Source organism: Antechinus flavipes, chromosome 1 (assembly GCF_016432865.1).
Source record: "Antechinus flavipes isolate AdamAnt ecotype Samford, QLD, Australia chromosome 1, AdamAnt_v2, whole genome shotgun sequence".
Lineage (NCBI taxonomy): Eukaryota > Metazoa > Chordata > Mammalia > Dasyuromorphia > Dasyuridae > Antechinus > Antechinus flavipes.
The window spans coordinates 324,516,890-324,650,837 of record NC_067398.1 but is presented as its reverse complement, the minus strand read 5'-3'; the positions used below and the strand labels follow the sequence as shown (position 1 = coordinate 324,650,837).

Here is a 133,948-nt window from a genome sequence, read left to right as displayed (position 1 = left end):
CTCTTTCCCCTCCCTCAGTTGTTTTCACTGTTTACCCAATGAAACCTAATATATGTAAATAGCAGATATAAATTTACACAGATTAATTCTGCACAAAGAGCACTATCTTAAAGAATAATAGCAATGATTGTTCTCTCTTGGGCAATGATGGGAAAGATGTATACATAGAATAAATAAAATGTGGGATTTGGAGTTAGGAAGATCATTCAAATTCTGATGCAATATTTACTAATTGTATGCCTGTGGGCAAGTTATTTAGAGATAACTACTAAGTGAAATAGATGGTGTGCCAGATCTAGAGTTATATATAAATGCTTGCTTTTATTACTATTACTACTAGTAATAACTTCTTTGACACCATTTCTTCACTTTTAAAAGGAGGACAAAATACTTATAATAACTATATTATAGGACTAATATAAGACTCAAATAAGATAATTAACATAAAGCATTTTGCAAATTTTAAAGTGCTATATGAATTTTGATTGTTGCTATGTAGAATATCCAGTAACCATACTTCCAGATTATCTATGATCTCATTGCTATCTTCTTCCATCATCTCTACAGATTTGTTGTTATTTAGTATGATATAATGTGTTATTTAATGATAGCAGGTCTTTTTCAACTGAGATTAAGGTGAGATTAAGCTTTCTTACATAGGAACTAACACTTAATCAATCTGTGGCAAATATCTTTTTCATTTATCAAACTTTTTGTCACGTGCAGGATACTGTATTAGGTGCTAGAACTGCAAAGATGAAATAGATATAGTTTCTGCTCCCAAAGATCGTATAATTTAATAGATGATGTAGCATATATATTAATATATTATATTATATTATTATTAAAAATAGTGACATTAGTTAAACACTCCCATCTTAGAAAAAGAAATAGAACAAGCCATTAATCAACTCCCTAAGAAAATATCCCCAGGATCAGATGGATTTACATGTTAGTTCTACCAAACATTTAAAGAACAATTAACTCCAATGCTATATAAACTATTTGAAAAAATAGGGATTGAAGGAGTCCTACCAAATTCCTTTTATGACACAGACATGGTACTGATTCCTAAACCAAGTAGGTTGAAAACAGAGAAAGAAAACAGAGAAAGACCAATCTCCCTAAGGAATATTGATGCTAAAATCTTAAATAAAATATTAGCAAAAAAATTACAGAAAATCATCCCCAAGATAATACACTGTGACCAAGTAGGATTTATACCAGGAATGCAGGGATGGTTCAATATTAGGAAAATTATTAGCATAATTAACTATATCAATAACCAAATTAACAAAAACCATATGATCATCTCAATAGATGCAGAAAAAGCATTTGATAAAATCCAACATCATTCCAAATGAAAACACTTGAGAGCAGAGGAATAAATGGACTTTTCCTTAAAATAGTCAGGAACATATATTTAAAATCATCAGTAAGCATCATATGTAATTAGGATAAACTGGAACCTTTCCCAGTAAGATCAGGAGTGAAACAAGGTTGTCCACTATCACCATTATTATTCAGTATTGTATTAGAAACGCTAGCCTCACCAATAAGAGTTGAGAAAGAGATTAAAGGAATTAGAGTAGGTAATGAAAAAACCAAATTATCACTCTTTGCATATGATATGATGGTATACTTAGAGAACCCCAGAGATTCTACTAAAAAGCTTTTAGAAATAATTCACAACTTTAGCAAAGTTGCAGGATACAAAATAAATCCACATAAATCCTCAGTATTTTTATACATCACCAACAAAATCCAATAGCAAGAGACACAAAGAGAAATTACATTCAAAATAATTGTCAATAGCATAAAATATTTGGGAATCTATCTACCAAAGGAAAGTCAGGAATTACATGAGCAAAATGACAAAAAACTTTCCACACAAATAAAGTCAGACTTAAATAATTGGAAAAATATTAAGTGCTCTTGGATAGGCCTAGCAAATATAATAACGATGACAATACTCCCTAAATTAATCTATTTATTTAGTGCTATACCAATCAGAATTCCAAGAAAATATTTTAATGACCTAGAAAAAATAACAACAAAATTCATATAGAAGAACAAAAGGTTGAGAATTTCAAGGGAAATAATGGGGGAAAAAATCAAATGAAGGTGGCCTAGCTGTACCTGATCTAAAACTATATTATAAAGCAGCAGTCACCAAAACCATTTGGTATTGACTAAGAAATAGATAAGTTGATCAGTGGAATAGGTTAGGTTCACAGGACAAAATAGTCAATAACTATAGCAATCTAGTATTTGACAAACCCAAAGATCCCAATTTTTAGGATAAGAATTCATTATTTGACAAAAACTGCTGGGAAAACTGGAAATTAGTATGATAGAAATTTGGCATGGACCCACACTTAATACCATATACCAAGATAAGATCAAAATGGGTCCATGATTTAAACATAAAGAATGAGATCATAAATAAATTAGAGGAACATGTGAAGGATGAAGGAATTTGTGACCAAAAAAGAACTAGAGATCATTATTGATCACAAAATAGAAAATTTTGATTACATCAAATTAAAAAGCCTTTGTACAAACAAAACTAATGCAAATAAGATTAGAAGGGAAGCAACAAAGTGGGAAAACATTTTTATAGTTAAAGGTTCTGATAAAGACCTCATTTCCAAAATATATAGAGAATTGACTCTAATTATAAGAAATCAAGCCATTCTCCAATTGATAAATGTTTAAAGGATATGAACAGACAATTTTCAGATGATGAAATTGAAACTATCTCCACTCATATGAAAGAGTGTTCCAAATCACTATCGATCATAGAAATGCAAATTAAGACAACTCTGAGATACCATGACACACCTGTCAGATTGGCTAAGATGACAGGAAAAAATAATGATGAATGTTGGAGGGGTTGGGGAAGACCTAGGACACTGATGCATTGTGGTAGAGTTGTGAATGAATCCATCCCTTCTGGAGAGCAATTTGGAATTATGCCCCAAAAGTTATTAAACTGTGCATACCCTTTGATCCAGCAGTGTCACTACTGGACTTATATCCCAAAGAGATACTAAAGAAGGGAAAGGGACCTGTATGTGCAAGAATGTTTATGGCAATTCTTTTTGTATGGCCAGAAACTGGAAAACAAGTGGATGCCTATCAATTGGAGAATGGTTGGGTAAATTGTGGTATATGAATGTTATGGAATATTATAGTTCTGTAAGAAATGACCAGCAGTATGAATACAGAGAAAGGGCTGTGTAAGTCTTGGAAAGACTTACACAAACTGATGCTGAGTGAAATGAGCAGTACCAGTATATCATTATATACTTTAACAACAATACTGTATGAGGATGTATTCTGATGGAAGTGGATATGTTCGACAAAAAGAAGATCTAACTCAGTTCCAATTGATCAATGATGGACAGACTCAGCTACACCCAGAGAAGGAACACTGGGAAATGAGTGTAAACTATTTGCATTTTTGTTTTTCTTCCCGGGTTGTTTTTACCTTCTGAATCCAATTCTTCCTGTGCAATAAGAGAATTGTTTGGTTTTGCACACATATATTGTATCTAGGATATACATAATTTATTTAACATGTATAAGACTGCCTGCCATGTAGGGGAGGGGATGGAGGGAGGGAAGGGAAAAATCAGAACAGAAGTGAGTACAAGGGATAATGTTGTAAAAAAAAAAAAAAATTACCCATGCATATGTACTGTCAATAAAAAGTTATTTTTTTAAAAAGGGTGACATTAAAGATCACAGAGGAACCCAATTTTTCTATATATATTCCAACAAAGATTTTAAAAATCAGGGTGAGAGTTGGGGTGTCATGGCTCCTGATCAAATAAAGATCAAGAAATCTGAAGAGAAAAATACTAAGTTCCTATATACAAACAGATTTGTACAAAAAGACAATTAGAAACCTGTGGACACTAACAAAGAGATCTTTCCAGAGAAACCATTTTAAATACAGGTAGAGAAGCAGGAAGTTAGCTAGTAGTTTGACTTTATATGCCTGACTCTAGCCTCACTAGATTTTTTGAAGAATGAAGCCTGAGTGTTAGGATATTGAAATTACAGGGGGATTGAAAAACATAGCACTCTAGCCATGAATGAGGCTCCAGAAGCCATCAGTCTGAGCAAGATGCCCCAGAAAGGGCTGGAAGTCTAACCTTTTCTGACTTTAGAAGGCCTGAAAAATTCCAATACCCAGATTATCAAGAGCTGAAACTTGAAAGTATTACGAGAACACATGCCAGAAAAGGTGAAAATCAGTAACATGAGGCCAACAAATTAAAGTCATGACCAAAAAGTCATGACCGATCACTGACAAAGAAAAAAATAATAGTACTATCATTTTGAGGATTATCTGCCAGAAACAATTTTATTCAATTTAGTATTAATCTAATAACCAAGTCATTTCCAGTTTAGAGATAAAGATTCTAATAAAATAGTGAAACAGTGAAATAGGTTAGGTTCATAGAACATAATAATCAATGACTATAGTAATCTGTTTGATCAAAGACTCGAGCCTCTGAGATAAGAACTCACTATTAGATAAAAATTGCTGGGAAAACTGGGAAATAGTATAGCAAAAACTAGACACTGATCATCATCTAACAGTCTATACCAAGGTCAAAATGGTTTCATGATTTAGACATAAAGGATGATATTCTAAGCAAATTAGGAGAATAAAGGATAATTCACATTTTAGACCTATGGAGAAAGGAGGAATTTATGGTCAAAGAACAACTAGAGAACATTATGAAATGCAAAATGGATTTTTCTACTACATTAAATTAAAAAGGATTTGCACAAACAAAATCAGTTCAATCAAGTTAGAAGGAAACAGAAATCTGAGAAACAATTTTTACAGCCTGGTTGCTGATAAAGGCCTCATTTCTAAAATATATAGAGAATTGACTCCAATCAAAATACAAGCCATTCCCCAATTGAAAAATGGCCAAAGGATATGATTTTCAGATGAAGAAATTAAAGCAATTTACAGTCATATAAAAAAATGTTCTAAATCAATACTGACTAGATAATTACAAGTTAAGAAAATTCTCAGATACCACTCGACACCCCTCAGGTTAGCTAAGGTGATAGGAAAAAATAATGATAAATGTTGAAGGGGATGAGAGAAAACTGGGGCACTAATGTTTTGTTGGTGAAGCTGTGAAATAATCTAACCATTCTGGAAAGCAATTTGGAACTATACCTAAAAAACTATCAAACTGGCATACCCTTTGATCCAATAGTGTCTCTACTGAGTGTAGATCTGAAAGAGATCATTAAAAAAAAGGAAGAGGATCCATATGTGCAAAAATGTTTGTTGCAACCCTTTTTGTAGTGGCAAGAAACTGGAAAATGAGTAGATGCTCATCAGTTGGGGAATGGCTGAATAAGTTATGGTACATGCATGTAATGGAATATTATTGTGTCCAGAAACTGGGAAACAAGTGGATGCTCATCAATCGGAGAATGGTTGGGTAAATTGTGGTATATGAATATTATGGAATATTATTGTTCTGTAAGAAATGACCAGCAGTATGAATACAGAGAGGCTTGGAAAGACTTACACAAACTGATGCTGAGTGAAATGAGCAGTACCAGGATATCATTATATACTTTGACAACAATGCTGTATGAGGATGTATTCTGATGGAAGTGGATATGTTCGACAAAAAGAAGATCCACATCCAGAAAGAGAATTGTAGAGAATGAATGTAGATCAAAGCATAATATTTTCACCATTTTGTTGTTTGCTTGTTTTTTCTTTCATATGTTTTTCCCCCTTTTGATCTGACTTTTTCTTGCACAGCATAATGAATATGGGAATATGTTTAGAACAAGAACTTATATCAGATTGCTTGCTATCTTGGGGAAGGGAGAGGGAGAGAAAGAGAGAGAGACACACACACAGAGTAAGAGAGAGAGAGAAGAGAGAGAGAGAGAGAGAGAGAGAGAGAGAGAGAGAGAGAGAGAGAGAGAGAAAGAGTTGGAATACAAGATTTTGCAAAGGTGAATGATGAAAACCTATGTTTTGGAAAAATAAGTTACTATTTAAAAAAAAAAAGACAGAGAGATAAAGATTCTAAACAGGCATAGTTTCCCCATTTTCTCCAATGAGTCTCTACTGAAAGATAATTTGAGGTAATGTAAGAATCCTGAACATAGAAAAGATAGATTAAAATACAGTTTGGAGGTTAAGAGTTGAGTTACACACACACACACACACACACACACACACACACACACACACACAGACGTTGAGTTAAAAAAAATCACTATTTTATCCTGGACTGTCCTCAAGGATTAAAAAGGATTTTCTCTCTATGATAAATATCTTAAGCTTGAATGCAAAAGCAGATACTATTAGATACCATTAGATTGGTCTTGGGGCCAACTTTCTTAAAGGAAAAAAATCTGGAAATAGATTTCAGGCTGGAGAAAATACTTTAAAAATATTTCTAGAGAAACTAAAAAGCAAGGTTTTTTTTTGGTTTTTTTTTTTTTTTGTTGTTGTTGTTGTTGTTGTTGTTGTTTTTAATTTGCCTCCACACATCTTTCTGAAGAATGTGGGAGGATTCTTCTGGCCTTGGATCATTGTCCCAAATCAGGAACCAAGGCTAGAGATGAGAGGAAACAAAAGAAGACTATGGTGAAATATTATGATAAAGAGACACCCAAAGGACAAATACATAAAAAAGAGTAACCCTACAATTATTAATAAAGGTCTAGAGAAAAAATTGTCATGGGTAGAGAGATTGAAGAAAGATAAACCATGAAGTTTCAACTGAACAGAACTAGCCTCTAACCTGTGGGTGACCAGAGCCAGCCAAACATAAGCAACCAGAAGGGTAAGGAATCAAACAAAAGTTTAATTTTAAATTGAGGGAAACCTCTTGCAAGCAAGTTACATATGCAGGGGTGGGGTCCAAGGAAGTTTGGGGAAGATCTCAATACTGATACTTATGGCTACACAGTGAACTGTAACCTTGACAATGAGGGGTAATAGCAACAATGTAACAAGTTTGATTCCTTAGCAAGGTTTCACAATTAGAAACAATTTTAAGATTTTGCTGTGGCAGAGATCATCTAGAAAGTGAATGCAAAAGCATTGTTATGGCAAGTTCAGAGTATAGCCAGTTTGCCAGATCTGAGCTCTGGAAAACAGGGCATCTCCTAATATCTTGACATTTCCCTCTTTTAGCCAATGGTCAATAAAGGAGAGGCAGACATATGTCAAAGTGCCACCATAAGCCATTTAAGCCAGAATATGACATTTAAGATCAAGGAGTTAGTTCATTGAGAGGACCTATTGGTGTGTCCCAGGTATTATTACTAAGAATCATTTGCTTGCAAGTAGAAAAAGAAAAAAAAAAATTTAAACTAAAAAAAAAAAAAACCCTAGGTACCTTATAGCAATCTCTCAATAACCCCTTTCTTGACATTTCTGACCATAAAAGAAAAAATGTTGTTTAAACCAGAAATCCCCTATGACTCCCCAGGTCAATAGATACTCTATAAACCTGTTAACCACTTTCATCCTAAATCAGATTTCCAAAACACAGATGTTGAAAAAAAAAAAAAAACTAGAAAAATGCAGTGAAACTTAAATTACATTCTGTCCCTCTAGATGTGCAGGGCCTAATTGGTGGGGAAAAGGGCAATGGGCAACTTTCAGAAAAATCTTGAAGTCATGCAAAGGAAAATGTACTATGTACAGAATAATAGTAATGTTGTGAGATGAGCAGCCATGGAATGACTTTGCTATTTCTAGCAATACAATGATCCAAGAATACTCTGAAGGACTTAGGATGAAAAATGCTATCTATACCTAGAGAAAGATTGAAGCATACTTTTTTTAAAACTTTATTTTTGTTGAGGGTTTTTTGGAAGATGTATGTGGGGGGAAATCTATATTTTCTCTCACAATATGACTTTTATGTAAATGTTTTGTGTAACTTCACATGTGTTCTCAGTGTGGGGGAGGGGAAGTAAGAGAATCTGGAACCCAAAGTTTTAAAAATGAGTGTAAAAATAGTTTTACATGTAACTGGGAAAAATAAAAATATTAAATAAAAAGCAAATAAACAGAAATAATAAAATATTTACTATTCATTTATTTAGAAAACTTTCCCATTATATTTTTGTCTTATTATATTTTTTAATCATTTCCCCCTTAAGTAGACATCATGCTTATGTTATAATTTGGCCACAAACATAAATTAAAATTGTAAGATGTTTATAAATATATCCTATTATAGTAATTTAGAGATGTTCCAGTATTAATCTATTATTAAATAGATTTAGCATTTTATTACAAAACTTCTTGATTATAGAAATTTGCTGTAAAAGAAAAAATTGGGACATAATTATAGCAATGTCATTTATCATAACAAAATGAAAAACTCTCTTAGTTTGATTCCAGGCATATCTGACAGTTAATCATATAGTCAGAGGGCAAGATTCGGGATTAATCAGGTAGGGAGATTTATTTTTCAGGAAAAAAAATAGCACAATGGTAAAATTGAGTCATGAGGACCTTGTCTACACTGTGCCCAAGTCATCTCCAAAACTTTTCCCAGATACAGCTATCCACCTTTAGCAATTTTCAGATTTCAGTATATGCCATTTTCTACTACAGGCCTCAATGATTCAGACTTCTATTCCTCAAAGCTCAAAACAATAATAATGACAGCCCCAAGAATTTTTACTTTAAGTAAAAAAATTTCACTAACCATAATTTAAGGCTTGAATGTCTTTCCCAGTGTTTCCCTAACAGTTTATATTTCATTAATCCTTTACTCATAAGTTAAAACTACCCATATTCTGAAACTTCAGACTTAAAGCAAATTCCTGATAATTTACTCATCATTAACATGTTGATGCTGCATTTTTAAACCATTCTTTACATTTTCATAATAGCCCAAAATCTTAATTAAAATTTATTATATAGTATCATCTGCTTTATAACAAAATATACCTGATCACATTTTTACATTTTCAAATATCTGTTTTTTATTACATCCTTTTAAAAATCCAATTAAAGAATAACAGCAACCAGATCATAAAATTGTTTTGTTTAATAGCATTTCTGTTACAATAGTCTCTCAAATTTCACAATATAAGAGAATTTAGAAATACAATAATACAACAAACAAAAGTACTTAACATATGCCAGTCAATGTGTTAAGCACTTTCCAATCATATTGTTTCTACTTCACAAAAAACCTGGGATGTGGATATTTGATATTTGATGTTTTATTTTTTATTTATTTAAATTTATATTTTATATTTTCTAATTTTTTTCTTTATAGATCATAGATCATGAAACTGGACAAATGGAGATAAGATAACTTGCCTAAGATGACACAGTTAATAAATTCTACAACTGGGACCAGAGATGGATGGGCTCACCAATGGTAGATGCTGACTGGTCCCCCTCCTCATACTGCCACATTATGTGACACCAGGGAAACCTGGACCTTCACAAAAAGCAGCTGAGCAGGGTCTGCTGATGTCTGGACCTGCACGGAGACACTGACTGGGCTTTGGGGGTGTGTAGCAAAGGGTCCTGGCTACAAAATGGGAATACCAAGAATCGGGATGGCTGGTCCCAGGACTTTCACACTGGTGGTAGTTCCTGGTGTCAGGACAAAGCAAATGATGACCATGATCCCTGATGGCTGCATCTTTGGGGCTATGCACTGTTGGGGCTGGAGCCACATGAAGCTGTTGAGGCAGTATAGACAAAATATCCTTACACCTAGGTGTTGTGGCCAAGCTTGCCTAGAGGGTTGGGATGCAGAATTCCTAGTGACATAGGGTAGTTGGACCATTGCCAGTGGGGGAATACAGCTACTGTCCACTGTCCCTCCTCCCCAACAGGTAGGCTCTGCACATCTATAGAGACAGAATGTAATTCAAGTTTCTCTGCATTTTTCCAGCATTTTTTTCTGTTGGAGTCCAGCTTCTTTAGTAAGATGAAGAGTGTGATAATCAGGAGGCCAAGTGAAAGAATTCAGTTAGAACGCTTCCATTTTTATTGATCAGGACCACGGATACATATACCTTAAATGCTTATAGGTTTGATACAAAGTACACTCTATTAAAATTCTTATCACCTAACAAAATCTACTATGATATAAATGATTAAACCCCTTAAACCCCAAATCTTAATTACTTAGAAGTATAAATAATTGAGATACACAGCAATGTAAAATTTATTATACCATTATCTCAGGTACCCTTCTCCCAAGTGCTTTTAGTCTCCTTGTGGACATTCTTTCCTGTCCTAAGTTCAAAGTTTATCTTTAGCCTGTTGAGTAGTATTTGCATTTTATTTCACTCACTAGAACCCCAATTTATAATATTATCAAGAATGTCTCTACTATTAAGAAAAGAAATGTTGGTGAGCCAGTTATGATAAGATTTAAGACCTGGAATGGATTCTTACCTCCTGGCCCTCTACATTTTTCATCACCCTTATTTTGGGATCTGGGATAATAAGTGGTTAGCAGGGAGATCTATTGATCTGGAAGAGTCACAGGGGATTTCTGGTTTAAACAATATTTTTTTCTTTTTATGGTAAAAAATGTCAAAGAATGGTTAACAAGAGTTAGCTATAAGGTGCAAACCATTTGCCTAGGTTTTCTTTCTTTTTTTTCTTCACTCTGCACTTATGTCTAAACTAATTGCCTTCCTTCATTACTCTAGAACAATGAAATTATTAATCTTGGCATTTACTTTTAGAATTTAATTATTTTTCTTTAAAACAAATTCTACAGAAAGATTCTATTTTTAGTAGCTTTTGTATTACTAATATAGCTTGGAGCCAAAATCATGGTTTACAAAATTTCTTTCCCCTGAACCCTAATTGCCAATTAGTTACTCATACTATTTGTCCTACCCCCTTTCTCTTTGGAAAAATAAAACTTTGACTTAAAGAGAATCCTGTGTGAGTGTTATCACTCTGACTCTGAAGCAAATACTCTCCCATGGCAAATCCATCTATCACATTCTAAAATAAATCTCAAAATGAAAGCTCTCAGAAATATTACAAAAAAATAAATAAATACAGAGCTTCTAGGTCAAGAAAAAAATATTGTTAGTTGCCCAAAGGAAAAAAAATCAAATGCCAAGAATCAGTCAAGATTACACAAGACTTGGCTGCAACAATTATAAAGAAGATAATATCTTGGAATATGATATTCCAAAAAATACAAGCTAAAAATTTATGATTAAGAATAATTTGTCAATCAAGTTTGAGTAGAACCACAATTGTGGCAATATGATATTGTGTTAGAATGAAGAGGTACCTGGATGGTCTGTAAACACCCAAAACAAACTTCTAAAAATGTATTAGAAAGAGAAAAGAAAAAGATACATGAAAAAATTAATTATAAACTTCTCCATCTAGACAAGAACTGCACAAATTGCCAGAATACTGTGTAAAAGTGGAATAGAGACAAATGAAAACACAACATAACCAGTCATACAGCAAGAAACTGGATCATACCATTACCCAGCATGGGGTGACTCAGAATCCCCATATATGGCAGAAGACAAGCCAGACCAGTACACAGATTTACCAAAGGAAAAAAGAAAAACAATCATACAACAACAACACAATTCAGCTGCTCCTTTTGCTACTGAGTGTAGCTGGGCAGGCAAAGTCAGAATATACTGATATAAGTTTATAGACCAAAGTAAGGTCAACTTTTGTCAGTAAGTGCCAACCTTTTGCAAATCAATCCGTCATGCATCCACATCCCTCTAGTTTCACATAAATCTTATCTCTTCTCTCTTCAAACCAAAAGCACCAGTTCCTTTCTGCCCCCAAAATCAACATTCTGTCTTAGAAAGCAATAAATAGAATTATAACTCAGAAAAAAAGAGAGAGATGAGGTGGTTTTATTGTATGTTCAAAAATTAAAGTACCCAGGGGTTTTAAACCATTTTTGAGGGTCATGGATGCCTTTGGGAAATCTAAATTCTCTTCTCTGACTACATTTTTTTTTAAAATTTAAATCCATAAAATAAAACACATAGGTTTCAGAAGGTATAGTTAATCCCTCCCCCAAAAAAATTTACCCAAAACAGGATATAGTTTTCCTTAAAAGGCAACAAAGATGTCCTGTGACCTGATTGACTCTTGGAAAAGCCCCTTGATTAATTAAAGGAACTAAAACCACAACCTACATGGAGTCAGGGCCCATTCAGCTTGGTGGATATCTGAAGACCATGCAAATAAATATAGTCTGCTTTCTACATGGAGAGCAATGGGGACTGAGAGTAGAGGAAGAAGGGAGAATATATCTCTAGAAGGTAAATGCCTTCCCATAAAGAACCTTTTTATGTATTCTTGTTATGTTAAAATTAAGTAATCCTCTTTGTTACCTTTTCATTTACTTGTACTGGTGCCTCATTTCATCCCCAAATCAAACTTGAACAGCATACTGGTGTCAAATCTACTCCTAACAAAACAAAAACAAAAAACTAATTATATTGAAATGCAGTTATCAGACAAGGTCATGGATGCCAAGTTAAGCATCCTTAATTTTATTTTTTTAGTGATATAATTGTCAGCAAAATGTAAAAAGTGATCACTGTTTAAGTTAGTTTTTATAATTACTGTAGCATTATGATTCTTGCCTTTCCCAAAGTATAACAGCAGGTATGGAGTGAATTCTGGGACAAATCTGCTTCTATCCAATAAATTGGTTCAGGATTGGGATTGAAAGGAAACAGCACAGTTGTAGAAGATCTAACATTTATTTATTTTTATTTTTTTTAATAATAGCTTTTTATTTTCAAAATACATGCAAAGTTAGTTTTCAATATTCAACCTTACAAAACCTTAAGTTCCAAATTTTTCTCCCTCCCTTCAATTCTCCCCTCCCCTAGACAGCAAGGAATTCAATATAGGTTAATCCAAAATGGGTTTTTGTATTTAAGTCTCAGTCTCAATTCTTACTCCTTTGGACCAAGTAAAGTGAGGATGATTTCATTATCTTTAGAGAAAAACTAATCTATACTGCATGAGGTTAGGCAGAATATTGCCACCTAAATCTCACCTGTGGTTCCAAGAAGCTGTAGCATGCACAGTAGCCATACCCCATCAAGCCATTTTAGCACATGACTAAACCAGGTTGAGGGTAACCAAGAGGTTTCAAGCCTTATGATGACTTAGAGGGAATATCTACCCAAGCTTGTGAAGATTTTCCTTCATGGAATGGGCCATGAGAACAATATGTTCCATCAGGCATGAAGGCAGGTGGAGCAAGTGATGTGGAGCACTGTTTAGAGCTTGAAGACACAAGATTGTCCACTGTATCTGGAGTCATCATTAATTATCTTGACTAGATCCTGTCCCTGACTCTGGGAGATTGGGAACAAAGACTTCGTGAAGCTCTGCCTCACTTAAATTCAATTTATGCAAGGATTAAAAAACATTATTTATCTATCAGTTTCAACACAGTACATGCAAATATTCCCTACTCATGGGTTCCCTACTTCTGGGAAGGAATTGGATTAGAAAAAAATAGCTTTTTATATTTTTTCTTTGGGCTTGAGCTTGTTCTTTGTAACTTTGTAACCTTTGTTTTTGATGATTTTCATTTACATGACTGCAATCATTGTATATATTGTATCTTGACATTACTTCTAAAGAACTTTTCAGTTATTGGAGCTCTCCAACAATGAAATGCCCTGTCTTATGAGATAGTAAATTCTTTGTCACTGGCAGTATCCAAGCACAGGCTAGCCACTAGATCATCACTTTTAGGGATATTATGAAGATAATTCCCACATTTGAGAGCAGGATGGGGATGAGGGTGGGGAGTCTATGATATTTACTTAGGACAGACTATACACATGTAAAAAGATGTCACAACAAAAGGTGGTTTAATAAGTATCAAATGAATTATTCTTAGAAAAAAGGGAGCACCATGGATAGTCAAGTAAAACCTTTCAATGAAGGTAGGATTGAGGTGGGCCATAAATGCTAAGTAAGGAAAAGGAGGAGGGCATTTTAGATAGAGGAATGAAGGTAGAACTAGATAAGAACTTTCCTGGGGAAGAGTCAATAGATTTGTCTGATTAGACAATAATAGTAGCTTGAATTTACATAGCATTTCCTTAGTGCCAGGCATTATGCTAAGCACATATTTGTTCCGTGCAACATGTTACAGAAGAAAAAACTGAGACAAAAAGAAGTTAAATAATTTGTCTCAAGTGTCACAGTTAGTTAAGTACTGGAGTCTGGACTTGAATTCAGAACTCAGATGTTTCTGACTCTAGTCAAATGTTTTTTCTACTGTACCACCTAACTGTCCCTAAAGAACATGAAGTTTTATAAAGAATAGTAGGAGGAAATATTTATTGAGTCTTTGGTACCATGTGGAATGTAAAGGATAGGTAGGATATAGTCTGTGCACTCATAAGAGTTTCAGCCTAGTATTATTTTAGAATACTCTTTGGGCCAAGAATAGTGAGACCCAAGGTGGTCATGGGTGAAAGGTGTCATCCTTTGGAGCCTATCTTACTTACATCAGCTTACTCCAATCATTCTGCATTGGGAAGTTTCTAGATTGCCTGCTAAAGACAGAAAAGTTTCCTTGCTTTGTTATGAAGTTAGGGTGGTGCTAAAAATGACAACAGTGACAACACCAATTACAATAACAATGACATTTACTAGTTTAAGTTTTGTGTACGATACCTATATTGTTTATGTTTATGTCCACATGATTTTTCAAAATGTAACTCACAGGGAGCTATGTGGATAGATATATCTGGAATTTCATCCATCCCACTCCAAGGTAGAGTTCTGTTAAGAGGGGAGCACAGAAAGAAATTATGATGCTGTCTATTCTGTTATCCTCAGAGAAGATATATTGGGTCAGAATTATATCAAACATCACCTTTTTTCCCCCTTAAATATTGCTAATTGAGAGGAAATGAGTTTTGGCTGTTTTTGTTTTTTTTTTTTTTTCTGGCTGTGATCCCTTAATGGGGACAGGATGTTCCAATATGTACATGAAGGTTTGACTACCTTCCAAAAAAGTGCCATTTAGACAAAGACTATCACAAAAGTGAATACTCCCACTTGTCTAATGTGAGAGTAAACAGAAATCAGAGAAATTATAGAGATTAGATTATGCCAGACAATACACAGGGTAAATGAACTGACACAATGAAATGAATATAATTCCAGTTCAACAGAGAATTCACAATCTCACCCAAAGGAAAATTCTTTAAAGTCTTCTATGTGGTAAACTAGAAATAAGGGCATAAAGCAGGTGTTGGATTCTTAAATGTCTGTTTCTTCCCAAATCTTTCTCTCTCTCCAGGAACCTTCCTCTAAAGAGAACCTGGAACTCTTCTTTTGAAGCCAGAAACCAAAAGAACCCCTTTTTCTAAGCTTTCCCCAACTCTGTCCTGCCTGCAAGGATCGGGGAGGAATCCTATGTGAATGCCTACACTTAAATAAGCCTTAACTTAAGGCTTGTCAATGGATTCTGATGACTCTGGAGGAGAGAGGGAGGCTGATGACTTTGCCTTTGCCTCCTTTAAATCCAATTCACTTGCAAATCAAGACTCTTCTGATGTCATTGGTCTCTTGAAGAACAAAGGACAAACAGTAACACTTTATATCTACTTGAAAGTTTGCAGAATGTCTTTCATGTTATCTTATTTAAATCCTACAGCAACTCTATAAGATAAGTACTGTTATTGTTCTCATTTTGGAGATGATAAAATTGAGGTATCTAAGATAGGACCTGAAGTGTAATCTTCCTGATTTCAAATCCAACATATTGTTCCTCATAGCTGCCTCACAAATCTAAGCAATAGAGTGTAAATATTTGAATAAAATATGTTTTGAGAAAGGTGTGTTTTTTTTTCTATTTATTTTTTCTACTAGTAAATGTATTTATTTTTAATACACATTGCTTTATGAATCATGTTGGGAGAGAAAAATTAGAGCAAAAGAGAAAAACCATGTGAGAGATTAAAAAAAAAAAAACAGAAAAAAGAAGTGAAAATAACGTGTTGATTTACATTCAGTTTTCTTAGTTTTTTTCTGGGTGCAGATGTGATAACCATGTATTTTAAAATCAGCTGGAGTCAGGAATTCAGGTTAAGGGAAAATCTGCAATCTTTATTCTTTGTGGAGGTGAAGGGGGTTGGCAATAGGAATGTGAGCAGTCACAACATGAATGAGGCCAGCAGTCTCTCTGCCTCTCTCCCCGCCTCTTTCTCTCCACCCACCAAAATCATCCCTATATCATTTCCTATATAACACATCAGAACTTGCACAAAGAGTGGGTGGGGGCCATTCTTTCTCCAAGCATATATATTAATAGAATATGGTCCAATTACTATTTAGCCTCACGTGCTTGGGACCTCAGTGCATCAACTTGAGCTTCAGCCTATTACATGCTGATGGCATTTTCTGTTCAAAGGCTATTGGGATTACTTTGGATCACTGAACCAGTGAGAAGAACCAAGTTTTTTGTAGCTGATCATCTCACATTCTTGCTGTTACTGTATACAGCGTACTCCTGATTTTGCCTGTTTCTCTTAGCATCAGTTTGTATAAATCTCTAAAATCAGCTTGTTCATAATTTTTTTTAGAACAATAATATTCCATTACCTTCATGCACTATACTTATGCATCCATTTCCCAAATGATGAGCATCTACTCATTTTCCAATTCTTTGTTACCACAAAAAGAGGTACTACAAACATTTTTGCAAATGTAGGTCCTTTTCCCTCCTTTATGATTTCCTTGAGATACATATCCAGTAGTGGCACTCCTGAGTCAAAAGATATGCAAAATTTTATAGCTCTTTGGGCATAGTTCCAGATTGTTTTCCAGAGTGGTTGGATCATTTCACAACTCCACCAACAATGCATCAGTGTCCCAGTTTTCCCACATCCCTTACAACATTCTTCATTATCTTTTCCTGTCATCTTAGTCAATTTGAGAGGTATGTTAGTGGGATGAGCAAGAAAGTTGATGTGAGCATTTTTAGCATTATAGCAGGTTAAGATTTTGGATGTAGTCATTGCCATGGGTAGCAGAGATTTTAACTAGCAATGCAAGGCCAACCCCTGCCTCACAAGCTGAAAAGACTAAAGGGATTAAGGGCATGGTAACTTAGAGTTCTTTTAATTTACATTTCTCTAATCAATAGTGGTTAAGAGCATTTTTTTTATATAACTATAAATGGCTTTAATTTCATCATCTGAAAATATTCATATCCTTTGACCACTTATCAATTAGGGAATGATTTGTATTCTTATAAATTTAACACAGTTCCTTATATATTTCAGAAATGAGACCTTTATCAGAAACACTGGCTATAAAGATTTTTTCCCAGCTTTGTACTTTCCTTTTAATCTTGCTTCTCTTGGTTTTGTTTATGCAAACCTTTTTAATTTAATGTGACTGAAGTTGTCTATTTTGCCTTATATAATGTTCTATGGTTCTTTTTTGGTCATAAATTCCTCCCTTTTCCAGACCAAACATATGAGAGGTAAATTATCCTTTACTCTCCTAATTTGTTTATAGAATCATCACTTGTGCCCAAATCATGTAACTATTTTGAGCTTTGAGGTGTGAGATATGGGCCTATGTTTAATTTCTGAAATATTATTTTCCAGTGTTCCCAGCAAAACTCAATAGTGAGTTCTTCTCACTTCTAGAACCTGAAGGTTGTGGGTTTATCAAATACTAGATTACAAGTCTTGATTATTGTGTCATGTATATCTAATCTATTTCACTTGTGTGAATAATGAAGACTCACATGGAAATATGGCTTTTTTTTTCCTGAGGCAATTGGGGTTAAGTGATTTGCCCAATGTCACACAACTAGAAGTGTTAAGTATCTGAGGCCAGATTTGAACCCTCCTGACTTCAGGCCTGATGCTCTATCCATTGCACCATCCAGCTGCCCCTGGGAATATAGCCTTAAACTATACTTTAATTGTGACTTGAGACTTTATAATAACAAATAGAGTATAGTTAAAAGTTCCAGGTGTTTGTCCCCTCCAATTTCCCATCACCTTTTAATTAGTATGTAAGTACTTTTTTTTTTAAGGTGATGAATTCTTTTTGAATATTCTTATCTGAGGATAATTGAGGATTTCTCCAGGGAAATTTAAATTAAGAGTATTATTATTGACTTGTATTCTTTGGTTTGGGGATAGATTTCTGGGTTTTTGGTTATAAGCTTGAATGCCCTCAAACAATGGGAGAAAAGATCAAGGTGGGGCTTCTGTTCTATTTAATCAGGGATTTCATGGTTTATGCTTTGCACTCTCCTTTCACTCTCCTGACAAACACTTGTCAGATGGGAGATGCCCTTTCTTGCAATATCTTAATAAACCCTTTTTGCTTTTCTTACTCTGAATCTATTTTTGTGATTTATACTGTCCCACAAAGTTTGGGGGCTCCTTACAGGATATTTTCTGTTCATGAGAGGGTCTTTCCTTCACAGAATCCTTGAGCATGAGCACTCAATGCTCTCCAGTGTTCCTTGTTCTCCAGTGGTCCTTGGATTTGGCTCAGGAACTCCCACTCTAATCAGGTAAACTCCGGAAGAGAGACACTGGGAAAAAGTGGAAGTAGACTAGCAAAGATAAAGAATTAATTTGACCTAGGAGATAAGCTAGTTTTAAAAAGTTTGAAATCAGTCAGGAAAGTTGTGTTGCACAACCCAGAAGGCAAGAATTGGTGAGGATGGGGAGAAACTCTTATTAGTAAGCCATCTGGATAAAGGGAAAATCCTAGGCAGTTCTAGTCCATAAGGATTCTCCTAGTTCCCTTTGGTAAAATCGGGTGAGTCCTCCATTAAAAGAAGACAAGATACTGTGAACCTTAGGAAAGGAGATCTAAACCTATCTAGGATCCTGGGAAGATAGCTCTTTAAGAAGAACTGGGATGAAGTACCAAAATGTATAGGTATTAAACAATCCATCTCCCTCTCCTACCCCCTACCCCCAGGGTTAAGGGAAGGGAAGGGACGGGAAGGGAAGGAAATGGAAGGGAAGAGAAAGAAGGGAAGGGAAAGAAGTTGAGAACACCAGGCTTAAAGGACCTGTGAAGGAACTTCAAGAATGGACTTTGTTAAGGACAATTTATAACCTCTAAAATTGACTTTGCAATTAGAAATTGTGTGGGACAATATTGACCACAATCAGAGACTCTCAAAGTAAGAAAAAGCAAAAAGGGGGTTCATTACAATCTTGGGAGAAAGGGCATCACCCATCTGATAAGGTGTTTGTAGAATAAAAGTTCCTCCACCTTGACCTTTTCTCCCATTGTTTGGGGGAGTCCAGGTTTATACCCTAAACCCAGAAATCTATTCCAGAAAAAAAAAGAATACCTGTCAATAATAATAAATTCTTGATTTTAATTTCCCTAGACAACTGCTATACAAGCACATATCTTTGGATAAGAGAAATCAAAGCCATCATCACTTTTAAAAGAAGTATTTAAATGATAGTTAAGAGGTGCAGGCTACAGCCAAGATGGCAGAGAGGACACACACATCTCTCTTCTACCCTCAAGCTATTTTTATGAAACTCAAACTCTGAATTAGTGCTTGACTGTCAGAACCATGAATATTGGGAGTACAACACATTACCAACAGAAGATAATCTTGAAATTCACCAGAAAAGGTCTGTTTTTGCTCACGTGCCAGCACAGAACAGGGCTAGGCCAGGTGCAGACTCAGGCAGATAGGTAGTGAGAGCATAGAGAACAGTGAGCAAACCGGAGGGGGGGGGGGGGGGGGAGTGTGGTCTTCGTCAACAGGAAAATCTATGGGGAGAACTTTATCACAATGTCAGCTACTCTGCCCTGGCAGCAAGCCAGTAGATCAGCAGAGAACCTATAAACAGAGAGTAAAGACTGTAACCCCAGGGATTTAAGACTATAACCCCAAAATGCTAGAGTCTCTTGGGACCTGGCCATACCCATCCAGCACTGGGAGGAACTCAGCACAATCTCAATGGGGAACCACTAATCCCAGAGCAGCCACTACTGCTTTGCTACCACTTCCTGTTGTCTGTTGAGGAAGCATAGTAACCCCTCATTGCCTCAAAAGCAAACTGCAGCTTTTTGTTGTTGTTGTTATTGTTACGAGTAAAAAGGCAAAGCGGACTCTAACTATAAATATATCTATCTATATATCTATATCTATATCTATATCTATATCTATATCTATCTATCTATCTATCTATATCTATCTATATATCTATATCTATATCTATATATATAAAACTATAGATAACTATAGATAGTTTCCTGAAAGAGAGCAGATTTCAAACCCTGAGGAGACTAAAAACAGTTTGTCTCTAGATGAAAACCCAAAGGTGGATATGATCTGATCCCCACCACATAAGGCTCTTATAGAAGAAATTTAAAAGGCTCTTAAAAGAGAGCTAGAAGAAAAACAGGGAAAGGAAAGAGAAGCTTTGCAAGAGGATCTGGATAAGCTATATAACTTATTAAAAGATAGAGTGGAAAAAGAAAACAACTCCCTGAAAAATAGAATTTCAGAATTGGAAAAAAAAACTGCTTAAAAAATAAAATTGGTGAAATGGGAAAAAAAATTCCATAGAACAAAACAATTCATTTAAAAACTCAATTGGACAATTACAAAAAGAAATAAAAAAGTTAATGAAGAAAATAATTCATTAAAAATCAGAATTGAACAAATGGAAATTAATGATTCAAGGAGACACCAAGAATCAGTCAATCAAAACCAAAAAAATGAAAAAAAATTAGAAAAAAAATGTTAAATATCTACTTGGGAAAACAACAGACCTGGGAAATAGATCTAGGAGAGACAATATAAGGATTATTGAATTCCCTGAAAATCATGATTAAAAAAAAGAGCCTAGAGACTATTTTTCAGGAAATCATTAAAGAGAACTCCCCAGATGTCATAGAATCAGAAGGTAAAATAGACATTGAAAGAATTCATAGATCACCTATTGAAAGAGATCCCAAAATTAAAACTCCAAGAAATATTGTGACTAAATTCCAGAACTATCAGACCAAGGGAAAAATACTAAAGCAGTTAGGAAAAAAATTCAATTACCGAGGAGCCACAATAAGGATTACTCAGGATCTAGAAGTGTCCACATTAAAGGATCGAAGGGCCTGGAATCTGATATTCCAAAAGGCAAAGGAACTTGGTATGCAGCCAAGAATAACTTACCCAGCCAAACTGAGATTTTCTTCCAGGGAAGAAGATGGACATTCAATAAAATAGTTGAATTCCATTTATTTCTGATGAAAAAAACCAGAACTAAACAAACAGTTTGACCTCCAAGTATAGGACTCAAGAGAAGCATAAAAAGGTAAAAAGAACTGTATTTCTGTTATAGGTATACATAAAGAGTACCTGTATAATTTAGTTTTACTGTTATAATATAAAAAAAGGATCTAGAAGTGGAAAGGAAATTGTACCAGAAAAAGGGGAAAGTGGAGGTACTACATCTTATGAAGAGGCAAAGGAAACCTATTATATCTGAGAGAAAGAATGGAAGGGAATGAACATAGTATGAATCTTACTCTCCAGAATTGCCTCAAAGAGAAAATATTAGACATATTCAGTTTACAGAAAAACTTCTCCCGCCTCATTGAAAAGTGGGAGGGGAAAAGATAAAAGGAAAGGGGTAGGCTAAATAGAAGGGAATACAGAAATTGTAAGGGAAAGATTTAAGAAAAGGGGAGGGACTCTAAGGGAGAGGGAGGGATCCTAGAGAGGGTGGGCTGCGTGACGCAAGCAGTACTCATAAGTTTATTACTGAGAGGGGGGTAAGGGGGAAAGGAAGGAGAAGAGAATAATCTGGGGTTAACAAGATGGCAGGAAATACAGAATTAGTCATTCTAACCATAAATGTGATTGAGGTAAAATCCCCCATAAAATGGAGGAAGATAGCAGACTAGATTAAAGCCAGAATCCTATAATATGTTGTTTACAGGAACCACACTTGAAACAGGGTGATACACACAGAGTAAAGATAAAAGGCTGGAGCAGAATGTACTATGCTTCAGGTGAAGTTAAAAAAAGCAGGGGTAGCCATCCTGATCTCAGATCAAGAAAAAGCAAAAATTCATCTAATTAAAAGAGATAAGGAGGGGCACTATATTTTGCTAAAGTGCAGCATAGATAATGAAGCAATATCAATACTAAACATATATGCACCAACTGGTATAGCATCTAAATTCTTAAAGAAGTTAAGAGAGCTGCAAGAAGAAATAGACAGCAAAACCATAATAATGGGAGCTCTCAACCTTGCACTCTCAGAAGTAGATAAATCAAACCACAAAAAAATAAGAAAGAAGTTAAAGAGGTAAGTATAACTCTAGAAAAGTTAGGTATGATAAATCTTTGGAGAAAACTTAATGGAGACAGAAAGAAGTACACTTTCTTTTTGGCAGTTCATGGAACCTGTACAAAAATTGACCACATATTAGGACATAAAGATCTCAAATTCAAATGCAAAAAGGCAGAAGTAGTGAATGCATCCTTTTTAGATGATGATGCAATAAAAATTACATTCAATAAAAAGCCAGGGGAACATAGATCAAAAAGTAATTGGAAACTAAATAATCGCATCCTAAAAAATGAATGGGTGAAACAGCAAATCATAGACACAATTAATTTCACCCAAGAGAATGACAATAATGAGACAACATACCAAAATGCATGGGATGCAGCCAAAGCAGTAATAAGAGAAAATTTTATATCTCTAGAGGCCTATTTGCATAAAATAGAAAGACAATCAATGAATTAGGCTTGGAACTAAAAAAAACTAGAAAAAGAGCAAATTTAAAATCCTATCAAAAAACCAATCAAACACTAAACTTGAAATTCTAAAAATAAAAGGAGAGATTAATAAAACTGAAAGTGAAAAAAAAAACTATTGAATTAATAAATAAAACTAAGAGTTGGTTCTATGAAAAAATAGATAAACTCTTGGTAAATTTGATTAGAAAAAGGAAAGAGGAAAATCAAATTGTTAGTCTTAAAAATGAAAAGGAAGAACTTTCCACTAATGAAGAAGAAATTAGAGCAATAATTAGGAGATGCTTTGTCCAACTTTATGCCAATAAATCTGATAATTTAAATGAAATGGATGAATACCTTCAGAAATATAAGTTGCCCAGATTAACAGAGGAAAAAATAAATTGGTTAAATAATCCGATTTTAGAAAAAAAATAGAACAAGCTATTAATCAATTCCCTAAGAAAAAATCCCCAAGACTAGATGGATTTACATGTGAATTCTACCAAATATTTAAAGAACAATTAACTCCAATGCTATATAAATGATTTGAAAAAATAGGGAATGAAGGCGTCCCACCAAATTCTTTTTATGACACAGACATGGTACCCGGTCTAAACTGGGTAGGACAAAAACAGAGAAAGAAAATTATAGACCAATCTCCCTAATGAACATTGATGCAAAAATCTTAAATAAAATATTAGCAAAAAGATTACAGAAAATCATCCCCAGGATAATACACTGTGACCAAGTAGGATTTATACCAGGAATGCAGGGCTGGTTCAATATTAGGAAAACTATTAACATAGTTGACTATATCAATAGCCAAATCAACAAAAACCATATGATCATCTCAATAGATGCAGAAAAAGCATTTGATAAAATCCAACACCCATTTCTATTAAAAACACTAGAGAGCATAGGAATAGATGGAATTTTCCTTAAAATTGTCAGTAGCATCTATTTAAAACATTAGTACACATCATATGTAATGGTGATAAACTGGAACCATTCCCAATAAAATCAGGAATGAAACGAGGTTGCCCACTATTACCATTACTATTCAATATTGTATTAGAAATGCTAGCTTCAGCAATAAGAGATAAAAAAGAGATTAAAGGAATTAGAGTAGGTAATGAGGAAACCAAATTATCACTCTTTGCAGATGATATGATGGCATACTTTGAGAACCACAAAGATTCTACTAAAGAGCTATTAGAAATAATCCATATCATGTATACTTATTGTGTATCTAATTTATACTTTAATATATTTAACATCTACTGATCATCCTGCCATCTAGGGGAAGGGGTGAGGGGAAGGAGGGGAAAAAATTGGAACAAAAGGTTTGGCAATTGTCGATGCTGTAAAATTACCCATACATATAACTTGTAAATAAAAAAAAAATAAAAAAAAAAAACTATTAAAAATAAATAAATAAATAAGTGTTGGAAAGAAAAAAAGAAAAAAGAAATAATCTAAAACTTTAGCAAAGTTGCAGGATACAAAATAAATCCATATAAATCATCAACATTTTTATACATCATAAACAAAATCCAACAGCAAGAGATATAAAGACAAATTCCATTTAAAATAATTGTCAATAGTATAAAATACTTGGGAATCTGCCAAGGGAAAGTCAGGAACTATATGAACAAAACTATAAAACACTTTCCACACAAATAAAGTCAGATCTAAATAATTGGAAAAATATTAAGTGCTCTTGGACAGGTCAAGCAAATATAATAAAGATGAGAATACTACCTATACTAATCTATTTATTTAGTGCAATTCCAATCAGACTCCCAAGAAACTATTTTAATTACCTAAAAAAAAATTTTAAAAATCATATGGAAGAACAAAAGGTCAAGAATTTCAAGGGAACTAATGGGAAAAAAAATCAAATAAAAGTGGCCTATCTCTACCTGATCTAAAACTATATTATAAAGCAGTGGTCACCAAAAACCATTTGGTATTGGCTAAGAAACAGATTAGTTGATCCGTGGAATACATTAGGTTCACAGGATAACATAGTTAATAACTATAGCAATCTAGTCTTTGACAAACCAAAAGACTCCAACTTTGGGGATAAGAATTCACTATTTGACAAAAACTGCTAGGAAAATTGGAAATTAATATGGTAGAAACTAGGCATTGACCCACACCTAACACTGTACACCAAGATAAGATCAAAATGGGTTTATGATCTAGGCATAAAGAATGAGATTATTAATAAATTAAAAGAACATAGGATAGTTTACCTCTCAGACCTGTGGAGGAAGAAGGAATTTGTGACCAAAGAAGAACTAGAGATCATTATTGATCAAAAAATAGAAAATTTTGATTATATTAAGTTAAAAAGCTTTTGTACAAAGAAAACTAATGCGGATAGGATTAGAAGAGAAGCAATAGACTGAAAAAACTTTTATGGCTAACGGTTCTGATATAGGCCTCATTTCCAAAATATATAGAGAATTGACTCTAATTTATAAGAAATCAAGCCATTCTCCAATTGGTAAAAGGTCAAAGGATATGAACAGACAACTTTCAGATGAAGAAATAGAAATCAGAGAAATGTCAAATTAAGATAGCTCCAAGACACCACTATACTCCTCTCAGATTGGCTAAGATGACAGGAAAAGATAATGCTGAATGTTGGAGAGGATGTAGGAAAACTGGGACACTGATGCTTTGTTGGTGGACTGGTGAATGAATCCAACCATTCTGGAGAGCAATTTGGACCTATACTCAAAAAGTTATCAAACTCTGCATATCCTTTGATCCAGCAATGTTACTACTGGGCTTATATCCCAAAGAGATCTTAAATGAGGGAAAGGGATCTGTATTTTCAAAAATGTTTGTGGTAGCCCTTTTTGTAGTGGCTAGAAACTGGAAACTGAATGGATGCCCATCAGTTAGAGAATGGCTGAGTAAATTGTAGTATATGAATGTTATGGAATATTATTGTTCTGTAAGAAATGACCAGCAGGATGAATACAAAGAGGCTTGGAGAGACTTACATGAACTGATGCTGAGTGAAATGAGGAGAACCAGGAGATCATTATTCAGTTTAATAACAATACTATATGAGGATCAATTCTGATGAACAACTCTCTTCAACAATGAGAGGATCCAAATCAGTTTCAGCTACACCCAGTGAAAGAACACTGAGAAATGAGTAGGTGTTAAATGTTAGAGACAAGATTTGAACTCAGGTCCTCCTGACTTCAGGGCTGGGGCTCTATCCACTGTGCCACCTAGCTGCCCCCAATGCAGGTGCAACTTTTTAGTTGTAGCTCTATTTGTTATTATAAAGTCTCAAGTCACTATTAAAGTATAGTTTAAGGCTATATTCCCATGAGCATGTTTTCCCTCAGTTAATTCCATACGAGAATGTTTTGGTGGAAGGTGGGAATGTTTATGCTTAGAGGAATTTAACACTATTGATGTTGTACCTGTTATTTATAGTTTATAGAGATTCCTCCTTTGGAAGAATTTGAAGTAACATTTTTTAGGATCAAGAAATTATTGTTAATTCTGATAGAATCCTCTAATGTGAAATTAGGTCTGTATATTCTATATCCTATGTGAGTTTTAATTGGTTTTATTGAGTCATTTTTCAATGTTCCCATTGTTTAGGGAGATTCTGAGAACAGGGTCTTTATCCTTTTTGTAATATTCTCTCTAAAATGTAATATTCTCTGTTGAAGTTTTCTTGGGGTCTCTGGGAGCAGCCTCCATTTCAGTTCAGTAATCACCACAAGTGGAGCCAGGAATGAAAGTCCAAATCCTTTATTGTCTCCTTCAAAATTGTGTCTCCTTCACTTGGGACTCAGTTAGTTTTTCTGGAGGCCTATGTCTCTCCTTGGTTCAGAGAGCTTGAGCTCTCACCTGCTTCCTTTGGCTTCTGAATCTCCCTGACTCCAAAGATTTGTACTTCAGCCTCCAGCCACCACAAAGATGGATGATGGAATGAATCTGTCTCAGCCTTCAAGAAGTTCTAGTGTGCTTGTCTTTTCTGGCCCTGAGAGCTTCTCCCTTATATGTTCCACACTGAGTATACACCAATCATTATATCCCTAGGAAACCATTATTTGTTGTAGGATTAAATCAATGCTAAACTAGATTTAACCATTGTCTCCTCAATTCCACTTAGTACCTTGTTTCAAGTTCTGGCCCATAACACCTCCTTTTAGGATTAAATCAATCATACTGAACCATGCTAAATTAGATAACTATTGTCTCTATCAATTCCACTGATTTAGTACCTTGTAAGAATCCTTTATTTCAAGTTCAGAGTTCTGGCCCATAACACCTTTTGAACATAGTTAATATCTGAACATGTTTTGCTTTAGACTGGTTATTGAGCATCTTAAAGTAAAAAGATTTGTGTAATGTTGAATTTAAAATCCATCTACTTAGATATGAAGAAAACCTGTGAACTTTCTAGGATGAATCTCTTACTGTTATCATTGTAAGTAGATATAATCAATACTTATTTAGGATATGTGATCCTTGACAGCTAAATTCACCTGAAATTTTGATTAATGAGACTTGCTATTTGAACTAGAATCTCTTGGAATTATATTATTTGAAGTTTTGAATTCAGATATGATTAGCTGTGGCTCAACAGGCAAAAAAGTTGAGTTATTGTTCAATTTAAGATCTTTAGAAGTAGTTGGATCTTGCTTTTTCCTATGTTCCTATGTGAAATAATAACAATTATTACACACATACATTTCTACATATACATACATATCATATCATACATACATATCATTTCTACATTTGCAAAGCATTTTGCAAATATTATTTCATTCAATTGTCACAACTTTGGGAAGTAGGTGCTGTGCTATTTCCATTTTACACTCAAGAAAACTGAAAGTAAAAGAGGTTAAGTAATTTCCCAGCTACTTTGCATCTGAGGCTGGATTTGGAGTCAGGTCCAACATTAACCACTGCACCACCCAACTGCTTCTGTTTGCATTTGCCAGTGTGTTGTTAAGCTGTTTCCTTTCTATAACTAATGCAAATATGAACGCCCTTCTCTAAATTTGTGGGGAAATTTCTTCAGCATAATAAATTACCAGAATAAACCTGGGTTGCAATAAATCAAATTTCCGGGTAGAAATTTAAATTTCTACGTAGAAATAGCCAGTCTAAGGCTTACTAGTCACTTATCTTCACAAAAAGCTACCTTGATAGATATTCATGTTATGACAACGGATCCCATTTTATAAATGCAACCTAAAATTCAGCGATATCGTAATGACTCTACTCGATCAAGGAGAATTAGAATAACTTTTTTTTTTTTTAATATGTGGCCCACGTGGGATATTTTCTTTTTGCTTGACTATGCATATTTGTTGTCTCTGTTTCTATCTCTCTATCTCTTTCTCTTTCTCTTTTTCTCCTCCAATGGGAAAGATATGGTAGGAAGCATAAATCCTTTAAAGTGAAAAAAGAAAAAAAATATATATATATATATATATTTAAAAAGGACAATTTTCTCTACACAGTGAGAAGACCGCAGAAAATCTTTATTTTGTGTGTGTTTAACAACTTCCACTCCACCAACCAGCCTACTGCAGGTCCGGAGGAGGGTGGGGAAGGACAGAGTAGTGGGCAAATGAGGATCCGAGGCTTGGGTGGGGAAAGGGGGAGAGCCCGTGAGCCGGGAATCGGGAAGGCTGGGCCAGGGCCGGGAGGCTGCTCCAGTAAGGAGAGGAGCAGGAGGAGGAAGGGCGAGTCCTACTCGGTATCCGGGGGGCGGAGTCGGGACTCCAGGATCCCGGGGGCGCAGGAGGCTCTGAGGTCCCGGCTGTCCGGAGGCCGATGGTCCCGATGGGCGAAGGAGGGATCCCCCCAGCCTTCCAGCTGCTGCTGCGCGCCTGCGATCAAGGCGACACCGAAACAGCAAGGCGGCTGCTGGAGCCCGGAGCGGCGGCAGTGGAACCAGCCGAACGCGGCGTCCCGGACGAGGAGGGGGGTGCAGGGCAGACAGCGGCGGCGCTGCTGGGGCCGGTGCCCGTGGACTGCACGGATGAAGCCGGCAACACGGCGCTGCAGTTCGCCGCGGCCGGAGGCTACGAGCCTCTCGTGAGGTTTCTACTACGAAAGGGGGCCTCAGTCAACAGCCGCAACCACTACGGCTGGAGCCCGCTTATGCAGGCGGCGAGGTGAGCCCAGCCAGGAGCCGGGCCGGGGTGCCCTACGACCGTGCCCCGGACCCCCGGTCCCTAGGCGCCAGAGCGCAAGACGCAGCTTGGCCCGCAGGCTTTGCCTTTCCATCCGCTCTACTCCAGTGAGAAATGCAAGAAGCCAAGGGGTTCTGTTTCAGTTTAGGGCGTCTGTTGTGTGCAGGATTATGCAGTATTCACCCGTGTGTGTGTGTGTGTGTGTGTGTGTGTGTGTGTGTGTGTGTGTGTGTGTGTGTTTGCACCCGCACATCTGCATATTTGTGTGTATATCATTCTGTGTCTGTCTGTGTCTGTGGTCTGTGCTTATCTCTTTCAAAATGAGAGGTTTTCCCCCCACTGTGGATTTCCCCAGTAGCAAAGTTGGTTACAGAATCGGTCAAAGATCAGTTGTCACGGGCACCATCCGTCTGATTCGCTGGTGAGGGATTTTTTGGAAGCTATTTCACTTCTTTCCTGTTTGCTTGAGTGATGTTCAGTAGTGTATTCATTCATACCGAAAATACAGAACAGGAAAGAACCGTACTCATTGGATTCATGGGGATAAACATGTTTAATGCTGGAAAAGCAATTTTAAAAGTCCTAATCTAATCCTCTAATTTTACAGTTCAGGAAATTGAGGTACAAAGAGGCAGTGAAATGCCAGTAGGATAGAAGGTCATTTTAGGGCAAAGGTGTTTTGTTTGTTTGTTTGTTTTTTGACCGTGTCTCCCCACGGGCCCTGGAAGCAGAAGACCTGAGTTCAAGTGCTATCTCTGATGCTCATTTTCTGTGTGATCCTAGACAAATCACTTAAACTACCTTGAATCTTAGTTTTCTCATTTGTAGTAGATAGCCTCTAGTACTTTTTGTGGTCCCTTTTAAATATAGAAGTAGACTGCGTAGAAGGCTATGATGGTAGGCTCTTAGTTCTAGTTGAATTGAATTGCTCAAGGTAGTTATTCATATAATAAGTAGTAAAGGTGAAATCCAGGTATTTTGGTTACCCATCTAGGGAACTTTCTATTTCATCTGAAGAAACTGAATCCTAGAGAGATTGACTTGTTCAAGATTATGTCTAATCATCATAATCATCATAAACAGCAAGGTTCAGAATGACATCTCAGAGCAGTATTCAATTGGTAGGGCTTACAATGTAGAAAGGTTTCCAGGATGGTCCAAGTGACAGACTCATGCCGGTTATCTGAGGAGCAATCTAGTTGAATTTGGAGTCTTCAGCAGATTTTCTGCAGTGTAAAGAATTTTTTGACCATTGGAATTCTGTTTCCAGGTTTTTGAGGGGTTGTGAAGCATCTTTGGTAGAGGGAGCATCTATACAGCCAACAAAACCATGAATTGTTGACATATTGATGTAAAGACAAGATTAATCAGAATGATAGCCTGTTGGAGTTGGGAGGGACCAGAGGGGTTATGTGAATTTATTTTCTGTTTGAGGCAACTCAGAACCAGAAATCTAGGAAATACATTCTCTAAGATAGTCTGCACTCCTCACTTACAAGCATTAATAATTTTAGTTGCTAAATAACTATTAATAATAGATTCTCCAACAGGGAGAAAGTCTCTTTGGCATCCAACTGGTACACACTTGTAATCTTAACATCCATGAAGACTGAGGCTGATGAATCTTTTGAACATTGGAGTTCTACTTGGGAGTGGGGTAAACTGAGTGTCCATATCCAACTCAGGAAAAGAAGAAGAAGAAGAAGAAGAAGGAAGAAGAAGAAGAAGAAGAAGAAGGAAGAAGGAAGAAAAGAAGGAAGAAGAAGAAGAAGAAGAGGAAGAAGAAGAAGAAGAAGAAGAAGAAGAAGAAGGAAGAAGAAGAAGAAGAAGAAGAAGAAGAAGGAAGAAGAAGAAGAAGAAGAAGAAGGAAGAAGAAGAAGAAGGAAGAAGAAGAAGAAGGAAGAAGAAGAAGGAAGAAGAAGGAAGAAGAAGAAGAAGAAGAAGAAGAAGAAGAAGAAGAAGAAGAAGAAGAAGGAAGAAGAAGAAGAGAAGAAGAAGAAGAAGAAGGAAGAAGAAGAAGAAGAAGAAGAAGAAGAAGAAGAAGAAGAAGAAGAAGAAGAAGAAGAAGAAGAAGAAGAAGAAGAAGAAGAAGAAGAAGTCTACTTAGAAACTGTCATACAGCTTATTAGCAGAATTGGGAATTAGAGCTGAGGTCCTCTTATGTTCCGTTCTTTATAGTAGGCCACTTGTCTTAAATAGACTACAAAGGGAACCTTAAGTTTTAAAAAATGGGCTAAATGGTACTATTTCTGGTGGAATCTTCTATTTTCCTTGTCTTGTGTCTCACATTGAAGAAGTGTTTGGATCATCAGATGTAGTAGCCAGACTTCTGCTTTCAATAGGAACTTGGAAAAATGTATCATACTTTTTATCCATGTATAATGTAGTAAATAGAGAGCTGGACTTTGTAGTCATGAAGACTTGTGTTCAAATACTGACTTAGACTTGTAATAGTTATGGATCCTAGACAAGTCCTCCCTATGCTTCAGTTTCTTTACCTGGAATTTGTTCTCTGTCCCCCTCTATCAATGGTAGCCTAATATGGGGGGGAAAATGTTTTGAGTTTTTCAAGTGTGGTGTTTTTATCTACTTGTGCTATTCTGGCTGTAAAAATTTGTGCTGTGTAATTTGGCACATTTTTAGGCGTGTGTGTGTGTGTGTGTGTGTGTGTGTGTAACCCCTAACTTATACCAGAAACTTTTGCTTAAGGAGAACCAATTTATTTCTCTTAATCTTAGTAGAAAGGCTGACAGCGGTATACCAAACTATCTAATTATACTAGACAAACATTTTTTCCCCAATTATCTATGTGCAAGGCAACATATTAAGTGGTGATCGCACTTCTTAAAATCAAATAAGAATAATGAGACACGTGAGTAAATGAGACAAATTAGAATATAAGTTTGAGGAGAGTATGAAGTGCTTTAAAATCACATGATAAACAAAACTTGCCAGTTGAGAGACTTTTGAGCTGGGTCTTAAAGAACAGGGAAGTTGTGTGACAGGAAGGGAAGGGGAGAATTTCAGGCATCAAGAACTAACTTCATGAACAAAGGTTTGGAGGTGGGAAAGTATAGCGATAATGCCAAACTTCTTTAGTACTTCAAATCTTGTTCTAATTGAGGCTCAATTCTTTCTGTAACAAGCACAGTTGATTACTCATATGTTAGCTTCTTCCAATCTGTCTCCCCCATTCTCTCTGAATGAGTCACCTCTTCTTATATATAACAGAAAAACAATGTCACTATTAAAATATGCAATTGGTCAAAGATCCCAAACTCCTGTTTTATAGATACATTATATGTCCAATGCTGGGGCAGATTCTAACTCGCCAAAGATGATATCTTTATCAGAATCTGTTCTACTCAAGGATCTATATCACTGGTCAAGGACCTGTAATTTCATCAGTAGAAAACTTGACTGACACAGATTATAATCCATATGCAATTTAGTTGAAGATTTTATTTTAGGTACATAGTAAGGCAGCTAAAAATTTTATAAGGAAGGTGAATAAACGCAGAATATCATAGGGAATGTTTAGAAAGGGAGCTTGATGGAGTGAGTAAATCCCTGTTAGATAAATTGTGACCTAGATTAAAAGAAGTCATTTTATCTCACATTGATATGGGCCAGAGGTGGCCAATGGGCAGGTCTTTAATAGTCCATTACCTAATAATATTAAAACTAAATCATTATGCAGCCTTGAGGGATTCTAATGTATGGATTAGTAATCTATTTCTGTTTGAATTGGAAACTTCTCTTGGCAACTCTGGAAGACTAGAGGTGCTAACCTGTTTGGATAGAAGGAATTTCTTTACTTTGGGATCCTCTATTCAAATGAATTCTTGGGTCTGATCTGTATCCCTCTGAAAAGACGGTAGGAGAAAGATTATTTAAATCTATTTGGCATGGAGATCAAAAAAGACTGGGAAACTTTGATCTAGAGCAAAGCTTCTTAAACTGTGGGTGTCACCTCATATGGGAGTCACATAACTGAATGTGGAGATCATGAAAAATTTAGCTACAGTAAAAAGTATCAAATATTTCATCAAGATTTAATTCTTTATATAAAAACCAAAAAGCACATTTATCTCACTAGCATGCAAATTTGCTTTTGTTTTAATAAATGGTAAAATGATACATATTCCAAAGAATTGTTTTAAAATACATTTCTTTGTGATTATTAGTAAATATTTGATTAGTATTTTATTTTATATACCTATGTATGAGGGATAGAATAGAAAATTCTCCGGTGAAAAGGGTTGTGAGTGGAAAAAGTTTAAGAAGCCCTGGTCAAGAACAAACAAAAAAGCTATCTCGGAGCCATTCACTAGTCCTTGATTGGCAGGCCACTTTCTCCAGTTAGTCCCTTTTCTTAAGCAAAAGCCAAAGTGATTAGTATCTTTTTCAAAGTGTTTGATTCTTAATTAAAGGAAGCCTGTTAGGGTGTGTAATTCCCCCTTCCCTCCCAGACATTTGTTTTTTTGTTCCTTCCTTAGTGGATTCAACCACTATTGTGGTCTACAAGGTGTACTAGGCCATGGGAAGACTGAGGTAAATAAATTTATTCAGATGTCAGTGTTGGAGCTATTAGCACAGGAAATAAGCACTCTGGTGCAAAGGAAAATGCCATCCAGGGATTAGCTACTTATAATGAGCTCAGGGGCAGTGATTTTTTAATAATCACATAAAAAATGACAGCAGAATCTTACTGCTACTGGAAGTTGTTAGAGGAACCCCATTATTTACTGGATAGAATAATTTGGAGCATTATTAGATTGCTTTTCAGGAATAAGCTATTGGGGCCAAGTCTAAGAAGGATCAAGTTGTACTTTTGAATTCATAATGGTGGTTGAGTTTTCTCTTTCTTTATTGCCTTTTATGTGAGTTATGTAGCAGCTGTCTGTGGATTCTCTTCCTTGGATCTGAACCATCGGAAATAAATAGTGTCTGTGTGTGTCCTAGGAAAGTGAGGATCTCTAGGGAGCTTCCACTTTTGACTGTATATTGTAGAAATAGATTAGGACCTAAATCAGTCATGATCACTGTGGGAATTCTCCATGGTAATAGCAGATCCTAAGCCTGCTTGGTTTGCATTTTCTTGAAAATGTTCTTGAAATGATTCTTTTTATTTTTTTTCCAGGTTGAGTATAGCCTTGGCAATGTAATAGCCAGCCTTAATTATCTCTCTGTTCATTTGTCCCCAAACATCCTTGGCCTTGATTTTTTTTTTAACCTGCTCTTTCGTTACATAATTCTGTTTGTATCTACCCTTGTATATCTTGCTTTCACTTTAAGCTCAATGGCTCAAAAATTGAGCTCACCCCTTTCTTTGCCCACCTATTCCCCCCAGCTTCCTAAAGCTTCCATCTTCCCATCAACAGCACTAAGTTTCCAACTATTGTGTTTCTGTTAATGGCACCACCTCCAGGAGGTTGACTTGAAGAAACCAAAGGGATATATATATGGTCATCATTTACTGACTCACTGCTGAAAGGAAACTGTTGGAAAAAGCATTGTGTGTCACAAATGATCTTTTTTTTTTTAATGACAAACTTAAAATATTTCATCTGAACAACCCTAACTTTCTCTTGGATCTTTCTTTGGCTCCTCTTGATACTTGATATGATATTTGATTCTCTATCTTCTTCATTATCTGATCATTCAATTTTTTTTTTTACTAGATTGGACATTTCTAGCCTCTCCAATATAGTCGCCCTATTGACTTCATAGGATTTAGAATATGGTGGGTAGCTAGGTGACACCATAGTGCATAGAGTGCTGGGCTGGAAGTCAAGAAGAATCATTTTTCTGAGTTTGAATCCAGCCTTGGATGGTTACTAGATGTGTGACCCTGGACAAGTCACTTCACCCTGTTTGATCCAGTTTCCTCATTTGTAAAATGAGTTGGAGAAGAAAACCAAAAGAACCAAATAGTATCACAAAGTCAGATATGACTAAAAAATGACTGGCTGTGGTGGAAAAGCCCTTTACTTCCCTGTGTGACCTTAAATGATTTAAATCTCTCTGGCCCTCAGTTTCCTCATTTGTAATCATGAAGTCAAGGAATGTGTTTTGCCTTTTTTTGTATTGTTAGCTCTTAGCATAGTACCTGCCACATAGTAGGCACCTGATAAATAAATAAAAGGCACTTAATTGAAACAAATTGGCTAGACTGGATGACCTCCAAGGTACTTTCCAGATACTGGAATAGTTTACCATTTCTTTCTTCAGCTTATTTGATAGATGAAGAAACTATCAATCACATAGTTAATGTCTGAGACCAGATTTGAATTCAGGAAGATGAGTCTTCCTGGCTGTAGATCTGGCGGTCTATCCCCTATGCTATATACCTCCCCTTTTCCCTATTATATATACTATATTATCTTCTTGGGGTACTGATTCTATCTTGAGCCAACCTTTATTTTATCAGCACTCAGTTCTAGAAATCCAAGTCCCACCTTTCTATTGTCAACATCTGTCTTCTACAAATATGCTATCTTTCCCCAAACTAGAAGCAGTTCCTGCTTACTCATTCATCAACCTCTGAATTTCCAAGGATGGGATATTATCATTCTTCAATAGTAATAGTAATAACAATAATAAATAGCATTTATATAGTGTTTACTATAATGCCAAGCACTGTGCTAAGTGTTTTGTAGGTATTATCTCTTTTGATCCCTACAACAACTCTGAAAAGTAGATGCTATGATTATCCTTTTTATGCCTCAGAAACTGAAGCAAACAGAGGTTAATGACTTGTCCAGTAAGTATCCAAGGCTGAATTTAAATCTAAGTTTTTCTGATTCAAGGCTCATTTCTCTGCCCACTACATCAGGGCTTCTTAAACTTTTTGGATATATGTATAATTTTACCATTTACAATGAAAGCATATTTGCGTACTAATGAGATAGATGTGTTTGTTTATTTTAACATTTTTAATTAAATTTACACAATATTTTTGATACCCTTTACTAATGTCAAATTTTTCATGACCCCCACATTCAGTTATGAGTCCCCATATGAGTCCTCAAATCCACAGTTTATGATGCTTTGCGTTACTCTGCCTATTAGTCCCAGGCTAAATATCTCAGTCACCTTTGATTCTTTTCTGCATTTTTTATATCTAGTCTGATACATTTGTTTTTTAATTCCTTGAAAGCATCATTTGAATTCTTAGCATACACACCCCCCTTTTTCTCTTTTCTTTTCTTTTTTTCTTTCTTTTGTCTTTTTTTTGGATATCATTTTAATTGAGATCCTAATATCTTTATAGCTTCTGGCTAATCTCACTATCTCCAGTTTCATCTCTTCAAATCATCCAGCAAACACTACTAGATTAATCTTCATTAATCTTTCATCATTGCTCAATACATAAAGCAGAAACTTCTCTTACTATTGAGGTTTTTTGTGTTCTGGCCTTAGCTTAGGCCATTCAACATTGTTTCCCACTATTACCGCAAATGTAACTTCACTCTCAGACAAAATGTTTCCTAAGCATGTCATGTTCTTTCCTGTGCTTTATTAATGCTGACTCCCTTTCACAGCTGCCTCAGTACTGACTTAAAAGGCTCTTTCTTCTCTCATTCATTTATTTCAATCTTTCTCATTTTTTGAGGGTTTACAACTTCTCATACTCATCTCTCTTAGATTAACTGCTCTAGAACTTGATATTGGTTAGCATTTAATTTTTTTTGTAATTGTTTCATCTCTCTAATCTACCTGTGGAGAACAGAGCAGAAATGTTTACTTTCAATATAGTCCAAAAATAATTCATACATTGTCATGTTGGTCTACACTGGAAAGTGGATGAGTAGAAGCTTGTGGCTACCCAGGGTAGAGAAAAATAATGGGCAGATTTTTTTTCTGGCCTGCTTGTATGGCAGATGAAAAGTTTAGCAAAAAGGATGGAGATGGTGCCTATTAACAGGAGGCAGTTTTTCATGTAAAGAGTCATGAATATATCCCACAGCAAGGATGATAAACAATCGATGGACTAACTGATTATACACTGACCCAACTTGGTAGGATGAGCCATCAGACTTGATTGTTTGGACACAAATGACATAAGTATAGAAGCAGTCTAGTCCACTTTAATAACTAGCTAGCAAGGTGAATAGAGCATTGGACCTGGAAAGAAAAAGACCTGAGTTCACATCTAACCTTATTCTCAGGAAATGTGTGACCCTGGGCAAGTAAATTAATCCCTCTCTTTATCCTGAAGTTTCTTCATCTGTAAAATAGGGTTAATATTAGTACCTACCTTTCAAGGTTGTTGTGAAAAGATATTTATAAAGTGAACTTTAAAATACTATGTAAATGCTAATTATTAGTATTATTATTAAAAAGTAATTTGAAATGCATTAAAAAGGAAAAAATAATGACATTATAACACACTCTGCGCTCATTCCCTCAATTCTCACTGATAGATTGGATCTCTGCTTTGTTTAGGGATCTAAGATATAATCCTGAGGGTTACTGTCTTTCTAACAATTTCTAGTAATTACCCCCATTGCCATTCTGCTTCTTAAAAGAGACTAACTATTCTTTTTACAAAGGCATTTACTCAAGTAGTTACAAAGCATTTTTCTCATAACCAGAGATACATTATTCCCCCAATATACAGTCCATTGGGTAAGAGGGAGTGGGGTCAGATTTAAAGATGCATGGTAATGATATAGAAAACACATGGCTAATGCAGCTAAAAACTCCAGCTCCCTAGGGCCTTTATGGCATCATTTTCTCTGGATTAGCATGGTGCTAGTTGATTGACAAGTCCCTTGGCTGGCTCTGCTCCTCAAAAGGATTTTTTTTCATATTCAATCAAGCCTTTTTATTCTTAGACCCTTTTCAGGTGTGGAACATTTATCCCTTGCTATGTGCTGGGTACAATGTCAAACACTTTTCAATTATTATCTCATTTGGTCTTCACAATCCTGGGAGGAAGGTGCTATTATCATTTCCATTTTACAGATGAGACAGCTGAGGCTCAGTGACTTGCTACTAATTCACACAATAGAGTCCAAAGCTGTTAAGTGGCTGAACTCTTGGGTCTTCCTGACTTCAGGTCCAGCTCTATCCCCTGTGCTCCTCAGTTGCCTCCCATATTCTTCTTTATAATCTTCAATCATTTTCAGTTATATTCTGCTCTTTCTGACCCCATTTGGGGTTTTCTTGGCAAAGAAAAGTGGTTTGACATTTCCTTCTCAAGCTCATTTTACACATGAGGAAACTGAGGCACACAGGATTAAGTGACTTGCCTAGGGTCACATAGCAAGCAAGTATCTTGAGTCCAGATTTGAAATCAGGAAGAGGAGTTTTCTAAACTCCAAGCCTGGCTCTCTATTCACTGAGCCCCCCTAACTGCCCTACAATATTCTACTTTTGCTAAAGTCTGATTTGGGAGTTGGGGGTAGGCAACACCTTATTATAAAAATCCACTGAAGGCTTCTGTGAGAACCAAGCAGAACTTGTCTCTACAACAGGTCTTCAACTTTTTTTTACTGATGATACCTTTTTACTCCAGAAACTTTTACATAAACCCAGGTATATAGGTATATGAAATAAGTATATAAATCAAACAATAAATCATAATTTCATGACCCCCCCCATTCAGTTACTAGACCTCATAAAGAGTTATGACCTGCATTTTAACAAGTTTTGCTCTAGACTTGTGGTTCTCAAAGTGTGGTCCAGAGAATCTTGGGGATCTCTGAAATGCTTTCAGAGGGTCTACAAATTCAAATTTTAAAAAAAATTTCTAATATGGTAATATCTATAAACATAACACACAAACAAAATCTCTTTGAGATCCTCAAAAATTTTTAATAATAAGAAGATTCTGAAAATAAAAGTTTGAGAATCACTGCTCTAGAGTTAGAGGTTCTAGCTTCTGCCTCTGACACTTTCTGATCTTGGATTAATTACTTGAACTCTCTGGCCCCCAATTCCCTCCTCTATTTAAAAAAAAAAAAAAAAAAAAAAAACAAGAAGAAGGATTTGGCCTAGATGGCTTCCAAGGTCTCTGCCAGCTCTAGACTTTTTTCTGGTCACTAAGAGAAATTAAAAATGGAAGGATTAATGCAACTAACTGGAATGCCAGGGCAAGGTTAGATGCTGATTTGGTGGGGATCTTGGTTAGACTTCAGAAGAAAGTGCAGATTAAAAGCTGAACACCCTGTGTGAAGTCCTTTGCTCTCACCCCTTCGTTTTTACCTAAGGCTTTTATCCTTGGCCAGGGGGCCCACCTGAAAAGGGAAAGGAGGCAATCTGCTTTAGTCAGAGAAAGGGTTCCAGCAGCAGTTTCATAACACTAATGAAAACAGCAGTACAAACAGCCCTAAACCATCTTTCCTTTCCTTTTCGGTAATTGATTAGACTATTTCCAAGTGATTTGGGTAAATTATTTCCTAACTGAACTTCATTCTTGTTTCTCTGCTGATGTAAGACTCTAGATTATATCATGCTTCATTTGTTGAGAGGTATGCTCATCCTGTCTGTTTGTAACTCTCTGGGGAGTTGTAAATCTCTTGTCACAAGGGTATTATTTTACTGAGTCTTTGTATTATAGGACAAATGGAAAGGTGGGCTGGGTGCAGAAACCTGTTTCCAGAATGAAAAGCAGAGTCTTGTAGTTTATTTACTAGTGGATAACACTCACCCAGAATGGAGTGGACAGGGATGGGTTGAAGGCTGCCTGGTAGGAGAAAATATGCTCATTTTTAAGATCACAGATACGTGTATTTGAGTGCCAGTATATTAACAAAGGTGACAGAATCAAAAGGCTTATTTTATTCCATTTAAGAACGTTAGATCTCTGGAGTTGAAAGAGATTTCAGAGACTATCTAGTCCAACCTTCACAAGTCCAGTTAAACATAATAAAAAGGTGGGGGTGGGCCCATGGGGTAGAGATTTGGTTTTATTTTGATGCCAAAAGAAGCACCAGAGAATGGATGTCATCAGAATGAAGAGAAAACTAATGTATATTAATTAACATGCTTTCACGAGCCTCATTCATGAAGCTTAATATTCCAGACAAGAGATTGTCTAATTGTAAAGCATTTAGCAGTGTCTGGCCAAAAAAAAAAAAAACTATTGATATATAAATAACATTTATTATATTGTTAGTATATAGTCTGTCAATATAATTAATATATTGCTATTTAATGTTAGTTATTGCTATTACAACTATCTTCATTTTTATTTTTATTTTTTATTAAAGCTTTTTTATTTTCAAAACATATACATGGATAATTTTTCAACATTAACCCTTGTAAAATCTTGTGTTCCAATTTTCCCCCTTTGCCCAGATGGCAAATAGTCCAATATATGTATCTAAAATCGTAATTGTGATTTTGAAAGGTAACTGTGCTTATGACCATTTTAAATTTTATTTCTAAATTAGTATTTATTAACTTATTTTCAATAATCCTTCTTTTTCACTTGTAAATAGAGATATAAAGTCTTCTCCCCTATGCATTGTAGGAAAATGATCTAGCCTGGGAAAGTGAGAGTACTCCAAACTGACTGCCTTAGGCTTCTCTCTGTGAGATTTTCTTTACTCTTGTGACTTGGTATCCTAAATCTCAGTGGGTTCCAAGCCCTTTTGTTCTTCCTGCCATCTATCCCAGGCTGGCTTTGGAGCTCCTCCTGTTTCCCCAGCTCCCTTGCCTTAGCCCAGAGATTCTTGACCTTTTCTGCATTATGGATTCCTTTGGCAGTCTGGTGAAGCCTAGGATTCCCTTCTCAGAACTGTGTTTTTAAATGCATAAAAATACCACATGGTTTTAAAAATATACTAATATATTAGTAATAAAATAATGAAATACACTTGTCAAAAACAAATTCTAAGAATCCAGGTTAAGCATCCCAGCTTTAGGCAAAGGTGAAAACTCTTTAATCCAAGTAAGAAATGTAATAGGGTTAAAAATAAGATCTTATTTAATAGGTAATTACGGAAAGGAAAAGTAACAAGCCAAAATAAAGTACAAAGCTTGCAGAGTTCATATTCTCATCGACATAGAGATAATCTTTTCACTTAACCCCTTCTGAACTGATAAGAGAACAAAGGTCTCCCTCACAAGGAGTGCATTGTCCCAAGCACAGTTGAACAAGACCAGTTGCAGAGGCTTCTTTCTCCGCGGGAGGACTGGACTCAAGTTAATAATTACTTGAACTGCTCCAGAAACATTTCTGGCATTTCAGCCACAGAACCAGGAGCTAGGGATTGGGCAGGTCAGTTCCCCAGGACCCTGAGGTCTTTTCAAGGTATTTCCATTTTAATATTCAAACTCACCTCAAGTCAAATCCTGACGCTGCCTTGGAGGCACTGGGTGATTGAAGTGGATGGAGTAGAAGACCTGAGTGTAGCTGACACGGTGTGACCTTGGACAAGTCATCCAACTTCTGTTTATCTCCATCTTCTCATCTGTAAAATGGAGATAATCAAAATACCTAACTTTCAGAGTTGTGAAGATCAAATGAGATATCTGTAAAATGTTTTAACACATGGTGCTTAATAAATATTTTTTCTTCCTTCCCTCTCTCCCTTCTTTTCCTTTCCTTTCCTTCCTTCCTTCCTTCCTTCCTTTTCTTTCTTTTCTTTCATTCTTCCTTTTTAGGGGAGGATGAGGGGCAGTGTTCAAGTTGTCTAATCTTTTATTTCTTCCTCCTATAAACTGAGATTTCTTCTGGTTAAAAGTCTGCCACTGGGATACTGGCAGGATTAAAAATCATGTAATGATTTAGTACTTGGTTTACAGAATTCTTGCCTAACAGTGGTGGTGAGGTCGACAGTTTAAGTATTATTGTTGAGGTGTGAGAAATGAGGGTTGAGAGATCCCCTAACAGGAATGAGGTCCCCTAGCTGGTCACAGGATTTGTAAAAGAACTTAATGGAGAAATTTGTGGCAAAAAGTGGGTTTATTACACTAAGGAAACAGCTTTCTTGGAGGGCAAAATCCTGTTAGGATTATTTGCAAAGGTCTGAGCACACAACATTTGATTACATCGTATTTTTTTGTCCTGGAGCTGGGGACCATTCAAGAGAGGGTGGTGGTTATGTCCCAGACCAAGAGCTCTGGGAGTTTTCTCTATGAACAGGAGGGTGGGGCCCCTCCCAAAGGCCAGAAAGGGTTTAGATTTAGGGCCTTTCCAACCCTTCCCCCCCAAAATCAGGGGGACAGTTTACATCGTTATTATCCCTATTTAATAGATGAGGAAACTGAAGCTAAGAAATTAAGTGACCAGAATTGGGTCACACAACTCATAAGTGCCATGAAACCCACTCTTGAGAGCGGTTCCCCCCACCCCCTCAGTATTCTATATCAACTTCTCCAAGAGTCCTTCAGAGATTTAGTTCTCAACTAATTTAATTGCACCAGATGTTTAGCTAGCAGGTGGTGTAAACACTTAAGTTTGAGGATGAAAATTGACAAGTGGAAAAACAACTTGCCATGCAAAGGAGCATTACAGTTTGGCTCAGTGCCTTAGGGAGGATGCCTGATAGAGGTGCTTTTATTATGCAAAGCAAAATTCTCAACCAGAAGGTAAACTATATTCTAAGTTTAGAGCTGGAAGGATTGTAGATTATCTTGTTCCCTCCCATCCCTCCCCCACATTTTATAGTGAAAAAAGCTGCAGAAAAGTAAATTGGCTTGTTCAAACATAGGAACTACTGACAGCTTGGTGCAGTGGCAAGATTGATTTTAGTTTCAAGGGACCTTGACTTGAATCCCACTTTTGCAATTTACTACCTTGTCAAGTTATTTTCCCTCCCAGAGCCTCAGTTTCCTCATTTGTAAAATAACGGGGTGGTACTAGATGACCTGTAAGGTCATCTAAATCCCAGCTTTTTAAAGTATGGTTCAAGATCCCATATGGGCTCTCATAATTGAATGTGGGGGTTGTGAAATTATGATTTATTAGCAGATGTTTGGTTTTTTTTATTTTATTTTATATTCCTGTACATCCAGAGTCACGTAAAAGTTTCTTGGGCAAAAAGGGGTCACTAGTAGGAAAAAGTTTAAGAAGTCCTAGTCTAAATGACCAACCCTAAACTCTGTGATCCCAAGGATTAAAGACAGGATTTGAACCTAGGCCCTGTGAGTCCAAATCCAGTGTTTTTTCCTTTCTTTAAAGTCCAAGGGGTGAGACAGATTTTGTCCTTTAAAAACCAAGTAAGCTAATCCAGACTTAAGATTGTTGCTTGTCCTTCATTCTTAAAGAGGACCATGACATCAGGGAGATGCTAAGATGACATGCAAGTGAGTTGGATTTAAGTGATGGAAGGCTATGCAAAATTACTTACTTTCTCCTTCAAAGCCATGTGGGTCCTCTGGCCAAGTATAGATTGAGATGACTGGAGATGGCCCTATTAGATGGGGCAGAAGCAAAAGTGAGAATAATGAACAGTGCAGGTCAATCAGGGATAGGGCATGAGCAAAGCGGGTCAGAACACAGCCTCTCAGCGTGGGGAGGTACATATCATGGCTACACCTTTCCTATCTGCCTAATGGGTTCTGTTGGGCTAGTACTGGTGACATGAACTTCCACATTTTCTAATCATAGAAACCTGTGTTTACAGTTATAGTTTTATTAAGTTCTTCCTGTTTAATTAACCAGGTTATACAAGCTTTGAAATTCTTGGATCATTTGATATGGCTTCCTATTAACTCTAGGATCAGATATAAACGTCCCAGTTTGGATCTTAAAATTCTTTACAACCTGACTTCAACCTACATTTCAAGCCTTATTACACATTATTTCCCAACATAAACTTTTATGGAATTGCCATGCTGAGCAACTTCTTTGTTCTATTTCTCCTTCATGACATTTCTTCTCACTGATCCTTCAAAGGCACCTTAAAAAGTCCCTCTTCCTCTTCTCAGAAATCTTGGTTTCCTTCCAGTCTCAATTAAAGTGGTTTCCTTCTACCTCAAACCTTTTCTGAGGTCTCCCATTATTAGTGCTATCCTCCCCCTTTATCTTCTATTCATTTTATTCTATATATGTGCCGCATCCTCCCCATCTCTCAATGTAAGGAGCATAAACAGGGAAAGATGGCATCCACACAAAGGCCATCATCACAGTTTTTGAGGATTTAGCAGATCTATTCATTGTGATTATTATTATTGAAATAGAATGGAGTCTGGTACAAAAAAAACTTAGATCCAGGCTTTTTTTTTTTTTTTTTTTTTTTTTTTTTAGTGTTTATGTCTCAATATAGAAAATGGTTAGCTCTTTGAAGGCAAATATGGTCTCATTTTTGCCTTCTAATCCCAGTGCTTGGCACATAATAAGTGCTTAACAAGTGCTTATTGGCTGACAGTTTCCTTGAGACATCTTAGCATCTGCATTGTTCTCATTTGAATGAAATTATCTTAATTCAGCCATAGAGATCATCTAGTCTATGGTCATAGGTGAAATAATACATCTGAAACAATTTGCAAACCTTTAGATACTTTATAACTGCTAATATTATTATTATACTTACTTTAACATTGGTATTTAATTGTGGAAGAAGTTATGGTCTAGTGGGATAAATAATAGAAGTAAATAACACTAATATAAAAATGGAGAGGAGTGATGTAAAGAAAGTTTTAGAGTGTTGTGCCACAGTTTCCTTTGATTATTCTACCTCAGTTTCCCTAAGTGTTTTATCACAATTTCCCTGAATTGTTCTGCTTGGTTGCAACATCCCCTCTCCTAATCATCATGATCCAGATAGGAGAAAGACCTTCTATCTTAGACACCATGACCTCAGACCTTGCCTACTTATCAGAATGTCAGGTGCCTCCCCCCATCCTGTCAGAATTGGATTGATAGCCCGTTCCTACTCTCAGCGCTCTGACTCTGCCCCTGCCTTGGTCTACCCCCTAGTAGCTTGGAGCCACATGTATATATACTTCATGGGAAGCACCCGTTAGCTGCTGGCTGATTTGGACATCAGCCCAAAGGGGCATCATGCCCCCAACACAATCTCTCCCTTTCAAATAAAATGTGAAAAACTCTCTAATCTCTATTTTGCCTCAGTTTCTCCAGCATTACAAGAGAAGCAGAAATAAATTTCTGGCTGGCAAAGAATCAGGAATGTCTCATGTAGGAGATGGCATATTCTACCTGGGCCTTGAGAAGATGGACAGGATTTCAGAAAACAGATTATGAAGTGGAAAGGTTTTTCAGTTATGGGAAAATTTCTACCTTATAATCTCTGCATTTTGAAAACATATAAGTTGAAAAAGACTGATTAGTTTGGAAGATAGGAAGAAGTTGATTTGGTGGGAATATATCCTATGTGAATAGGAGTAATGTGAGTGAGTCTAATTAATTGGTATTTGATTATTTAAAGGACACTGAATGCCAAGTTAAGGAGTTTGGATTTTTATTTGGTATGTATGCAATGGGGAATCATCAAAATAGCCATTTAAATGGACATAATGAGAGCTATATGTAGGGTAAATTAGAATCTGGTGAAATCAGCATCCACATTAATTTCAGAAATACCATATTTATAATTTTATCCATAGAAAGTTATTTTCATTTAACAAAACTAGATTATAAAATTTTCAGTTCTTAGTGATTTTTTAATCATATAGTAATATGACTCCATATCAATTTTAGAATCAACTATAAATTGCACTGTGTGGTTCTTAAATCTAAACTAGAGGTTGGAAGACCAGCTATTATTGTAGTCTAGGTGAGAGATAATAACTACCTCAAGTAGGGTAATGAAAGGTAGGAATAAAAAGGAAAGAAAGTACTTAAGAGGAAAATGAAGGGTTTGTTCTAGATTAGTGTTTTTCTACCTGTAAGTATGTTGTGAGGGTTTTTATTTGTTGAAGCATTGGGGTTAAATAACTTGCCCAGGATCATATAGCTACCAAGTGTCTGAGGCTGAATTTGAACTCAGGATCTTTTGACTTGGGACTAATACTTTATTTGCTGTGGCACCTAGTTCCCTATATTGTTGTTTTTGAGTCATCGTAGGGGTCCATCTCACTAAATGATAGTATAAGTCATAAACATACCTAATATATATGGAATAGATGTCTCATATTATATAGTCGTAGCTATATCTCCATAGCTCACCTTTCTTTTCATCTTTCTCATCATACTTTATTAAAAGTCTGGCTTTTAAGGAGCTGACTTATTTTCCTTCCATATTTCTCATTTTTGGATGGTTTCTTAGTTTGATCAGATTGGTCAGTTTCCAGGACAGTTGTAAAGGTAACATGGCATCCTACTGATGGGAGAGTGCCATCTAGTGACAAAAAAAGAGTAGCTGTAGTTTTTAACCATAACTCTACAAAATGGACCAGAAAACACTATTCTTGTTGCTGTTTCAATTAGAATGCTATTTTCCAAGAATACACTATGGCAAAAAGTGGATATTGCATGTTATGAGTTAAGTTTAGTTTCTATTTGAAACAAGAATTCTTGATGAGAGGATAATGATGATAATATCAGATATTTACTTTAGTGCTTTATTACAAAGTTTTTGATACATATTAGCTCATTGACTTCACTGCAGCCTAGTGAAACAGTGCAAATATTAACATTGAGAGATGAGGAAATTCAAACCTGTATAGTCTAGGTCTAGATTCTGTCTGTGGTCACACAGCTGCTATGTATTAATAAATAGGATTTGAACCCAGATGTTTCTAACTCCTAATTCAACATCTGGCCAAATCATCACTCATCTAGTCCAACTTGCTGCATCTAAAGAAGGGGATCCTCTATGACTTTCCGGACAAGCTGTTATTTAGGCTTTTTTCCCCCCAATTATCTTCTAGTTAGGGGGAACTTTTTCTCTGAAGGCTGTCTGTCAACTCCATGTTTATTTAATTCTACTCATTAAGAAGCTTTTTGTTATAATAAGCCTGTGCTTCCCTTGAAACTCAGGGTGCAGAGTACAGGACCTAGAATTAGGAAGATCTAAATTTGAATTCTACCTCAGACAATGACCATGGGCAAATCATTTAACCTTTCTCAATGTCAGTTTCCTTATCTATAAAATGATAAGCATAGCACCCACCTCCTAGGCTTATTAGGAGGATCAAATGAGTTAATGTATGTAAAGTGCTTTGCAAACCTCAAAGCACAATAAGCAATAGATATTATTGGGTTTTTTTAGGCTTCTGTCTTCTCATCCGTCAAAGACTTGGATTAGATGATATGAATTCCTTCCAAGCTTAAAATTCTATAATTTCAAGTATTCCACCTACTTTATTCCTTTTGTCCTCTAATGGTTAGCTTTTATCACATGATATCTTTAATGCAAGAGATTACAGATTAAGAGCAGCACAGCCACACAGGAAAGCAGATAACAAAACTTTATTTTTATTTACAAGGGGAAAAGGAGAACAGATGCCAACAGGGAACAATCTCAGTGTGTGGTCCCCATTGTCTTCTGCCATTGTGGGCAGCTTCTAGTGGTAGAAACTTAACAGACAGCACTGCTGTGTTCTCCCAGAAGTGCAGTAGCTTTCACACTTATTAAAGCGTCTTTGTGAATCAAACTTTTTTAAAAAGTATTTTTCCTAGATAGATGTAAAAATAATTATTAACATTGGTTGTTAAGTCTTGATTTCCAAATCCTATTCTCTCTTTCCCTCCCCTGTTCCTGAGATAGTAAGCAATCTGTTATAGATTATACATGCGTAAGCATATAGAACATTGCCCTATTAATCATCTTATGGGAAAAAAATAGGAAGAAGAAAGGAAAAAAAGGAAAAAAAGTGAAAAATAGCATGGTTTGGTCTATATTCAGATCCTATGAGTCAGATAGCAAGTTTTATCATGAGTCCTTTGGAATTGTCTTGGATCATTGTATGGCTGAGAATAACTAAGTTATTCAGAGTTCTATATTGTACAAAGTTGCGGTTACTGTGTACAATGTTCTCTTGGTTCTGCTTATTTCATTCTGTATCAGTTCATGTAAGTCTTTCTAGATTTCTCTTTCTTTTTACAATTAGTAATAATACATTTATTTTATTTTAATTTGTAGAATAAAACAAGCATTTCCATCCACAGTACAGTAAAAAAAAAAAAAATGATTGGACATTAAGTTGCAGATCTACTATCCATAATTTGCTATTCCTTCTAAATATACAAAATAATCATGTAAATTTCTTTTTTTCTTCTCTCCTTTCTCCCCCATCTTAGTGATGACTACCATTAGATACAAGCATGTATTATATGTATGTTTATGCATGTGTATGTACATATATAAAATTATTATTATATACATACTTGTATTTATCAGTTCTTTCTTTGGATTCAGATAGTATCTTTCTTTCTATCTCCTTTATAGTCAGTTTGGGTATTTATAATAGACTAACTTATTCACTCAAAGTTCATTCTTAAACCATTATTGCTGTTACTATATACAACGTTCTCTTGGTTCTGCTCATTTTGCATTTCGTGATTTTGTGCGTCTTTCCACGTTTTTCTAAAATCATTAAGTTCATCATTTCTTATAATACAGTAGTTTTCCATCACAATTATATACCACAGAGGGGCAGCTAGGTGGTACAGTGGATAGAGCACCAGCCCTGAAGTCAGAAAGATATGAGTTCAAATCAAATTCCTAGCTGTGTGACCCTGGGCAAGTCACTTAACCCCCAATTGCCTCAGCAAAAAACAAAACAAACAAACAAACAAAAAACCCCAATTATATACCACAACTTGTTTTTCCATTTCTCAATTGATGGGCATTCCTGCAATGTCCAGTTCTTAGTCCCTACCAAAAAAAAATATATATTTTTGTTCAATAGGTTCTTTTCCCTTTTTATTTTTGTTGAAAAAATTTATTTTAAATTGTTTTTGAGCTACAGCCCTAGAAGCGCTATTTCTAGATCAAAGGGTAAGCACAGTTTGATAGTCCTTTGGGCTATCCAGAATGGTGGGTCTCAAACTTTTATAGAGTTTTAGACAAAGAGGCATCATGACCCTAATAGGAGACTTCTCTTTAATCAATAGTAGAAAAGAAGTAATCTATCTGGGACCAGTGAAATGAAAGTATTTTCTAAATTGCATATTAAAGATTGAAAAATAAGGGGCAAATATATAGGAAACTTAACTAGCTGTGCCATTAAGCAAGAGAAAGGGAGAGGCAATATCAAATCTCTGAGTTTATTAGTCTTAGTTTAAAATTCCAGAGGTTGGGGCCATAACAGTCAGATGAATTCACCAGTACACCTCAGTTCACATTTGGCAGGCAAGTATAAGTTTCAGGAATGGGCAGGGGAGGGTTGGGGAGAACCCTTGAATTTATATAATTTTAGAGTTGTAAAGGATATTAGGTGCTGTCTAGCCCTTTAATTTTAAGGATGAGGAAATTGTGGCAGGGAAGTCAAATAGACATGTTTCAGCTCACACTGCTGGTTTCCATCAGAGCCAGATTAAAAACCCATGTCCCCTAGATTCCTAGTCTGGTGCAGGGCACTCCAAGAAGAGAAGATAGTGTAAGAAGCTGGTGAAATAGAAGACCCTAAATACAAACTTACTTCATATATGATTTGCCTGTGGCTAAATCAAATTGAGAATGTCAAAGCAATTTTAAGATAGTTAAAAGGGAAGGGTTTTGTGATTGCTGGGTAAGTTTTTTTTTTTTTTTTAATGCTTTTTTTTTTTTTTGGCTATATTTGTGAATGCTTAAGGAATTAGCAGGCATTGTGCTATGGAATCGATCAGAAATTTCATTTTTGGCCAGAAGAGATTAAGGGAAGCAAGTGGTCATAAAATACTACTACTGTGGGTAATCTGTTAAGGACATAGTTTAGCTATCAATGCCAGCCTTCCTTTGCCGCCCATTTGCCTCGGGGGAGGGAAGTATCCCATTATATTAGAGTCCTTTGCTGTTGGACTCGGTCCTGTTGCTAAATGGAGATTTGCACCCCAGCCAACATTTCTTGAACACATATTATGTGATTCATTTTGGGTGTAGGGAGATGGCGGGTGAGTCATAGACCCTTGGGCATGCCTGGATTTGTGGAGGAGGAAGTGGTCAGCAACAAGTAATTTTTGCAACCTGATCACCATCATGAGCAAAGAAAGTAGGTCCTGGAATATCTTGCACTTTTAACAGATGAAAGTTCAAAAGGAAACAGGGACAGGATTTAGAAGAGAGCCATGAATTAGGAATCAGTTTTCTCCAACCTACCATTTTCTACTCTGCATCTAACCTGCCCACCTTCCTCCAACCAATCAAAGGAAGTTTGTTGTGTATATAGAAAAGCAGTCACCACTTGACTCAGTCATTATGAGGGAAGAACAAAATCCTATTATAAGACTAAATTCAATGGATTTAGACTCAAACATTGGTCATCCAGGTCTCGGTGGAAGGGAAAGAGTTAATGAGTAGTTACAGCAGCAAGGACAGGTTGAGGTCCAAAAATAGAATAGTAGAATGATCCTAGACTTAGTCAGAAAGCCTGTGTATGGTGGACAAAAGTCTGGTTTCAGAAGCTGAAAATCCCAGTTCTTTGTCTGTTATAAAGCTTCTAATAGCATTGACATTTATATAATGCTTGGAAGGCTTGGAAAGTTATTTATAAACATTTTTCTTAAATAAGCTTTATGATAATCTTGTGAGGTAGGTGCCAATAAATATTTATTTATTAAATAGTTAATTATTATTAAACTATTAAATAAATAGTTAATTATTTATTAACTAAATAATAGTTTGTTAGAATTATTAGAACTGCACAACCTGTGTTTTACATACCTTTAATAACATGTTCAGGATGATACAGCTACTGAGTGTCTTAAGCAAGACCCTGAACAAGTCACTTACCTTCTATTTGACTGAGTTTCCTCATCTTTAAACATATACCTTCCAAGGTTGTTGTGAGGAAGAAAGGAGATCATATTTGTTAAATGTTTTGTAAACCTTAAAGTACTATAATTAATGTAGTCATCATCATCATCATCACATAAGTTTTTTACCATTTTACATCTATTGCTTTTCTTTGTTTTCCTTCACACTAAATATACTTAATTCTTTCAAGCAATCTGCATAGGTTATAGTTTCACACCTGTTATCATCTAAATTACCCTTTTCTGTACTTATTCTGATTGATCACTATTTATCTTGTGAGAATTAAATGGTAAATTAATTTCCAATCTGAAAAATTGAATTGGAGAAAAAAAAATTTTTTAAATTAGAAAATCGAAACCTAAGAAATGGGAGATTGGAATCCACAAAGACTTCAAAGAATGTAATCAAAGGAAAAGGTTTTATATTTGAACAGGAACCCCCTGGCTTTGGGCCCCCTTCCCCTTCCTGGGGTATCTTCTCCCAAAAGTGAGAATGTATGCTCCTTGGGGATCAGGGACTGACTATGTTACAAGGGGTAGAGATTCACATTCTGTAACTTCTGTAATATCCAATTGATGGGGAGTCAGGGGAGGAATGTGTGCTTCAGGATAGAAAATAAAACATTGCCTTAGTGGTTTCAAAAATATGTCTATTAACATAGGCACCCATTCATGCAAGAATGGAAAAAGCATTCATCTGTGTGTCAGTGAAGTTCTTGGTAAGATATTTTGTTTCTTACACTCTTTAAATATGGTAGAATCAATGAAAAGTGAGTCAGGGCAGGAGTAAGCATAGTGAACCTATTTCCATGACCACTCCTTACTGTTGTATATTTCCAGCCAATTGGATGGTTTGATAGATGCTGAATTTTCTTTGACTTTAGTGTGTGCTGTTCCAGGGCTTCTTTGTTCTAGAAAAATATGGATACGTGTAGAAAGACACTGTGCAGATCACAATGACATTGGTTTAATATATTTTGAATTGGTAGACATGGTGGGTGGGTAGGCAAGATGAGTTACTTGAGAAGATTATTTTGAGAGTATTTGGTTGTGCTAGTCAGGAAACAGGAGTGATATGACACAGAGGACCCTGAGATCTCTGACCCTTTTTCTCAGAAGAGCTGCTGGTTATGGGCTTTTATTTCTGTGGATCCAGATTCTCCATGGAGACACTTAGTTCTTTCCAATACCAATAAATCTATTTGTTCTTTATAATTTTTTATATAGACCAGTGATTTCATTTATCTGGGAAGCTTTTACCACCAATGTAGATCAATAGCTATTCTGCATTTATAGTCTCAGCATTACTTGAAGGCATGACAAGATTAAATGACTGACCCAAGTTCACTCTACTAAAATGTGTCAGGGGCTGAACTTGAACCCAATCTTCCTGGCCAAAGCTGTTGTTTGTCTCTCATACAAAAGCATTTTTCATCTTTCTTGATCCTGTTCAAATAGTGCACTAGCGCCTTTGGAACTCTACATCTATCTGTTACCTAGTCATGACTTTTAAGGATTGGCAGTAAGGCAGAGAGCAGTGTAATTTAGAGGACCTTAAAATGCCAGGTTGAGGAGTTTATATTTAATTTTAGAGTCAACAGGAAACCATTGAAGAAGTTCTATGAAAAAGTGAGTGACATTGCTAGACTAGTTACTTGGGAAGATTATTTTGATAGAAAGAATCGGACTCTGAAATAGCGTACAATTAGCCTGTGAAGGAAATCAAAAATGCAGGCAGGCAAAAATAGAGGGATTGGGCATTCTATGTAATGGTTCATAGTCATCTCTCAGAGTTCTTCCCCTGGGTGTAGCTGGTTCAATTCAATTCTGCTCTATTGGAACTGATTTGGTTCATCTCATTGTTGAAGAGAGCCACATCCATCAGAATTGATCATCATATAGTATTGTTGTTGAAATATATAATGATCTCCTGGCTCTGCTCGTTTCACTCAGCATCAGTTCATGTAAGTCTCTACAGGCCTTTCTGAAATCATCCTGCTGATCATTTCTTACCAAACAATAATATTTCATAATATTCATATACCACAATTTATTCATCCATTCTCCAATTGATGGGCATCCACTCAGTTTCCAGTTTCTGCTGGCCAGAAATTCTGACCCTAAGTTCAGTTTGCTTGTGATCTCACCAGTGGCCCATCTTGGGAAAGATTTCTAGAATCTAGACTTTTCCTCATTCCAGTCACAGAACATTGATAAACTCCAAACAGTAATTCACAAAGCACACATCCACGTTCTATCTTTGTTTACTTTAAGATATATGCCCTTGAGCACAATTTAAGTTATCTTTTTTTGTGTGTCCAGTTTTTAACTCTATGTTTTTTTGTGTGTGTATTTTTGTGTGTACTCATCTGCAATAGTAGAGGGAGTTTTAAAATCTGATTTTCCTTATGCCAATAAAATCACAAGTCTGATCTAAAATTTTATGTTTATAAATATTATATGTATATGTATATATGTTTATACATAGAGAGACAGCTGTACATAGATGGGTAAAATTACATAAATATATAATTTGGCTAATGGTCTGTTTCATTATTATTTATTACAATGTATTTAGTTGTTGAATTCTTTAATTGTTTCCCTGTTTTCCTTACAGATTTGGACATATAAATGTGCTTCACATACTCTTGGAAAATGGGGCAGATGTCAACGCACAGAACAGACTGGGGGCAAGTGTGCTCACAATGGCTTCCAGAGGTGGTCATCTCAGTGCAGTTAAGCTTTTACTGGAAACAGGAGCCTTCGTTGACAATTATGACCATTTTAATCACAATGTGCTTGAGAATGGCAACAAAGGGGACCTGCCAGACATCACTGCCCTGATGATAGCTGCCCAGCATGGACACGAGGCGGTGGTCCACCTCTTGGTGGAATGGGGAGCTGATGCTAACTACAGTGTTAAGACTATGGGCTGGAGTCCACTGATGTTGGCAGCTCTTAATGGGAGAGTGAGTGTAGCTCAGCAGCTGGTGGACAAAGGAGCTAACCCTGACCACGTCAATGTGCTGGAGAAAACATCTTTTGAAATTGCACTTGATTTCAAACATAAAGAAATGATAGATTATTTGGATTCTGTTACAACTGTTAGACCCAAAACAGGTAAGAGCCTCTATCCTCTTGTTTTTATTTTAAATACATAATAAAGTTATAATGCAATTTTTTTTCCCTTCTGTCCTTCCCTTCCCATTCCTACCTAGAGATGGCTACCATTAGAGACAAATATGTGTGTGTGTGTGTGTGTGTGTGTGTGTGTGTATAGACACACATTATGTAAAAATATTGCCCCATGCAGTGGAGGATTATGAAACTATATATGAAGATGGCGGTTGCATGGACTTATGAGAAAGAAGCCCCATTCAATACCTCTCCCCCTTCCTTTCCCTCAGCTAATTACAGTTCTGGTTCTCTAGATTTCTCTGTGTAAGGCTCATTTAAAGAGATCTTTATTTAATTTCTGGCTACAATACTTGTACTTCAAATAAGTTTCCACAAAATAGATGGTGATACCTGGATTATAGTTACATATTTGAAATAATTCTAATTGCCTTAGGTATGACTAATTGTATCAAAGCCTTTCAGTTATTGTCTATTAAAATTTCAAAAACAATTATTTGCTGGTATAGTCCAAATCTGACTATAATTTATAATTTAGAATAGGAATTCAAGAAATGCAAACATCTAGGAATAGGTACATCTCTCTACAAATTCTTAAACTGTTTCTATTCTATTCTAACTATTCTAAATGGAATAACTATTCTTATTCTTTAATTTACTGTGCTTTTCTTTGGGTTTAAGTATATCTAACTCACTCTGAATCTTTATGGCCCTGTTTGACCTGTCCACTAATCAGTTTTGCCAGATGTTAAAACTTTGAATCTTGCTTCTCTTGTTACACTAATAGTTTTAATGAAAGGTCCTTACCGAGTGCTTACCTTGAAAAGTTCATGTTTCTTCTGCCCTATAACTTTGGCTATTTGGGGTATCTGAATCTTCTTAGTTAAAAATAATCAGAATGAAAAAAAAAACATACTATGCATATTTTGATTTATTGGTTCTATCTCTGGATGTAGATAGAATTATTCTTCATAGGTCCTTTATCTTTCAGGGATTTATAATCTTCAAAATGACTTGGTCATTCAAAGTTGTTCTTAAACCAATATTGCTATTACAACATACACTGTTCTTTAGGAAGAAGTTATTTTAATAATACTTCTTAGCTTGGCGTTGAAGATCTTTCAAAGTTTAGTTCAACAACGAAGAACAATCTGACATAGAATGCTTTCTTTTCTCTTTGTCTATTGAAATTTTGTACATCCTTCATGGCCCACTTATCTTCCTTGAAATCTTCTTGCAACACATAATAGACTTTCAAATACTTTTCTCTATGTTGCCCAATCAGTGCTGTATTCTGTCAAGATATTTTTATACTCTGAATCTGTCAGCCATTGTTTTAGCTTTCCTTTCTAGTACCATCTGCAAATGTGAGATGCATGTCTTCTCTGCCTTTATCCAAGACATTCACAAAAATATGCTAAATAGTAGATGACCAAACTCAAGCCATTTCTTGTGACATTTCAGTAAGACTTCCTTCCAGTTTGACATTGGACTATTAATTACCTCTCTGGTGTGGCCATCTAATAAGTATTTTATAAATGTTTATTGAACTGAACTAAACCAATACCAAATCTGCTTTGCTGTACTATTGTCTCACTTATTTCCATCATTTCTACAAGAATAACATGACAGATTACCCAATTTTTTTTTTCCTGAGACAGTTGGGGTTAAGTGACTTGTTAAAGGTCATACAGCTAGGAAGTATTAAGTATCTGAGACTAGATTCGAATTAAGGTCTTCCTGAATTCAGGGCTGGTGCTTTATCCACTGCGTCACCTAGCTGCCCCAGACTACCAAATTCTTTACTAAAATCTAAATAAATGGTATTTACAGAATTTTGCTGATCTGCCAATCTAATTAGACTGTCAAAGAAGAATATGAAATTAGTCTGGCAGAACTGGTTTTGATGAAGTCCTGCTGTGTTTTTGTGATCACTACTTCTTTCGTTAGATATTCATTAGTCACCCTTTTAATAATATGTTTTAGAAGTTTGCTGGGAATTCAGATCAAGCTCAATAGCCTAAAGACTTCTGACCTTTTAGTCCTATGACATTTTCCTCATTTTTCTACTCTGACATATGTCACTGAAAATAGGCTCAGCTTCAGGATTATTCCTAAAGTTTAGAGGGGTAGTAAAGTAACTAGTTGAGTATTCAAACTGCTTGTGTATGTCAGGAGAGTGAATCTGGAGCTTGGGCTGCATAGTTTTAAGCATTCTAGGTTCAGAAAAGGAAATTGAGCTAGCTTTAAATTAACTACCAAAAAGTTGGGAGGGTGACTCTCTTCCATATGAATTTTCAGAAGAATTTTATTGATCTTTTAAGGAACTCTTAATACCTATACATTAACACCTATATATAAATATACTTTTGAGAGTAGCTGAAGCAAGAAATTCTTCTTATTTTCCCTTTTTTCCTCGACTCCTTTGCATTTCCTTTCACTTTTTGTATGGATAGTCTTTCCCACCCAGGATTTACCATACTAGATGGGCCTAGCTAAGCAACAAGTAAAGGAGGCTAGCCCTTTAAGAAAGTAGGAGTTTTTCTGCCACAGGAAGAAAGAGAGACACGGGAAGAGATGAAGGGTAATTGGACTAGAAAATGGGGAGATTTTACTGCTTGTGAGAAATAACACCTAACTGTTTGCTGTGGAGGACTGCTAAGCTCTCCTTGCCTGTCTGGATATTCTCAAGAGTTTCCTGACCACCTGATGATTGTGGAATATCCTTTTAACTTTGAAGTTGACTCTTTTGGATTGTTCATTAATAAAGTTGTTTTTAATTGTTAAAAAGAATAAAAGTGGTTCAGTAAACCAGTTATTTTAGGTTTCTCAAATGCAGTTCATCTGAGTTTATTGACTTAAATTCAAAGGCAACTAGGTGCTCTTTTACTCTTTTTTTTTTTTTTTTTTTACTAAATTTGGGATTTCAACAGTCCATCTATTCACTATTTTTGTTTGTTTGGTTTTTCCCATTCTAGTCCAAAGATATTCTCCATGGCAGAACTGAGACTTTTTTATATGATAAAGGATATCCTTAGCCTGGTCCTTTCTCACTATTCTATCTAAATTGAGCATTGGGTTATTTTATGATCATTTCCTCCATATGGCTAACATAATATTTTTTCTTGTTTTGTGTCCACTTTAGAAAGTGATTAGAAGGATCTAAACTAAATTAAAATACTTTAGGAAAACTAAGTCCTTAAGGAAAGGGAAGCTATCAAGAATAAAGCTCTGAAGATGGGAGCAAAGGTGACTCTGATATTGAGGAAATGAGAGTTGCCAAAAGAAACTAGTGTCCATACCCAGGAAATTCATCAGCCAACTTACATTTTAGAAAGACATACAAAAGGGAATTACTGCCCATCAGCTCTTCTAATTAAACTTTGTATCTTCTAAAAAAAAAAAAAGACAGGGAAAAGATTGAATATTAAAAAGCATACTGTGGTCCAGAAAAGAGCAATGAGGTTGTTGAATATTAAGGAAAATCAAAAGATTTCAGGCTTATCAAAAACAAACAAACATACTCAGGAGAACTGTATTTGAGAAAAGAAGAGGTTCAAAGATAAGTAAGATGATAGAGCAAAGGCATAAATAGCCTTATACTTGGATTAAAAAACGAACTTTGCAAGTATAAGATGGAGAACGACATGGCAAGATAGTAGCTCACCTAAAAAAATTTAAAAAAAAAAAACTCAAACTCAGTATAACTCAACAGTGTGATGTGGCAGACCCAAGGGGTAATATAATTTATGATATAATTTTGACTTGTGTAAAGAGAAATGATGATCCTACTGAATTTGCTTTGAATTTCATCTGGAGTATTAACTCAGTTCTGAGTACTATATTCTAAGAAAGAAAGCTACCAAGGAGAGTGACCAAAAGCAAAAAGTATTTCCCATCATAGCATATACACCAAACAATTGAAAAGAGAGGCTTTGGGGCCTGGAAGACCTGGGGTCAGGTCCAAATTCTGACATATCGTGGATTTTTGACCCTGAGGTTCTCTGAAGTGTTTTCAGAGGGTCTGCAAATTCAAAATTAATTTTTATTTCTAATATTATAAATATCTATAAATATAACCCACATAAAGTCCCTTTGGACAGATAATTTTTAATAGTCTGAAGATAATGAGAACAAAAGTTTGAAAACCACTGTTCTAAGAAAAGTACAGAACAAGTAGTGATCTGTACTAGAAGAAAGGGTTTTCTCACTTCCTTACATCAATGAAATTACTGGTCCAAACCAAAAAAACAAAACAAAACAAAACAAAACAAAAACCAAAACAAAACAAAAACAAGCAATTGGGAATGTTCAGTCCGGAGAAGAGAAAACCCAAGGAAGAAGAGGGCATTTATCAATTATCAAATATTTGAAAAGCTGTGTTCTACTAGAGCAAAGTTTCTTTAGGTGTGGACCCCTGGGGTCTTGAAATGCTTTTAAATAGTCCTCACATCAGAACTACTTTAGTAGTAAACTAAGATACTGTTTACCAATTAATTACTAATTACCTGCAATTTATGTATGAGGTCACATTTTCTTCATATATTTCAACATTATGTAGCAGATTGAATAAAGACACACATATAAAAATCTAGCTATCTTCAGACGTTAAAGAGATTTGCAAAAATACATAAAATGTTATTCTTTCTATTTTTTCTTTTGGAAAATATAGTTATTTTTACACAAAAATTTTATGTTCACATAAAATGGGTGTCTTATTTTTTAAATGAGTCAATAAATGTTTTTAAAAATTTATCCATTTTAATTTCTAATATGGTAAATACCAATATCCTGAAAAAGATGGCAAATCAATCTAGTATCTTTGCCAAAAAAAGCCCAAATGGGATCAGAAAGAGTCAGACATAACTGAAATAACTGAAAACACAGCAATAACAATAACAAAATACAAATCAATATAAGAAAAGTTTTAAAGAAAAGTTTTGGGGGAGTTCTTAGTTTTTAAGAATGAAAATAGATCTTGAGACCAAAAGTTTGAGAATCACTGTGTAAGAGGGGTTAGACTTGAGCACCAGGGATAGAATTAGATGTACTGGGTAGAGATTTCAGGGAGGTTTAAAATAAGGAAGAACTATTTAAAACACATACATACACACACACACACACACACACACACACACACACACACACACACACGCTAATCCAAATTGAGTGGAATGTACTGCTGAGAGTTGTAGATTCTTTCTTTGAGTAAAGCCTGGATGATCATCTGTTGAGAATTCTGCAGTTTCAGGTGTAGATTGATCTAGATGGTCTCTTCCAAATATGAACTTCTGTGTGATTCTATAATCTACAAAATCCATTTGTTTATACTTCTATCTATAGATGAGGAACAGACTATCAAAATAATCAGAATCTCAAAGAAGGCCATGCAACCTAAAACATGAGTCCCACCTATAATATATACACAAAAACTATTCAGCCTCTTTTGGAAGACCACTGCTGGCAGAGAACTCACTACTTATCCAGGCATTTTTTTACCACGTTTGTCAAGTTATAATTGGAAAATCTTTATATGAAATCCAAATCTTTTACTTTATTCTGTCTTGCTGTTTATCTTTCTTCATCTTTCAGGGGTTAAATATATTAAGAATAATCCTTCTACATTTGAAGAAATTACACATTTGTATTTTCCACGATAGCTTATAATGCTATTCGTATAAAAAGGAAGAATGTAAATGAAAAAGACCCCCAAAATGGTTCTCTTCTTTGGTGGCCCTGGGCCCTTCAGATTGAAGACAAAATCATGCATATGATTCATTGGAAATTCACCCTAAAATACAACAAAAATCCCTCAGGTCTAAACCACCTCTTTCTTACTCTCCTTGAAATTCTTAGGGAGATCCCCACACTCTGACTCTGGTCAGCACTAATTAATGAAATTGGATGCTTTTGATGCATTAAAATCACCTTCTTTAAAAATAAGGAATTTTATCTCCAGATTGGACAAAATCACTTTAATTGCACTTTAGAAATGGCTAAGAAAAAGGTTGCTTGATATAAACAAATGGTTTAAGATTACACAGTGTTATTTTGAATTCCCCATTATATTGTTCTGATTTTTAACTTTTTTAGTCTAAATGTTTTGTTTGTTCAGATGAAGAAAAAAGACGGCCTGATATTTTCCACGCTTTGAAAATGGGTAAGTGTTTTGGAAAATACTTTTAAGTGTATACCCGTGTAAACATATACATGTATATATGTATGTATATCCACATGTATAAAATTTTGACCTTAATATTTCAGCTACTCTTTTTCACCACCAGATGGCATATTCATATAAAAGTAAAGCAAATAAGGACACTATTCAGGGAACAGCATCGCTTTTCAGAAATGTGGGCAACTGACCAAAAAAGTTAGTTGACTCTCCAACTATTTTTCAAAATGATAGGTGGATAAACACATTAGTTTTATATTATATTTATATAACTTATATTATATATATTTATATTATATATAAATATAATATAATAATAATTAATGTCCCAGTTTTCCACATCCCCTCCTACTACATTCATTATCTTTTCCTTTCATCTTAGCCAATCTGAGAGATATGTAGCAATAGATATTAGATATTGCTTATACATGTACAGAATCTCTCTCTCTTCTCTCTCTCTCTCTCATATATATATATATATATATATATATGTGAAAAAATATATAATAGCTAGCACTTTAAGATTTACAAAGCATTTTATAATTATGTTTTCATTTTATTCTCACAATAATTTTGAGAGGTAGGTGTTGTTACAATTTTCATTTTTCAAATGAGGAAGGTGAGACAGATTAAGTGACTTGCATAAAATATTTTATAGCTAGAGAACAGCTAGAAAGTACTTAAGGCTGGATTTGAGCTCAGGTCTTTCTGAAGTCAGGTCCAGAGCTTGTATCTGTTGTTCCACCTAAATTCCTCCATATACTATATAAATCAAAATAATAATGATAGCTAGCATTTACATATGTGCTTTAAAGTTTGCAAAGAAGTTTACAAATATCTTTATTTTAAATGCAGTCCTAAGAGGTAGGGATTATTATTACTCTATTTGTAAAATATATGATTATATTTTAACAAGGTATTAATTTAACAGATATCTGAAGTTCATATGCAACATTATTCTATTTTCAGGAAATTTTCAGCTAGTTAAAGAAATTGTAGATGAAGATCCCAATCAAGTAAATATCACTAATGGGGATGGAGCCTCTCCTCTGATGCTAGCAGCTGTCACTGGACAGTTGTCTCTTGTGCAGCTGCTCGTTGAGAGAAATGCAGATGTTGATAAACAGGATAATGTTCATGGATGGACAGCACTGATGCAGGCCACCTACCATGGGTAAACTGCTTTTGTGAAGAATCACAATTCGTATTTTCTTTCTTACACTAAATGTTATAAAGTTGTTTCTTATATTGAATCTGGGTTTAGACATCTTCTTTAGGGATGTCAGGACATTTATAATAAGGAGCCAGCATGCTATAGCAGAGAAAATACTGGAGTCAGAATTAGAGGACCTGGCTTCAAATCCTGAAGCTGTTAGTTATTTGCTACATAACTTTCATTTAATTTCACCAAACCTTAGTTTCTTGATTTGAATAAGGTCATTTCTGAATTCCCTTCCTAGTTAGAAATCTCTTAAGTGTAAGTTTGGGAAAGAGACCTGGTATTCTATTAATATCGAAAATTTACTTTACTACAACAGATCTGCATCAGCTTTTTCAACTAAGAGAGTTATAACCCACTGCCACTTACTATATTGTTAATGAGGCATTTTTTAATATCCCGCTTGTTTTGTAGATTTTCTCTTTTTAAGCCATATTCATAAACAGTTATTGAGTGAGATTTTTTTTGAAGAAAATGTTGTGTTATAAAGCAATTGTTCATAAACAGGTGATTTAATTGGACTTTTAACATTTAAAGTAGTAATGTTCTTTGTGTTAAGGGACTTAAAGTACCAAGCAAACAATTTTGGTAGTAGTTAACCATCATAGACTATTTTAGATTAGTTAGCACGTTTAACAAGTCAGTCAGTCAGTAGAATATACAAAGTGCCTACTAAGCACAAGAAACAGAAAGAAAGTTTTTTGAAAAAATCCCTGTTCTCAGAATACTCCCAGTTCAATGAGGGGAGATGACATGCAAGCAATATACAAATAAGATACAGATTGGGTACTTTGGAGAAAATCACAGAAGGTAGGTACCAGAATTAAGCGGGATCAGGAAAGGCTTCCTGAAAAAGAAGGGATTTTATTTGGCACTTGAAGGAAGCCAGGAGTCAAAGATGAGTCTGGGAAAGAATTTCTGGTGTAGGGGACAGACAGTGAAAATGCCCTGACTCAGGAGATGGAGTATCTTGTGTGAAAAACAGGAAAGTGTCAAGATCACAGAGTATTTATACAGAGGGCAGAGGGAGGAGGAGTAAATTGTTATCAGACTGAAAAGCCAGGTTCTGAGGTGCTTTAAAAGGTAGTGACATGGTCAAACCTGTGCTTTAGGAAGATCAATTTTATAGCCAGATAGAGGATGGACTGGATTCAACCAGGCTTCTATCTCTGCATAAACATATCAGAGTTAGAGGAAATTCCAAGACTCTATGGTATTTTCAGTAGATCTCTTAACTGGAAAGTTAAAAGATCTGTTTTTCATCATTTATTGGGCAATGTCTTGGCCTTTTATTTCTTTGTATTTACATTGAAGATGGTTATCAGAAGAATGTATGGGGGAAAGAGAGTCTGCTTGGTTACTGGAAGGATAATTGATACCTTTTGTGTTTCCTATGATTTCACAGTGTCAAGACAGACAGCTAGAGAAAAGCAAGAGAGTGAGCTCCTCATGTGGCAGATCTGTAAAAGGAGTTCCATTAGTTGGATGGTCATTAATGGACTGCAATTTTGCATTGTTACAGTATTCACTTGAATATTGAAGTAAATTAAAGACATCAAATGTAATTAGATTTAAGGATTCATTCACTCAACAATCATTCATTTTTTAAATATTATCTGCAATTCATACTATGTTCTGGTTAAAAAGACTGAAATATTATAATCTCTTTCCAAAGAGATATTTTGAAATTTTCTACTTAATTTTGCTATATAGTAATGATATATCCAATATTCTTTCCAAACATCTGATGTGTTGAGTTGTAGTAACTGCTACTATATCTCTGGTGACTCAGGAAAGGATCTTTTTTTAAAATTTTTAACAAATGTAACTTTTGTTTTGTTCTGGTTTTAAATAGGAATAAAGAAGTTGTTAAATATTTATTAAATCAAGGAACTGATGTTACTCTTCGAGCAAAAAATGGATATACAGCTTTTGACCTAGTCATGCTGCTGAATGACCCTGGTATGTTATTTTATAAATGTTGTCCTTAATTAAATATAGCTTTGCTTAATTATTAGAAATTAATTTCTTTAATACAATCAATCAGTAAATATTTATTAAATGATTACACTGTTGCTAAGCATTGGAGATACAAAAAGAGGTAAAAGATAATCATTGATCTCAAAGAACATACAATATAATGGGGCACAATTAGTGAAACAATTATTTACAAAGCATGCTTTATACAATATAAATAGGAAACAATTAATAGAGGGGAACAATGTAATTAAGGGGGGGTCAGAGAAAGCCACCTGTAGAAAATGGGATTTAATTAGGATTTGAAGGAAGCCAAGGAGGTCAGTAGGTAGAGCAGAAGAGGGAAAGCATCCCAGGTATGGGAAAAGGCCAGAGAAAATGTCTAAAGCTGACAATTGAGTGTCTTAGTGGAACAGTCAGGAAATAGTGTCACTGGATGGAAGGGAATGAGTTGGGTAGTAAGGGGTAAGAAGGATAGAAAGGCAGGAGGATCTAGATTATAAAGGACTTTGAATGTCAAACTGAGTGGAGGTCTATTGGCTAATGGGGCTGTGTGTGAGACATTGTTAGATCTGTGCTTTAGGAAAATCATTTTAGTGACTGGATAGAGGATAGACTGGAGTAGGGAGAAACTTAAGGCAGATCATTGCAATAATCCTTATGCAAGGCATAAAGTGAGAAGGGCAGAGCTTTACATTCCTAAATATTTAACTGATGAAAAAGAAAAACAAACATTTTTATTCTTCTTTTAATTTAAAGCTTTTTATTTGTAAAACATATGCATGGATAATTATTCAACATTAATCCTTGCAAAACCTTGTGTTCCAATTTTCTCTCCTCTTCCCCTACTTCTTTCCCTAGAAGGCAAGTAATCTAATATATGTTAAATATGGTAGAAATATATGCTAAATCCAATATATGCATACATGTTTATACAATACAAATCAAATAGGAAAAAATGAGAAAGAAAATAAAATGCAAGCAAACAACAACAAAAAGAGTGAAACTGCTATGTTGTGATCTGCCCTCGGTTCCCCCAATCCTCTCTCTGGGTGTAGATGGCTCTCTCCATCACAAGATCATTGGAAGTGGCCACTACCATCAGAATTGATCATCATATAATCTTATTGCCATCTTAACTACATTTTAATTGTCCTTTGCTAACTGGAAAGATTTTCAGTTAATTGCAATTTCATTGACGTGATTGATAAATGTGTGTGTGTGTGTGTGTGTGTGTGTGTGTGTGTGTGTTGTGTGTGTGTACTAGAGTTTTGGGCTAGGAGTTAGGAAGATTTGGGTTCAAATCTTGCCTCTGATTATACTGTGTGATCCTACACTAAGCCACTTACCTTGATACAACCTTCTAGGACTTAGAAGGTAGCATGGCATAATAATAAATAGACATTGGTTCTGAAATCAGGACCCAAGTTCAAATTCTACCATTGAGAGAACATACCAATAGATTTTAAACTAATGATAATAGTAGTAAAATATCTTCTTTTACATTTATAGATACAGAACTTGTACGGTTGTTGGCATCAGTCTGCATGCAAGTAAATAAAGACAAAAACAAATCAATCAGCCAGTCATCTTTGCCCCAGTCCAGGATTAGACAATCTTTGAGTGTCCCAGTGTTACCAGATGACCGAGGTGGATTGAAGGTTTGCCTTTTTTCCTTTTTTACTAGTGATGAATACGCCATATATAAATAGATGATGCAGCTATGATTAACCATAACTCAGTTATCCCAAAACTAAGTATACATTGAGCAACAAAAGAAAAAGCAGTGTGTGACGAATAGAATTTTGTTCTAAGCTTGTTTTCTTCTATTAAGAATCTTTTAAAATTTTAGCATTTCATGGAACAATGTTATTTCTATCTCAGGAAGTTGCATCTTTCTGGAGGAATTAAAAACAATATGGTTATCATTTCATACCATCCAGTTTGATTATCTGTAATCTACTTTCCCGCATTTCTTTACATTATAGTCATTAGAAAATTAGCACTTACATATTCTTCTATGGATGGTCCCCTATAAAAATGTGAGTCTTGTTCAATAATATCACATTTAGCAGTCACTCACTAAATTTTTTATGAAGCATTTATTATGTGCTAGGCACACAAGGGATACAATATACAAACAAGTTTGTATGTACAAGATAGATCCAGGACAAATTGGAGATAAGCTCAGATGGAAGGCAGTAGTAGTAAGAAGGATCCAGAAAAGCTTTCCATTTATTAGGAATTGGAAAAACTTCCCGATAACATACAGGGTATTCAAGAGTAGTTGTCCTATATTTCAAAAAATTATTGTGGATAATTCACATACACAAAGACAAGAATTAATTCTGTTAATATTCTGTAGATGATCTAGACCCTGGCTTTTTAAACACTAGTACATGACTCTATAAGGGTTGTCATACTTGAATGTGAGGGGATGCAAAATTATTATTTATCATTAATAAAGATTTATATACCTATTTTATATACTTATATACCCGGGGTCACACAAAAATTTGTTGGGTAAAAAGGGGTTGTGAGTGGGAAAAATTTAAGAAGTCCTGCTCCAGATTATCATTGTTTAGAGAAGTTATTTTCTTCCATAGAGAGATCTGTTCTACTTTTGGTGATAATGTGATTTCTATCATCAAAAAAAAGAAAAATCTTTCCTCAATGTAGATTGCAACTGCCCTGTAATTTCTAGTCCCAGATCTCTTCCTGGAGCACTGAGAGATTAAGTGACTTGCCTAGGACCACACATTCAGTATGTGCTTATGGTATGGATTTTAACCCAGATCATGGTGAACTCCATACTGTCCCTATATTTCTCTTCTCTATCCCTGAGAATTCTATAGAATTTGTGCTGTTCTTTATTTGGATCAAAAAAAGGATCATGAAATAAAATGTAAATGGGTCAAAAGGAGTAGTATCTAACAGTGTTCTGAACAGAAAGCATTGGTGATAGTGATTAATTATAGGAGGAAAAATAGGGAAGATATGGTTAGATATAATATTGAAAAAACACTGACTATTTGACAATTAGATAAAAAAGGAATCAGATCAAAAAAATTGAAAGATAGTCTGAAATTTAGCTAAATGCCCTGAGAGGTGATGGTCAGGAACAAAAAGAAACTAAATTGATAAATTAATTTCAGTTCTAGAGACTCTTTCACGCTATGCCAAGTTATTTATTTATTTTTTGTTTAGTGTTTTATTTTTCCACAGTTATACACAAAAACAATTTTTGACATTCATCTTTAAAACTTTGAATTCCAGATTCTCTCCTTCTTCCCTTCCCATTCCTCTTCATTGAGAATGCAAGTAAATTATTATAGGTTATAAATATGTAGTCATGCAAACCATTTCCATAATAGTCATGTTTTGAAAGAAAACATGGACCAAAAAAATAAAAAAAACCTCCAAGAAAAATGAAGTGTACTTCCATCTGCATTCAGACACCATCAGTTATTTTTCTGTGTATGGATAGTATTTTTCATCTTAAATCCTTCCAACTTGTCTTGGATTATCATATTATTAACAATAGCAGTCATTCATAGCTTATCACTTTATAAAATTGCTATTACTTTGTATTCAATACATTTCATTTTGTCTCAGCTCATGTAAATCTCTCCAGATTTTTCTAAGAGCATCCTGCTCATCATTTCTTACAGCACAATAACATTCCATCATAATCACATAATACACTTTGTCCAGCCATTCCCCAATTGATAGGTATCCCCTCAATTTCCAATTCATTGCTTCCAGAAAAGAGTTGCTGTAAATATTTTTATATGTATAAGTTCTTTTCCTTTTTGTTTTTTTTTATCTCTTTTGGGATATAGACCTAGTAATGGTTGTGCCAAGTTATTAAAAGCCCATACTCCAAACTGGTAGTCCAAACCTGCTTTTAATACATGTCTAATAAATATGATGATATCATTACTGTATGACTTAATAGACAACTTTTGCAAACTGAGTTTGCCTGAAGTTACAGTTTTTCATTACTAGGCACAAATTCTGAGTAAACAAAATAATCTCTTATAGTGTGCTTTTCTCTTTTTTTTTTTTCTGATTTGCCTTTGCTTTAAAATTTAAAAACTATTCAGACAATTTAATAAACATATAACAAATACATTCTATATTTCAGACACTTTAATAAGGATTGAAAATACAAAAACAAAACAAACTTTCATTGTACTGAAAAGATAGAACTTATATATAGACAAGGAAATAAATTATTTAAGGAGGGGTTATCTTGCCAATGGTAGGAAGAAAAATTTAAGAAAATGAGCAAGAACCTAAATAGATAATATTAAGTTGAAATACTATGGGCTATTTATCACAAAAATAGAAAAATGACTTTTTGCTAATAGCCAAGGGAATCAAAGAAGACATCAGGTAGGAGACGACACCAGAACTGTCCTTTATATAAAACTAAAGTTTTCATTTGTCTGTTGGTTTGGGAAGAATATGTTCCAAATATGATAGATAGATAGGCTATATTAAAACTTGAAGAAAAGAGAGAGAGTACTGGGTTTGGAGAACAGACACATTTATATTGTTTGATGGAAAAAGGAACCATAGATAGGGACTTTCTAAAAATGGATCAAAGTGGTCCTTGCCAGCTATTATTAGAGGTATGACTTTTACTATTTATTGTTCTAGAAAAACTCTACTTAGAAAGCAGAGGGAAGCTACCTCCAGCTTCTAGAATATCTGCTATCTGATAGAAATGGTTTTTTTTCCTCATGATTTTTGGCTCTAGGTCATAAGACTTATCTGTGCTACAGCTAAGTTGGGTATTTGGAAGAAGAAAATAGGGAAAGGGAATATTCTATAAATCCCCCCCATCATCCTCATGACCTGACTAAACTTGCTTTCTCTTGTATGTGTCTGTGTTGGGGGAGGAGGGATAGAGGGATAGGTTTGGGGACCTTAAATTTCTTCTTGTAAGGTTTTGTTTGGTTTTGAGGCAGTTGGAGTAAATAACTTATCCAGGGTCACACAGCTAATAAGTGTCAAGTGTCTGAAATCAGATTTGAACTCAGGTCCTCCTGATTCCAAGTCAGTGTATTATCCACTGCATCACTTAGCTGCTCCTAGTATGTTTTATCTTTTTAAATTTTGTGTAGCAATCAAAAAAAAATCTAACCAATTCAGTTGTTGTTATTTGTGTGTTTGTTCCTTGTTCTTGAAGAGGATCATGAAATCAGGGAGGTGATCCAACCCCTCATTTGATGGATTGAAGAAACTGAAGGTCAATGAGGTGGCACAGAATTCTGGGTCAGGAGTCAGGGGAGACTCCTATTCTTGAGTTCAAATCTGGTCCCAGATTCTTATAATGACTGGACAAGTAAGTCACTTCATTCCCTTTACCTCAGTTTCTTCATCTGTAAATTAAAGACAGAAATGACAAACCACTCCACTGATTTCTTTACCAAGAAAATTCCAAAAGGGAATCACCAAGAGTCAGACATGACTGAAAATAACTAAACAACGAGGTGTAAAGAAATTAAGTGACTCTTCACCTAGGTAGTACGGATACCTGTTTCACTGCCTCTAAATCCAATACTTTTTGTTCTATCCTGACTGCCATGACATTCTTCTGTCCTCTAATTCTGCATCAGTAAAATGAAGAGTCTTACATCTTCTTTGCCTACCTCAGGGAATTGTTGCAAAGATCAATGGAGGTAATATATATAAAGCATGTTGTTTCAAATCTTGAAAATTACTGTCTCTAATGAAACAATAGTTAAAAAGAAAAATGTGAATATATAGCTAACCTTATTGTGGCCTAACTAAGCTTTTCTTGGGTGTCCCTTCCTCAGTCATGGTGGAATAGAATGTCCAACAGGTTCCGAAAGCTCAAGTTGACCCAAACATTACATCGGGGGCTTTCCAGTAATCACCCTATGCCTTTCACGGATGAATCTGAACCATCCCTGGATTCTACAATGAAAGCTACACCCCAGAATGAGACAAGAAATTCTAGGATTCCCGACATTGTTACCCAAAGCAAGGATGCCGGTAAAGTTAAAAAAAAAAAAAAATGTGCAATTGTATAAACTGTTTTTACTTCCAACGGTCTGAAAGATTTAAGACTCTGTTACTATCTTTATTTAAATTCAGAGATTTTAAAAAATAAATGTGAGTCTTGTTCTTATTATTCAAATCAGAGAATTTATTCCTTAAGGATCTGGGCCAGAAAGATGATTTGGAAGGGACCAAGATAGCTGTCTTCCAAGTATTTGGAGAGAAATGATCAAGCTTGCTCTCCTTGATCATAGATGACAGAACAAAGAACAGTACCTAGAACTTCTAGAGACAAATTTGAGCTTAACATAGGGAGGAATCTTCCTAATAATTAAAAGTATTCAAAGGCCTAGAATATGGTATACCTCAGAGAAGAGTGGATTCCCCATCTTAGATCTTCAAGCAAAGGCTAGTTGAATACTCATTGGAATGTTGTAGAAAGATTTGGTTGAGTACAGGTTAGATTAAGTGGACTCTTGAAGTTTCTTCAAATTCATAGTTTTGATGATTCTATTAAAATTTTGGGTGTTTTTCCTATGGATTTTATAGCTATGAGTGCCCCAAAATTGTACGTATGAGGTTGTTTTGGTTTTTTTAAACCAATTGTAACACTTTACCGTTTTTTTTAAACTTGGAATCTGTCTTACCTTTAGCCTGTTACACCACCCTATCAAAATCTTTTGGGATTTAAACCCCAAATATATTATATTAAATATTACTCCCAACTTTGTCACTTACACACTTGATGAATGAATCATTGATTCCTTCAGTGAAGTGTTAGACAAAAATTCTGAACAAAATGAAGCTGAACATGGATCCATAGGGCCTATCACTAGAAATATATCTCCTGATTTATCCATCAGATAACATGGTTTAGACATTCAAGTTCAAAGCCACCGAACTTCTTTGTCAATTTCATCCCTCACTCTTCTTTATAAGGCTTTCATAAATGCTTTAAAAAACAAAAACAAAAACAAAAACAAAAACAAGGAAGGTAGTTGTACTTCTATTCAGTTCAGCAACAACAGATTTTCCAGAAGTTGAAAGACATGATATTTTATCACACTTATTAAATATGTAGGAAAAGTCTACTTTTGAGTACTACATTATAGTTTCTGGGACCTCCTTCAGCTTCTTGGTTATTGAAAATTAAAAGTAAAATTGTGGGAGTTTTTTCTAAAACAGACTCATTTTTTTTTGCCCTATCTCTTTGAGAGTTTAAATTGTTTTTTCTTCTGTTTTATTGTTTGATGGAGGAAAGTATTTTCTTTTATATATAATACTTCTCATTCTTACTCTGAAGACAAAGAGAAAAAAAATTTTTTTTTTAATTTTGTACCTGTTAAGTATGATGTAGTATAGAGAAAGTTAGAAAAACCTGCCTCTGATGCCTATGAGCCAAATGAACCTGAGCAAGTCTCTTAACTTTTATGACTCAGTCAACTCTTTAATTTAGTTATTAAATCATCTCTAGGTTAGGATGTATGTTGATGAAGGGAGTGCCTCATGCTGTTGAGATCTTAAAGCCTTTGTCCATTTTCATTTTATTTTACTTTCTGGAAAATTAAGGCTGACATACAGTGGAATGGGCCACTCTGGGAGACAGGGAATTTCCCATTCCCCCTAAAATCTTCAGTTCATGGAAGAAGTAAAAGTGCTCCGAAGGTGAACATTATGAAATCTGATCAAAGCTTGGTACAATTAAGAAGCAACTGTGGTCTAACTGATTTGAAGTAGAGACTAGGATCTGGTTTAGGCTCAGCCCTTGATTATCTCTGTTATCAAGTCAAGTTGCTTAATCTATCTGGGAATCAATTTCTTCTTTTGTAAGGTGGAAGTGGGGAAGGGAGGGTGTTTGTACTAGATTATGTCTAAGATCCCTTCTGATTCCAAATTTTTGGATCCTAAGTATTTAAACAAAGTCTGGATGATTGTTTGTCAAGAACTATCATGCAGAAGACTCTTGCCTTGTACATGAAGTTGGATTCAGTCCCCTTTTCTAACCCTGAGATTCTATGTTCCTTGGTGATCCTTTCGCCACATATGTAATGTTATAGTTCTTAGGTCACTTAGGATAATCTCAAAAGCATTTACTGTAATTTAAATGCTTTTCTTCAGTTAAGAAATTGAATACTATTAAAAAGCAAATATTTTCAGAATTTAAAACTGAGGCTTATACTTTCATTCATATTAGTGTCCTAGGGAATATAGATTATTAAATTTCCAATCTATGTTGCTTTTCAGGTCCTACAAATACAAGAATAGAAAAAGAAGATGCTTTATTAACAACGATGGTAAGTGTTTTAAAATTTTAAAATTATTATGTATTTCACATTAATTTTCTCAATTCTGAAAAGCCAGGACTGGAAAGAACTGATACTTAAAGGTTATTAAAAGTCAAAACAAGTATTTCCATAACAGTACAATTAAAAAGATTGCACATGAAATAAGAGTTGTATAAATATGTTTACACATAGTAGATTTAACATATATTTTAACATGTATAACATATATTGGATTGCTTGCCATCTAGGAAAGGGGGTGGGGAGGAAGGAGGGGAAAATCTGAAACACAAGGCAATTCCAGGGCCAATGTTAAAAAATTATTCTTGCATATGTTTTGAAAATAAAAAGCTTTAATTAAAAAAATAATAAGATTGCACAGGAAACTACAGCTCTATTATGTATAACTTGCTATTTCTTTACTTATCTTGTAAATTTCTTTTTTTTTTCCTTACCTATCCCCTAGCATCCCCCTCCCCCACTGTGGAAATAATTGCCTTATTGTATGGGTGTGGGTGTGTTTATGTGTGTGTATATATTTGTATGTATATAAAATTATTCCATACATACTTCTATTTGTCAGTTCTTTTTCTGCATACGGTCATCCAGCAGCAGCTGTAGACAGCATCTTTCCTCAGATGTCCTTTATAATTAATTTGGCTATTTATAATAGTCAAAATAACTTAATCAAAGTTGTTCTTAAAACAATATTGATTTTACTATATAAAAATCATGTCCAAAGTATGTGGCAAGATACTATACAGGTACTTGGAATACAAAACAACTTAGTCATTGCCCTCAAGGTATTTAGAATCATAGTCTCAGAATCATAGGTTTAGAGATGATAAGGGCCATAAGGAGTCCAACCCTCCATTTTAAAAATGAGAAGAAAAGTCACAATCCCCGTTGCATCAGCAAGAGAGAGAAAGAGAGAGAGAGAGAGAGAAACTGAAAACTGAGAAACAAAGAAAATAGGTGACTTACACAGGGACATATAACTAGTGAATGAAATGGGATTATAACTCAGATCTTCATTACAGTTACTTTTAATTTAATTTTCACAATTATATGTAAACAAAAATAACAATAAAAACTTTTTTCCAGTTTCAAATTCTTGCCCTCCCTCCCTTCCCCTTTCCCCTCTCTTTAAGATGGCAGGCAATTTGATATAAATTATATATGTGCAACCAAACATTACCATAATAACCCAAGTCTTCTTGACTTCAAGTCTAGGTCTGTTTCCTTTGTGTTATGATGCCTTTGTAACCTAATAGGAGAAATACACGTCTACACATTTTGTACTTTTTTGAGTTTACTTTTTGTCTTTCTACTTTATTGAAGTTTGTTTAAATTAATTTTTTTCACTGATTCTCTTGGATTCTCTAAGTAAACCATAGCAGCTACATGCCAAATATTTTTAAAAAGTAAATTGCAGCAAGGACAAAAGATCATTGTACAAAGCACTTCTGTGAATCTTTGATATTCTCAACCCTACCTTCCCTTATGAGCAGCCTCTTCAAATCTCTTCTCCTTCCACTCTAGAACCAAAGACACTGTCAGTAGTTTTTCTAAAATCAAGTTTGTTTGTTTTTTTGTTTGTTTCAGTTAAGAAATGGTGCTCCTTTTACTAGACTCCCAAATGATAAGCTGAAGGCAGTGATTCCTCCTTTCTTACCACCTTCAAATTTTGAGCTGTGGAACTCAGATCGGACTCGGATAAATAGAGATGGTCAGACAGAACAAATGAAGACTATATTGCCACAAAGATCTGTCAAATACCATCCTGTTGGCAGTGGAAATTCTGACATTGTAAGTAAAATTGTGATTGTTGTGTGGCATAGAAAAAAGCACTGGAATTTGAGTTAAAGACCTAGATTTGAGTTACAGCTCTATCACTTAGTAAATATGTGACTACAGGTCACATAATTTGAATTAATTTTCTGATTAAATTTAATTTTTTCAAATGAACAAGCATCTGCCCCCTTTCTCTTCAATACCTACCCCTCCCCACTCCTAACTCTGTGTAAAACAAAGACCTATGCAACAAATATACGTGGGTAAGTAAAACACATTCCCATAATAACCATGTCCACAAATATGTATCTTGCTCTGCATAACTAGTCTGTAATCTTTGTGTCAAGCAATGGGCAGTAATCTAAATCATTATTTTTCTGGTATTGTGGTTGATAATTGGATGATCAGAATTTTTAAGTTTTTCCTAATTTGGAGACAGCTCCAACTAACTGATGAGAGACAGTTGTTAAATTTCAGTGTAAGCATTTACATCTTGGAAATTAGCAAATGCTTCAAATCAGAGCTTGATTTATTGTTTTGTGTGTTGTTGAGACTTTAAAATGATGGCAATTTTTTTTCCCCTGGAGAGCTGATTATTTACTATTAGTCTTTAACAGTATTTTTAATAATATAAATTGTTCTGGTTATGCTTACTTTACTCTGTACCAATTTTAAGAAATTTTCAAGTAATACCTGCTTTTTCCCATTCCTTCCTCATTTGTATTCATTCCTCATTCAATATGCACCAGATTATATGAAATGTTTTTCCTCTTCAACTTTTCTTGTTTAGTATATCTTTCCCTTCCTCTACTCATCTTTCCTTTCTTCTTTTAAGATAATCAAAATGTAAGAAAAATCATTCTCAAAGCTTCCATCTTATTTAATTTCCACTATGGGCCCTGCTGACAACATGGTTCTTGGGGTATGCTTGTATTGCCCCCTTCCCTCCTCATTAGAATGCAAATACTTTATTCTTATAAATTCTTTTTTGAAGGATAGCTTAAATTTGTTTTTTTTTTTTAAATTTCTCTTTACTTCCATGTTTGTATTTCAAAGTTTCTATTACGCTTCAGATTTTTCATTAGGAATTCTTAGAAGTCTTCTATTTTGCTAAAGTTTTTTCCCTCTTTGTAGGACTGTATTTAATTTTGCTGAGAAAATTATTATTGGTTGTAATCCTATATCTTTTGCCTCTTGTAACATTGTATTCTATGTTCTTTACTCCTTTATAGTAGTAGATACTAAGTCTTGTGTAATGGACAAGTCACTTGAGGAAATGAGACCCAGAGAGGTTAAAAAATTTACTCAAAATCATAAAAGTAGTGAGTGACTGAACTGAGATTGAAACCTAGGTGATTGGCTGTCAGGTCCAAAGTTTTTTCCTACCAGTTTTCTACCAGTTCAAACAATGGTGTTATCATGATAGAATTGTATAATTGATGAAATATTACCTTTGAGCCCAACTTCTTCCTCTTGTTGCCTTGCAGAGAGTAGATGCTTACTAAATATTTGTTGAATCAAATCAAATTGAATTGCTGATATTTGGGCAGTCCCATCCCAGGACACACTAATTAAACTCTTTTCCTCTTTAAGGACAATAGCCAAGGTTATAGATTGAATCTTGGCTTTTACTTGGCCATCACTCATGTCTTCAAAATATTATTCTCTATTACACTTCCTGAGATAATCTTTATTGCCTTGTCATGAATCCCTTATGCCTGTGGGGGTAAGGGATCCTACAAGGCTGAAGTCCATTGAAAATTGTATGAGTCTGTTTCCTGTACTTTTCTGTTGTCTTCAGCATGCTTTATTTGATGAACATTTAGTTTTTACTCAATTCCAGAGATTACTCTGAATGATTTGGCCATTTCTGTCTTAAATGGAATTTTCTCTCAACTAGCAGACCTTTCTTTTACATTTTGATGATGATCTGTGAATTATTCTCTTATCTTAATTGAAGTATTGTATGTAATGCATTTTATAATCTTAAAGCCCAACATGAATCTAAACTATGATTATTGGAGTCAAAGGAAAAGACTTATAAGCAGTTGGAGATATAACAGGAATCAAGAAAGCATTGACATTTTTGGTGGGGACAGGGAATACTTTCTCGATGCATTTCATTGAATATTTATTAAGTATTTTCTATATTGTAGGTCCTCAAGGAACTTATATTCTATTGTTTTTGATATGAGGAAAAGAACATGGACAGAATTTGTGATTTTAAATGAATGGGAAATTTCTGGGCAAGGAAACTCATTACATCCATTAAGGCTAACTCCTTTTATACAGCCTGGTCTTAGAGAGTTGTTTGGGGCAGATCTTTTTAATATTAAGGACAGAAATATGGACTGGGCCAGGCTTTTGAGACAGTATGCTAATTACTACTCAGGATGTTCTAGTTTCCCCCATCCCCTTCCCTTTAAAAGATTGTTTAAAGGGAAAATTAGACAAAAATTATCTCAGCAGTACCTCTGCAGTAAATTTTTTGGAGACTAAGCAGAATAGTAAAAGAACTTTATTTCAGCATGAGTCTCTTATTCCAATCAATTGGCATAAACAATAATTCAGATTCTACCATGACTCTAAAAGTAGTTGAAGAAAAAGATTTAATGCAAAAATCCTCCTTAAAAAATGAACTGAAATAAAGTCACATTGCATTTTGGGAATTATATAATTCATTCCACAAGCATTAATTAAGCATAGTGCTAAATTCTGAATATACAGGGACAACAATTAAATAATCCCTGCAATCAAGGATTTAACATTCCTTTGGTAGAAACAACATATATAGATAAACAAATCTAAAAATACATACAAAGTAATTTGGGAGCAGAGGCAATAGTTACTAGGGAAATTGAGCATAAAGTAGGAGGTGGCATTTGTACCTACTTAATTCTTAAGGAAATGAGAAAAACATTAACTTTTTTCTTGAAAAGTTGCTAGGGCCAATAAAAGTTTGTTTTGTTTTGTTTTTTAGGGATGCATATATATTTATATGGAGTGAATCAGTCGACAGGGAGAGTTTGAAAGTTAATGATATATGAGATAATTGTGGAGGCATGTTGTGGGAGATTGAGGGAATAGGACTAAGAGTAAATAAAAGCATTGGCCTTAGCAAACCAAAGGACTACCTTTTTATCAGAGACTGGAATAAATGCAGAAATAGGGAAAATCAGAGTTTGAGATATAGAATAGGGATAAAGAGAGAGCTTTTGATAAATTGCTTCTGTTTTCTCCATACAGTATGAAGGAAAAGGGAGGCTAAAGGAGAGAAGAGAAGCTTTGGGAAATACAATAGAGAGTCAATTAAGGAAGAGTCAAAAAAGTATCCTGTGGCTGTGAGGGAACACTTAGCTGAGAGAAGTTAAACTAAATTTATAATAATCCCAGTTAGAAAAGCTTCCAATTCTAATGATTTTATATCCATATTTATAAACAACTCTATTGCTCTTGAGGTACTTATATGGGATGTCTTTTCATATGACCTAGTTTCATATTCAGAACATATTTTGCACAGAGGCCAGATAAATACAGATAGTCTTAACTGGCTTTTAGTTGGGGTGGAGTAAAATCAACCCTAACCAAATCAGGTATCTCACCAACAAGTGATCATTCAGTCTTTATGTGAATGCCTCAGCCATTTCTATTTTGGTATGGCTCTCGTTGTACTTTGCTGTGTACTTTGTATATAGTGCTACTTTGATGCCTTGATATGATGCTGAGGTGACCCTAGATTCTTGAAGATTGAGCTTTCAGAGCACAAGTTCTGACAAGTTGTTCCATACTTGGAAGTCCCAGAAATGAACTGTGGCTGCTCTTTGAGGACCACCTTAGTTTAGTTTGTAAAGAGTCATCACAAATAGCCTGGCTTCGTGGTGTTGAACTCTGGCTACCTCACACATGAAACAAACAAACAAAAAAAGTAGTTTTCCTCAACTGTTTGTAGCTTCATTATAATTGTGTAGTCACCATGGTAAATAAGGTATTGTTGAGAAAAATGGAAAAAGGTTCTAAGAATCTATTTTACCACAGGTAGAAAAGAAAGACACAGTAGATAGGTAGGTAGGTAGATAAGTAGATGGATAAGTGGATGAATAGATGAAGTATTTATTAAGTGTTTGATGTGTATTAAGCTCTGAGTATAAATTCCGTACTAGCTCCCTGGAGACCTCAGGATCAGCCAGAGTCAGAATAAGCAAAAGTCCTTGGTTTTTAGGGAGAGAAGTGAAGGAGATGGACAAAACTTCCAGTTTTGCCAAGGATCCCTCCTTGATTCTAGAGTCCAGAATCTCCTCTTTGTTCTGAGACCAAGTGAAGTTCTCTGCCTCTCTCACTCCACCTCCTACTCTTTACCTACAATTCTCTTAACCCCAAGCATTAAGCCAGCATTAACTGAAAGAAGAGAAATTCCAAACATATGCTAATAGAATCATTGTCCAATAGGTAATTAGCCTTAAGTGCTCCATAGTCTGATTCAAGTGTACTTTTTAAGAGTTTCAGCCCTTTACATTGAGGATACAAATATACATAAGCAAGATGGTCCTGGATATCTGGGACATCTCACCATTCATGATAAGTATTTACAGAAAAACTATTATAATAATTTCAGCTTTTGCTCCAACATTTATTTATTTGTTTGTTTGTTTTTTGCTGAGGCGATTTGGGGTCACAGAGATAAGAAGTGTTAAGTATCTGAGGTCAGATTTGAACTCAGGTCTTCCTGACTTCAGGGCTGGGCTCTATCCACTGTGTCACCTACCTGCACCTACTCCAATATTTATTACAGTGGAGGGAGTAGAAAAAGTCTATAAATAACTTAAGTACCTCCCAATTAAATCAAGGAACACTTCATTACTTGAGGACTTCCTTCAAAGGTGAGAATAAAGGATAATTGTGGATAATATGTTAGAAAATATGTGTCAGCAGTTGCAGATTTTTTTTGTGCCTTGTGACTCCTGTAAGTATCCATATATCAAGAATACTTTCTTTAAGAAGTGGGAAAACGTTAGACAACAGCAAGCACCAAGTAACATCACCAAAAAATGAAACTGATTATAATAAACAGGAAAGGGTGGGAGGGAGAAGTCCTGATGTGAGCATCATTCCCAAATCAGTTCTTGCAGATACTTTACTCACTACTTTAACTGCTCTTCGTTTTCATTTTGTTGCATATTGACTTTAATGGAATTTTATAAATGAAAAATCGCTTCTTCATAAGGATTTATCCTCAAAGGTATCAATTACAGATTTCCTTTTTCATATTAGAGTGGCCATTAGATGGAGCCATAGTGCAGAGTGCTGAGTTAGGAATTCAAGAAATTCTAAATACAATTCCAGCCTCAGACATTTATTACCTATGGGACTCTGAGCAAGTCTTTACCTCTGTTTGCTTCAAGTTTCTCTACTATAAAATGGACCTGATTGTAGCATCTTCCTCCCAAGGTGGTTGTGGCAATCAAACGAGAAAATTTTTGCAATGTGTTTAATATAGTACCGGGTACATAGTGGATGCTTAATAAATGCTATTTCCTTTCTTGTCTGAAAGTTTTATATCTCTGTTTGTATACATGGGATTGGAGAATATACCAAGTATAAATATACTAAAATATTCATATTACCCTTTCAGACATCTGTCAGACATGTTAAATTTCCATCTGTTACAAGAAGTCCTACTTCTCCTACAAATTCAGGAAATTTCAACCAATCACCCCACTCTTCTGGTGGGTCTAGTGGCATAGGTGGAATTAACAGACATGGTGGAGAACTACATAACAGATCAGGTAAGTATTTTTTCATTATATAAAAAATAAAAGTGCCAAAATGTTCATTCAAATGTCATATTTGCTTTTATAGCACATTCATTTTTAAATGTATCCCTTCTCTTTTTCTTATCCAAAGAGTCATCCTCTTTTCACACAGAATTTAAAAAATAAGGAGGAAAATGGCAATTAAGCATATCAACATTCTAAAAATGCATGCAGTGAGAAATATAGAATCTTTTTATCTGAGACCAAGATTAAAACTTTACATTCTATAATATCCCTTACAAGTGGTTGTCCAGTACTGGGGAACTAATTACTACTTAAGGAATGTATTCTACTTAATTATTTTAAGTTCTCTGATATTAAGGCAACATTTGCCTCCCTGTAACTTCCACCCATTGTTGCTAGCTCTCCCTTCAGAAATCAAATATATCTGTGATAGTCCTTCAGAAATATGTAAATAGCATCTATCTCTTGTCCCTTTCCTCTATCATATCAGCATTCTCTTCTCCAAGCCAAATATCGTAGGGTCCTTCAATTAATTTTCATATGATATGGTTTGTTATATGGAGTCCCTTTATTATTCTCATTGCCTCTTGTCTAGATCCAATCCAGTTTGCCATTTTCTCTCCAAAAGGAACAAGACACTTCTCACTTGTCAGATGAGCCCTTTTAGTGAAAAACACTATAGATTACATGTACTAGTCATATCATAACTCTTGTCTTGATTGTTTCCTCTGTATTTCCTAAAAACATTGAATAAACTAGAATCTTATTGTATGTGGTTGATTATATTTGAGTTTAACATTTTAAATAACTTGTCTATGATTGCACAGTAAGGATATATCAAAGACAAGATTTAAACCCAGGATTTCATCACTCCAAGGCTAATCCTCTATCTAGTATAAACCATACTACTTCTCTTTTTGAAAAACATTAAAGGGCTTTACTTGGCAGAATTCTATTAAAATCTTCTTTAAAAAAAATTATAGGAAGCCTGGAGCTTTTTTTTCGAGTTTTTGTTGATGTTTCAAAAAAAAAAAATTAGACAGCTTTGAAAGCTTCAAAACTGTAGGTAATTATATAATCTGGGTCTTTCTGCTACCTGTATGTAGATTGGTTTGCAGGTTGCTTTTGTCAAACCTCATATTTCATCCCTCATCATTAACTTGATGCCTGTTATGATATTCTACAAAAGTTTTAGGGCAGAACTGGCACAAAAATGCTATATAAAATTAAATCCTTTGAAATGATTCTCATTTATTAGATATTAATTCTTTATACTTGCATACCAGTATCTGACAAATACAAGTAGTAAATTGGTACTGGTTTTTGGTTGAGCAGAAGAAAGTTTTTTTCCAATGACTCCAAATACCATTCTACTGTGATCTATGCTGAACTCTGCTGTTCTAGAGCTGACAGTCCTAGTTTTATTTTTTTTAGGGTGTAGGGCATTTAAAGAGAGGAGCATGTTGCTTTCCTCTTTTTTCTTAGGTTTTTATTTATATCTTTTAGTTTTACATCATCTAGCTTTCACTTTGTATCCATTTCCTCCCCTTTCTCAGATAGCCAATCTTTATAATAAAAAAAAAAAAATGTTTTTAAAGAAAAAGGTGAAGAGAAAAAAACTCAGCAACACCAATCAATATATCAAAGAAAATTTCTCATAGGCAATATCCCACCACCTCCCACTTCTTCAAAGGAGTGGATGAAAGCATTTTTTTCATATCTCTTCTCTGAGGTAAAGCTGCTTCTTTATAAATTTTGCAACATTCAGTTTAAATTTTTTGTGGTGATTATACTTTTCATCTATAATGTTATAGTCATTGTGTATATTGTTTTCCTGGCTCTTCCCACTTCCTTTTGCATCAATTCATATATGTTTTTCCATGCTATTCATCATGTTCATTGTTTCTTACAGCACAGCATCATAATATGCCATGACTGCCACAGTTTATTTAACCATGTCTCAATGAAAGGGCATGACAATTGAAGGGAAATTGAACTATGTTTCTAATTCTTAGCTATCACAATAATATCAATTTTTGTATATATGGAATCTTTCTTCTTGTCAGTGACCTGCTTGTGGTATAAAATTTGTAATGGAATCTCTGGATCAAAGGGTATGAACTATTTTAGCCATTTTATTGCATAATTCCAAAGTGCTTTCCAGAAGATTATACCAATTCATAGCTGGAGAGAACACATTCTTATTTAGTGGGATCCCCTTCTTTGTAACATTTTTATCACTTCCCTTGTACTATAATAATCATGTAAAATCAGAATTAGGATGGAGAGATTAAGTGACATGCTATTGCCACTGACATGTACCCATTTTATACATTTCTTTATAATTCCCTAGGTGGCAGCATAGATAGTGTTTTGTCCCAAATTGCAGCACAAAGGAAAAAAGCCGCAGGATTATCCGAACAGAAATCCAGCCAGCAGTATAGTCCAGTCTGTACAGCTCCTGGGTCCACCCTGCCTGATGTCCAGGCTTCTCCAATTTCGGGCAACATTCATAGTGGAAAGGTGTTTGTTACCGTTTACCTTCCCCTTGTTTATGTCACCAATACTAACCCAGAACCTGAATTTATGTTGAACCAGGGGGAGTGGAGTATTTCATGCAAACAAGGAATTCCTCTGAACTCTGAGTGAATACCTCTAGTTAGTTAATACCTTGGGTAAAATAATTTTATGAAATATCATCTTTTCTTGGCAAAAGGGCCACTTACTCCCTCTGGCTCCATGTAGAATCAGGCCCAGCACATGCATGCTCAAGTTGGAATGGAACATCAATGAGCGCATGCTGTTTACCCCTCTGCTTTTTACATAGATGCTGTCACTGTCACTCTTCATTGATTAGGAAGCTAATAAACCTTAGAATTATAGTAATTTGCTCCTATTACTTCGGCCCCTGTAAGCTCTTTTTCTCTTTTTGCCCTGTTATTTCTGCTAGGAGATATGATATCATAAACTCCAGAATCATAATAAGGCTGTTAGTTGCATATTAACATATCATTAGATATTATTTAATGGTTATTTATATAGGACAATCTTTTCACAGGTATACTCTGCTTAAAGGAAACCTAAATTCATGCAAATACAAATCTGAGAAAAGTATTAAAAGAAACATTTTCTTAATATATAATAATTGATATTCCTGATTGGAAACAATCCTAGAATCTTGTTGGACTTAACAAAAAATTAAAAAGAGAGGGTTTGTGTGCTATTAAACTTCCTTTAAAGTATTAACATCTCTAGCTAAAGATTCTTATTTTTAAATTAAGAAAATAAAATAAATAAAATTTAAGGGAGATAAAATATCTTGTTAATTAGAGGATCTCCCTCAATTACCCTTCTTCACTCTTCAAATATTTCTTCCTCCTTATTTCCTCAGCAGAGGGACTCTTACTCCTCAGCTATACTTCTCCTAAAAATATTGAAATAAACTAGAATCTTATTGTATGTGATTGATTATGTTTGAGTTTAACATCCACAGTGTTAAATAACTTGTCTATGTAGGTCCTGTCTTATCCAAGGCATATATTACAAATAGTATCAACCCCATTTTACAAAGGAGGAACCTGATGTTTAGAGGAGTTAAGGGACTCGTCCAGAGTAATACAGATGCTAAGGCTCATAGGTATAATTGGAATCCAAGCATCCCTGACTCCAAGCCTCTTACTGTATCCACTCTATTAAATTTCTGAAACTTTTCTCTTAGAACTAAAGTTATATGAGAATGAGTTGTATTCTGCAAGGATGTTTTTCCCTTCATACCTACAGAAACATTAAAAAAGAAAAGAAAAGAAAATCCATTTTGTAGCTTGCTCAGTGTTCCACAGTAAATGGCAGAACTGAGTTGAGAACTCAGGTCTTAGAATTCAGGACCTGAGCTCTTGACCTAGCTCTTCTGATTCTTACACCAGGAGTTTTTCCACTATATTACCTTTTCAACAGACTTAGAAGAACCATCTATACGCAAAGTATTCCACTTAAAAATCTCAAGGGCCCATGTACTGATATTTTATCTCCCTCAAATTTTATTTTATTTTCTTAATTTAAAAATAAGAATTTTCAGCTAGAGATTTTCCTTAAAGTATAAAGTGAATTAATTTCATTTCAAATTCAATTCAATTTCAATTCAAAAACTTGTGAGTACTCATTGTAAGTACGCTGATCATGGTCTTAGGTGCCGAGTGGCAATGATAAATAAGACAGTCTCTGTCCCTCATGAAGTGTACAATTAAAAATGGGGGAAGGAAAATGACCCATGTTTTTAAAAATCATAATAAAAGTGGAGCAGGATAAATGCATACAAGAAACACAAGGATTACATGAGCTCCAAGGGGCAAAAGATATATTGTCTCAGCAGCAAGAGAAGTTAAATGAGGGGAAAATACATTTCTTAAAGTCACAGGTATAAAATTTGGAAAAGTTTTTCATTTTCTATATAATCAACTTAAACAGTAAGAAATAAAAGTCTTATTTTTGAAATGGCTAAAACTAGCATGAGATAAATATTAGGAAACAGGAAATTAAGAAACAGATCATCAAGCAAGCAACAATCACTTGTTTAAATGCTTACTTTGTTCCAGGAAAAGTTCTAAATGCTAAGAATTCAGAGAAAAAATGCAAAAATCATTCCTGCCCTCAAGGAGCTTACATTCTAATGATGGGGGTGGCAAAACCTATGTAAATAGGAACATATAAGATACATAGCTCAGAGCAAAAGGAACATATAAGATACATAGAAAATATATAAAAGGTAAGTTGTAATTCAAGTAGACTTTAGACATCATTACTCTCTCAATGCAAAGGAAGAACATTAAATTATAGAAATATCAAATGATTTGTACAAGGTCACATGGCTAAATAGAGGCAAAGCCAGACTGGAATCTAAGGCTCTTTCCACTATACCATATTGTCTCCTTGCCCCAATGGATTTTTTAAACTATAATTTTATTAAATAGTTATGACTCTTAATTTTACATTTGATTAATCATACTTTTCATAGCCTTAGTTAGAAAATGTATTGTCAAGTTCAATACCGGGTAGATAGATCCTTTTTCATGCCTGTATATTTTAATAATTTCTAATTCATTTTAATGGGCTTTGTTTTTGTCCAATTGTATTTTTACTTTTATTTTTATGTCAGAAATTGGAGACAAGCAAAAGGCCTCTATCTGGAACCTCAACTACCTCCAAAAGCACTTCACCAACACTTACCCCATCCCCATCCCCAAAAGGGCACAATGCAGAATCCTCAGTTTCCTCCTCTTCTTCTCACAGACAGTCTAAGGGGAGTGGTGGCTCTAGCAGTGGAACTATTACTGATGATGGTAAGTGATTGCTGAATACATCAGAGTACATGGAAATGAAAATAATGTGATAATTTTAAAGAAATTAGGAATTTTTAAAAATGTAAGTTCTATGAGTTCAGATCTGGGATCAGTGGGAACTCCATGATATCTACAAAGCAATGTTTACTTTATTCTGAGATTCACCTCAGTGACAATAATTTTTAACAGTAGCTGAAATTATACATTCAAATTATAATGTTCAGAACAAGGTCATTTTCTTCCATTCTTTGTTTCTTTCATCCTGCCTTGAAAACAGGTGTTCTTAACCTGGAATCCTTGAGCTTGTTTTTAATATGTTAATAACTATATTTCAGTGTAATCCTATATACTATAAAATATTAATCTGAGAAGAGGTTCATAGGCTTCATCAGACTATCAGAGGCAAATCTTTTATCTTTTTTTTTTCCCTGCACTTTTAAATGCTTAGTAATTAGTAACATCCTTGAGGACAGTCAAGTATTTTTGCAATATATTTACTAATTTTCCCCTTCTAGTCCCTGGTCCTCCTCTAAAAGTCATCCTCAAGCTTTTCCTCAAGTGTTGACAGCTATGTTGTAATTTTACTGTAAGGTACAGTCTTTTCATATGAATTCTTTCAGTAATGTATCTGAATAGTTTGTTCATGCTGAGGCCATAAGGTCATCAATGCTTTCTTTAGTTCAAAGCAATTAATAGGCAAAGCATTATAATTAACCTTCTCTTAGAAGAAAAACAAGTTATTCTAGTATAGAAAAACTCTTAGAAATTTTTGCTCCAAGAGTTAGTATTTTAAAATTAACAAGTCAGAGTTGATTGATCATGGTGCTTCTAGATTTGTGTACTAATACAATGTGATGCCTTTTACAAAATTTTAAATTGATATTATTTTGAATCTTTCCCTCTTTAAGATGAGCTGACTGGAATCCTTAAAAAATTATCACTTGAGAAATATCAGCCCATTTTTGAGGAGCAAGAGGTAAGGGCTTTATCCATTTTATATATCTTTGCTATGGATTTAATAATATTATCTATGTGTATGTTTTAATGTAATATTGTCGGTAAGAAGGTTGAGGAAAAATTAATAATAAGCAGGAAAGATGAATAACAAGCATTATATGGAGATAATTAATATTTATTATAACTAATCAAGTCATTCAGTTAGAGAGAAAGTTAAGCAACTATTTTTTTCCTGTTATATTTGAATGTTGTAATAACAGCTATTTCTTGGAAGGAGTGGACCTCTTGTTCAAGGATTGTGTAATACATGGATTACATAAGATACTCAGGATAGTGAAATTTGAATTGCCATGTTAGAATACTTAAAATGTTCTCCATATTACCATCTTTATGGATTTTTTAAACCAATAATATTGAAATAATTGAAAAATATTCTCTTTTAAATTAAGAACTACAAAGGCATATTGTCATTAAATGACTTATGTTAGATTTCACAGGAAATAAATGTTTCTAATTTGTTATTTCTAACAGAATTTCTAATTTGTGATTTCCTGATTCTTGTATTTATTTTTGGGTCCTAAAACATCTTTTCCTCCCTATCTGCCAAAGGATTGGAAGACAGGATAATTTTCTTCATTATACCTTCTAAGCTGCTCTAGCTTCAGTTACCTCAGTCAAAGAAAATATCTAAAAAATTAGATAAAATAGATATATAAGCACTATTCTTTGATGATTAGTCACATTTGTGTCTACTTCTGTCCTCCACAGCTTCATATCCATAGAAATTACTGTGAAGATATTGCTATGCACTTTTTCTTCTAATAAAAATTTCCCTCATTTAATAATGTTTTCCCCAATTACATGTAAATATAGTTTTCAACATTTACTTTTATAAGATTTTGACTTCTAAATTCTTTTTCCTTCTCTCTTTTCCCTAACTTCTCAATATAGCATGCAATCTGATAAAGGTTATACATGTACCATCATATTAAATATATTTCCACATTTGTCATGTTGTGAAAGAAGAATCAGAACAAAAGGGAAAAATCATAAGGAAAAAAGTAAAGATAGTATGCTTCAATCCATAGTTCTTTTTTTTGGAAGTGAATAGCATCTTTGATCACAAGTCTCTTAGAATTATCTTTGATTGCTATATTTGTGAGAAAAGCTAAGTTTATCAAAATTGATCATTGTACAATGTTGCTATTACTGTGTTCTCTTGGGTCTGCTCACTTCACTCAGCATCAGTTAATGTAAGTCTTTCTAAGTTTTTCTGAAATCTGCCTGCCTATCATTTCTATTATATTCTCTATATTCTATATTCTCTATATTATATATACCACAATTTTCAGCCATCCTTAAATGATGGGCGTTCCCTCAATTTCCAACTCTTTGCCACTACAAAAAGAGTTGTTACAAACATTTTTGTATATGTAGGTCCTTTCCTCTTTTTTTAAATAATCTCTTTGGGATACAGACTTAGCAGTAGTTTTGCTGGATCAAAAAGTATGCACAATTTGATTTCCCCTTGGGCATAATTCCAACTAGCTCCAACCAGAATGATTGAATCAATTCACAATTCCCACCAACAATGTATTAGTGTTCCAATTTTCCTGCATCCTCTCCAACATTATCATTTTCCTCTTCTGTCACATTAACCGATCTGATTGATATGAGGTGGTACCTCAGAGTTCTTTTAATTTGCATTTCTGTAATCAGTAGTAATATAGAAAAAATTTTATATGACTATAGATAGTTTAGATTGCTGTGGTGAAGCCTGCCTACTCATATCCTTTGACCATTTATCAATTGGAGAATTATTTGTATTCTTATAAATTCAACTCCATTCTCCATATATTTTAGAAATTAAATCTTTATCAGAAACACTGCTCTAAAAATTGTTCCCCAAATTTGTATTTCCCTTCCAATCTTAGTTGCATTGGTTTTGTGGCTTTAATTTAATATAATCAAAATATCCATTTTGTATTTCATAAGGTTCTCTAATTCCTGTTTGATCTTTGATAAAGACTTTATTCCTCAAACATGTAGAAAATTTAGTCAAATGTATAAAAACAATAACTGAAATGATCAAAGAATATGAACAGGCAGTTTTCAGACAAAGCTATCTATATTGATATAAAAAAATTCTCTGTCATTATTGAAAAGAGAAATGCACATTAAAGTGACACTGAGCTAGGAAAATGACAAATGTTGGAGGAGATGTGAGAAAATTAAAATACTAATGTATTATTGGTGGAGTTGGGAACTGATTCAACCACTCTGGAGAGTAATTTAGAACCATGCCCAAAGGGTATGCATGGAAAAACCATTTGACCAGAAATATCACTACTAAGTCTATATCCCCCAAAGATATTTATAGAGGTTCTTTTAGTGGTGGCAAAGAGTTGAAAATTAAGGAGATGTCCATCAGTTGGGAATGACCAAACAAGTTGTATATGATTACGATGGAATATTATTGTGCTTTAAGAAATGATGAGTAGGATACTCTCAGGAAAACCTAAAAAGACTTACATGAACTGATGCAAAGTAAACTGAACAGAAAAAGAAAACACTGTACACAGGAACAGCAATATTATATGATGATCTAGTATGAATAACTTAGATTTTCAGCAATACAATGATTCAAGGCAATTTTGTAAGACTTATAATTAAAAGTGCTGTCCATCTCCAGAGAAACAACTGGTAGATCCTGAACACAGATCAAAGATAATTTTCTTTACTTTATTTTTCTTGTGTTTTTTTTTTTGTCTGTGTTTTCTTTCATAGAATGACTTAGATGGAAATTAATTTTGCATAGCTACACTTGTATAATTTATGTCAAATTGCTTGCCCTCTCAACGAGGGGAGAGAATGTGGAGTTCAAAATATTTAAAAAATTGTTTTTACATATAATTGGGGAAAATAAAATATTGAGATAAAAAAAAAAAGAAAATACACCCTATGAGAGCCAGGATTCTTCCTCATCCTTTAGGATACTAAGAGTATCCTCCTCAGCACCAAGCACAGTGCCTTGCACACAATAGATATTCAATAAATGTGCTTTACCAATTTATTCAAGATTGAGAAGGGAAAAAGCATAATAATAATACCATTTCCCCCTGCAATAAGGAATATTCCTAACTCACTGAAGAAATAAGAGTCAGGGCTGATAGTTAACAGAGAAGTCAGTGCCCAAAAGAAATCTAAAGGTCAATATTAAAAAATATAATATTTATAAAATACAGAATCTTTTACATTGAGGGATAGTAGAAATCATTTGGTTTGATCTTCTGTAAATTTAAAGTAAACTTTAAGAAGCTAGAATGGAATCTCTTATTGGGTAATGCTAGCAAGCATATTGAGCTTCTTTGAGGATATTATATGGAGTACTAGAAGTCAAGTATGTAAGATTTACTTCATTTACTAAAATACATTATATGTGCCAACAAAGTTGGCTCTGAAGTCAAGATGACAAGTACTTATTAAGTGCTTACTGTGTGCCGGGTACTAAGTGCTAGGGAAACAAAGAAAGACCAAACAAATGAAAAACAACCTTTACTCTCAAGATGCTCACAATTTAATAAGAGAAACAATGTACAGACTATCTACGAACAAGATATAGACTGGAAAAATTGGAGCTAATCTAACATAGAAAGCACTGTGGTTAAGGAGAACTAGGAAGACTTCCATAGCAGGGAGGGAATTTAGCTGATACTGAAGGAAACCAGGAAAACCAGGTAAAATCAAAAAGTGAGAGGGTGCAGGTATGGAGGACAGTCTGTAAAAATGTCCAGTCTAGAAATATTAGTAAGCTTGTTTATATAAAGTGGATCTCATTTTCCTCTGATTCCCATGAAATTGTACATAGATTCTCATGAAAGTATTTCAAGATAAACTAGAAAACCATTGATGAGGAAGAAGTTTTTAAGTAATGATAGGGCTTGGGGCATATTGCACATTAAAATGTTTGAATAGTTTTTTGAGTCACTTTCAGAATTTCAGATAATTATGGGTTTCTCTCTTTGTCATCACTCTCAACCTTTGCTCTCTAGTAAAAAAGTGCCTCCTAATACTCTTCTCTTTATGCCCTACCCAAGCTAGAACTGCAAATCCAGGCAAATAAGAGGAACAGGCAGATAGAGGAAATCTAGGCAAACAAAAGTAAACAAACAAAAACAAAATAAAACAAAAAAGCAAACGCTGATCCAAGTAGATCAGCTAAGTTAGAGAGGAACAAGATTATTATAGGTCTGGAGCAGAGAATTAGCAAGAGGCCCCCAACCAGCAAGTTTGAACTCAGACTCATGATTTTTTAAGGATACAGTTTTTGAAAAAATCAATGTATATTGAAATTATAATAAACAATTTCAGAATTTGGAGAAAGGAAATGGGGCACAATGGAAAGGTTGCTGGATTAAGAACCAGAGGATCTGAGTTCAAATTCCAGTTGTATGGTATGTATGTGGCCAAGGGTCCGAATCCTTCACCTCCTAAGGCCTCAGTTTTCTCAACTGTAAAATGAGAAGCTTGGACTAAATGACCAACCCCCTCCCCTAAATCTGTATTCTTCTAATGAGTCACAAGATACTTCATGATCTTGAATTTTATTGGTTATTATTTAATTATTGATTTAAAAATATGGAAGATAGAGCTAAAACTACATTTCCTTCATTGCAATTTAAAAATATTCTTTTTATTTGTTTGAATACTTGCATAAAAGTGGTGTATAGAATGTACAGCCTAAAATGTAGATTCTATAACCATGTTCTGGTGGAGACTGTAGCAATAAGAATATTTAGTGAAACTTTCTGATCAGCAGAATGCTATATTAAACCAGTCTAATGAGACAAATATAGAAGTATTATTTTTATATTCTTGTTGTAGAGTCATTTTCAGTCATGTCCAAAGCTTTGTGACCCCATCTGAGAATTTTCTTGGTATAGATATTGGAGTAGTTTGCCATTTTCTTCTCCAAATTATTTTATAGATAAGGAAACTAAGGCAAAATTAGATGATTTGCCCAGAGTCACACAGCCAGTAAGTATCCAAGGACAGATTTTTATTTAGGAAGACAGATCTTCTGGACTCCAAGCTTGGCACCCTATCTACTTCACCACTTAGCTGTTTATAGATAATAGATAATGGTATACCTATAAAAAACAAGTTTAGAGAATAATTTCAAGGTTATACATACACAAATATATAATGAGTATATGTATGTATGTGTTTATATACATATATGTGTATATATGTAAAATGGAGATATATATATTTATATGAAAGAATATGATAGTATAACAAATCCAAATAAATGATAGGTATATTTTTGAAAGAATAGAATAGAGAGGCAAACACTATATAGATAAATAGGAAGAAACTGTCAGCATAGAATAAACAAGACACATGTTTGGGCACTGTATTTTTCTTTTAGTGCTTTATTATGGCACCCTACATAGTTAAGATAACCAAGGAACCTCCTGAACTTCCAAGGGATGTCCACTTAACTTTTAAGCAGCTTTCTTTAAATAGCTGTTTTTATTAGTAAAGAATTACAGAGGATTACAACTGACTTACACATGTTTTTTATAGTGAAACAATCAAGAACATAATCAAGTAAAATAAATGTCAATATATGAGGATATTTATTTTTGAAAACAAAAATATTAGGAATCACCTCAAATAAAAAAATCATCACTTTAATTCCAGTTTTTGCTCCTCTAAGTGCCTCATCAAGCCTGTGGTGAGTGATGGATAGAGGCAGCTTTCTAATCCAACTTTTTGTCATTTTTCAGGGAAATGGTATGTTTCCATTCCTGATCGTATTAAGCAGCCACTAATTTTGCTTGCTTGTCCAATAGACTGGATGTAAGCTCTCATTTATTGAATTGTTGAAATGAAAGATTATAATGTGCTTATGTAGACTTATTTACATTAAGCATTGGGTAGCTGCTGTATGGAAGAAACAAGAGAGAATGTGTCTGAGAATCACAGGAGATGAGACAGTGTAGAGGGATTGTTATATTTGTCTGTGGAAAAAAAACTAAAGCTAAAAAGATCACAGATTTTCCATCTTGTATTGTGATAACTAGAGAAAAACACACATTCCTGATCCACATAGTCCTTCTTTCTTTTATTGCTTCTGTTGTTTAAGTTCATATTCTGTCTTTCTACAGTCTTCATCTCTCTTGTCCTCTTTGGGGAGATTATGGTAAGTACTGCCAAGTAACAGAATTTAGAAATAATATCATGAGACATGGGAACAATTAAAATGGTTACTTTTGATTAATTGTCTTAAGTCTAAAAATGTTGTAGTTTGGGAGTTTCATTTTCATGTTTCTAGCCACTAAGATAATTGACTTGACAAATTTTCTTAGTCATTTCATTGGATCAAAAATCCAATTCAGTAGATATTTATGATCAGAGGGATTTTCTCCCATTTGTCTTTCTATACTGAGAGAGCCTAGTATTGGCCCACTCTAGGAACTTAATAAATATTGAATTGTATTGTATAGTATTGTATTCAACAAATGTTTATTGAGCACTGGAACTAAATAAATGTTGAATTGTATTATATAGTATTGTATTCAACAAATGTTTATTGAACACTTGGTAGATGTATGAAATCTGAGGCATAAATCACATCAATCTAATTCAACAAACATTATGAAATTCCTACTATGCTAGGTACTAGAAATAGAATTGTCCAAAAATAACAAAATCCTTCTCTCTAGGAGCTTGCAGTTGAATAGGCATATAAGACATATATATATATATGTGTGTGTGTGTGTGTGTGTGTGTGTGTGTGTGTGTATAATTGTAATATAAGTTAAAAGTGAAAAATGCAAACAAATCAAATGGAAAGAGATGAGAAACTGGAGATAGAAGATTCATTTCTAAGGCAGGTTAGGAAGTTAGACCTTAACTGAAAAGGAAGAGATTTTTATAGGTAGTGATGTAGAGAGAGATTATTCCAGGTATCGAGGAGATAGATACTCTTTACAAACACACAAACCTAGGATATAGCAAATTAACATTGTGAAATGGCTAATAGTCCAGTTACCCTGAAATATGAAGTGTGTGAGAGGAGTAGTATGCAATAAAGTTAGGCAAATTAGAGCCACATTATAGAGAACCTTTAATGTAAAGCAAATACCTATTATCTTATAAGTAAGGAGGAACCTATGAAGATTTTTAACTAGAGAAGTGATGGGATCAGTCTTATATAATGGGAAGATTACTTGACCATGCCTTGTAATACTGTTTTGGAAAAGAGAAGAGATAATAGGTAGGGAAATCAGGAACGCTTGCAATAGCTGGGGTAAGGCCTACACTAGTTATTGCAATGGGAGTAAAAAGGAAGGTGATATTAACCTTGCAGAATTAACAAGAACTGTTAGTTGATTAAAAGATGAAAAAAGGAAAAGTCAAAAGTAACTTCAAAGTTTTCAGTTCCTTGTAAAATTATTTGTACCACCAATAAAAATATGAAAGTGGAAAGATAAGAAAGCTGGAAATGATAAGTTTGACTTGAGAATTTGAGGTATCTGGGGATAGTTAAAAAAAAAAAAAAAAAAACATTGAGTAAGTAGTTGAAAATGTGGAAATGAAATATAAAGGGACAGTTGGAACTGAAAATGGAGATCTAAAAGTAGGGGGCAGTTAGGAAAAGGGGGTGTAATGGACTGAACTTAGAGTCAGGAAGATCTAAGTTCAAATCTTGCCTCAAACTCTTGCCAGCTGGTGTAGTCTTGAACAAATCACTTAACCTTTTAGCTTCAGTTACTTCATCTGTGAAGTGGGGATACTAGCATCTACCTCCCAGGGTTGTTGTGAGAATTAAATGAGATAATATTTGTAGAGAGCTTTGCAAACTTTAAAGAGCTGGGTAAATTGTTAAATTGCTAGGTCTTATTATGTAGAACTGACACACAGAGGTAAGGTTGAAACTAAAGGTAGAGACTGAGAACCATGTATATAGAAATACTGATTTTTTTTTAAGCCAAAAGAATGGATGTGAAGGGAGAAAGTATAAGACAGAAGAAGTAATCAGAAAACTACCAAAGACAAAGAGAAACCAAATGGAAGTAGAGTATCAGGAAAAAGGGGATGATATAAAAGAGATAATATATGTACTAAAAAGGGGAATACCAGGAAAAAGGAGATTCATTAATATATATACACACATATATAATAAACATATATAAATTTTTTGCATGCCCTCATGGGACTTTATATCTCAAGGACCATAGTTTAGAAGTTAGTATTTCTATAATATCAAATCAAGCTCTAAAAACAAAATTAGGAACCTAAAATATGCAAAAATTCTAAAAATGTTTGCTAGTACTGTTACTAAAATACTAATTCAGAAATTTTGAATTTAAAACAATGATTCTTTTTAAATGTTCTCAAGTACCAGAAATGAGGAAAAATATATCGACTAATAACTAACACTTTTAAAATTGCAAAGCATTTTACATATATTATCTCATTTGATAATTCCATAGTTTGTGCTGAATAATTTATATAATATTGAGTAAAATGTGAAATTGAACTAATACATGGTTATTAGCTCACCAGTTTCAAAGTGACGACTGACTTATGCTCTTTCACCCCTAAACACATTTAGTTGTGGGGGGAAAACACAAGAGAATAATTTGGAAACAAGGTGAAAGGAAGAAAAATGTTTGTCCAACATAGTTTCAATCTTTATTACTTCTTGCTGTTCAATTTTCTTAAGTTCAGAAGAGATAAGGTATTAGAAAGCATATCTGTTATTTGCTGGCATATTCTGGCTGAAAAAAATCACTGAGTTTCTATCACAATCATATATCTCAATCATATATCTCTCATTTTATCTTTCTGTAGGTGGACATGGAAGCATTCCTCACACTTACTGATGGTGACTTAAAAGAGTTGGGTATTAAGACAGATGGTTCCAGGCAGCAAATTTTGGCAGCTATTTCTGAACTGAATGCAGGCAAGGTATTGTCATAAATTTTTCCCCTCCAAAAACTGAAATATTTAATACAACTGGATAATCTTACCACTTGGTGAGATGTTAGATACCAACTCCCTATTCATTGTAGGAATTCTTTCCAATATATATGTCAGATGGCCTTCCCCTCTATCCTATCCTTTTTTCTTATGCTTAAAGATACCAGTATTCATATTGTCAGCCCATATAACAACATAACTGCATAGTTTCTCAGTCTTCTGAATTCTAGTGATTTCCTCTAATCCCCTCCAGCTATATCTGGATATAAATTGAGGCCATTTTAGACTTCAGCACCTCAGACAGTGAAATTCCATTGTCCAAATATAACTGCTTATCCTCCCATTTCTCTCACTAAATTTGCTAGAACTTATAATATCATATCCTACCTCTGCCTTTCCAACCTAGTCTTCCAACTGTAGTTTCATTTACTTTCCTATTCAGCCTTGACCTTTATGGTCATAGCTATTTTAATTTTCTTTTACTAGATCTTATCTGTTAATTATCTCCTCACTCCCAATCCCAAATTCTATATCCTTATCTTTGAGTAAGGTCTATCATTCTTTTTTTTTTTTTTGTTATTGCTGAATCTGGGTTGCTGAGTGACATTGAGAAAAATCACAAAATCAAGCTGATTTCTTTACCCATTAGAGATATATGATACATAACCTTAGCTAGGCCCTTTACTGCTGTTCAAGAATACTTGTATATTATCATCTTCTTATTTCATCCCCATAGCAAGTACTTTAGATTCTTCCTTTCTGTTTTCACTTCCAAAAATATTCCTATGCTTTCCATTCCTTTCTTTCAACCAAAGCTTCTTAAACTATGGGCCATGACTGAATATGGGGCTCACAAAAAAAAAAAAATTGGCAACAGAAAAAGGTTTCTGAATGCTCTGTGTTCTGCAGGATCAAGTATTCCAACAAAATTCAATTCTTTATGTAAAAATAAACAAGTGCATCCATCTATGGATGTACTAAAGCAAATTTGCTTTCATTTTAAATAAATGGTAAAATTTTATATATACCAAATAATTGTTTTAAAATAAGTTTCTTTATGATTTATTATCAGTAAACATTTAATTTCTATACCTATTTTAAATACCTCTATACCTAGGATCACATACAAATTTCTCACACAAAAAGGAGTCATGAGTGAAAAAAGTTTAAGAAGTCTTGCCTTAAAGTGGGTAGAATCATGGATTATTTATTATTATATTAGCATTTATATAGTACTCTAAACTTTTGCAAGTGCTTTATAAATATTAAAGTATTTTATCCTTACAACTGCCCCAGAAGCTAGGATCTATTTTTATCTTCATTTTACAGATGAGGAAACTGAGGCAGAAGTTAAGTGATTTGCCCAGGATTGCAGAGCTAGTGAATTTCTGAGGCTGAATTTGAACTCATGGTGTCTTGTTCTAAGTTCAGCACTGAACCATCTAGCTGTCTATTAAAAAATAACCTAGATCTGGAAGTAATCTCATAAGTATTTCTAACTTTAAAGATGAAGAAACCTCAATTTCTTCACAGAAAGTTGCTAAGTGATTTTCTCAAGGTCACACAAATAATTATCAAAAGCAGGATTACTTAGCCTTTTACTACAGTAAAATTGAGGGAATCCAATGTGAGCTTTAAGCCCTCTCATTCTCCTAACTCCTTCCCAGCTGCTGTTGGAAAGGAATTCTTCCCAGTTTGAAAAAGTCTTTCCCTTGACCCTTCTGTCCCATTTTTCTCCTGTCCTAGACTGCTAAACATCTTGAAAAACTTGGAATCATTCAATGACTTTGCTTCCTTACTACTCATTATCTTCTCAACCTCTTGTAATCAAACTTACTTTCAACCTTCCACACTCCTGGAATCATACTAATTACCTAATTACCACACCTAATTATCATACTAAATACCAAATTAACTAATTTTTTTTAAAAGTTTTCATTTTTGACCACCCTATAGTGTTTGTCACTATTGATCTCTCTCATCTACAACCTCTTTCTTCTCTTGTCTTTAGAGAAAGGAAATTCTTCTAGTTCTTTTCTAATTTTTCTAACTTATTCTTCACTGTCTGTTATTGTGCATATTTTCTTTCTGATCCTTTAATTCAGGAATTCCCCAAGGCTCCTTGTGGCCTTCTTCTCTTTGGTTCTTTCTCTAATATTTCTCCAGTATCATTCCATCTCAAGCTTAGAAAAACGCTCTGCAAATAGAAGCACTTATTTTTAAGTAAACATTTTTGTCTGTGGGAGCAGCATCAAACAAGACAACTTGCTCATCTACAGGACAATTCTTATGTAATTGAAAGTTGTCAATCATGATTTGGTTTGTTTTGTCTTCTCAAGTTTTCCACGCTGTTCAGGCATTCTTCATAATCAGCACTAGGGGCTCAGAAGCAGATCTTATTGTCTCCAAAATGGTCAAAGGATATGAACAAACCATTCTCCAAAAAAGAATCACCAACTATTAACAACCATTTTGAAGAAAGATCCAAAACATAAATAAAAAAGATTAGCAAATTTTAAAAGCTTGAACAATGCTGAGGTTTTTCCACACTCCTAGAAAATTGGCAAAGGTGAAAAAAAAGTTGGGAATAGTCTCTGTTGGAAAGGTTGTAGAAAAAACAGGCATCCTAAAATATTGTTAATGGAGCTGTGAACTGCTACAACTGTTTCTGGAAACAGTTTGGAATTATGCAAATAAAATGACTAAAATATTCATATCTACTCATTTCACTGCCTAGTATATACTCTAAGGAGTTCATTGGCAAAAAGGAAGTTTCTATGTAGACCAAAATATTTGTAGCAGTACTTTTTGTGGTATCAAAGAAAGTAGATGCCTGTACATTAGGGACTTGCAAACAAATTGGAGTGCTTGAATGTTAGGGAATATTATTGTGCTGTAAGAAATAATGAATATAATGAATACAAAGAAGAATGGAAAGGCTTACATGAACTGATATAAAATGAAATATAAACAGAGCCAAGAAAATAATATGCATAATGACTATAACAGTATAAAGGAAAACAACAACAAAACAACTGAAACTGGGTGTTTTGATATTAAAAAGAAAAAAAAATTATAATTATAAAGAACAACCTAAAAACATGTTCCTTCCCCACCTTCCTCAAACTGTGCCCTATCTCTTGGTAAAGAGCAGGATCCACAAATGAAGAATATTACATGTAATGTTATTTTTAAAATGTGTTTATTGATTTTGTTGAATACTTTTTCTTCCTTTTCTTTGAAAATTCTTCATTATAAGGTATGGCTCTGTAGAAGAGAGGAATGGAAAAGGTATAGCAAAAAAAAAATAGAGATTATATAAAAAAGAAAAGAGATCAATAAAAAATTTTTTTAATTAACCTCTGCAGCTATGACAAGTTGGTAACAGACCTCTGGAACAAAATTTGGGGAAATCTCTATTTCATTGCTTTCACATCTAGAAGTGAAAGACAGGGCAACTGAGTAGTGATTAATTTAAGGGGAAAATATGAATGTTTTCAATAATAGAAAAACCTCAACAAAGAAAATATAAAGGAACAGGGTTGGATGAGGGAAGTGGGCAATAGTGAAAAGAACCTTCCCTCCTTCCAGCCCCATCACATGCAAAAGTAGACTTCCTCTCACTTGTGTGCAGAGCTCCCAGTAGAGTGAGTAGATAAGGATTCTGGGCACAGAAGCACGAGAGACAACAAGACTGTTTCATTGTATCTTTATTAAATCAGATACTCTTTATCTTCATTAACCTATTCTCCCAAGACACTTGTGGACTTTCCAATATGAATTTAATATTCTAAATGTTTTTAATTTCCTTTGCAGGGACGTGAGAGGCAAATATTACAGGAAACCATTCACAGCTTTCATTCTTCTTTTGAGAGCAGTGCCAGCAATACCAGATCTCCTGGGAACTGTCAGTGTAAGTATGCTTGTGTGAACTCCTAAATTACTCAGAACTTCTGGGTGGCTAGCTGACACAGTGAATATAATGTGTAGAATTTTAAGTCAGGAAGACTTTGAATTTAGCTTTAGATAACTTACTAACCATGTGAACATGGGAAAATCACTTAACTAATATATGCTTCAGTTTCCTCATATGTGAAAATGGACAGTACCTACCTCTCAAGAGTTATCTTCATTTTTCAAAAAATGGTCTCTGAAAGTTACAAAAAGAACATCATGTGCAAAACTGTAAACTGTCTAGGGGAACTAAAGTGAGCCACTCCTTCACATAGTTGACTCTTTTCCCCATCCTTCTGCTATACCTTGGTTGATACACTAGCACTTAGGAACCTTCTAGGTAGAGGGTGAGAACAAAGAACACAGGTAGTTTGGACAGTTGCAAAACTCTCCTATATTCCTGGCTGGAAACTGAGAATGACTTAACTATTCTCAGTAAATCAATAATCCAAGACAGTCCCAAAGAATTAATGATGAAGCATACTATCCACTTCCAGAGAAAGAACTGATATTGAAAACAGCCTGAAGAATACTATTTTTCACTTTATTTCATTTTTTTTCCTTTTGAATCTTCTTGTATAAAATGACTAATGAAAATATTTTACATAATTGCACATGTATAACCTATTTTGCTTACTGTCTCAGAAGAGGAGGGAGGGGTAACATTTGGAACTGAAAACTTTATTTTTTTTTTGGAACTTTTTACTTTAAAAATGTTTTAAAATTAAAAATCAAAATATATTAAAATTATTAGAAATCTTTCTGAAATGTGTACTGACTTTTCTGCCTTCTTAAACAGAGTATGCCGAGATAATTTAATCTTTTCTAGATGTTTGTGTCCAAAATATTAATGACTATATGGCAATACAGTTATGCTCTCAGAAGTTACTCAGGTAGAGCAGAGTTTGCTACACTAAATAGTTCTATGTTGCTAATGAAAGCACAGTTTGAGCTGTCTGATTTTTATGGTTTCCTTTTTGTCAGAAATATTATTGTCACTGATGCTGACTCTAGTAGCTCTGCTGTCTTCTCCAATTCTAATTTTTTTGGTTGCTTCTCAGAGATCTTTGGGGCATAATGTCTGGTTTATTTTCCTCTTTTCCCAAAAATGACTTATGTGACCATTTTCAAGATATATAGATTTTTATAAGATTATTAGTAAGCCTGAGGAATATGGAACTCTGACCATTTGTATAAAACATACATTTTTCTTCTAGCTTATAAACTGTTTGCTTTGGTATCTAAGGGAAAAATGTATCACTTGGTGAAATCCAGGCTTCAGATTATATTCTAGGACAGGATTTCTTTTATTTCAGGGTAAAAAAATGATAACAAGGAAAATGTTCTAGTCTTAAATATGATGCTTAAAAAGCAAAAAAAAAAAAAAAAAAAAAAATTAACAAGCCCTTATTCTCCTTTAAAATGGAGAGTTGACCCCGAGTCAGAAAGACCTGGCTTCAAATCCTACTTCTGAAACATATATGCTGTGTGTGGATCCAAGCAATCTTCTTCCTTCTCCTTTTTTTTTTTTTTTTTTTTTTTTTTGCTGAGGCAATTGGGTTTAAGTGACTTGCCCAGAGTCTGTGTGACACTTAACACTAAGAAAGTGTTTAGTATCTAAAAATAATTTTGAACTCGGGTCTTCCTGACTTCAGGGCTGGTGCTCTATCCACTGCACCACCTAGCTGCCACTTCCAGGCAGTTTTCTAAGACCATAGTCTAAGCTTGGTCTTGGTAAAGATAGTTCTTCATTGGGAACTCTCTCTGCTGATGAAGTCACAGATCTTAAATAAGTTCAATAATAAATCAGTATTTCAGTAATTTTGATTGCATAGCTAATAAAATTGCAAAGCAAAGATTCTTTGCTTATTTTGTTGGTGTGGACCTGAGATTGCATTGCTGTTGGGGACTACTTCCATTGATAAAAATGGGAACAAATCCGTAACTTAATTCTTAATTCTCTGGAGCACTGACAGTTTAAGTTACTTATCTGTGGTCACTTAACTAGTATGTGTCAAAGGCAGCACCTGATTCCAGTTGATAGATGTACCACAGTTGTTTTTTGGTATTAGAAAAAATAAACTATTATTGTTCAGTATAATCTATATACTTGTATTTAGTAATAAAAACACTAATTTTTACAAATTTTAAAGTATTATCTTTTACTTATATAGTTAGTATGCAACATTGGTTGGGTCTGGAAATTATATGGGTAAGCTGCTTTATTTTAGATAATATTTCTGAAATGCCATATTTTTGTGAATTTTAAAATGTCCCTCTTTTTATCTTTTCCATCTGTAGCCACCACATGTTGGGTAAGACAAGAAGAACCAGCTTCTAACAAGAGGTAGCACAGAGTGGATGTTCTTAAAGCTTGGAAGATTGGTTGTCATTATACAGAACACCATTTTCCAAATGTGGCCAAACTCTGCTCCTAATGCTGCTAAAATTCCATGTATTCATCCAAAAGGAAAACAGTGACAGCTAAGCCACCTATTTAAAAAGAACTCTCCCTTTTCCTTGCTGCATGGATAAGAAGATGGAAAAACTAGCAAAAATGTTTCTTTCCTAGACCAAATGAAAGAGCATCTCCCAAAGACAAAGCTGAACAAGTAGAAGGCAAGAGTGAGGGGAGAAGGTGAATGCATGCATATAAGGCATGTTTATAAATTAAAATAATTTCTGAAGAATACTGTATCATTCATAAAAAAAAATTAAGTAGTCTTTGTAATTATCAAATAGGCTTTAAGATTTAGTCAAAGTATCAATAGACATTCAGTTACACTGAGCAAACCAGATATAATTTGAAGTCAACAATCATTTATTAAGCACTTAAATATTTGCCAGACACTATGGAAAATGGTTCCTGTCTTCAATCTACTTGGAGGGAAACAAGACTGATTTGGAACATTAGTAGTAAAGAGTATATGAATAAAAGCTACATAGAGTTGGGGCCGGGGTTCTGATCCTGTGATTTCATTTGTATAGAGATGAACTTCCTTCTGTCAGTCCCTGTTCTTCTCTGAAGTTTAGAGAATTAGAAGTTGTCTAGAGAAGAAATGTCAATTACTCTCAAGTATCATTGGAAACAGATCAAAATATAATTGGGAAAAATTTAACAGAATAAATAAAAATATGATAGAACATAATGTTAAAATGTGCCTTTCAAAATGCTGCTGGAAGAAGATTAAAATGTAATTGGGAAATATTTAACAGATAAATAACAATAAAATAGAACACAATGTTAATAGTGTCATTTTCTCAGTCACTATGTGCCTTGGGGATTCTTATGTACAGCCATTTCTACCTGACTTTGACTCTACTGATCTGGAGCACTGAGATGTGAAGTGTCTTGCCTGGTGTCACACAGCCAGTATGTGTAAATGGCTGGCTTGCAAATTGCCACTAGGATTCAGAGAATGAGGAAGATCAATAAGGACTTAATTATCAACCAATCTACATTTCCACTCTAAGCTCTTGGAAAGTAAGGATTGTTTCTTTTTTTTCCAAAGAAAAATTAAGACTATTTAACAATTTAAAAAATTAAAAGATAGTCTTCATCAAAAATGATTCAAAGATTTTAAGCTGGAATCTGTAAAGTACATAGTAAGTATGTTCAGTTTTGAAAAGTAAATTCAGTTAGCAGTAGCAAGTAATGTTCATTTTTCTACACCTTCAGGTAAATTGTAAACAGTAAAGTTCATAGTAAGTAAGTTCAGTTTTGGATAGGATTGGATAGGATCTATGAAAAGTTAGAAGTCCAAAGCAGAAGTCCAAGTGAGCACATTCAGGATTGAATTATATTTAAATGTCAAAATAGAGGTAATAATAGAAGCTATGGAAATGGATGAACTTTTTAAGGAAAAAAAAATAAGGGCAAAGGAGAAAAACAGAGGTTCACAGATTGAGTTTCTCATGGAGCAGAAAAATAAATAAAAAATAGAAAACATCCTTTCTCTTCCTTTCCTCCCTTCATCCTTACTTCAAGGGTATCCCTTCTCTGAGAACAAAGCAACATCCCTGAGTAAAGTTCCTCTATTTTTTTGTCAATATCTTTTTAACATATGTACATATATGCACATATATACACAAACATATATGAAGATTTCCTTTTCTCAAATATTATATATTTGGCTTCCCTCTACATAAATTTAAGAGAAAAAGATAAACAATGGTGTAGTGAACACTGAATTTTGAGTCAGAAAATATGAGTTAGCATCAGTCCTCTGCTTCTTACTATGATATTAAATAAATTCCTTAATTTTTTGGAGTCTGTTTCTTCATTTACAAAAAGGAGAGTACGTTACTTATCCTGCCTACTGAAAGGCTGGGAAAAGAATATCCTATAAATTGAAGAAGAACAGTTAATGGTAGGAAAACCACCAGAATAATATATTGTTACACAATGATCCCAGAAAGGAAATCAATCTAAGCAAGAGGGCTACTCAACAAAGTCAAACACAACATAGACACCAAAGAGAATAAAAATGAAGAAAAAGTCTGTTTGGCTTGGTTTTCTGATGACCTCAAGAAAACAGTTTTAATAAAGTAGCAGAGATGAAAGCTAGATTGTGGAAGTTAAAGAGGTGGAAATGGAAGCACAAGCCTGGAAGACTTATTTGGAACATTAATAGTAAAGAGAACAGCAATTATCATAGTGCAATAGATATTTAATAAATACTTGCTGATTGATAAATTCAGAGAATGGCAACCAGGATAATGAGAAGACCCGAAAACATGTCAGAAGAGGATCAGCTGAAAGAACTGGTTTTGTTTAGCAGAGAGAAGACTTAGTAGGGACAGGATAGCACTTGACCATGGGCCATAATTTAACTATCTGGATCTTATTTTCCTCAATAGTAAACTGTACCAAAAATGGTCCTGCTGGGGTTCAGAAGGGAATCCCAAAAGGTTGGGGGTCACAAGTATCGTGAGGTATCTCAAAAGAATCTGCAGACTTGAATCCATCTCCAAGTCAAGGGGCAAAGTTTATTGTAATTGTAATGCCAATTGAAGCAGGCTAAGTTCCAAAAGAATTAGGAGAAGAAAACAAATTTGTAGCAAAAGTCAGAGAGATCTGATTCTTCATGTCACTGATAGGCTATTTTTATGGCCCAGAGGTAGAACTTAGGAGTGATCTATTCACTATTATCCTGGGAACTTGGTTATCACTGACCAGCAGATTATCTTCCTGACAGTTAGCAATGTTTGTAGAAGTATCCTAAGGCCAGAAGACTTTGGAATCATTGATAGATTGTAGAACAATAGCACTCTAAGGTCAGGGGACCTTAGGATTAGTGCTATATTTCCCTTAGAAGCTGTACCCCCTTCACTCCCCTCTCAGCAGTTTGAACTCTAAATTCATTTGAGACAAAGGGATGAAGGTCACATCTAAAAACCTATGTAAAGTTATCAAATATGAAACAATTATATCAAATAAGACAGTTAACATTCATATAGCATCTGTTTTATGATAAGCACTTTTGCAATAGTGATCTTCACAAAACAATCATTATTTCTCTTTACAACTCAATAAACTGGGCAGAGAGAAAATAATTTGCCATAAATTACATAGCTAATACATTTCTATAACTGAAATAGAGAATAGTGGACTTACCAAATGCAGAGGCTGACTGACTTTCTCAGCTCACAACACCATGCTAGATGCTATAAGGATATCTGAATTCTTCCCAGGTAGTTGCTGGACAGAACCTACTGAAGGCTGGGATGACTGGTGCCAGAATCTCCCTGTGATGATAATTTCAGGTGCCAGTGCTCCAGGAATGCTGACCACAGAGGCTGATCTCCACTCCATCCCCACTCCCTCAAGTTGGGTTGGGGAGGTATTTGGGCAAGGTGTATGGGGTCCCCATGACTGTTGTGGCTTCCCCCATGTCTACAGGTGGGGCAGAATTTGGATTTCCCTACAGTTCTTCAGCATTCTCTTTTCTAAATCTTATCGGAGATGAGAGGAGTTAGCAAACAGAGAGACTTGGGCTTTATTGATCTTGTTAACAATTCCCACAACTGAGTTACACTCAGGACTCTGGGGAGTGGAACATATTGAGTGTTCTCAGGGTATAGAATGTTAAAGTTGGGAAGGAAACCCCAAAAGATTGGGATCACAGGTCACATCGTATCTCAAAAGAATTTGCAGGCTTGAACCCATTCCCAAGTCAAGGGGCAAAGTTTATTGTAATTGTAATGCCAGTTGAAGCAGTCTAAATACCAAGAGAATTTAGCAAGGAAACAGAAGCAAGGAGAATTTTATCTAGTTCTTCATGTTATAGATATGCCAATTTTATGGCCCAGAAGTAGGACTAAGGAGTGAAGGAGTGGTCTCTGGAAATTGGTTCTCACTAACTAATAGTCAATCTGACAGTAAGCAAGAAACTGAGGAGTAGTCTATTCATTATGGTCTCAGGAGTTTGATTTGTGGGATTATCCTAAGGCCAGAAAGAAAACTTTATAATAGATTGGGTATGGGAGTTCCCAAGGTCAGACTCCAAAGCCAAAGGACTTAAAATTATTGACTTATTTGTTAGAACAGAAGCCTCTTAAGGCCAGGGGACCTCAAAATCATCATTGTCTCTCCTAGAAGCTATATAATATCATTAACAGCTTATGGGGTGCTTTCCCAATAGAGCAGAAGGGAACTTCAGACAAGATAGGAATCAAAGAAGAGTTAGCAAAAAGTTGCTATTTACCTAGTTTTTTTTTCTTTTTCTTTCAGAATAGGTTAAATTTCTGGAATTATTCCCAATGTCTTAGGAAATTTTTTTCTTGCAATCTTAAAAAAGACTAATTGCCAAACTCCTTAATCATAGCTCTCAAAACCTTGAGAATCTGCTAAGATGTTATTTTAACAGTGCTATAATTTTAATTAGCTAACTTTTATTTTTGTAACCTTCAGCTTGGCCAAAGCAGGGGTCCACAGGAAAAAGTCAGATTTTTTTCCCCTTTTAAGGTGGGATTCTATGATATTAAGAAATATTTTTTCAGCATAATTATACCATAAAAGTTTTTTCTTGCTACCTGCATTTTAATTCTTTCCAGGTCACAAAATCTAGCTCACAGAACAAACATGACACAGACATTCTGCACAGAGATGCAAACACAGACAAAAATGACATGGAAGAGGACTGTCCCATCTTTGCCAAAAGTCATAAAATTTCTAGTTCTTTGCCAAAAATCAACCTACAGCACATTGCCTCCTTCTCTGGTGTCCCAGAAAGAGGGGGGAAAGTGGCAAAGGTTAGTTTGCCAAGCATTGCAAAAATTTCCAAGTTTGAATGTCTCTAGTCAAGGAAAATCTGCTGAACATGAAGCTCACAACAACCCAAACAAGTTTTCTCAGTAATTTGAAGTGTCCCAGCTATAGGATTGAGGGAGAAAAGAATGGGGGACTTACCTTGACAAGGAGGGGATGAAACCAGAGGAGGTCAGACTCTCCCTATACAGGGCCACCAAATGTTGAGATTCAGAAGAGACCACAAGAGGTGGGAGTCTCAGACTTGTCATGAGATGTCTCAAAAGAACTTGTAGGTTCGAATCTATCTCCAAGTCAAAGGGCAAAGTTTACTGTAATTGTAACACCAATTGAAGAGGGATAAGTTCCAAAAGGATTTAGCAAAGAACCAGGAGCAAGAAGATAAATTTATAGGAAAAGACTGAGAAATGTGATTCTTCATGTCACTGATGTGCTAATTTTATGGCCCAGAGGTAGAAAGAACTGAGAAGTGGTCTGGTACACATCTCACCATTTGTCTCAGAAACCTGTTATCAACAGACCAACACATTGTTATTTGGCACCCAGCATTATCTGTGTAACTAGGTACTACCAAGGCCAGGTGGTCTCAGGGCTACTGACACATTTTCCCTAGAAGCTGTATCCCCTCAATGTCATCTGGGAAAGGGATTATTTATTCTGAACATTCACAAGATAAAATTAGGAGAAATTGCCAAAAGAAAAAATTTAGCTCATTCCAAGAAAGAATATACTAATATGAGCTGCTTTGGGAAGCAGCCAATTCCTCAAGTTTTTGGAGGGACTCAAGTAGAAGATAATTGTAACTACTTGTTAGGAATAGAGAGGGAACTTCTCCTCGTGAACTGAAATTTCTTCAGGCTTTGAAAGTTGATATAAAGAACAGGCTTCATACTTGTTACCTTCCTGATAAAATCTGGAATGAATGCCAAACTCCAACATTTAAGTAGCACCCTGCCCCAGCCTATATTCATGTAAAAGGCAACGTGATTTGTGTAACATGCCCCCATCACACTTCTTCTTTTCTGTTTAACTCTATGTATAGCACATACCTATATGTCATATTCCATATCTCCATATAAGCTTTAGATCAGGGATTGTCATTCTTTCATGTGTATGTCCTTAGTTCCCACTGCTGTGAATTGAACATAACAAGCATTTAATAAATATTTGCTGAATTGGATAAGTCTAAAGGAAACATATCAGCTACAAATTATGATATTTTATGGTATCTAGAAATCCATTTCCAGGCTCTGAAATCATCATAATAACCATGAGGAAAATCAAATCCTAGAACTGTGTCCTACTGTCCCAAGACTGGGTAGAAGGAGTTTGGTCTACAACCTGTCTAGATCATAATTGAGGAATAATTCTTTTGGCAGCATAGAGACTAGGACTGTTCCATTTGCTGGCTTCACAGATTTTCTAAATTGTGTGTAATTAATTTAGAAACCACAAAAATGAGGAAATAAGACTGGGTTGAACAAGAACAAACTACAAGTGGTTATTTTTAAATTCCTCCTGTCAGCATAATAAAAAGGGCAGGTGATAGATCATTTGGGTAGGGATGCAAGTTGGATCAAAGGGGATCATAGGCAGAGAACAGAGTTGCTAAATCCCAGGGGCAAGATGATCCTAGTTCTACAACATTCTACAATTTGAGTAACTGGAAATCATACAATTCTGCCTCTCCCCCCCACCCCACGCCCCAAAAAAACAACCTGTTTTCATTCTTATCCCACCTTTTCTATCTGCAAGCCAGTGCACTTCAGCCTCAACATTTGTAAAAAGTTCCTGGTAGGTAGTTAGATGATATAATAAGATCCTTTTCAGCTAATATTTTATGAAATAGTCATTAAATTTCTGAGAAAAGGAAAATATCTCTGTCCATTGGATTAACTCTTTATGAAAAAGGAGGCCCATAGGTGAACCTGAAACTGAAAGAGCACATGGATATGATAGAGTATAGCTTCTAGGGGAAACAGCAATAATGAGGTCCCTTCCCACACCTGAGAGTGCTTCTGTTCTAACAATGTCAATGATTCTAAAATCTTCTGGCTTTAGAATCAGTGATTTTGAGATCCCTTCTACCTTAGAGTGCTATTGTTCTAATAATCTGTCCATCAATGATTGTGTGTGGTATGGCAAACTCCAATTCAAAAATATTCACAGATATCTCAAAATGAAGAACAGAAGTTTTTATTAGGATCTCGGGAGAAACATATGGTCCTCTCACTGAAGTCTCAGAGGGAGAAGGTCGGTCTCACAAAGGCTGTGAGATGGATTAAATGGTCCTAAAATCGTTGGCAAACTCGACCTTTGTCTCTGCAATATAAGTGGACTTTTGTGGCATAAGGGTCTTAATTAAGCAAGACTTGTTCCAAAAGAAAGAAAGAGTTTGTTCTGCTTCTAAGGTTAATAATCACTTAAAATGGTTTAAGGAGACTTGGTTTTTACCTCAGGCTTTTCTCAATCAACAGAGATTAGCTAGTTTATAGACCTCTCAAATATCTCCAGGCCATTAAATAGCTAGTCAGATTCTTCTCTAAAAAGTTATCTCTCAAATGTTTTACCTTGGAGAGTCTTTGTTTTTCAGAGCCTAATGACTAAATTCTTGCTGCTGAGAAATCCTTAGTTTCCTCTTTCACCTAAGGTTATAAAGTGGTACACTGTTTCATTTCAGTATGCTACAATACTTATGCAAACTGATATGGTTGATTTATTACAAATGTTTGCTCAAGCTTGCAATACTATTTTAAGTTCTTTATCATGCTATTTATACAAAGGATTGAATTTCCCAAACCCATCAATTTACTTCATACATTAACATCTTAATGGTAGGTTCAGTCTATCTTAGAGATTTTATGAGAAACCACATAATCCCTCACAATTGCAAAAGTCTTCTGACCTAGGAATATAATAATATCTCTTCCCTTAGGCTTTAGGAAAGATACATTAGTGATCCTGAAATCCTCTGACCTTAGAGTGCTATTGTTCTGACAATCTGTCAATGATTCTACAATCTTCTAGCCTTAGAATAAGTCCTACTTATTCTAGTAATAATAGTAATTCTATCAGATAATCTCTTGGTCAGTGATAACCAAATTCCTGAGATAATAGTGAATAGAGCACCTCTCAAACCTACCAGTAAGCTCTGGTCTACTTTTGTCCTATAAATCTATCTTTTTGCTCTTGGTTCTTTGCTAAATTCTTTTGGAATTTAGCCTGCTTCAATTAGCATTACAATTAAAATAAACTTTGCCCTTGACTTGGAGATAGATCCAAGCCTGCAAATTCTTTTGAGACACCTCACGACACAGGTCTGAAATCCCAATCTGTTATGGGCCAGAACTCTCATACTTAAAACAAGGATTCTTACAAGGCGCTAATTCAGTGGAATTGATAAGACAATGGTTATTTAATTTAGCATGGTGATTAATAGTTCTCTAAGTTCAGTATGACTGATTTAATCTTACAACAAATAATGGTTTCCTACTGATATAGTGCTCTGTTTATACTCAATGTAGGGCAAATAAACTGGAACAAACTCAGTGAGACAAGAGGATGCAGAGACAGATTCATTCCATTTTTCACCTTTGTGGTGGCTGGAGGCTGAAGCAAAAGCCCTGGGGACTCCGAGCCAGATATATTTACTTCATCTCATACCACTGTGGTGGCTGGCCTCCTGCACTTGCCCCACTGAGACTGAAGGCCAGTCTGAAAGGCTCTCCAGAAAGCTGCCTTGCCTCAGGCAGAGAGACAACAAAGTCCCTGGCTATTCTTGTGGTGATTACTGAACTGAAAAGAAGGCTGGTCCAAGACCTCCAGAAAAACAACCAAGAACACTCCACCAATCTTTTGGGATCTCCTTCTGAACCTCAACAGAATTCAGGACTTCTTCACAATGTCCTTCTTTATACTCCAGGATTCAGGCAAGAAAGAGAAAACATTTAAGGGTTAATCATATTCTGATATTGAGCATGTGTACACATACAACAAGCAAATCTATATCTTCTAATTTATATTCTAATGAAGGAAGAAAAATAAAGGAATTGAAAAGAGGAAAAAGATTGGTAGAACTGGGAAAAGAGCAAGGAAGTAGGTTGGAAGCCTGGTCCCTAAAAAAATAAGGGAAAAGTTTCCCCTATCAACCTCCTTTTACTAAAAGAAATCAGACTATGTCAAGGACAATAGGGAGGTATTCACACTAAAAACAGGGCCTTTACTAGAAATTCCATTCCCACTACCTCTTCCTTATAAATGCAAAAATGTGGTAGTGGGGAAGTGAATTGGAACTTGGCTTTACTACACACTAGTTGTATAACCTTGTCAAGTAATATGCCTTAATATGCTTCAGTTTTCCCACTTATCAAACAAGGGAATTAACAAGGGCATTAAGTCTTTATGGTCTCATAAAGTAAAACAAATGCCTTGGTGTTTCAGCTAGGACAATGCCTTCTCACCGATCCAGCAGCAGGCAGGGGATGCTCCCGATGCTACAGTAGAACCAAGACAATGCTTGCAGTGCAGCCATTTGGCCATTAAGGATTGCAAGCTTTTGATGGAGGCAAAAGAAGGGTGGGATGGGTGTTATAGGAGAAGGATGGGCAAAGCCAGGCAGCTAGCAGCAGCAGAAAGGATTACTCCTAGCTTCCAGCAGACAGAACTCAGTCTTTCCCAGGTGAGAAAAAGGACAGAAGTTTCTTCCTGTCTGGGCCAAGGAAGTCACTGCTGGCACTTGTTTGAGGTGACCCTTTTAAATCTTACTTGTAGCTCTGTCAAGGTAGAAAGGATTAACTTGGACGACTTCTGCACCTGGGGTCTTCTCAGCATCAGGACAAGGCAGTTGCAGAGCAGAAAGGATGGAACTGCAGATATGGACTAGATCTTCCTGTAAGTTTTGGTTCCCCCTTACCTGGAGAACTGAAAAGGTGGTAGTTTCAGATACTTGAACTTAGCACAATGATCAGAATTTGTAGCAGGGGTAATGGTTCCCAAACCCATTTCCTCTCTTTTTCCTGAGCATGATTGGCAGTAGGGACCACCCCCACCTCACTCCCTGATTCAAGGACTCGCTGGAGCTAAAAGGAATCATAGGCCAAAAGAGGTCTCACTTCCTTAGCAAAAAGTCAGCCTTTTCACTTCTTCAAGGAAAGACTTTTACCCAATTAGTTACCCCAATTCACAAAGCTCTGGTGAATGCAATGAATATGGCCCCTGAGCAGAGGTGGGGGGGGGGGGAGAAGGAGGGAGGAGGAGAGGTAGTGGTTTATCTTCCGAAATGTTATTAAAGTTCACCACTGAGTAATCTGCCTTTCCCTTTTTTTAAGAAAACTGGACCCATCAGTAAACCATTCACCATCTGGGTTGTGAGAAGAATGCCCCTCAAGTCAGGTAGACAGAATCTAAAGCTTCCTCACAAGTGTGAATGATGTCACCCAACTGAGTGCTTTCAGGGAGCAGGGTGGCAGGTTGAGATGTGACACACCTGGAGAGTCAGGTCAGGGGTGTCTAATAGGAGAGCCTGATATCTGGCAATCCTCCCTTTAGTAAGCCACTGATGACTTTTGGTCTAGGGTAAGCTTGGAGTCTTCCTCAATTAGAAGGGCTATGGCAGCACTGCTCTAAGGCAGGAGGACATCAAGTTTAAAAGCCTTGACCTGATCAGGGCCCGAATGGAGGGAAAGTGTGTTAGGATCTTGAATAGCTACTAGCCATGACCAGGAAAGTAAGTAGTTGTTTCTTTGAGGCAAGTTCATGGAGTGACAAGATCTAACCATATTGAAAATGTTTTAGATTTTGTTTCAAGAAATCAATAGAATAAGTTAGGTCCCATAGACAGTGTATTAATTTAGAGCTCTAATTTCATAAGGTATATATCTAGTCCTTTACCTAATTATTTAAGATATAATGACTACCTATTTTCAGATTGAAAACAACAAGATCTTTTCTTAATCTGATCTGATGTGAGAAGAACATGGGTTATGTTGATCTTGTTAGCAATTCCCACAATTGAGATGCACTCAGGACTACAGGGAGTGGAACATGCTGAGTGATCAGTGTTGTGAGAAGGGTCTCTAAATACCTTCTGAGGTACTTTCCCAATGGAACAAGAAAGCAGTTAAGGAAAGGTGAGCAAAAAATTGATATTTACCTATTTGTTTGGTTTTTTCCACTCTTATTATAGAATGGGGTCAAGTCCTGGAATTATCCCCACTGTCTCAGGAATTTTTTCTTAGAATCTTAAAATGACTAATTGCCAAACTCCTTAATCATTGCTCTCAAAACCTTGAGAATCTGCTAAAATGTTATTTTAGTGATTCTATAATTTTAATTAGCTAGCTTTATTTATGTAGCCCCCAGCTTAGCCATAACTGGGATCCACAGGAAAAAGTCAGGCTTTTCCCCCCTTTTAAGGTGGGAGTCAAGGATGTTAAGAAATCTTTCACAGAATTCTAACTACAACATAGAAGTTTTTTCTTGCTGGCTGCATTATAAATCTTTCTAGATAACAAAGTCTAACTCACAGAACAAACATGACACAGACAATCTGCACAGAGACAAACAAAAATGAATGGAAGAGGTCTATCCCATCTTTGCCAAAAGCCATAAAATATCTATTGCGCCATCAGCATGAAAAAAGTGGCAAAGTTTTTGTTAAAAGCCATCCTATAGCACCTCACCTTCCCTGGCAATGATTCCCTAGGAACTTTGTCAAAAATTGTAAGAATTTCCAAGTTCTGGCATCCCCAGTTAAGGAAAATTTGCTGAGTGTGAAGCTCAAGATGACCCAAACAAGCCTTAAAATTCCCAGGAACTTGGGTTGTCCCAGTTATGGCATTGAGAGAAAAAATGGGTGCATAAGGATGATTTTAGAGAGACCTGGAGAGACTTGGATGAACTGATGCTAAGTGAAATGAGCGGAACCAGGAGATCATTGTACACCACAATAGCAATATTATACAATGATCAATTCTGATAGATGTGGCTCTTTTCAACAATGAGATGATTCAGGACAGGTCCAATGATCCTGTGATCAAAAGAGCCATTACACTAGAAAGATCCGAGTGTGGTTCACAACATAGCATTCTCACTCTTTTTGTTGTTGTTTGCTTGCATTTTATTTTCTTCATCATTTTCTTTTCTGGTTTGATTTGATTTTTCTTGTACAGTAAGATAATTTTGTAAATATGTATGCATATATTGGATTTAACATATATTTCTACTATGTTTAACATATATTGGACTACTTGCCATCTAGGGGAAAAGGTTGGGGAATGGGGGAAAATTGGAACACTAGGTTTTCCAAGGGTTTATGTTGCAGAATTATCTATGCATATGTTTTGAAAAATAAAAAGCTTTAGTAAAACAAAAAAGAAAAAGAAAAAATGGAGGTTTATCTTGAAAAGGAGGTTAAGCCAGGGGAGACCAGGCTCTCCCCATATGGGCCACCAAATGTTGAGGTTCAAAAGGAAACCCCAAAAAGTTAAGGTTTCAGATAGGTGTCACAAAGCATCCCATAAGAATTTGCAGGCTTGAACCCATCTCCAACTCAAGAGGCAAAGTTTATTAAAATTGTAACTTCAAATGAAGCAGGCTAAGTTCCAAAAAAATTTAACAAAGAACCAGGAGTAAGAAGATAGATATATATGAAAAAGTTAGAGAGATCAAGTGCCTCATGTTACTGACATGCTAATTTTATGGCTTAGAGATAAAATTGAGGAGTGATCTTAGAAGTAGAGTTGAAGAGTGGTCTCCTCATTATTGTCTCAGAAACTTTGTTATTGTAGCCAGCATTGTTTATGGAACTACCGCATTCCCAAGGTCAAGTAGCCTTAAGTTAAGAGCAAAGAAAAAAGCATGGGAGAAAAGTCCACCCAGCCATCCACAATTCTCCTTAACAAAAATCATACCATGGGAGAGTGCATTATCTGCCATTTGTCATTGCTCCAAATGTCTATGCAGTGAGAGCTTACTTATTTTTTTCTTTCTATACTCTCCTGATACCTAGTAATGCCAGGGGAATACTTGGCTTCCTGCCATTCACCTATCCTTCTAGAGCTGATCAGTAATTCTGTTGAGGTCTAGATTTGGTGTACCTAAATGAGATTAGGGTTTAGTTGAGGTCTAGTGGCAGGTTTGGGATACAGGGAGTCAAGCAAAGATCCCCTGCAACCCCCTTGGATTCGGCACAAGGATACGGCAGTAAATGGGGTCTAGTAGCGTTGCGAGTCCCCAATAAAAGCATTTATTGGCCCAAGAGCTACATGATAAAAGAAATTTATTATGGGATTTGGAAGTAAGGAGATAGGTGAAGGTAGAGATAAGGAGGGGACCGGACAGAAGGTTCAGTGGACAGAGGGTCCTCACATGGCTAGCATGCTTGGAATTTCCGCAAAGAAGGGGTCCCAGCATCTCCCTTTTAAAATGGGAGATTTAGCTGGAGGGGCTTTTGGATGTAGCCCCAAATCCGGGTTCTTCTATTGGAATTCAAAGGGACCAGGATTTGTGAGTTAAAGGGTAATTTACATTATTAACTAGGAGAGGGTGGGAATCTAGAAAGGAATCTTTCCCACATCAATTCCAGGTAATATCAATAATCTTGTCCAGTAGACTAGAAAAGTTCGTGGGGCTTGAAAGGCAATGGGGGAGTAATGGGGATACTTTGTCAAATCTCTAGACCCTGAGGAAATACTTACTTTGGGTATTTAGATAAAAAGAGGGCCTCAGATTTTGGAATCACTGTTTTGTAATTTAGCATTGCTGATTAAATACAAGGAGCCAAAGATGCATTCCTGACTTAGAGCCAAAGGTCAGCAAAAATTGCATTGTGAGTAAAGGAGAAGAGTGGAGGTCTTTGTGATGAGGTTAGTGGCAGTCAGAGAATTGTGGAAATCTCCTTTTGATCAATGAAGGTCTTTTGTGAAAGAATTCATGAACCCAAAGGGTTTTAGAGGGCAAAAATGGAAGTTTATTGTTGGATAAGAAGTCAGCTTTGCTAGAAAAACTGACTTCTTCAGTGGAAAAGTCCTATTAGGGAAATGGAGGTTGGCACTGAGGAGAGAATGCCTTCTCAGTGGGCAAGGTCCTGATAGACAGCTATACCAAGGGACAAGGCATAGTCTTGCTTTAGACATTCTGCATCTATGTGTTTAGAAATTGCCCTTTAAAAAGGTATCTTGAGGCTCAGGTTTCAGGTTGAAAAGAAAGCCAAAGTCCCCAGGCTTAGATGCTTATCAATATCTGGCCCAAGTCTTCCAAAAGAATTTGAATGAGCATCTGGTTATCAGGCTATCAATGAGGGTGATTTGCTTAGAAAGAGCCAGCCAGGAGGATATGCTCTCATAGACTCTCTTGAGTCTGGGGATGAGGAATTAAAGGGGACAGAGTTTTCAGGGTGTTAATTTTACAGATAGAAAGGGAACACAGTTTCACACCCCCTTCACTTGTAATGGCACTTGTACCATTGCACGGGAAGAAGCTACATGTTCCATCCAAAAGTAAATGCCAAAGTTTTAATCTTTATCAGTATTTGGATAGGACCCACAAGGGTAGTTAGGTAGTCACAGTGGGTAGAACTCCAGCCTGAATCAGGAAGACTTTTATTCCTGAATTCAAATCTGGCCCCCGACACTTATTAGCTATGTAAACTTGTAAAATTCAATTAACCCTGTTTGTCTCAGTTTCCTTATCTGTAAAATAAGCTGGAGAAGGAAATGGTAAACATCTCTAGTACCTCTGATGAAACAAAAACAAGAACAAAATCCCCCCAAACCAACTAATAAACAAAAACAACAACAAATTCCAAATAGCACAAAAAGTTGAGTGTGAATAAATTGGCTCAACAATAATAACACAATAGAGAAATCTCACTTGATGGGGAGCTTTGAAGAACTGCAGGAAAGTAGAATTGCAAGAGAAATATGGGATTGGTTGGTATGACACTTACCATGAAAAACTACAAAAAGAAACTGTCAGAGAGTGGTGTCTAGTGGGAACTGAGAAGAACAATTGATAACATGGACCAAAAACTGGTGTAAGGGACCACAGGGAACACCTCATAGCACTTTCCTGAATCCATACATTGCACGTGACTACAAGTGGCTGAGGCTATACAAGTTTCTAGGGAAGAATCATTCCTTGTTGAGTGCCAGTATTTCCCATGAAGATTTATAAATTCTCTGTTTTCTTCAGACAGTTTTGGAAACTGGTTGAGATTGATGTGGTAAGGCTCCTAGGGAAGATGTAGCAATAACCCTAAGACCACTTGGTCTTGGAAATGATATAGTTAGAAATTATTTTTCCCTTAGGCTACCCTGTCCCAGTTTATTTTATATGACTAAGGCCACAATTATTGCTAATTGTCAGATAACAACCTGTTGGCCACTGATGATAGATTTTCTGAGACCAATGAGAAATAATAATGAAGTGCTTAAAGTTAGCAAAGGCACAGAGCAAACTGAAGTGTCCACCACTCATCCAAGTGATGTTTCAATTTTGAAAACACATCTCGAGGAGGCTCCCACTCCCAGCTCTGCCTAGAAATATGGGTACTGCATCTGCTCACAAAGTTAGAACCAGACCACTCTTCAATACTCTCTCTAAGACATAAAATTAGCATATCAGTGATAGGAAGCACCTGGTCTCTCTCACTTTTCCCTATAAATTTGTCTTAGTTCTTCCCTCTCCTTGCCAAGGTAAATCCCCCATTTTTTCCCTCTCTCCTATATCTGGGATACCCCCAAGCACACAGAAAGGCTTGTTGGGATCATCAGTAAGCTCCTTTGGCATGCTTCCTTTGACTAGGGACACCTGGTCTGAGGGAACACTTGCCTGTTTTCACTTTTCCTGGGATGCCAGAGGGAGTAAGATGCCATAGGGGCTACACTCCATCAAGATTGGGGGAGATTCCCAGAATTCTGAATAACAGCAATGATCTAGAGAAGGAAAAAAAAATCCCTAAAATTTTATATCATGTGAAAGCTTCTGATGCAAAAGTTACAGTTAAACTGAACAAACCCATATAATTTATTAATGTTTTTAAAAGACATTTCTAATTTTAAAAAAAGATTCAAAGTCAGCTATTTCTATCAGTGGTTTTAACTAAGGTCTGTTTGATATAAAGCTAGAATGTTTTTGGTTTGATAACAATCTTTAATAATCTAAGATATATTATGTCCAGTTTTTTGATTGCCCAGGAACAATATAATCAAAACTGGTTTAACTAAATGATAATCTTTTGGTGTGGATTTATAGACGTTAGGGACAGAGTCTTATAAATCTTTTTGTTCTTATCTTCAATTCTCATGGAACTCCATTTTAACATTCTTATGGTCATAATCTCATCATTTTAGGGGAAAATGTATTTTAAAAAAAAAAAAAAAGAACAGTTCACATTATATAATTTTCTAATGGCTCTTCTGAATTAATTTGTGTAGAACAGCAACCCTTACCCAAATTAAAATCAGAGACTCTCAAGGTAAAAAACAAAAAAGAATTTATTGCAATCTCAGGAAAAAGGGCAACTCCCAGCAGACAAGGTGTCAATAGAGGAGTAGGAAGCACACTGCAACACAAGATTATATAGACTTTAAATGCAGAAGACCCCATTCTCCCTTAACCTTTTCTCCTATTGTCTGTAGGAGTTCAAGCTTATACTCTAAATGCAAAAATCTATCTCAGAAACAAAAGAATATTCATAAATAACAAACCCTTTACCCACTAAGTACTTGAATGCTAATTAAGAAGTGGGGAGGGGAACAGGAGGGAAAATATTTATGCAAGATAACTGAACACCTGCAGCTTTTTTTAAGCTATAGCTCAACTTGTTATTATAGTCTCAAGTCACATTTAAGGCATAGGTCAAAGCCACATTCTTATGCGAGGTCTTTACTCAGTTTATCCCATTCATATTTATCTGAAATTAAATTTATTATTCTCATGGGAGAAATTTTGAGCTGTTAGTGAACTATGGTGCTGAAGTTATCTATTCCCAGGGAAATTTCTTTTAAGTTAAAGATATCAGTTAGAATTGAAGTAGGAGATCTGTTAAGGAAAGAAGAAAGGAAGGAAGGGAAGGATAAAACAAAGAACCTCAACAAGTCACTTAATCTTTGGGCCACAGTTTCGTCATCTGTAAAATGAGAAGGAAATGGCAAACCATTACAGTATCTTTGCCAAGAAAATCCCAAATGGGGTCATGCAGAGTCAAATGCAACTTACTTAACAAACTATTTAATAGTGTTTCCACAACAAAAGCAATTCATTCCTCTATTATCCACCAGGTGGAGTATTACCACTTTATATTTCTGACTTAGCTTTCTTTAGCATTGTTAACAAATGAACAATGAAAACAGAGCTCTAAAATTCACTTTGCTTTAGGAAGGAATAAAAATTTGGCCCTGAGAAATTATGGAAAGATAAGGCAAGAAGTTTTTATTAGACGCTTGTTATGTTCCAGGCACCATACTAAGTGAAAGAGATATGACCATTTTTTACATTTTAATGGGAAAAGACAATATACAAAAAAATGAGAGGATTTTAACATCAACAATTATGTTGATGACACTGCAATCACTAAAACAAAAGTTTTACTCACTAAGTGAGGAAAATAAAATGGTAATTAATATTAAAGTCACCATTTTTAAGATATAAAATATTTTATTACTTTTTTCTCTTTTTGAATCATACCCCCGACTAAAGTTTTCTGAATTGTAATAAATGATTTCTGGTTTCTCTTTATAAAAATGTCTAAGAAATCACAGGTAACCATTTTGTTCATTAACCCTGTCTCCCATCCCCTCATTTGATGGTTGTATAACTCTGAAGAAATAGCTTAGTTTCTCAATTGTTGCTGTTCAGTTATTTCTATTCTTAATGAACCCATTTGAGGTTTTTTTATTTTTTAGCAAAGAAACTGGAATTTTGTCATTCCTTCTCCAATTGATTTTATAGATGAAAAAAAAAAAAACTGAAGTCAACAGGATTAAGTGATTTGACCAGAATCATATAACTAGTATCTGAGGCCAGATTTAAACTCAGGAAAATGAGTCTTCCTGATTCCAGGCTTCTTAGATGTTCCTGCCCTTTTGGTACCCCCCAGATAATACTCTGTGCCTATATGTTTCAGAAGTCATAATTTTGCTTTTATAGAGATGAAGTCACCTGTTGGAACAAAAGCAAAGACTTAGGTAATATTTATATGGTATTTAACACACATTTTCTCATTTGATATAATGAATCTCCGAGTTAAGTATGATAGAAATTTTGTTCCTGTTTTATATATGAGTACACTAAGACACAGAGAAAACAAAAGATTGTTGAGGTTGGAAAAGGAACCCCAAAATATTGGCGTCACAGACCGGTGTTGTGATATATCTCAAAAGAAGTTGTAGGCTTGAACCCATTTCCTGGTTAAGGGGCACAGTTTATTGTAATTGTAATGCCATTACAAACGGTCTAAATACCAAGAGAATTTAACAAAGAAACAGAAGCAAGGAGACACATTTATGTACTTCTTCATGTTACAGATATGCTAATTTTATGGTCCAGAGGTAGAACCAAAGGGTGTTCTCTGGAATCTGATTTTCACTGCCCAACAGACAATAATGTTTGTTAGACAGATTGTTAGAATAATTGTATTCTTAGGCTGGATGTGGGAGTTCCCTGAGGCAGACTCCAAAGCCAGAAGATTTAGAATTACTGATTTATCATTAGAACAGAAGCCCCCTAAAGTCAGGGGACTTCAAAATCATTCCTGTCTCCCCTAGAAGCTATTTTACATCAGTAGCACACAGTTCATACATGTCAGAAGTAAAATTCAGTCTTTCTTGAGAACAAGTCCAGCACTTTGTTCTGTCTTTCTATTGACTCTTACAGAAGTGTTACTCAGATCAAAACATGGATAGTTATTGTTAAGATCAGAATGGTATAGATTGCCTAATTAAACAGGAAGAAATATTAGATCTGAGATCAGAAGCCTTAGGTTTGAATGCTACTTCTATTGTGTCCCATCTAGATATCTTTGGACAAGTTACTTCCTACTGATGTAATATAGCTTCTAGGGGAAATAACAATATTTTTTTTAATTAAAGGTTTTTTATTTTCAAAAATATGCAAGGATGATTTTTCAACATTGACTTTTGAAAAACCTTGTGTTTTCTACACACCTGTCAGATTGTCTGGAATGACAGGGAAAGATAATGTGGAATGTTGGAGGGAATGTGGGAAAACAAGGACACTACATTATTGGTGGAATTGTGAATATATCCAGCCATTCTGGAGAGCAATTTGGAACTATGCTCAAAAAATTATCAAACTGTGCATACCCTTTGATCCAGCAGTGTTTCTACTGGGCTTATACCCCAAAGAGATCATAAAGAAGGAAAGGGACCTGTATGTACAAGACCTCTTTGTAGTGGCCAGAAACTAGAAACTGAGTGGATGCCCATCAGTTGGAGAATGGCTGAATAAATTGTGGTATATGAATATTATGGAATATTATTGTTCAGTAAGAAATGACCAACAGGATGATTTCAGAAAGGCCTGGAGAGACTTACAGGAACTGATGCTGAGTGAAATGAGCAGGACCAAGAGATCATTATATCCTTCAACAACAATACTATATATGATCTCCAGCAATGAGATGAACCAAATCAGTTCCAATGGAGCAGTAATGAATTGAACTAGCTACACCCAGGGGGAAAACTCTGGGAGATGACTATGAACCACTACATAGAATTCCCAATCCCTATATTTTTGTCCGCCTGCATTTTTTATCTCCTTCACAGGCTAATTGTACACTATTTCAAAGTCTGATTCTTTTTGTACAGCAAAATAACTGTTTGGACATGTATACTTATATTGTATTTGATTTATACTTTAACATATTTAACATGTATTGGTCAACCTGCCATCTGGGGGAGGGGGTGAGGGGAAGGAGGGAAAAAATGGAACAAAAGGTTTGGCAATTGCCAGTGATGTAAAATTACCCCTGCATATAACTTGTAAATTAAAAGCTATAATTAAAAAAAAGAAGAAAAACCTTGTGTTTTAATTTTCCCCCCTTCCCTTCACCCCCTCCCCTAGATGGCAAGTAATCCAATATATGTTAAATATGGTAAAAATATATGTTAAATCCAATATAGGCATACATATTTATATAATTACCTTGCTGCACAAGAAAAATCAGATCAAAAAGGAAAAAAAATGAGAAAGAAAATAAAATTCAAGCAAACCACAACAAAAAGAGTGAAAATGCTATGTTGTGATCCACCCTAAGTTCCCATAATCCTCTCTCTGGGTATATATGGCTCTAATCATTACAAGATCATTGGAACTGGCCTGAATCATCTCATTGTTGAAAAGAGCCAAATCTATCAGAATTGATCATCATATAATCTTATTGTCACCAAGTACGATTATCTCTCATATATATATATGTATATGTATATATATATATATATATATATATATATATATATATATATATATATATGTATGTATGTATGTATGTATATAATTACTAGAAAAAGTATTTGGTACTAAAACTGCTCTGGTATAAAAATACCTCATTTGTTTCTATTTAATATATAGACAATATATGTATGTATATCAATGTGTGATAGTTGACTTTGCAAAAATACATATTCATTGTTAGATGACTACTTCATATATTTTTCGATCATTATTTAGTAGCAAATAGGGGTACCTTAATTTGTTTGAAAAGAACCTCTGACAATATTACTCCATGTTCAAAGTATCCATGGATCTGTATTTACTCCAAAAGAAAACAAAATAACAACAATAACAAAACAACAACAAAACAAAGCCCATGAGTCCTCATTTATCTTCTTGTTTTTTCTAGTCACCCAGGAATTTAATTAATTAAAAACAAAGGCTTTTAATGAAATACCATAATAGAAAAGCAATCATAACACATTTCTGCCATTAAACCTGGTCACATACACATACACATTATCAATAGGAAGAGCAGATACATGTAAGGAATATGGAGAGGTAGGTATATAGGGAAGAGAGATAGAGAGACAACTCATTCCTTTTATGCTACAGTATCACTATTTTCTTCTGATGATCACATGATGATTCTGCTGGACATGTTCCCCCTTGTCTTATGTGGCATTTATGTTTTTATTAGGAGTTTGGGAGGGTGTGTAGCCTCTTCTGGGCATTGTTCCTTGCTGATATCACATGGTTGCAACTTTCTGGGAATCCTTTGATTTCATAGTTTCTGCTGATTGTTGACAAAATGTGGTTCTGAAACTGGACATGAGATTGTGGAAGTTTTTTTGTTTTTGTTTTTTTTGCTTTTGATGCTAGAAGCAGAAGCATAACCTTGTGCCAATAGATTTGCCATTGATTCATTTCCAGGCTTAGTCAAAGGACCAACAGATGACATCATACAGTGATCATATAAAATTATCAGGGAGCAATATGTGGCAAAGACGGCAGTCCATGCCCTGGAAAAGACTATATTCCTGGCAGAAAGTGCAGAGAATGGCTGCCAGAGACTGAACGCTACATAAGACCAGCAGGGAAAATCTTCAGTAGGAAAAGAATGATGACACACTAAAGATCTCAAGAACCCATTTTATCAAAAAAGGAAGTGGTCTCTCCACATGCCTGCCCATGCATGTCCCTTTTCTCTGTATAGCTCTTCTTCCTATGGATGGTGTGTGTATTTGTGAGAAAATGTGCCTCTAAGTTATGGAAGAAATATTTTGTTGATACTTTTCTTACTATGACAAGTCATTATGTTTCTAAGTTAATAAGTCTAATAAAGATTTTACTTAGATGAAAAAACAGATTTATGAACTATAGCAGATAATTTCTTCTCAGTTACCATGTTAATTTTAAGTAAAAGTACCATCCGTGACTGATTCTGCTCTTTTAGAATATTTCCACTTTTGAGATACTTTGAGATTCAATGAATTTCTTTAAAATTGTATTGCCTCTATCACAGATTCCTTCTGGAACATACAGGAAACTTGCGGAACATCAGATCGAGGTCCTGATTTCAGTATATGATGTATGGAAATGTGTTAGGGACTTTCCTTCTGAGAACTGCCATATATGCCATGTCAGCTAATAGGGTACACCTAGGAGGTAAAAAGGGGCTTGACCTCTGAGGAATTCAGGCAGAAAAGGTGTTTCTTTGAGATGAGGAGGGGTGTTTTCTTTTGCTAGATCTTTTCTTAGGACACAGCACTAACTTCAGGTGTCTCCCTTTTGTGGATCCACCTACGCAGTGCTGAGTGGGTTAGGCACAGGATAATTCCAGAGGAGAGTGGATATAAATAACCAGCTTTGAGTCCATAGGGGAAGGATGCAGAGAGAAGTAGAGAGAGGCAGAGATGTAGAGAGATTCAGAGATGCCGAAAAAGAGACACAAACACATACATACACTTACTCTTGCTTCCTGCTAACCCCTGCTGAGATTACCAATAAAGAAAGGCTATTTGGCACCTTAACATTGGCTCATCTTCATGTGTTTCTGGGGAAGATTGGTATGTGTGGCCCTGGCAATCAGTAGCCTCGGTGGGAGATTACAGAAATGGTCCTAATATGGATATATGCAGCACTCCTACTATGGTTTCCAATAAGAGTAGCTCATTACAAAAACACCAGCAGTCCTATTTCATTTCATATAGATTTATTTTCTCTTTTCAGTTTAATTCGCAAATACCTTGGGAATAAAATTTCTTAGCTATTTTAGCTTAGCTATCACACAAAACTATCTTTGCAGGTTCATTTTCTCCTCAACTGTTTGACTATTTCATGAGGGGATGTTGCTTATAATATTTTATCATTCCCCTCTATAGTGTTTTACAAAAAGCCAAATGGTCTAATTTCAATCTGTTGAAGGTTTTTTAAAATAGTTTTTTATTTTTCTAAACATATGCAAAAATAGTTTTCAATATTTACCCTTGCAAAATATTGTGTTCCATATTTTTTTCTCTCCTTTCCTCCTTCCCTCTCCCTTAGACATTAAGTAATCCAATATAAGTTAAACTCATGCAATTCTTCTAAATATATTTATCATGCTGCACAAGAAAAGTCATATCAAAAAGGAAAAAAGGGAGAACAAATAAACAAGTGATCAAACAACAACAAAAAAGATGAAAATACTATGTTGTGATCCACATTCAATCTCTATAATCCTCTTTCTGAATGCAGATGGCTCTTTCTATAACAAGTCCATTGGAATTGGCCTGAATCACCTTATTGTTGAAAAGAGCAAAGTCCATCACACAGTTGATCATCACATAATCTTATTGTTGCTATGTACAATGTTCTTTTGGTCCTACTCACTTCACTTAGCATCAGTTCAGGTAAGTTTCTCCAGGCCTTTCTGAAATCATCCTATCAATTGTTTCTTTCTTTCTTTCTTTTTTTTTGAAGTAATTTTAATAATAACATTCTGAAAGGAATTGGGTAAAAGTCCCAGATAGAGTCTATGTCTTTTTTTGGAGGAAAAGAATAAGTAAACAATAGTTTTCTTGATGAAAAGTATTGATTGTAGAGAGCTGAAACTATTGAGTTGATGCACTGAAGTCAGAACTATTGAGCACTTAAGGCTAACTACTGATTGGACAATACTCTATGGGCATATGCTTGGAAAACGGTCCTTCCCACTATCCTATGCTGGCTCAATAATTGGTGTATACGGAGTGTTGTAAGAGGGATTGGGGGTGGAGTAAGACTAGCCAGAGTCACACTTTGGCCATAGACTAGGGAGAAGGCGGTAGGAGAAATTCTGCTTCCATCCTGTTCAATCCTGAATCTAAAGACCAAGAATAAAGACTAAGGACTTTTGCTTATCATGACTCCAGCTGATTCTGGGATGTCCTAGGTGCTAGCATGGTCATCACAATTGATGAATTTTTTTTTTTGTGACAAATGGGGAAAGAAGCACAGAATAAGAAATCGTTTTTAAAAAATGAAGATTTTTTTTTAGTTTGTATTACCATGGTAATGAAGCATTCTCTGACTTTCAATGTTATTTAGTATTAGTTGAATGCCAATAATATGTTGATTGTTCTTATAATATTTTTTCTGGTCGTTAAACAAGATTCATGTAGTATTATTATTCAATTAAATACAATATAACTAAATGTAGTTGGGGGGGAGAGGGAGGCTACCTATTTGTTCTGACAGTAATCAAGAAATACTGTTTCTCTTTTAGTTCAGGAAGATAAGAGAAGAAAAACGTTATATAATGAAAGGTTATTTTACTTTTTTTATTATTATTATAGCTTTTTATTTACAAGATATATGCATAGGTAATTTTTCAGCATTGACAGTTGTGAATCCTTTTGTTCCAACTTTTTCCCCCCTTTCCTCCACCCCTTCCCCCAGATGACAGATTGACCAATACATTAAATATGTTAAAGTATACATTTTCATATGCTTTATTAATTAATAATTAATATACTTTATTAAATATAATATATGTATACATGTCCAAACAGTTATTTTGCTGTACAAAAAGAATCAGACTTTGAAATGGTGTACAGTTAGCCAGTGAAGGAAATAAAAAATGCAGGCAGACAAAAATAGAGGGATTGGGAATTCTATGTAGTGGTTCTTAGTCATCTCCCAGAGTTCTTTCCCTGGGTATAGCTGGTTCAGTTCATTATTGCTCTATTGGAACTGATTTGGTTTATCTCATTGTTGAAGAGGGCCACGTCCATCAGAATTGATCATCATATAGTATTGTTGTTGAAGTATACAATGATCTTCTGGTCCTGATCATTTCACTCAGCATTAGTTCATGTAAGTCTCTCCAGGCCTTTCTGAAATCATCCTGCTGTTCATTTTAAAAGGATTTATCATCAATATAGTTTACACATGTTGACATATATAACAGGATGACTTTTATTCATCCACCCTAAATCTAAATTAATAAGATAACATGATGATCATTTCAATTGGAGCCTATTTTTTACCTTCTTTTAAAGTAAAATATTCACTTTGTATAAATATTTTATTATAATAATTACTTGTTAAAGAATAATGTCACAGTGACAAATTATCATTTCCTTTGACTATCCTTTTTAGATTGCAGTAGATACAAGTTCTAATATTGTCTATGACAAAACTAATCAATAAACATTTATTAAGCACCTGCCATGTGCCAGACACAGTGCTAATGACTTAGAGATACAAAAAGAGATAAAAGACAGCCTCTACCCTCAAGGAGCTTACAACTTAATGGGGAACGGCAAACAAATATATACAAAACAAGCCATATACAGGATAAATTGTCAATAATTGACAGATGGAAGGCAATAAGAATTAAAAAGTTGAGGAGTCTTCCTGTAGAAAATGGGATTTTAGTTCAGACTTAAGGAACCTGGGAAATCAGTAGTCTAAGTGGTGGAGAGAATGTATTACAGGGAATGGAGACAACCAGAGAATTCCTGAAGCAAAGAAATGGATTGTTTTGTTTGTAGAACAGTCAGAAGGCCAATATCACTGGATAGGAAAGTATGTGTTAGAGAGTAAGATATAAAAATACTGGAAAGATAGGAAGAGGCTAGGTTATGAAGAACTTTGAATGCCAAACAGAGGATTTCATATTTGATCCTGGAGGCAAGAGAGGCCATTGGATTTTATGGAGTTGGGGAAGGGGTGTATATGACATGGTAGGATCTGTACTTTGGGAATATCATCCTAGTAGCTCAATGGAGAATGGATTGAAATTTGGAGAGACTGGAGGCAAGCAGAGCCACTAGTGGGCTAGGGTAACAATTCAAAGCATGGCAGTGTCAGAAGAAAGAATATTTTGAATATATTTGAGAAGGATGTTGCAAGGATAAAATTGACAGGCTTTGGCAACATATTGAATTGGGGGCTAAGGGAGACAGGATTGCTGCATGATTCCTGAGTGGAGATCCTGAAGGACTGGGAGGATGGTATTGTCCTCTAGTATAATAAGGAAGAGGGGGAGGTTTGAGGTTGGGGGAAAGAGTCCTGTTTTGGTCAAACTGAGTTTAAGAGATCTATTAGTCATCCAGTTTGAGATGTCTGAAAATCATCTGGAGATATGAGATCAGAGGTTAACAGAGAAATTAAAACAAGAAAGATAAATTTAAATCATCAGCATAGAAATGGTCATTGAATCCATGGGAGCTGATGACATCACACTGAAGTCTTATAGAGGGAGAAGAGAGCCCAGGACAGAGCCCTGAGGGACCCCTGAAGTTAAAGGGTCTGAGGAGTGGTAGAGCCACCAAAGGAGACAGAGAAGGAACAATTAGATAAGTAGGAGGAAAAAACAGAAGAGAGTAGTGTCCTCTTCTCACACACAGGCTGTCAGACAAGTTGTTTAATATTTCAAGGGTGTTGATAACTTGAATGTAAGACAGATGACAATTTGCATTGTTGGAGGGAGTTTCCTCACTTAGAGTTCTCTATACCAAACAAGTCACAAGTCTGTTTAAAAAAGCTTTATTTATGCATGTTGTTGTATATCACAGTCAAATATACATATATATATATATATTTATATATATATAACTGATATATATATATATATATCAGTTCTTTGTTTAAAAAAACTCCCTTTTAACAAAGAACCAATAAGAAAAAAAAACCCTATCTGACACAATAGCTGAACATAATATAGCAACATTTTGAACCCATTGTCCTCACATCTCTCTACTGGAAAGAAAAGGTACATTTCCTCATCTTTTCTCCATGGCCAGTATTGCTATGCCCTGAATTGTCATGCCCTGGATTGCTATGCTCTGAATAAAATTATTATAGCTCCCTTTTTCCTTGCCATTAGGACTGGGAGAATTGAGTCAAGAAAAACCTTGAAGCTCTGGCCATTTTACATTCCATTGTACCATAAAATCCCGGTGCATTATCTTGATCCTTGCTAGGATAATTCCCCCTCCATTTGAGTATCTCCCACTCCTCACTGTTTCCTGCCCTTGACTTTATCTTGACCCTTATCCTGCCAGGACTAAGTTATGATCCTTTCCCAGAATTATGGCTTGTCCACTCACCCAGTGTCCTCGCCCCCCCCCCCCTTATCTACCTTTGTTTCCCCTATAAGATTGTATATCCTAGTTAGCTATAAAGGAAAGGTCTGAAATTAGGGAGATGTGACCATATGAGTTGAGAGAAGAAATTGGGGAGATAGAATTGGTAAAACTTGGAGATTGACTGGGAGAAGGGATAAGGGCTAACTCTAGTTTTGCTAATTTGGGTGATTAGAATAATGGTGCTGCCCTCAATATAAGTAGGAAAGTTCAGAAAAAAAGTTCAGGAGAAAATAGCAATGATTTTTGGACATAAGTCCCATCCCAGTTGGCTAGCCTAACTCTCCACAATTAAAAGATTAAAAACCAATCTTTGTCTTGCCTCAGTTTAATACTGCATTACAGTATCAATCATTATATTTCCTCACAGCAGGGCATCATTTTAATATTCCTTTTGTAATTCAGTAAGTATGGCAACACAGTGAGACTGCAGACAGTGAGATATAAATATCCGCCCAGGTCATTAAAGCTCTATATAGAACTCTCATTCTTGTTTGTGAAGTGAAACACAATGTCACAGAATATCTATATATATATAACCATATGTATAGCTCTACATCTCTCTCTCTCTCTCTCTCTCTCTCTCTCTCTCTCTCTCTCCTCTCTCTATATATATATATATATAATATATATATATATATATATATATATATATATATATATATATATATATATATATATCAGTTCTTTGTTTAAAAAAACTCCCTTTTAACAAAGAACCAATAAGAAAAAAAAAACCTATCTGACACAATAGCTGAACATAATATAGCAACATTTTGAACCCATTGTCCTCACATCTCTCTACTGGAAAGAAAAGGTACATTTCCTCATCTTTTCTTCATGGCCAGTATTGCTATGCCCTGAATTGTCATGCCCTGGATTGCTATGCTCTGAATAAAATTATTATAGTTCCCTTTTTCCTTGCCATTAGGACTGGGAGAATTGAGTCAAGAAAAACCTTGAAGCTCTGGCCATTTTACATTCCATTGTACCATAAAATCCCGGTGCATTATCTTGATCCTTGCTAGGATAATTCCCCCTCCATTTGAGTATCTCTCACTCCTCACTGTTTCCTGCCCTTGACTTTATCTTGACCCTTATCCTGCCAGGACTAAGTTATGATCCTTTCCCAGAATTATGGCTTGTCCACTCACCCAGTGTCCTCGCCCCCCCCTTATCTACCTTTGTTTCCCCTATAAGATTGTATATCCTAGTTAGCTATAAAGGAAAGGTCTGAAATTAGGGAGATGTGACCATATGAGTTGAGAGAAGAAATTGGGGAGATAGAATTGGTAAAACTTAGAGATTGACTGGGAGAAGGGATAAGGGCTAACTCTAGTTTTGCTAATTTGGGTGATTAGAATAATGGTGCTGCCCTCAATATAAGTAGGAAAGTTCAGAAGAAAAGTTCAGGAGAAAATAGCAATGATTTTTGGACATTAAGTCCCATCCCAGTTGGCTAGCCTAACTCTCCACAATTAAAAGATTAAAAACCAATCTTTGTCTTGCCTCAGTTTAATACTGCATTACAGTATCAATCATTATATTTCCTCACAGCAGGGCATCATTTTAATATTCCTTTTGTAATTCAGTAAGTATGGCAACACAGTGAGACTGCAGACAGTGAGATATAAATATCCGCCCAGGTCATTAAAGCTCTATATAGAACTCTCATTCTTGTTTGTGAAGTGAAACACAATGTCACAGAATATCTATATATATATATAACCATATGTATAGCTCTACATCTCTCTCTCTCTCTCTCTCTCTCTCTCTCTCTCTCTCTCTCTCTCTATATATATATATATATATATATATATATATATATATATATATATACATACATACATTTTATATCCATATCCATAGCTATATTTATATCTATACCATTTCATCCCTTGCACAGGATATTTCTACACCTCCAATCTTCTCTCATACTAGTAGATCTAAGTCACCAGATAGGTTTCTTTTACTAGGGTTATCTTCAGACTCTCTTAGGATCCTGTTGTTTGTCCTTCATTCTCAAAGAAGGTCATGACATCAGGCAGGTGATACCCTTAATGACATGCAAATGAATTGGATTGAAGTGAGGGAGGGCTATTCAAGGTCACCTACCTACCTCACTTCCCCCTCCAGTGCCATCTGCATTCAGTGGCTAGACATAGATCAACTGGAGAGGAGATGGCCCTGGATGAAATGAGAAATCTTAGCCTTTTTAAGCTAAGGTCTTTTACAGGTTTCCATTTGACTGAGGCCACATATATTCAGTGATTAAGACTAAGTAGCAATTGGGGCAAAGAATGGCCTTTTTTACCTACTTAAAATAAAAAATCTAAATAAATAATAATTAAATCTGGGAGGGGAAGATCCTCAGGGTTTCTGGCCAAAACAGAAATGATTGCTATTTACATCTACTCTGAGTCAATCAGGACTCAAATAATGACCACTTGAGGTTTGGTCTGAGACCTATTGTTAGCCAGTCAATGAGAGTCAGAGTAGTTTTGCATTGCTTCTGGTCCTAGAGGTAACTCTGTTATGGAGAAAATATATTTTAAATGTCAAAAAAGTTCATATTTGATTTTAGAGGTAATAGATAATCAGTGGAGTTTATAGAGCAAGGGAATGATATTGTCAGATTTACACATTAGGAAACTGATCTTGGCAACTAGAAGGTATATTAGAGAGAGGAGATGACCAGTTAGGAGGCTGTTATAAAAATTCAAGTAAGGGGAGAGAAGGGTCTGAAATTAGGGAGATGTGACCATATGAGTTGAGAGAAAAAATTGGGGAGATAGAATTGGTAGAACTTGAAGATTGACTGGGAGAAGGGGTAAGGGCTAACTCTAGTTTTGTTAATTTGGGTGATTAGAATGATGGTGCTGCCGTCAATATAAGTAGGAAAGTTCAGAAGAAAAGTATTTTGGAGTGGGGTGGTAAAAAGTAGTACATTCAGTAATACATGTTGAGTTTGAGATTCCTATGAGATATCCAATTCAAAATATCAGTAATGTGAAGCTCAATTACAGAGTAAGTCTAATGATGAGGTCAGGGTAGCAATTCCTAATTCGAAATAAACATGTGGCAAATTCACAATAGCCATTCTCTTGGGCAAAAGGCAGGGGAATAGGTTACAGACAAAGTGAAAGGATACGATAGACACCAAGAATGGTAAATATAAAACAAAGTAAGAGAACATATGAAAGATATGTTCCTCAGTGGAACGCACAATTACCCAGGAGAAATGAAATACTCCATGAGGTAGGCTACTGACTGGCAGATTAGATTCATAGAGGATTTTAGCAGACTAACCAGAGTTAGCTATACTAAGAAGACACCATCAGAGGGAAAGCACAGAGAGGAGAGGGGAGAAACCAAGAGACAGAGACAGAGACAAAGACAGAGACAAACACAGAGAGAGAGAGGGAAAGAGGGTAGGAGGGGAAGAGAATAACCTCATACTGGGTTTAGTTCTGAAAAGAATTTAGCAAAAAATTTTCATCATAAGCAGATCTTTTATAAGAGAAATACAGCTTTGGGGTTTCTCAGGGAAATAAAGTCAGGAATTCAAAAGGGAAAGGGGACCAAAGAGAGTGGGAATCAGTGAGTTCAAAGAGGAGCCAGACGGAATATCTGGTAGACCATATCCCAGACCTGTATTATCACTAGGACTAGATATGCAAATATCTGGGATAAAGATGCATAAAGATAATAATTAAACCCATGGAACTGATGAGGTCACAGAGAAGGGGTGTGTGTCTGTGTTACTGTGTCAGTGTGTCTGTCTGTGTCTGTGTCTGTGTGTATGTGCAAGTGGAAAGAAAGAAAAGAAAAGAGTCCAAGATAGAATTTTCATAGGTACTGACCGCTATTCAGGGGTCATAATACGGATGATGATACAACAAAGAGGACTGAGGTTAAGGAGGGGTCAACAAGTAGAAGAACTGATAGGTATGTCACAAAAACCAAGAGGGGAGAATGGTCAACAGTCTCAGATGCTGCCCAGAGGTCAAAAAGGAAACGGGCTGGGGGGAAAGTCATGCTATGCAGACCCCAAAGAGATCACTTTGGAGGAATCAGTTTCAATTTAGTGATAAGGTTGGAAGTTTGATTGCAAAGAAATTGAAGTGTCTAAGAGAGGAAGAAGAGGATTTTTTTATGCTTTTGGCTTTGAAAGAGATATAATATAGCTTCTAGGGGAAGCAGCAATGATTTTGAAGCTCTCTGTCCTAAGAGTGCTCTTGTTCTAACAATCCTGCCTGTCAATAATTGTAGAGGAATATAATGATATTTCTTCCCTTAGATTTTAGGGAAGATATAGTAGTGATACTGAGACTCTCTAACCTTAAGAGTGCTCTTATTCTAACAATTTGTCTGTCAATAACTTAAAAATCTTCTGGCCTTAGAATAGTCTTACAAACATTACTGATTGTCATATAGGGAGTGTTGGTCATTGATAAGCAAGTTCCTGAGACAATATTGAATAGACCACTCGTCAAATCTACTTATGTCATAATATTAGCATATAAGTAATGTGAAATAACATGACCAACTTTGCCCTATAAATCTATCTCCTTTCCCTAGATCCCTTGTTAATCCCTTCTGGAATCTAGCCCAATAAATCCTTTGCCCCTTAGACTGGGTCTGTGAATTCTTTCAACATATCTGTAACACTGACCTGGGGACCCCCAAATGTTGTGGGGGTGCTTTATCCCTCAACAAAAGGAAAAAAAGAGATGTAGAAAGATAGGTTGAGAAGATAGTAGGGTCCTAAGAGTACACACACACACACACACACACACCCCATTTATTTATTTTAAGAATGGAGGATACCTGAGTATATTTGTAGAAAGGAATGATAGTGTAGATTGGGAGAGATTGAAAATTAGGAGGAGAGGTAATTGTGGAACAAATTCCTGGAGAATACAGGTGGTGATAGGATCAAAGGCATGTGTAGAGGGGATAGTTCTGGTGAGAAGAGCAATCTCCATCAGAGAATAAAGAAGAGAATGGGAAAGCATGTCAAGGGATTTTGAGATATAGAATTGGAGACAAAAAGAACTCAGGCAAATATCTTCTGTTTTCTCAGTAAAGCATGAGGCAAGGTCATCTGCTGAGTAGTTGGAGAAGTAGTTTTTGAAGACCAAGAAGGTAAGAAGAAGGTTTGGAGCAGCCTCTGTGCAGAATGAAATAGAAACTCAATGAGTGAGGATTTGAAGGATTTTCTTGCTACAATGATATTAGGTAATATAAATTCGCAGTAGAATCAGTTAGTAAAAGTTACATGACTTCTTCCAGCACTTTTCACTAGTGTTCATAACCATATGAGGAGAAACAAGAAATAATTGGCAGTTAGGTGTAACAATGGATAGAGTACCAGGTCTGAAGTCATGGAAATATGAGTTCAAATCCAGCCTCTGACACTTGCTAGCTGTGTGACACTAGACCAACTACTTAACCTCTGTCTGCCTCAGTTTTCCTATCTATAAAATAGGAATAACAACATCATCCATCTCCCAGGGTAATTGTGAAGATTAAGTGAGATAATATTGGTTGAACTCTTAATACAGTGTCTAGTACATAGTAGAAACTGTTTTGTGTTTGTGTGTTTTTAAGCCTAGCTATGATAGGAATAAAGGCAGAGATGAAGTTTGGAAAAGTATGAGCAAGACAAGGGAATTGAAAAGTCACAAATAGTATAGTATATAACTGAACTGGTTAACTTTAATGTCAGGACTGGAAAAGTAGGAAAGCGAAGTCAGAACAGGGGGAGTGGCCTGGGATAATACTTGAGAGGTAGAGGGACTAGAAATCAAACTGAGGAGGAATGACAGAATTTGAGAATTTAAGGTGATCTCAGCAGCCAAATGTACAACCTAAATTTGGAAGTAATCCCCAATATAACACACTTTAAAGTAATCATCCAGTCTCTGCTCAAAGACCTCCAAGGAGGGAATAATCTACCATCTTTTGAGGTAGCCTGTTCTACTTTTGGACAGCCTAACTCTGCTCCTTAAAAAATTGCTACTCATTATTGCTGATTGTGCCATCTATGTTCCAAACTGAGCAAACCTAATCCCTTCTCCAGTTAAAAATCCTTCAAATGCTTGAAGACAATTATCTTGTTTTCCTCTCTAAGAAATCCTCTTCAAGCTAAAC

General features: G+C 35.2%; 1 protein-coding gene across 2 annotated transcripts; it reads left to right on the top strand.

The window, feature by feature from the left end:
• The first annotated feature begins 28,367 nt into the window (after window positions 1-28,367).
• Window positions 28,368-101,703, top strand: ANKS6 (ankyrin repeat and sterile alpha motif domain containing 6). 2 transcript variants are annotated; one of them, XR_007948458.1, is made up of 16 exons: window positions 28,368-28,987; window positions 53,443-53,945; window positions 60,076-60,120; window positions 61,105-61,309; window positions 63,210-63,316; window positions 64,844-64,992; window positions 69,160-69,358; window positions 71,609-71,658; window positions 73,252-73,455; window positions 79,070-79,223; window positions 81,568-81,737; window positions 84,367-84,550; window positions 85,459-85,526; window positions 91,681-91,715; window positions 94,373-94,489; window positions 98,318-98,414. XR_007948458.1 is itself a non-coding variant. In XM_051966703.1 (16 exons), exons 1-16 carry the CDS (start codon window positions 28,644-28,646, stop codon window positions 100,804-100,806), a joined length of 2,646 nt encoding a protein of 881 aa, XP_051822663.1. In that variant the 5' UTR covers window positions 28,368-28,643; the 3' UTR covers window positions 100,807-101,703. The 2 variants fall into 2 exon arrangements, 1 of the variants encoding a protein (XP_051822663.1); XM_051966703.1 differs by lacking the exon at window positions 91,681-91,715 and adding an exon at window positions 100,757-101,703.
• Window positions 101,704-133,948: the final 32,245 nt, after the last annotated feature.

Coding starts and splice junctions, on each gene's coding strand:
- ANKS6 (XM_051966703.1), top strand. CDS start 28,644: ATGGTCCCGATGGGCGAAGGAGGGATCCCCCCAGCCTTCCAGCTGCTG. Junction 64,993..69,159: donor ATGACCGAGGTGGATTGAAG/GTTTGCCTTTTT, acceptor TCCCTTCCTCAG/TCATGGTGGAATAGAATGTC. Junction 69,359..71,608: donor TACCCAAAGCAAGGATGCCG/GTAAAGTTAAAA, acceptor GTTGCTTTTCAG/GTCCTACAAATACAAGAATA.